Source organism: Catharus ustulatus, chromosome 1 (assembly GCF_009819885.2).
Source record: "Catharus ustulatus isolate bCatUst1 chromosome 1, bCatUst1.pri.v2, whole genome shotgun sequence".
NCBI classification, from domain to species: Eukaryota; Metazoa; Chordata; class Aves; order Passeriformes; family Turdidae; genus Catharus; species Catharus ustulatus.
This window is the reverse complement of record NC_046221.1, coordinates 151332242-151476420: the sequence shown is the minus strand read 5'-3', so window position 1 is coordinate 151476420 and position 144179 is coordinate 151332242. Positions and strand designations below refer to the sequence as shown.

Sequence of the window (144179 nt, the reverse complement as noted above, 5' to 3'; positions counted from 1 at the left end):
CCATTCTGGCACAGTCCAGCAGCTGTGCTGGACTCTGTGGTGCAGGCTGTCCTGGTCCTCCCAGCACCTCTGGTTGCTGTGCCTGCCCCTCAGGTGGCTCCTGGGAGTCAGCAGATGGCTCAGCCCCACGTCCCAGCAATGGCACACCTCTCTTGGCTGCTCAAACAGCACGTAAAACACGGTGTGCATTGGTAACAGAAATGTTTGCTGGGCAGTTTGCATCCTGGTTGTACAACCTTTCTGTTGGCCCCTTAAATGGCCAGAGGCTCACACTGTGATCACCCAGCATCTGCTCCTTGAAGAACATATTCTTTCTCTGCTGTAGGGCAGTTGTTATATTGGATATATTTCTTTGTTTTCCAAGGATGTGACAGTATGGGAGATTTTAGGAAACACATGCAGCACAATAACACTGCTCATCACAGGATGAGTACGTCAGCTTGCCCAAAGCTTTCAAAAACATTTTGTTGTACCTGTGGTCACTAGGACATGGACATCACTGGTGTCAATGTCACATTTCTGATTGTTTGTGCCTCTGCTAAGTTGGGTGACAGAAGTCTAAAATCATTGATCAAACAGAGGAGGTAAAAAAGAAACCAAAGGTGAGTTGTCTTCACAGCACAAAGGAAGAGAATTACTTACAGGGTTCAAAAAGAGAAGAGAGATTACTGTTCGCAGCACACAGCTGAGTGGTGGGACTCTCACTGCAGAGGATGGACTGGACAAGTGTTTCCTTAAAGATGGGAGAAATGGGAATAACAAGCCTTACTCTCAGCTCCTAAAGTCCCTGAGCAGCATTTCCCTGGAGTTTTCCAGGACAGAGTTACATTCTGGTTGCCTGGCCTTTGTCTTACAGCACCTGCTGGCTATTATTAGAGATGGAATAACAAGCTTCCTTAGGCTTTAGCTTCACAGTGTGCTTGTTCTCACTTGTCAGTGCTGCACTGCCAAGGAAATGTGCACTGAGAGCCTGAGATGGAGGAGGCAGGGTCAGGAGATATTTCATCTTTTACTCTGCAGTGGAAAGGAAACCCAAGTCATGGACCAGGTCTGTTATCTCTGCCCAAAATAATGATGCAGTGCAGCCAGGCACACCACGTGGCTCTGCCTGCCTGTTGGTGGCTGCACTCACTTGGTTGTCCAACACCAAGCAAAAGGCCCTAAATCAGCAAACCACTGTGCCTGAGCTCTGGAGCAGAACTATGTCATTTGTTTGCCTGGAAGCCAGTGTGGTGAGCTGGGCACACTGCTGGTCAGCTTGGTTTGTCCAGCATGAAGACCTGAGGAATCAAACATTTTCTTCAGTATTCCTGGAGACTCCTTGCCCTGGGAATTCCCACTGCAGTCCTGTCCCAGGAGGGTGGGCTGCCCATACGAAAGGGAATCAAGTGGAAAACATGGCATCAGAAAAAAGGATGTTGAAAGCTCTCTATTGGTAGCATTTCACCCGTTTACTGCAGACCAGCCCTTTGCTTTGATGGTGCCCACTGCTCTTGATACCAACTGGGGGGACCATGCCTGAATTTGTCTGGCTGAGCCCATTTTTCTTCTGAGTTTGCTGGGCCTTGTAGTATGGTACCTAGCCCTTTTCCTCCACATCTCACTGAGAGTGCTTGGATTGTGTGGTTATTATTAGCGCGCATTCAGGCTCTAAGCAGCTGTAGGACACAGCAGTAGCACATATAAGGAGATTGGGTAATGTGACCTTTTGTTTGTGCCAGGGTATGGGCATGAGTTCAGAGATACAGAAATTACCTTGGACCTTTCTTCCCTCACTTGTTCTATTTACAACCTGAGTGTATTTAGGGTATAGGGAAATGAATCAAAACTGACTTAGACTTTATTTAGCGCTGTAGTTGCAGTTCTTACTTTGACCCCATTATATTTTCTTGGAAGATTGATTTCCTTTGGGTCATTTGTTGATCATTTCACATGAGATGTATCCACGAATTTTACTCATTTTTTTTACTTATTAGCCTCTAGAGTTATTTTTATAGACTGGTTCTTCAAAACAGTAGGTGGACAGTCAGTATTTCAACACAGCTAATACATTAAGGTGTGTGCCTGGTGTTATCATAAAATGCTATGAGGAGTGAATCAACCAGTGTCTGCCATGTGTGAGCTCAACATGCTCATTAAACAGCCTTTTCATGCTTTTTCATCAAGGAATGTGAAAATAATCAAAGCAGTAATAATATTTAATATCTTTCACCTCAAGACTTACAAGTGCTTTATAAACGACTAAGACTCAAACCTAGCAAGGTGTTATTGTAATGCATATTGAGACATCCTCCTTCACCCTGAACTTAAAATAGTCTTGAGCATGCTAATAAGTTTCTATTACAGATTTCCCTATGGTCAGTGTTAACAGGGGTTGAGATATTACAAACAGGATATTATTGGACAGGGCAGTCCAATATTAAGGTCGAAGTAAAAATTGTTGTGGTTTACAAAGACAACAAAAGTAGTTTCTTTTCAAAATGCCTCTGAGGAAACTAAGATTTTTGGTTTATTTTAATTAATACAAATGTTTATTTATCTAGCATGGGAAAGGATCCCCTTCTTAAAATTTCAACTGTAAATCAAGTTCCAAAGCCCATCATATTAATGTTTTCATTGTTTTATTTGCTAAAATTGAGGGGGAGAAGCATTGTTTGGGTTTTTTTAAAGCAGAAGTGTTCACATCATCATGTGATTTTAGAGGGTCTAGTTTTAAGTAAAACACCAGATATTAAGAGTTTTATGGTAAAATCATAAGAAGTAGCAAAAATTGCAAGATAAATATTTATTGAACATAAACCAAGTCTTGCTCATTATTTTTTTCATGGATCAATAGGAGTTTTAAAGGAGTATGAATTGTTATAAAACAATGTGAGTGGAGGGGTAGGGAAGGTGGTATAAAATTATTGCATAGAAAAGAACGAAACTAGGAGCATTTTAAATTTCTGAATGGCATGTGACCCTATGTTGTAAAGAGCAAAGGTGTTGTGAATAAGTTTTAAGGAATGTTTGCATTTCTAGTCTCACTCTAAGCAAGAATTTAGTATTAATAACTTGGCTATAAATATTTCAATGGCACTGAACTTCAACAAATGGAAATATGAAGGTCACAGAATTATATTTTTGTCAGTATTTGTTGATAAACTCAGAAGGAGCATGAAACTGTCAGAAAAGAGTTTTAAAGTGCCTTTAATAATCACATGGCATCCTTCAGGAGTTTATCCAGGCCCAGGTCATTACAGCCCAGTACTTGCTGGATGTATCACAAATTAAACTAGTGATAAACCATCAGGAATACTAATGATTTTTATTAATGGCTTTATCAGATACTGTGTTCTTACACATGATGGCTTTTCACTCACTTAGACAAGGATATATTTTCATTTGGAATTTGCTGTATGAAAACTGTGGCTCTTCTACTCATATAAGCCCTTGAGGCTTCTAGCTAGCCAAGGGCTTTTTGTTATCTAGTTTGATGTATTTTTCTGGCTTGGTCTCTCTAATCATGCTACTATTCTGCCTTTCCTGCTACACAGCAGAAAGATGAAGGAATGAGCTTCAAAACAATAAAAAGTCCCTTCTTTTTCTTGATGCAACAGCTCAAAACCCCTAAAGGCTGATGATGCCTGCTATTTTATTTTCTGCTTTTTGTTCAGCTGGAAATATTGTTCTTATGCTACTTCACCAAACAAGTATGGTCCCCCCAGTATTCAGTACTTGTCTACTTTATGTGTAGGCATAAAAGCAGCTTCAATCTTCAAGGCAGTAGCTTTGAAGCACACACTTTATTGCCCATTTCTTGGTAAGATGTGACTCATCCTGGAAGATTAGGAAAACCACACTCACTGAAATGATTTGTGCTGCCTTTCCTCTTTCATTGCTGGGTCGAGTCTTGTGCACACAACCATTGCCAGCACCACATGCAGCCCAGGGCAGTCAGGTGTGCAGCTCTGCCCATAGCTCTAACTGTTGAAATGAACTGTTTAAACCTGCTCTGAGGCTTTAAAATTTGTTAGGAATATTTAATATCTGTGTGGGGTGGCACAGACAGAAATACATTTTTCACAAGAAGAGGCCTCCATTCAACAGCTCCTCTTCTCATCTAACATGGTGGCAGATCTTCATGGTGCTGGGTGACAGAGATGTGGTACAACCTTCTCCCTGTCATAGACAGGTGCCAGAACTCATGATTCAGCTCTGAAATGTCTGTATTTTTCTCATGGAGATGAATGAAACCAACCACAGCATTCCTGTTTGTAAAGGTTGGCCGAACCTTTTACCTGTAAAGAAAAATCCCACTAGTCAGTGATAGAGGGAGCAGCTGAAGAGACACAGTGCAAGAGGCAGCCCCAGTGCACTGCCCTACGAGCCACATTCTGACTTTACAATTATAGCAGAATCATATTCATTTCTTAAAATGCTTCTCTTTGGCACATGCTTGTGTTCCAGCTTGGGAATCCACCAGCTGTATGTAATGTCCTGATGGATTTAGCTCTGCCTGTACCTTGGGGAAAGCTCACCATGGGTGGCATGAGGAGCACACCAGGAATAACCCTCCTTAGTCCCAGCCACCCAGCTCAAAGGAGAGTGGGAGTCTGTCCTGAGAGGGATGGAGGACAGAGGGGCTTCAGGCAGCCTCCCATTATGAGTTGTGGGTTTAACATTATTTCTAGAGCAGATACAATTTAATTTCAGTCAATGCAAGGACATTTATTTTCTGCTTAGGTCAGGTATATACCTCAGAAGGATATATACAGCTGTTATTCTAAAACCACTTGGTCACTTTTCCTTGCACAGACGAAACTGTCAGGAGCAAAACATGCTTGGATGTTTTGGTAGATACATTTTTGGGGAATGCTGTGGAAACTTGAGGTAGCTGGCAGGAAAACACACCAAATCTGTGCTGCCTTCAAAATCTCTGCATTTTTCACTCTTTTATTGATGTCTCTGTTTTTTTACCGCAGATATTGGTTCTGTCAATTCTGATTTCAACCAGGCTGCATGTGGGAGAAAAGGGAGGTCTGAGCAGATGGTTGACATGAAATGAACAGCAAAGAACTGCACAGCTGCAGGAAGCCCAGCACATTCTGCAATGCTCTAAGTCTATATGTAATACAGATGCCAAAGCAATCAGGCTTGAGGGGCACTCAAACATTAAGGAATAGATGTAAAGTATACAGCCCGAAGACTGAAATCCTTGATCCTATGAACAGAAATGCTTTATCAAGATTTCTATAGATTGGACTTCTTGTTGCCCTTGTAATAAAGCAATATTGACAGTATATGTTGAGGGAATATGTAGAAATCCAAATTGTACTTGTCTCTTGCAGAGGAATAGAACAGATATCCTAAGGCACAGGGCTTGATTATTTTAAATTACTGAAGAGGAGCTAGGAAAAAATTAGACAATTGCCTTGATAACAGCAGTACCTGCAACCAGAATAGGCAGAGTGAAAGCAGCTGTGCAATACATTTCTAGTTTACAGTTTCAGGTCACAAGTTAATCAATACCTAAAGGGACATCGAAGAAAAACCATTTTTCAGGGCAAATCATTGCATGACAACCCTGGAGACAGCTGTTAAACTTCTGGATCCTCCAGAGATGGCTTTTCTCAGAGATGGAGGACCAGGCTTCAAGCACTGGGTGGGGTGAAGCTGACCTGGTAGTCCCTTGCTTGCTGTATGTACCTAAATGCCCGATGAAAAAAAGCATCAAAAACTGTATGTGCCCATCATGAGAATGTGCTGTGGCTGGTACCAACTTGAATGGCTCCATCCCACCAATGCAGTGCCCCTCTGTGCTTGTGGGCAGGAAGAGAGAGAGCACAGTTTATGGTATCCTGCTTTTATGTCTCTATACAACACACCACCTGATTTCAGCCATGAGTGAAGTGTTCCCTGAACCAAAGTTATCCCAGCTGACTTTGCAAAAAATTTTGAAATCAAAAAGGTGAAATGTACTAAACGAGTGCAGATTTTTTATTAAGTTGAAAATAAAGTAGTTCTTGGCTGATCTGGCATTGCTAAATCCTAAGAGTGATTTTTCTGGCCCAAAATGTTTCTTCCCCAGTTTATCTAGGTCAGAGAAAAAGCTAATTTAATATTGCAGCCATGAGTACTCTGTCTGGGTGGATTAATGGACTATACTGAGCTTCTACCTCTTCCCCCATGATACTGTGTCAAAGACCTTAGTCAGTAATTATTAATACTACTGGCCTACATTCCTATCTACTTATATATATTTTTTATTTTTTTTCCTGTAAAACTATCTTCTTCCATTTTAGCCTGGTGAAAGGGGCTTTTTTTATGTTTTCATTCACAGGCAGACAGCTGGATCACAGAACATCACACAGAGCTAAGGCTCCTGGGCTGAACACAGTGCTGCCTGTCTCCTCTAAATTTTAGCCTGATAGGCAGCAAAGCATTTCCTCCATCCCGAGCTTTTAAAATGCAGGCAGAGAGATTTGGGCCTGAAAATCTGGATGGCAGCTTTAACACCCTTTAGATTTGCAGTTTTAGGGGCTGGCATAATGTTAAGCCTGTTGGCCTAGGGAGGGCTGCGTAACTGGAAATGTTTCAGTGCTGGCCACAAGTGTAATAAAGTGAGGCCTTCTCTGTCCTTTCCTTCCAGAGCTGTTTTCCAGCACTATTCTTGCCTTTTTCCTGCAGAAAAAGGGCAGATCTGCTTTGCCAAAGCAGCTGTCAGAGTGTTCTAGGACATGAGCATATGCCATACAAGCATTTCAAACAACTACACTGGATGGAATAGAGGATTCCTTGGGATGGAACCAGGTCTTCACAGCAGCCACAGAGCTAATACTGAATTTTCATTTTCATTAGTGCTGTAACATCCAGTGCTCTGTAGGGAAACAATGGCCAAACTTTACAGATACCATGTAGTAACAATGAAGAAGGAGGTCAACTTGCTGAGTGCTGATCTCCATGACTTTTCACGTACTGCAGCTTCAAAGGTGGAGAAGGCATGGGACCAATTTCCATTTTTCCTTGGCTCTTGACAATTGTTTTCCTTCTGAATGGCCTACAGGTACCATAAAGTTTTCAGTAGGGATTGGGGAGAAGCTGAACAGAGGAATTTGGATAATACCAGGGGGTTTAGCAGGGTGTCAAATTGCTTGATTTTTGGGTCATTCACTTTGGAAGGTATTTACACTAGCTGTTTATGTATTTTAAAGGACTGAAGAGTTAAATGCAGTCCTTGTGACACAGAAATATAATCAGGTTTAATCTGATGAGGAAACAGGTGCTTTATAGCACTCTTACTTTTTTCACCTGGGACATTGTTTAGGTACATTGAAATATATAATTCATGACAATTGTGGCTCACAATTAACTCGATAAATAAACACTCAAATGTCTGTAAATAGGAAGATGATTTATTGTGAGATCAAAAGGCCTATGGAGAGCTTTGATATAACTCTTGTATGAAAGAATCACCATTATCAAAATGAATGTTTGGCTGCTACTGTTTAAGGCATCTAAATTGTCACAATCTGGATGGAGAATTGATGCATTTTGCAATGTTACTCATAGTTTTTATCACCAGACAGAACCATGCTTTGTCTGCTTTTTGGAGTTGCAGCCTAAACATCCTAATAAATACATTTTCTTGTAAACTGGACAGACTTTGGTCACTTGAAATACAGAAGGGAATACCTAACATAATTTCTCAGACTCTTTTGCTTTATCTTTATTTTTTGTCTTGTTTTGGAGTGACCTTGGTAATAACAAATAAGTTAAGAGACAGGATTTTTTAAGCCTTGTGTCAAATATGGCAAAGTTGATGGAACTTCATTTCTATCTGTTTGTCAGTGAGTTATTTCCTCCCAATACTTCTGAAATTCACCTTTTTCATCAGCTTTGACAAAGATAAGAAGCCTGAAATTTAGTAAGTGCCAGTAAGTTTCAGAGATGTAGAGAAGAGAGAAATCAGTCAGTCTCATCTCAGCAATAAAGTTGTCTGTGAGAGCTCCTTGGTTACGTGCTTGGTTTGACTCATCAGCTCTCAGCAAGTGAGGACATGGGGCAACAGAACCGTGCTGCCTAGGGCTCCTCTTCTGGTAGTTTTGGTTTTCTTTACCCCTGGACAAAACCAAAAAATGATGTTTCTGTCTTGTGTTCTGGATGGGCACAGCCAGGTTCAAAGAAGTTCCTTGTACAAGGTTCTGTTAAAGTGGGACACATCAAGCTTTTACAGCACCCAACCAAGGTAACTTGTTCAACAAGCAATGAGTGATGTGCCAGACTAATTCCCTGGTAACACAGGTTGATTTTGTTGACTATACCAGCTTTTATTGGCATCATTCTGCTCAAGACTGACAATTTAGTATGACTTGAACAGCAACATGTCTTGGACGTATCTGTGACAGCCCCACCTCCCTGATAAGAGATGTGGTCACCACCCTCAGTCTGTGAGATACTGGACTACACTGAGCACCCTGCTTTTTCCCCACTCACCTTTCTAGGCCTTTCTTCCATAAGCACATGGGTCTCCTTTTACCCCAGGATGCTGTAAGCCTCAAAAAGGTCACAAACAACAAAGCAAACCCACCAAAAGGAACGAGAAATGGTGCTTAAGTACCTCCAAAGTGGTTTAATATCTCTCTTGTCCTTATTTTTGTTCCTAAAGTTTACAGGTTGTCAGGTCTCCAAAATATGTCCATGCAAAGGAATTTGGGTGCCACAGCTGCAGTTGTCATCATGTAATTCAGCTGAGTCTGGTTACTGATGAGGGTGCCAGAGGTCACGTCCCAACATGACTTGTAGAAAAGGAGCTCTGTGTTTCCTTGCTCCTTTGATCATGCTACAGCCCCAGAAGTTTTTCCCCAAGACCTAAGGGAAGTCAAAAAAATGTCCTCTATTTCCCAGATCTGCATTGGAAAAGGGAGTCTTTTCTTCCCTGTTCATTCTCAGCCTTATGTGCTCAGAGACAGAGCACAAGTTCACAGCAAAATCTCATGTTTTTTCCCTAGGAGACTGGTGAAGAGGATCAAACAAGGCTCTTCCATGACACTGGGCTCTCTCTCTTCTTTGCTGTAGTCCGAGTCAGCCACCCTTCCAAATTTTCTGTCCCAATATCATGGCACAGTTGCTAAAGCAAAGCTCTATTAAAGTGGCTGTGTTAGGTCTTGCCAGGGCACACAGCTCAGGTGTGGGGGATCTGCAGGAGTATTATGAAGGTGAAGCATTTTGATTTCACTTAAAATGCCTTTCCAAGGGTGAGTTTAGCAGGGCTATATTCCTTCTCTGCCTTCATCTTTCCTAATGGGATGTGCCACCTGCATCAGGACCCACCACAATTGCAGCCCATATCCATCAGGTCCATGCATGTGCTGCAAATAATACCACCAGGGTGGGGAAGCTGCAGGTCAGCAAAGCTATTTCCAGGAAAAGAAATTTCCCCTTGCTCTTCTGCCCTCTCAAACTATCCTCCCCAGAGCTCCTGCAAGTGGGGTGGCAGAGCCCTGGGGCAGCCAGCCAGGAATGCTGTCAGTTCTGCAGCTCTGCTCTCTGCCAAAAACAAATCAGGAAGCCTGCAGTGAGTTCAGGAGCTCAGAGCCAACGTGGAGAGCTGAAAGGACTTTGCAAAGCAGAGATTAATTTCTGGCAGAGGATGTCTGACATTCATGAGCTATTAAACCTTTTAGATATAAAAAGCACTGGTCTGTTTTATTAAGGGTGAGCCTAGCTAGATGGGTTTCTTTGCTGTGGGAACTGAAATGCTGCTGCTTTCTGAACCCATGAGTCAGTTTTATAACTCTGCTTAATTGCCATTTCTTTGCTTGCACTCTTCACTGCATGTGCTTGGGTCAGAGCTGAGACATGGACTGGCATTTGTTCCACATCTGGATCCTGTCACTAGAAATGAAGATATTTTTAGCCTGAGTTGAATCATTGCTATTCTGAGATTTTTGGCTGGGGCCTCTGCTGTATTCTCCCTTCTTCTCCATTTTATATCTCCTAAAGGATTTTTTTGTTTCTCCCAGAGCTTGCTAATGAGGATATTGGGAATATATCACTGCTAGTAGAGATGGAGTCTTGGGATTGCTCTAAATTTTAAAAGACAAGAAGAATAATGTGCAAGCCTTTCTGCAAGAAACCATCATTGCTGAATTACTGGGGAGGATGGGGGGGAGGAGGGGTGCTACTCTTAAATTCTGTTCCCAACAGATTTTTTCTTACAGGTAGGGTCTGGTCTTGCTTAGACTAGGAAAAGCATAAAGCTGAGATACACATAGATCCTGACCTCTTAAATGGTGAAGAATGAAACACAGGAGAGGTGAAATTATCAGAGATCCCTGAAAGCATCAGCACCAGCACAAACCCAGCTCTTCTCAGCTAGGAGTCCTCCCATTTTGCCCACCATTGTGCAACCCTCTGAGAGAGCTTATAGCTTGAGATTGTGCTGTAGGGGAAAACAAATAAGCTGATAACATCTCTTATTTCCCATTTTTAAAGAAGCAGATAAATTAATGCCAAAGTTGCTATTTAAAGTCTTCTTTTGATGATAAAAAGTTAAGTGTCCTCTAAATTGTCTAATTTAAATTAGTTGAGGGGGGAAATTTACTGTAACAAGTTATAATAGTATGTAATAATAAAGCTGATAATAATAATATACACTGGTCAGGCATTAGCAAAACAGGATTTTTCTCGAGATATTGCCATGCCATGAAGCTGCCAGCTGGGGTCCATCCCCTGGGCTTTATGGCAGCCAAACACTAACAAGGAAGCATGTGGGTGCTGTACTGAGATAGTTTTTAATGCAGAGACACAACAGCTCCTCCCTTTTAGCAGCTCAGCTCAGGAGTTGCTCTGGAAGGCAAGGAGAGAGTTCAGTCCACCCAGCTTTGCCACTCCCTCCTCCCACAGAGCATTTGGAACCTGGTGGGTAATTATGCAGATCCCCATAAGAAAGGGATTGAGCAGCATAGTGACCCTCAGAGCTGCCAGTTTCCTGCACTCTGTCCATTCATCAGGAGTTACATCTGCCCTTACCAGGAGCTCTGAGCAGCTTGTATTAGCAGCTACAGCTGCAGGAATAGCAACACACCCAGATAAATATCTCCTTTCTCTAGCTTCCCCAGTTTATGTTCAGTTGAGATGCAGTGGTATTCATTCCTTCCCTGTGCCTAGGATATGATTTCCCACAAAACCCTCAGAACAGAAATGGGGAAATTATCCTTGTGGAAAAGTTAATTTTCCTTCAGAAATTAGGAACCAAAGAGTTTGCTGAAGACACAGGTGGGTGCAAGTTGGTTTATGTAGAACAAGAGTTTTCAGAGCATTATAAAGAAGACAGAACATTGAAGATGAGAGATGGTCCCTCTTGGCCTCACAGGAGGCTGTCTGGGAGCCCCTTATGTCTTCCTCAGCCTCTGCATCTGCAGGCCCATGTCTGTCAAGGCTGCTGATTGTAGAGGCCAGCAGAGGTGCTTTGCTGTGCACTGGCTGTGTCAGTCTGCAGGGCTTTATCCTGCATCTCACAAGCAGCTCTGTGGCAGCTGCCTCTGAACCTCCGTGCAAGGGCTCCAGGGTGTGCTGGATGTGGGCCACTCAAACTTCAGCAGCACCCCAATGTATCACCCATCCTCTCAGAGCATCCACTCCTCCAGCACAGGGCTGTGGTCTCCCCTTGCCTTGTTTCAATCTGACAGATTGGAATTGTTCTTCATAGGGAAGTGGTGAAAAATGACACCCCAAAAGCACTCTAAGATACCAGTCTCCCTTTTCAAAAGGCTGTTACAAGCCGAAAAGATGGTAGCACATGAGAACAGATCTGTTACTGACAGTCACATGCTTTTGAATGCCTATGTTTGCAGAATTCAAGGGTTAGATTAACTCGATTAACAAAGACAGTTTTAAGCAGTGTACCTGCCTGTGTGTATATGTGTGCATGCTGTTTTTCAGGTTTCTAAAATGCAGCAGAAAGTAAGAAAAATGCTACAAATTTTTGGGTTTACAACATGGCAAATGCAAATACTTTTCTTCAGTTCACATTTCTGCTTCATTTGTTATCCTAAATAGACTTTTATTCCTTTAAACTGTAATAGAAGTCTATAATCCTACCAGCTACCTGGGCCAGAGGGGATAGCACATTTGCTGCCATTCCTTATGAAATCCCAGTGGCAGAATATGGAAGCAGACTGTGTTTCTTGTGCCACAGCAGTCCTTTAGAACAAACTCTTTCAGCAGGAGAACACAACAGTGCATTACATGAAATTGCTTTCATGGTAGGAAGAGCAAGATGTGCAGCTAAACCAAACTGTGCTGCTAAACAAAATAATAGATTTGATGCTGCTGAGTCACCTGGCACACATACACCTGACATATCACTGCAATAACATAACACTGCATCACTGCTTCCCTAACCAGCCAGCCTGAAAGACGGATTTAGTTGTATCCTCTGTAAGACAGCTACACAAAAATAGATCACTTAATTTCATTTTAATGCGTCTAAAATTATAAAGAGCTGAGCTTCAGGAGGGAGACTTCAGTTCCATTTCTCTGTCTTGGAGGTGATCAGATTTCTGTGTCTCTGAAGGTTTGCTGCCCACTTATGACCCTTACCAATTTCTCACACCCTACCCCAATCAGCTATAGTACTTCTATGTGTGAAGATTCATGAAAATTTGGGATTTTCAGCTGGTGTTTGATTGTTCAGCCACTTACACAAGAAAGCAACTGGAGAGTTGAGAGAAGCCTGAGGGCATCTGGGACTGAGCTGTGACCTGACAGATTTCAGATGCTTACACACAAATGCATCAGCTTAATGTGGGTCTTGCTTTGATAGAATAGGGAGAGCAGGCTTCTCCTGGAGCTGCAGCATGGGAATAAAAGGAGAGGCAGTTTCTGTGTTGAGTTAGTGCTGAGCTAACCCTGCACACAGCTGGAGGAAGCAAACTTAATTTCTCTCAAAAATTCTGTTTCCACATAGAGAAACAACAGAAAAATTTCAGTCAGTCTTGAAGAAAAAATACATCTTTATAGTGCTATTGTCCGTCCCTCTGTCCTCCCAGAGAACCCACTGGGAGAGCAACAGACTTTTGTAAGGATCACATCTCAGTATGAGGAGCCTTGGTTGGCCTTGGGTGGCCCCATTTTGGATCTCTCCAGTGATCTGATGACCATATTAAAAATGAGCAGGGACACACCAGCTCCTGGTCCTTCTCTAGTCACACAGCAAGCCCTGGCTGGTGACCTTGAAAAGTCACCTGGTCCAACCAGGGAGGCTCGATACAAACCCTCAGTGATGGGGCTCCAGCACACCCCTGCAGGGGTTAATGTGATCATTCTCACTGTAAAAAATGTCTTTGCTGTATGGAAATGGAACCTCTTCTTGTGCAGCTTGTACTGCTGACCTTCTCTCCTTGTGGTGCCTTTGTGAAGACACTCCCATCCTCTTTGTATCTTCCCTTTAACTATTGATATTGTCTGATAAGTCTCCCTCAGAAGACTGAGCCTTCTCTTCTTCAGGGTGAAAAAAGCATCTCTTTCCACCTTCCTTCACAGGGCAAGTTCTCCAGCCCTTTGAACATCTCTGTGGCCCTCCTTTGTACCCTATCCAGTCTGTTCTTGTCTTTTTTGAATTGTAGGACCCAGAACTAGACACAGTACATGATCTCCAAGCACAGATTCATCTTTAACTATTGTCCTTGTTTTTGTGGTTATCCCTCTTATGACATTATCATCCATGTGCAGCTTTTCATACACAAGAACTGCAAATTAAGATGAGAATTTGAAAAATGGTCCACTTGAAGGAGTTTTGAAAGTTTGCAGAATCTGGAAAATATTCAATACATATTCAGTCCCTCAGAAAGTTTAGGTGACAGGTTATTATTCTGAGCTGTGAAATGACACTTCCGAATTAGAGCTGTAATGGCTGCAATTTTAATCTTAATGTGTAGCTTTAAAACATACAAATAAACATTTGCTTATAGTCAGTGTCAAGCAGTAACTTCTGAAACAGCTTCAGGGTGGTCTTGATAATGCTTAAAAACACACTTGTCTCCATTGCAGAATAAGAAGGGTGAGTTACTTGTGACAAAGCAGGAGAAAGCACAGAAATGCATTTTGAACTTGTCATGTAGCTGAATTATAAACATATTTTCCATAAGAAGTTAGGATTTGAAAATATTCCTGAGAAAATATTTTTAACTGATGTGTTTTGAATATAATAACAAAGATCCTGTTTACTATAAAAGGGCAGAATCACGCACTTAATGGAAATACATGAGTTTGGAAAAGGTAATTTCTTACCTCCAGTCAGTTCCATAATGTTTTGTTGCTGTAGCATCTTGTTGTAAAGCATTTCAGTAAAATTGAATGTCAGGTTCACTGCTTGTCTCTTTCTCTAACACATAATTTGGTGTTTCAGTGCTGAGACTTTATCTAATTAAAAGTTATGTGGCATAGAAAGCTTGTCAAATAGATTTATTTTTTAATAGATAAATTAATTCAATAATTTCTAACTTTGGAAATTAGTTGCCATGCAAATTGAGATGATCCCTGGACTACAAATTCACCACTTTCCCTCCCAGCTGTTCTCTGGCTTTCCCTATACCTTTTAATCATCAGATTATGCAGAAAACCTTCTTGTGCTTGCTCCTCTGCCTCTTTCTTATTTCAGGCTTTGAGGGCTTTTTCCCAGATATTCTCTTGAAATCTGATGTCAAAGTGTTGTGGTGCTGCCAGGCTTACCAAATAAACAGCAAATAAACACCAAATGAGGTTTTCTCCAGCAATACAGACTGATTAAGCATGTTTGCCTCTAATATAATACATGGAATAGTGTGTGTGGATCAGATCACTCTGTCTCCCAAAGGACAGAATACAACTTGAAACAACTGAGGAAGGCAGCAAGGGTGATCACACTGCTTTAGTAGGAGGAAAGGCTTTAAAAGGGACTTCAGGCTGCAATGAAAATGAGAGTGCCACAGGTAGAACACAGGTACATTACTAGTTCAAAGGTTTATAACAAAGAAGAGAGCACACTGGTTCATAGGAAGTGCAACTTCACTGTTGGGCTTCTTAAAGGAGGTCAAAAATAAAAACAGGCTCTGAAAGGGAAGGACAAACTGACACAATAATGAACTAAGAGCAGGTATCAGACATGGATATCTGGGTGAAGCTTCTGCCTAAGACATCATCAAAGCACTGTTCAAAAACGTTAAAATTATCTCAGGATGGTTAATTTGGACTTGCTCCACTCTGGCTCTGAAGACAGAACACCCACCAGCAGTGGGAGTGCTTGGGGTGCTCCAGGAGCACAACTCTGGTTTTATTTTCACTGAAAGAAGCTCAGATCCTGTCCAGCAACACTTGGGAACACAGACTGAAGCAGAATAAGACAATCAAGAATTTTTTTCTGAAGTGCTTAGATGTGAACTGCAACACATGTGAAGGCTCACCATTATACCGTTGTGGACAAAGCACCACGACTTCAGTGGATTCACTTCCTTTGGAAGGAGAGAATGGAAGAAAAATTATCTCCCCACATTAGTATTTAGATGCCATAAATGCATGAAATGCATGAAGTGCACCTAAATATAGGAAATAGCCTAAACATATAGTAACACTGTGGAGCACCCATAGAGATGCTCATAATGATCATGTGGAAAATGCCCTTTGAGTAATAAATTATTTTCACTCTTATCGGTGAAAAGTGGGTGTGGCTCTTAAGGCTGTCACCAAAGTTTCCAATTTTGTACCTGCAGGGAACTGCTTACATGGTGTATGTCTCTCTCTCTTCCTCACCCAACAGCAGAAGTTTGAAGGGTCACATACAAATATTCACTGATTAACAATTCACTGAGGATTAGATCCAGGTTTAAAAATTCCCTTCTTTTAAAACAACACGGCACATAAAACCTTCCTTGCTTTGATACACCAGTAAAAGAGAAAGAAAACAATGGAATGTGGAAATTCTGAAATTTGATCCTATTTGATATGAAGACATTGCTGCTGTTCACAGTTAGTTTACCCCACATGTTCTTGGAGCATTAAAAAAAAAGTGTTTGAATTAAAAAATTCAGAATATATGTAGGAAAACATGTTTTCCTCAATTGTCTGGCTCTTAATGCCACAGTGACAGTGTAGGAAAAAAACTAGACATTTTTCCTGCACTGTGAGTTCTGTTTTTCTGGGTTTTTAGTGGGCTGCAGTAACATCTATTAGTTGATGAAAGTTATTTCTCTCTGAGCAGCACTCTTTTTCTAGTGAGGGTAAATCACATAATTTGTGATACCAAGAATCACCCTTCCTCACCCTCCTTTCTGTTTTTAAAAGCCTCTCCTCCATGATAGGGGAAATTGAAAATCTAACCAGAACAAAATGTACAGGCTCAAGCAGCAGAAAGCAAGGAAAGAGATGTTAAAATATTTACATGAAGTCTTTAAAGGTTTATATCAGGGGCTGATTTTTTTTTTTTTTTTTTTTTTTTTTTTTTTTTTTTTTTTGGGTTGGAACAAAGATTTTTTAAATGAAGAGATTCACTTCCACCTCACCTGGTAATGTTCTTGGCAACATACATTTCTAAGAAACATGAATCCTTACAGGAATCTCACTGGATTTGCTCCTAATTTGCTGATCAGTTAGCATGAAAATGATAGGCAAGAAGCAAGCTAACATTATTCAGTTGATTACTACACATAATTTTACATTAAATTGATAGTGTTTCTATAGAAATGTTAGGAAGTGGGCACAATGTGTAAATACCTAGATTAAAAATAATCATAGAAAACCATCTTAAGCTTTAGAATTATAATTTAAGCACACAGCTTGGTGTAATAAAATGGTAAATAAAAGCAAATGAGAACAGACCAGACTCCAGTGTACTTCTTAGTAAGCAATCAGTCAAAAAAGCATATTAAAGATTACTGCTGAGGAGCACTATTCACAAGAATAACTGGTTTCCCAAAATTATTTCTGTTTTATGGTTTTGTCAAAACTAATCACAAATGTTATTCTAGCTAGGAAGCAGGGAGAGCATCAGCATTAATTTCATGGGGACAGAGCTGTTTAGATCCACATGTCGTGTCAGTTTACTTCAGTCTCTGGAAGTCAGTAAATAGATTCAGCTTTTCCAGCTGTTTCACAGACAGATCAATTCAAAGCTTAGCACGTATCCCAGCTGAATTCTGAAATAGCTCCTTCAAAGCACCAGGTACATCTAGAGGTTCTTATTAGTTTGTTTTATGAGCTCTACCAGGGAAACAACTATTGTTCCTGCTATTTTGCAGTGCCATAGGCAGGGGAAGAACTCAGACACACAATCCAGTCACTGTTTCAGCAGATCTATGGTTCTTTTTCTTACTTTGGAGACTGCAGCAAATGTGATTTAATTGGATTTTCTGTGATCCTGTCTCAAACACTAACCCGTTTGGAACTGTTCCTCCAGAATAGCTATCTTGCAAAGATGTATCATTTTACATAATGAAACTAAGGCAAAATTGTTCAGCAGCCTGGAAATACTTCTTGAGGTAAATTCGGCACCTGGTCACAACAGTAATGCTCTTTTCATCTGCCTGGTAGGTCACTGGGGGAACAGCAAATATATTTGCAAGCCCTTTTCTGCACCTTTTGGTAGCACTGCTGGGTGGGAAAGGCCAGAGGTAACAGCCCAGCCTTGCAGCAATTTCACTGTTCTTGGTGGTCTTGTAGACAGCAGTGAAAGTTGTATGCCTTAGATCCTTGAAATGTGGGTCCTGGCTTTTTGGACCAAGAATCTATAATTTCAGTTGAAGTAAATTTAAAAGACACATCTCATTACATCCCTTCCTTTCTCTGTCTGTATTCCTATCTGTGCAAGACACGTATGTACCTTTTAATGCCTTTTTGGTTGTGAAGTCTCGTGTCTAAGTCAAGTAGATTGATTCCACCACTGGAGAGATGGAGGGAGGAATCCAGCCTGACCTCTCTGGCCTCTGTGCTGCCCCTTAGCTGCTCATCCATCCTCCACTCTCATCCTGTATGAGAATGAGCATGTTCAGAAGTCCGAATGAGAAATACGGTTAAAAAAACCAGGACGTGTCTTCATGGGTGATTGATAGAACTGCTTTGCCTAAACAATCCATTCAGAAGAGTAAGTTGTTTTCTGAGTCATGATGGCTGCTGAGATGTATAAAGAGCTTCAAACTATTAATTACTGAAGAATCAGTCAGCCTGAGAATTGAAGTTCTCACTAGAGAGACAGCACAGAGAAAATAATAAAGGAGCTGCATGTCCCCTGTTGGTACATGTGTTTGAAAGGAAGATGTGAATGGGTTTTATATTAAGAATAATCCAAAATTTCCATCATTTCATGTCTGGTCAGAGGGACTGCTCCAGCTCTTAGCAATTTGATTCTTTTGTCATCTGAGTACATTCAGCCCTACAAATACACAAAATTGGCTCACACAGAGGCACCACACAGAGTGACCCTGTCTTCCTACCATTTTGGATTTATGTAGGAGAAAGGGCCTTTTTCTAAACTGTCAGCATGCTATTGTAATTCATTGTCTGAATAAATATATCCTCTGCTGGATATTCAACATTTCTAAGAAGGAGCTGAGGGAAATATTAAAGGATTCTGAGATGTTATTGAGCATCCACTCCCACAGTTACTGCAGTGCAACTTGTCAAGCAGGCTGTGAACAAAGGCTTAATTGCTGTTGACTAACTAAAAGTTTTTTGAGCATCTTTATGGGATGAACTTTTTCCATGCTGAAAAAGTGACTAAAAACCAGCAAAAAGGAGCCCCATCATTCAAAATCTGGTGTATGTAATTCATCCATGTTAAACCATGCTTAGTGCCTCTGCCAAGGAATCCATCCTGCACCCTGCACCTCTAACCTGAAGCACAGACTTTTGAGCTCTGTGAAACATTTCTGTATGCATGTTTCTAAAATGCTACAAGGATTGATCATGAAGGTTCATGATATCAGATAAGAGTTTTTTGGGAACCTTAAAGCCTATAAGTCTCTCCTCTTGCTGGTACTGAGTAGCTGGGAGTGTAATGGACCACCATGGTCCATTAATTTAATAAGTTTCTCCTGGGCAGAACCCAATACAACTTTTTAAAATAAAGCAATAACATTGTTAAAAACATCATTCCATATGCCATTTCATAGCAGATATAAAACATAGTGCTAAAGTTTAAAACTCTGGTAAGAGTTTCACATTTCATGGGAAATTTATATCATCATATCCTAGGTTGATAAAATTCTAATCCTTGTTTTTGATGGATTGTGGATTGCTATAACCCTTTCATTTCCTGATAAACTACAATTGGATCTTACTATGTAATGTGGGTAAAGTGCAGGAAGAAGAGAAACTTACATTAGCATATTTAAATTAATGTTTAACCTTTTGTTTCCACTCATATTTTTATCCCTGGTGAATGATATCTAATAGTCCAAAGCAACACTCTCAATTGAGTTGGTATGAGTCCTGAACAGACAAGTGATAACTAAAGTGGCTGAAGACACTAGAAAAAGCCAAAGGAGAGCTATGTATCTAAAGTAACTGCAAAATTTTCATCTTGTTTTCAGTTATTATTCAGGAAGGTGTCTGAAATGATTGACTAGTTCTACCTCCCATCTTCTGCTGGCTTTTTTCCCATATCCCCAGTTCCTGATTTGACAGAGACTGAGGTCCTGATTCCTTGTGCTTGCAGTAAAACTCAAACAATAAATGTCATGACTCAAATATCAGGCAGAATTCAAATTAAAAGGATATTTTTTCCTAGATGTCAGAGCTTAAGGACACCATTTGTGCATATGGTTCGTGAGGGTTTTTTTGTTTTGTTTTGTCTTGTTTGTTTTGTTTTTGTTTTTTTTCTACTTTTGGGATTAGCATTCAGAAAGATGGTTCCAAGGCATTAATATGGAAACCATTCATATGAGACCTCTTTATCAAGACACCAGTGTATCCAGTGGTTATAAGCTCTTACCAGTTTTTCATTCTATGGAGAATTCATCTTGCTGCCTAGAAAAGACCACAGAGTGCACTGCTCGTAGCGCCAAATCCTGTCCTCCTGGTCTTGGGGCAGCTCTGGGGTGCTCCTGCAGGCAGCCCCTGGGGTGAGAGTGAGACTGACACTGGAGCTGTTCTGCATTCCTGCCTGTGATCACACGTCCTGCTGCATCCCAGCTGAGGAGGATTGTCTTGGGTTACAATACAGGATGTGATAAAAGGTATCTATTCTATCACCATCTGTTGAGGGGGGGGGCAGTGATCCTTATCTCCGTGGGAGATATTCTGCTAATGGGCCATCCATTGAAAGCAGGTTGGGCATTGTTCTTTATCTTTTCACAACCCATCCTTCCTCCAGCGAGTCATTTTCTGCTAATGGCCATTGAGTCCCACTGTGGGACTGATAAAATTGCTGCATCCCATTGGAAGTTGCTCCAGTCAGGGGGAAGAGCCCAACATTTCTTACCAAAATAAAACAGAGGTTTTGGGACACTAAGGTAGCCCCTTTCTCCACTGGACTCCAGATGAAAACTGGATTTCTCCACATCACCACTGGACCTCCGGAGGGAAACTGCACCTTGTACAGGAGCACTGCTCCAACTGAGCCACATCTGTCACTGCAGGAGGATGCAGCCACCATTTAATGGGACTGCCACCAACACCCTGCCTGACGGGGTGTCAGGTTGTACTCTGACTTTGTCAGGGTTTGGAGTTTGTTTCTTTGTAGTACTGTATTTCTATTTTAATTTCCCTAGTAAAGAACTGTTATTCCAAATTCCCATATCTTTGCCTGAAAGCTCCCTGATTTCAAAATTACAATAATTTGGACGGAGGGGATTTACATTCTCCATTTCAAAGAGAAGTTCCTGCCTTTCTTAGCAGACACCTGTCCTCCAAACTACGACAAGGACTCATAAACAAGCAGTCAGTAGGGCTATATCAGGGCTGGGGAAACACTTGTTCCTTTTTTCTTACATTTTTGGCAGAGGAAGAGCTTTGTGTCAGTTTACAGCCTGGTTTGTTTCCAAAGTGAAATCTAACCCCCTTGAAAATGATGAAACCACCTGTTTGTCCAAAGGCTGTACGGGACATTTCTGTATAAATGGCAGTCTCTTAGTGAAGTAAGGCAGGGCACCATGAAGGACTGCAAAGCCCCTGTGAATGATGGCAACAAGGAGGTGATTTGCTCCTGACACTGGCATGGCACACATGAGTTCAGTGCAGCCTTTTTGTGGAAAGACAAAGGTGTATGGAAGAGGTCTACATGGAGAGCCTGGGTCACACAACCAATTGAGACTGGGGGTCCAGGGGACCAGGTGGAAACTCATCAGAATTGCACCCCTTCTCTGCCACCACACAGCACAGAGGGAAAAACCTCAGCACCAAAAAATCTGATCTCCCAAATCACTTACTGCTGCAGTTGTTGGTAATATGGGCCATGAAATGGCCTCAAAGGTCTTTATTTTTAAAACCACATCAATTCCCAGCTGTATGTAAGACTGAATGACCATAATGATTTTAGTACCCTCTTAGTACCTTTTTTCCTCATCTGTAAACCAAAATTTCTAACACTAAGCCTAACAGAAGATGTGAGGCTAAATGAACTTCTGGCTCTGATCAAAGGGTACAGTTTAGGGCCACTGCCTTTGATAATGCTACACTTATACCCTTCACTAGATTTATCCCACTGGCTGTTTTATCTAATCTCTTTGCATTGTATTAGATAGAATGAAAAAATACTTGCAGGCTGAAGAGTAAAGCCATTATCAATTTTTTCAACCATATAATAAACAAGGAAATGATATACCCCCAAAAGATTATTTTTAAAAACAATAAAAAAAGCTGATGGGATTATTTTCACTTGCCATCTGATTTTTATTCTTTAAGTGTATAAATATTAAATCCAGCATGACATGACAGTCTGAATGGAAGGAGCTTAGACTTCCTCCTTTGGACTCTTGGAGGAAACCTAACAGCTTGTTTGAGTAAAACAAGCCTTCCAGAAATGCGTCTTGTTCTGTGGAGATTTCCAGAGAGGCAGAGGAGTCTCAGCTCCACACTAAGGTTTAGAGTGGGAACAGCTTACAGGTAAATATGAGATTATTTTCATTTCCAAATATGACCCACCTCAGCCTCAGGGACTTTCAGAAAAATACATTGTGAAGCCATGAGAGTTTGCACCTCTAGTTTCATGAAGACTTTTGCTCCTGACCATTCACACAAATGCTCTCTCTGACAGGAAGTGTACAACCCAGACATTTGGCTTGGACTAATACCAAGAATTCATCCCAGCCAATTCCTAGCCCTTTGTCAAAGCAGGTTGGTTTTATTTTTTCACTATTTTATGAAAATAATTATCTTCAACAAGGGATATGTATGACTAAAACAGGTTTTGAGATCCCATGAAAGATACATCCTAACATAAATTTAAAATGCACCCATAAATTTTCTAACTTGTGACGTTTGGTATAGATGGAAAAGATAATGGGCCATGACTCATCCCATCTCTGGTACAGCTGCAGTGTAAGGGCAATGGGATCATCCAGCTTGCAAAAAGTGCTTTGCCACAGAAAGATTCCCTTCAAATCAGAGATCCCCTGATTTGGAGGCAAGGTCCTCCTGTCTGACTGTCTAATTCTCCACTCTGGTCTATTTTTCAGAGCTAACTTTATCTCTTTATTTTCAGAACTAACCATCACTTTATGGTTTACTGCAGCTGGTTGAAGATAGCTGTGTGAGCAGGACATCCTCTTGAGCTATTGCATGGCAGGCCCTGCTTCAGCACTGAAGAGTGGAGAAGGCAGGAAGTACCTGCACATTTTCTCCCTCTGGATTGGATGGCTGCATGATTTTGGTGTCAGATTTTGGGCATGGACCAGAATGGTACGGCAGATATTTGGTACCATGCAAACAGAATGAAAAGATAGCACTGGATGGAGAGGGCATTGTTAAAACTGTCCTATTTTGCTCTTTGTGGTCAGTGCTGCAAACATATCTGTGTGAGGAACTCACCTCAGCTGCTGCTGAAACCACATTTTCTGCTATTTTCATATTTAGTGGTCTAGCTTAGACCACACACAGATTACAAAGTGCGTTATGACACACGGCTGTTCCTGCTGATTGATCTTTGGTTTACCAATGCCACAAAATTTCTCCTCAACTTTCTTCAGCTTATTTATAGTGTGGAAGAACAAGTTGAAGGACTATTTTCATTGGGAAATTAATTCTCATCTCATTGTTCAAGATCACAGCTCTGTTCTTCCTCCACATCCTGCAAGGACAGGAATGGCTCTTTCTTTTCAAATGCGTATATTTGTCTCTGGCCAAGCCATCCATTGAGGATCCACATGGTCCTGCAATCCCCAAGACAATCTATTTTAAGCTGTATAATTGATAATATGGTGATAAGACTCAAAAAGAAGGAAAAGAAATGTAAGCCTGTTTAGGAATCCATGTTCCTTACAGACATTGCCTAATTTTCTGAATGCAGAGTAGATTGTTTCTGTCTGTAGATACAGAATAGAATTGCCACATATGCAAATGATTGTTTAGGTGAAGGTTGGATTTTTTTTAGAATGTCTGTCTGGCTCAGACAATAACCAAACAGTAGAGATGGAACAAATCACCTCTGGTCTGTTGAACTGTCCAAATTATTACACTACAGAGTAAAGCCCTAAAGGGGAGGTTGTAAGTCAAAGTTCAGTGGAAGACCATACTTTAAACACCAGGTAAAGAAGAAAGCTTGTCCCATTACTTTCTGACTGATAAGAAACAGTTATTAATAGCCAACTTTACTAAGGTTTCTCAAAATCACTTTGGATGCCCACAGAACATTCTTGAATATTGATCTGTTAGTCAATGAAGACAGACCTGTGGGGAATAATTTTGATTATTTAAACACCATTGCAAACAGAAACAAACTGAATATTAATCCTTTCTAGTGTACTTTGCAGACTTCTGTGGGTGTCCGTAGATTACGCAGTCCTGCTGGAGACATGGATGCATAGAAACTAGAAGAATCCTGGCTGCTAATCCTCCCAGTTAAAGCTCCTTAACACTATGTATCTGTACCATGAGTTGCTTAGGATCATTTCAGACCATCCAATCCACAAAATTAAGAAAAGATCGAGTGATTTTTCAAATCCTATCCCAAGACTGGAGATATGAACACAGGTGTGCACCAGAAACCCAGACTCTCAAAATTCTAGACTTAGGTCTATAAAACTATTACCACAAATTCATGCTGTATGTATTTCATCAGTATCGTTCATTAGGTTGGAAAATACTTAGTGGATAAAAGTAATTTAGTAGTAATCATGCTCTGAAATGGAATTAAATTAGTTGAGAACTTTAAAGCTTTTCTTTAGGTTGAACTCTTCTTCCAGATTATGCACATTAGTTTTCCTTTTGTTGTTGCACAAAAACATGGCCCTGACTTAGAGGTACAGCCAATACAGTCATGTGCATGGGCTGTATATTTTCTTGTGCAAGTGGGGTCTGATCTTGTAACCACTGAATGTGAATAAAAGCATCTGTTAACTCTGGTGTGCAGGACCATGATCATGGCTACCTGTGAATGTGATTTTAGATTTTTCCCTACCACTATCACTCAGCTTCTAAGACTTGCAGGACATAACTACACCAATTTTTCCACCATAGAAGCTCCAGTGAATTGGTGACACGACAATGTGAAAGACATTCCCTTCATAAATGGATGTGGCAAGAAAGCAGACTACACATTATGGTCTAGGATTTTGAATTATGTCAGGAGATTCGTTGTAAATCATTGTTGCTCTCCCCCCACAACCTGTGTACAGAAGAGACAGGTATTTAAAAGGTTTCAGGAAACTGTTACAATCAAATGCTTGAATAGAGAGGATTTCCCCATCCTCTTTGCCCCCATGCTGCTCCTCCTGTCTCTGAGAATGTGAGAGCTAGCAAACACCAGCCCTTTCCTCTCCCAGGCAGCTCCTGGTTTCAGAGAGGCTCCTGGAATTTGCAAGTTTCAGGCGGTTCCATCTGACATGGGAAAAAAGGACTTATCCCCTGACATCAGTGAAGGATGGAGTACCACACAACCTGCCTGACTCTATTCGTGCCCCTCCTGCTGCTCCCGTTGGCTTTGGCCCATGCATTCCTCTGTGTGCTGTGCAAGCAGAAGGCACTGAATGCCCAAGTGTCCTTGAACATCTCCCAGCACATTGCACAATCCTGTGTCCGTGTGAGCTGGGAGGTACGTGACCTCCACACGTCTTGGGAGAGCATTTGATACTGTGCACAAACCCTCGCTGGCATAGTAAGTGCTGCCAATTTGTGATCAAAGAGTACTTTGAGCTTCCTGGGAGCAGTGGGGTGAGGTGGAGTGCCAAGGGGGATGTTCTTCTCCGCCCACCTTGGTGCAGACCCAAGGGAACCACACAGCTGATGTGGGACAGCCTCCAGAAAATCCTTTGAGGATGGGGAAGTCCAATCACAGAAGCTGTGCCATTGCTCATTGGCCTCTAAGACAACCCAAATCAAACAATTATACAGTAAATACATGTCATCTTCCAGATGGAGTCATGTGGGCTCTGGGCTGGGTTTGGCTTGCCATGAAGACAAGGGTGCCCAATGCTTTTGTGAAGACAAGACCCTTGTATACAAATTGGAGGCATTATAGCTTTTTCCAAGATATATTAGGTATTTAATATGCAAAACATAAACCATGTCTGAGATGATGAAATGGGTTGAACAGCTGGTAAGAAAGTCCTCTCCTGAGGACTATTAAAGCAGGAACATTTAGATACATGAAGGCCATTGAGTAAAGGCCAACAAAAGCTCATCCCCTGACAAGCTGCTGCCTCATTCTGCTACAATTTGTGTCTCTCTGGGCTGTGCTCCTGGACTGTGAGCAGTGCCCATGCACTGAACACTGGAGGCTTGGTGTCTCATTTTAGTGTTGCAAAGTTGGAGTGATTTGGTACTAAAATTTCTGGTGTTGCAGGGTGGTTGTGGACCTGCACAGCAACTGGACCCTGCAGGAGTGTGGGACCAGGCCATACACATTCTGGGAACACTCACAGCCAGCTGTACACGAGCCAGCTGTGCCCAGGTGGCCAAGAAGGCCAATGGCATCCTGGCCTGGATCAGAAACTGTGTGGCCAGCAGGACCAGGACAGGGATTGTCCCCTCTCCTTGGCACTCGTGAGGTGACACCTCAAATTCTGTGTTCAGTTCTGGGCACCTCACTATAAGCAGGATATTGAGATGCTGGAACTTGTCCAAAAAGGGAAACAAAGCTGGGGAAGAGTCTGGGGCAGTCTTATGAGAAACAGCTGAGGGATCTGGGTTTATTTAGCCTGGAGAAAAGGAGGCTCAGGGGAGACCTTATCAATCTCTCCAACTACCTGAAAGGAGGCTGTAGTGAAGTGGAGGTTGGTCTCTTCTCCAGGTAAGAAGTGACAAGACTCGAGAAAATGGCTACAAATTATGCCAGGGGAGTTTTAGGTTGGATATTAGGAATATTTTCTTCACTGAAAAGGTTGTTAAGCATTGGAAAAGGCTGCCCAGGGGGGTGGCTGAGTCACCATCCCTTAAATTGTTCAAAAAACATGTGGCTGTAGCATTTGGGGATATGGTTTAGTGGTGAGCCTGACAGTGTTAGGCTAAAGTTTGGATTTGGTGATCTTAAAATCTAAATGATTCTATGGTCTCAGTGTTGAATCAGGACAGAAAATACTATTATCAATCAAATTCCTATCTTTATGTGTATTCTTGCTTTTTCACAGTGACTTGCCTCTGTACCTAATGGTATGGAATAGTGCAGGATACATTTTATGATAAAGGATCTCTTTTGCCCTTATAATTGCCTAAAAGATAAAACTATCAGTAGGGTAGAGCAAACTTTCCTTTAAGCAGAGACTGAACAGTAATGAGACACTGAAAAGGATTTGAATGTTGCAGTGAACATTACATTCCTTTTTCTGTTCTTTATTTAGATTATAGGAAAGCATGTAGCCAGATAGATGATTAAAGACACAGAAATCACAGACTTTGGGGAAATGCAGGATTAGGGCTTGGCTTGACCTGAACTCATGTGACAAACTTCCTTTCAACATTTATTATTGTTTTGAATACTGAGATTAGTCTGTGCTAAACACTGAGGACAAAACCCCAAGTCCAACAACACAAAACTAAACAAAATCCCCACTGATATGAATTTACCATCTGGATACAAATGACACTGCACTCAGACCACATACAGGCTCTCTCAGGCCTGTGCTCAGAGCTGAGGTTTTGGTCCTGACATATCTACCCTCAGATTTTCACCTGGATTCCCAAAGCTATTGTTTCTCACCACCATAGGAAAATTTAGTGGCAGGGGTTCTTGATTCTGGAAAGTGGGCCACAAATGCATGATTGTATGGGATGCATTAGAAAGGAATTACATTAAAACCAGGTTTAAAATATCTTAAACAAAAAAGGAGGTACTGCTTTGTAAGAGATATGTACACTGCAATTATACACAGCACTTGAAATCTCATTGCAGTCCTCATTACGTGCTCTGTGTGAGGAGATCTGCAGCACAGCATGCTGTCCTGTCCTGGCTGAATGCTCAGTGTGATCCTGACTGACAGAACCCTCACTCACTCAGAGGAAACGTGCAAAATAATTGAGAAAAAACAAAATACTAAAAAATTTCAGATGAGAAACAAATCCATTGTTGACTTGTGCTAAAAATACTTTTGTGGTTAACACACAGGACCATGAGATCCTGGATCATGTGTGTGCATAGGTTCATGTGAATGAATGAGCAGTGATACTCAAATGACCTTTTTCCAGTGTGTTAGGGAAGTATGGCTGGAGGTATAAACCACTATCAGCATTTGCAAGCTAACACACTGAACAGCTGTGGTTTTTTCCACTATTAAGTCAAGCACAATTACAAACTACAGAAATCAAATATGAAGATAATGTCTGAAATAAGAACAGCGGTAGGAAGTGGAAAGAAAATAGGAAGCAAAAAAATCCAGTGTGCTCTGTAGCCTGGAGGAAGGCAAAAGCAATTGGGACATATTTCTGGATTTTGTTCCTTCATGTCTGTTCCACACAGCATGTGCTATGGAGGAACTAGAGAAACAGACATAAAATAGCAACAAGACCACAATGTATGAGGAAATGTAATCCACACTCCAGAGCAGGGTAGAACTGGGAGGTGTGACTGGGAGGGGTGTCAGTGGCTGTGGCAATTCCTTACTGAGAGGAATTCAGCCAGTTTAAAAATAGAAGTTGTTAGGCAAAACAGAAAGTCCTGGAGACAAGCAGGTGGCTGCAGCAGATTCTTGTTTGAAATGATAAGGTAGAGGAAAATTACCATCTTCATCCAACCTTTCTATTTTTTGAGATTGAGAAGAAGCCAGGAAAGCTCATGGAAATCTCTTGCCTTCCCACTGCACACCCCTTTTCATGGAAAAATTAAGATAATGTGCAATATGAGCTATTGTCTCTTCTCCAGTTAGTGTGTTGATGTTCTCTTTGCACCCACAGTTTGCAAGGTCACTTAGAGGCCAGGTACTCTTCCAAATGTTAAATGCAATTTACTGCCTGTGTCAAAGGTTTTTTTAGTTTCTCCAGGGCTCTGAAACACTCATCCTCATCCCTGCTAGCACTTGGAGACAATTGCCTCTGGCAAGGAAGGAAGGGATCTATTCCTAAAGTAACCAGATTATGTCAGAAATGGGAATAGGCAGAAGCAGACATACAACAAGCAGAGCAATCTATCAGTGATTCCCAGGGGCTCTTAGCAAACAGCCTTGACACACTCTGTGCAGGAATTTGCCATCAGTGTAACCAAATAAAGCTCCATGCACTGCAAGAAGAACAAAGCATTTTCATTGATTAGATGCTACGTACAAACCAATAAACATATTGTCAAAGTTCATGCTTTTGCAGATAATTCATTTTAAAAAGAGTTTTTTGTGTCAAAAGTACCTCTGCTGTTCAGGGAAATATACATCATTCCTAAGTTTGGGTGACAATAGTGCTTGTTTCTTTATCTGAGCTCCTGACACTGCCAATAGAAAGAAAAAGTAGGCAGTTTTAAATATGATTTATATAGTGTTTTAGACATTGGCTTTAGAGTGACATAGTTGTAACCACTATTAAGAAAAACCAGATGATGTCTCTGGCATACTGTTCTCCACGTCTGGTCACATGGAAGGGAGTAGTTTAACCAAAGAAACCTTGGCCTGTGTAGACCAGCACTGCCCAATAACTATAGCCTCCTGGCCCATGTGGATATGCCGGTTTATTTAACTGCAATGTTCTACAGTCATCTGGGGCAACCTCACTGATCTGTTTGGGCTAGCAATGGGAGGATTATGAGCCATGCCTTTGGGGCAGCACTGCCTGAAGCAGCTCTCTTTTCTGGGCTGTTGTATCTTTGTACTTTCAGGGGTGCCTGAACACTCCACATTTCACTCCCCACACAGCAACAGGGGCTGCCAGAGCTGTACTTTGCAGTGTAACACCGGGAGGACAAGCAGTTTAGTCTTTTCCTGTTCTTTTTGCTGTTCCATTGAAAAAAGTATTGGCAGCAATATGTGAGCCTACAAAGTTCTGAGGCGTAGATAAATTCCCCACAAATCCTTTGGTGTTCAGCTGTACACCTCTGGTATGCAGGTGATTAATTTCCACTTGGTTTCTTCTGTTGAACTACCCTGCCCTCCTTGTCTTGCTCCTGAAGCTTCTTTCTGTTATTTATTTTTCCACAAAATGTGTTCATATTGCAAATCCGTAATTGTTCAAAGAGGGTATGGAAGGCATGAAGTAGGCCTGAAATCAGAGTCTGGGTAGGACATTTCCAATTAATTTCCATCCTTTGAGTTCCTCAGAAATGGCAGTTTCCACCATTGGGAAACTCTAGCATTTCTGACCTTGTATTCCAACCTGAAAAAACGGAACCAACCAGGAAATGTGAGATCTTGTAACAGTACAGGCATTTTCACCCGTAGCTGTGTGATAAGGAATTGAGAAGTTCAAATTCTGCAAAACAAATATTTTTCAAAGGAAAAATATTAGTCACTGTATTTTCAGCCACAGTTAAATGAAGTCTATCTCTTTATTCAGATCTAAATTTCTTCACTAAATTCACTTGGCAGGAGACTGGCTTAAGAGAGATTATTTTGCCAGCATGCTGTTCTGCAGCACTTTCCAATTTTGCTCAAATAGCTTTTCCCCAGATAGCCCATGGGTAGGTGGTATAAACAGTAGCATATTTATTGTGAATACCTTTCAAATTTCAAAGAAAGTTCAAGTTCATTTGCTATTGCGGTGTCTATCTGGCAAATGACTTCTAGTCATAATCTATGATGCCACCTTCTGTTTGTGCAATTAAAAAGAGATAATCAATCTTAATAATTTCATGTTGCAATGCCAGTAATGACCTTGTGTGCACATTCAGGGGGGATGAACACTTTGCCTGGTTTCCTCTTATGGTAAAGAAGTGTCTCTGTTCTTGTTACTGCCTTTTCTGTGGCAAAGGCAGGAAATGGTAGATACATCTCTGGTGTAAATCAATGCACCTTATAAAGAGACAGATTTGAATAACCTATTTTGAAGAGGTTTTCTTCAACTGATAGAAAATATGGATATGAAGCCTCAAAAGTGCAAGACAGGACACAAAGGGATTTTGCTCAGTGTAAAATCTGCACACATATTGCTTCTCTGTTAGAGAAAGCAATATGTGTGCATTTATTTCCATACTCAGGATGCAGAAGGGAGGAGATCCAGTTATTAAAATTGTTAGAGATATGCCTCTGCCCTTATTAAGGTGCAAATGAGACCACATGCCAAAGTCAATAGTATGGATTGTATTTAACAGTAAATGTGAGAGAGAGAGAGAGAAAAATAGAAAAAGGGAGGGAAAGAGAAAGACAGTGACAGAGACAGATTAAGTAGAAAATATCACCACTCCCTGGATCTCAACAGTGTTGTGTTGATCCTCTTCTGGTCTTGGTGCTGGGTGTCCTGCTAAACACAGAGTTCACTGGATTTTTCAGACTGGGTGGGAATACCCAGGCAGCTCACCTTGTTAGGGGGAAGTTTGGAACTGTCTCTTCCAACAGACTCTGGATGTGTTGCATCATTGGGCATCATATGCAGCCCTCTGGTACAAGGAATGAATCTGGGGGTGCTTTGGGTGTCTCTGATGGTTTATGTCACCTCCTCAGCTGCCTCTCACACAAATGTCCTGTGTGTATGTGGCCTTCCCATGGTGGAGGGCTGTACAATGGAGACAGTTTGTGCAAGGCAGGATGGGTGTTCACTCCCTCTGAGGTTACACCACACACCAAAAGACTTTCCTTCTCCCTTCGTGCTTGGGAGGGAGTGTGAGCAAACCTGGCATCAGCAAATGAGTCCATGGGTTATGACCCCTCCCACCAGGAACCCAGCCAGGGCTGATTGTCAGGACAGCTGCTGGGTTTGGCTTTCCTTGTGGATACATTCTTCTCCTTAGACCTGGCTTGACTCACAGTCCAGCTCCTATCAGGAGGCACATCTGAGTGGGCAGTGGGCTTTGGTGGTCACAGCTTCTTTAACAGTGTTTAAGCAATTGCCATAACATTTCAGTCTCTCGCAGGGGGTTTTTCTATTGTGGACACCAGAACAAGAACTTCTTCAGTATCTTCTGGGTCCTACCTAGAGCTAGCAGAACACTGCCAAGCAAGCCATTCCCAGGGGACCTGGGACCTCACTTCACCTCTGTCCTGGCCTTCTAATATTTCCTCTGTGAGCAACAGCTGCGTGTCAGGGTGAGCTCTATTCAGGACAAGGCTTGAGTGGCATCCTCTTCCTGCACCATCCTGCTGAGGGATTTCATTGAAAAAAGGCCTTTGACCTCTGCTCATCTTCCCTTACCTTCTTTCTCAGTCTGCTTACTCTAAGTTCAGTCCTCAGGTGTCACTGTGACACCTGTAAGTGAAATGAATAACAGTAACCCCTTTTATCTGAGATTTTTGTGCCTCCCAAAAGACTCCAGTGAAGTCTGTAAGTTGGCATCTCGTTTTTCTTTGGCAGAGGTCTCTGAGGCAGAAGGGCAAAACAAGGACTGCAGGGCAGTATCTGTGCCAGTCTTTAGCACTGGATAGGATAGGAATAGAATAGCATAGAGCAGAACAGAATAGAACAGAATGTTTTGGTTGGAAGGGACCTACAGGGATCATCTAGTTCAACTTCCTAACCAATCCCAAGGCTGACCAAATTAAATCATTTTGTTAAGAGCATTATCCAAATGTCTCTTAAACACTGACAGGCTTGGGGCATTTACCACCTCTTCAGAAAGCCTGTTCCAGTGTTTGGCCACCCTCTTGGTACAGGAATGCTTCCCAGTATCCAGTCTAAACCTCTCATGGTGCACCTTTGAACTATTCCCATGTCCTATCACTGGATCTCAGGGTGAAGAGTTCAGCCCTCTCCCCTTGCTCTCCTCATGAAGCTGTAGCAATGAGTTTGGTGCTCAGCTGCCTCTTCTCCAAACTAGACAAGCCCAGAGTCCATCGCCACTTCTCACAGGACTTGTCACAGGATGTGCTTTCCAGCCTTTTTACCAGCTTTGTTCTCCTTCTCTGAACACACTCAAGGACTTTTGCTTCCTTCTTAATTGCTGGGGCCAAGAGCAGCACACAGTGCTCAGGGTGAGGCTACACTGAGAGCCTCAACAGCAGGATAATCACCATTTGGATATCTCCATTTGGACTAGGCACCTTGGCTTCCCTTTGCAGTCAGCAGGCAGAACAGACTGATCGTGCCTGGGGTGGATGAACAGCACCCATTCCTCCTTATTGATCACAAAGGTAATGCAGCGATGACAAGCTTAGCAGCAGATGTCAATGTTTCAGAAACTGATGTGCAGTGAGTTGCATTTTCTTCATTGTGATAAATGTCAGCATTCTCTGGCATTACTTTTGATACGCTATCAGGACTACCTGCTGCCCTGTGATGAATGTCATGCTCAGACTCAGCTCCAAGGTACGGATGAGACTGATGTTGTTTGGTCTGGGGTAACTTCTAGGTCTTATCTAATGTCTTTGGCAAACCTTGTGATTGAAAAGTTCCCCACAGTAGTTGACTACAAAGGGCATTTGCCAGCCATAACTGGTGTAAAAGAGTGAGAATACAAGATGAAAGGACTATTTTTTTGGTCTAATTCACTCAGAGAGCTTCAGAACCAGTTAGCCTTGATTAAGGTGGATAAACAGGAAAACAGAACAAGCAAACAGGAAACTAATTTGTAGAGTGCTGTAACTTCTGAAAGCTCAGTCCTTCCTCCCATCATGTTCCAGTGTACATCTCTCAAGAGACACAGTTTTTCCAAGTGTGGGCCATTGCTAATCCCATGTAAAAAAATGCCCTGTTCTGAGCTACCACAGATTATCAGATTTTCTCATTGTCAGCTGCTTCACCACAGCAGTGTGGAAAACAGCATCTGTAGGACTGGAATTTTGCAGAGCCAAGACCTCTAGGTAGTAAGAAAATGTCATACTCCTTTTCATTTTGTTTTCAGTTTTACAGTCTGGCATAATAAACAAAACAAATCACTGCTCACTCATTAGTCTCCCAGCAGAGAAGACCCTAGCCATATCTCCAGGGTAAACAGTGTAAAAAGAGTCTCATAAGACTGTGAGAACCTTGTCTCAGCACAGCCAGCTGTCTTTGGCTGGGAGAAATTACATTCATTCCATCTTTGCCTGTACAGCCACTGGGATATACATCTTCTTGAAGCAGTTACTCTCAAATCCCATTTGAGTCCCTCATGATATTGTAGTACCACAGAAACCATTTATCAATGCCTTAAAGGGCCATTTTGATTTAACTAGGGGAAACAGGGAGATAAAATATTACCATTTTTTCCTGATTAAAGAAACCTCAAATCTCAGATTAAATTTTAATGGAGTGGGAGGAGGGGTGTGTTTAAAGAATCATATCCACTTGGCTAAATTAGTTATTGAGATTAAAAGCCCTGACATAATCAAGGAAAGATGAAGTCATTTTGGGAAGCAAATACTGTATTTGGAAATCAAGACACTTATTTGCATATATGCCATGAGAGGAAGATAAAGGACAGATGGCTTCTTGATCATCAATTCGGTTTTCATCTTGTCAAGCCATACAGAGATGCCAGCTTTGCAGGCCAGGTCAAAAAAAACCAAAACCTAAAGCAGTAAACTGAAGTGTAAAGAAGGATTATGGTTGGTTTTTATATCAATTTTGTGATTCTCTGTGCAGGACAGAATCAGCTCTCCCTGAGCTATGCTGGGCTTGAAATCAGTTAATTGTGTAAGTACAATTTCTGGCAATTCCAATGTCATCTTCTTCAGATGAGCTCATATTAAATTCTCATCTGAATGTGAAAACAAACAAATATACAAGCAAAAAAACCCCACAACAACAAATATTGAGAGGTAGTACAAAGCCCAGAGGAAAAGGATTTTTATGTCTTCTGTTCAGCCAAGTCTAAAGCCATGGGCTGAGTGTTCAGTGGACCAACATTATCTTACAAGGCTCCTAAGCCTCCCTTAGCAGGAGTAGCTCAGAGCTGATTGAGCTGCTCTCTCATCTCACAGTGCTGATGAACTGACTGAGCTGTATTACAGGATCTTGTTCTTCATAGAAACACAAGAACAAGCAGTTTTAGAGTTCAGGCTTTGCTTGTTGTCTAAAGGTCAGCTAGCTGATTGATTGAATGGATTCCTTTGTTATCCAGAGAGATAACTTCTCTAGACCTCACCTGCTGGCCAAATGCGGAAGGAAAGACTAAACATGAGCCTGGAAATAACTGAAATAACTGTATTGGCAATTTCAAAAACAGGTTTCTGAAAAGGTGGACATGCCTTGAAGTTCTGGGTACTGAGCAGAATCCTACTGAGGAGACTTTGGGGAGACATGGTGCCTTCAGTAGCAGCTGAATTGTGCCTAATTTCCCCAATGAATTGTGATGGAGTATCCAAATTAACTGCTGCCTCATTTTATATATATAAGCCTGTAATCATTTAAAAATGGACATGATGTGAATATGAAGGAAAACAGGGATGTCCTGTGCTGTTATATTCACTTGCTGTGTCCCTGTACAGAGGGGAGATTGCCTAGACAAACCAGTGTGTGTGGGGATGTTGGTCAGTCAGCCTGCAAAGATGGAAAATCTCTGTCCTTGGAGATTTCCAAAACTCAGCTATGCAAGGTGCTGAGAATCCTGATCTGACTTTGAAGATATCCATGCTTTGAGCAGAAAGCTGGACGAGATGACTTCCAGAGGACCCTTCCAAGATAAAAGTACCCAAATCAGGAAACTGTATAAAACTGTAGAAGCTTGAAAATGCAGTAAGAATAGAAGAAACCCACCTGATGTTTTGAAAACAAACAAAGAGAGGCAAAGAGAGGAAAGTTAAAAACCCCAAACTACAAACCTACCATCCTTTGAAATTGTTCAATTGCCCATAAAAATAATCGAAATCAGCCCTTTCTCTCTCATTCTGTGCCCTACTACTACAGAAGAGAACAAATTTTCCTTTTTGCAGCTCTACAGTTTCCTGGATTGCTCTTGTGTCCCACCCTTATACATCTTTGCAGTATCTGTTCACTACTGCAAGAAAACATCCTGCAAGAAGCTGCATCTATTGCCAGACTCTGCAGTTCTCTGCATTTCATGAATTTGAATTCTTAGTGCAATATTTTCACAGAGTAACACCTTCTTGTATACTCCAACACCAATTCTTGAGGATATTTGGTGCTCTCCTACTCCTTTAGGCAAGGCAGGCTGCCATGTAGGGGTCAGATCTTCCACAGCTCAGCCCATCACCCCAGCCTCTCAGAGTTATATTTCCCTGCCACTGAGGTTTTACAAATCCACTGTCAGGGCCCTACAGTGCCTACCTCGGGTTAGAGGCCCACAAAGCTGCAGCAAAGAGCTTCACACTGTGCCTTCAACAGGCTTCATAAAATCCTACTGGCACCTTCTGCTTGCTATTGGACCACCAGACAAAAGATGTAAAAGTTCTGTCTTCAAAAAGTATCATATATGGTTATATAAATGTAGTGGGATGGAGGAATATCAGCAGAAAGGGGGGTGGGACACTGAGAGTGCTGCACATAAAGGAGGCAGGATACCTAAGTACAGTAATTTCACGACTATAAGGCAGACCCTTTTGACTAACATTTTCCCCTGAACCCAGAAGTGCGCCTTATAGTCCGGTGCGCCTTATATGATGTACAAAGTTGTGCCATCTGCCACCCCAGAAGTGTGAGCCGTGAGCCGTGGGGGGAGCTGGCAGTGCCATGGCTGCCAGGTACAGACGGGCCTGGGGGCCAATGGCTGCCGGGTTGAGGCAGAGCCTCGGCCAGTAACCACGCGGGGTGAGCTGGGGGCGGAGCCTTGCTGCAAAAAAAAAGTGCGCCTTATAGTCTGGTGCGCCTTATCTGAGCTACAAAGTTGCGAATTTTGCTGACTCCCGGGGAGTGCACCTTATAGTCCGGTGCGCCTTATGGTCGTGAAATTAGTGTAAGTGACCTGGATGGAAATACAGGATAAAGTCCTGTCCAGCACCTGTCTGTGGCTCATGACCCACCATCATTCATAAATCCCCATCCCTTTTCAGAAAAGATGTAGGTTCAAGGCTGAAACTTTCTAGAAGATGGTCAGAAGGGCAAAGCTGACCATCACATTTAAATCATTAAAGATTTGATGACAGGTTCACCCTCCAGCTGGACTGCCTCTGTTCTAGTGAGGCAGTGACCAGGCTCCCTGTGGGCTGCAGCCCATCCTTAGGGGCAGCAGGGAGCTCAGAGATGAGGAGCAGTGCCTGATCTCTGTGCACCACATCTCCACGGTGGAGGTGCCAGCAGAAGGCACTCAGGTGTACACAGAGTGGGCCCAGAATGGCCAAGAGGTCTGTGCCTTGCAAATGGCTCCTTCTGCGCAGAACTTCTCATGAGCTGCTCTCCAAACACAGCCAGAGATCAGGAAAGCAGGTTTCAATTCACATTGATTTTTTTTAAATAGAGATTTATAAATATATTAAGTTTGTGACTGTGAAATAAAGACATTATTTCAGCCAGGATACTGGTGGGGAGTGGGGGTGGGGAGCAAACCAAATTCAGGTGGGAGCATGAATAGCATGAATCTGATTATTTTCATCAAATACCAAGACTTCTGTGCAGAGGAAATAGATGGAAACTCAGCTAAGCACACATTTTCTGCCCTAGTCCAATGTGTAAAATGGTTCGAACCTGTCTAGAGAGGATGAAAAAAAAATAGGAATTATGTTGGATTTTCAAGTGGAAAAATTGTTATATTGATTTATTTTCCACAGAGAAAAAGTGAAAGCAAGGAAGAACAAGTCATAAACCACCAAGTGGAATTAACTTCTGCTTGGCTAGAGGGAGGCAGCTGACCCAAATCACCAGAAGACCAGTGAGACAGCTGGGACTCCCACATGCACCTATTCTGCCTCCCGTGCAGCTCTCCTTCATCAATTCTCTTCCCTGAACCAAAACCAGTTTATCTGGTTATTAATTTCTAGAGCACTATTTGTCTGCCATATCACTTGTTCTGAATTAGGTGTGAGCTATAGATGAGATAATATGTGTATCATGCCCCTGCACAAGGAAGGAAAGCTGCTTGTGCAGTCTTGCTTCCACAATCCACATTTTCCAGACATACAACTTTCTCTTTTTCCAAGAATAATCCACCTTTTTTCTCTGCTCCCTTCGTGAACATTTCATTGCCTTTCACCTAAACTTTTGAACTTTTGCTGATTTCCTTCCTCCTATCCTCAAAAGCAAGAAAAAGAAGGGGGAAAAAACAAAAAAGAAGAGGTGGACATTTTTAATAGCTTAATTTTCTGGCTGAAGACTGCAATGCTGCAAACTCAGACTAAAAAGTAAATTTCCCAAATTTTGGCATCTCAAGGAATGCCAGATATTGCTCCTTGAAAGAAATTAGATATAAGAAACTTGGTGCTGTGAAGGAGGCTGTATTGGCATTCTGTCCCTCCTGAATCTTCAGAGCTGGAAAATTCTGAGCCCTTTTGTCCATGATAATACACGAGGGATTAATTTGGTCTTTCCTGCTTTATGATGCTGTGGGCAGTGGGTGTTTGTCTCAGTCTGAAGCTCACAGGCTGAGCTGTGGGTTCATTGCCTGTGCCCCCAGTGCACACCTGCAGGGAAGGACCACAGCCTCCTCTTTCCCCACAAGCTCCCAGGACAAGGGCACAAAGATATCAGCACTGAAACTCCATCAAATGGGCTGTAAGAGGAGCGAGGAGGAAGATGAAGGAGGGAAAAGGTTAGCTCTAGGGTTGAGCATTTTGCCAAGCAGTGCCTTAGAAAACACAAGGGCACCATTCTCATTTACAGCTGTGGCATTTGTGGAATGTGATTTGGGCATCACACTGAGAGTTGAGGTGCTGAGCTCAGGACTAAGGCTGGAGAGATGGCGCCAGTGCTCGAGTCCTGGTTCTGGGACAGTGTGTGCCACCAGCTCCCTTCATGGACTTCACTCAGTCATCTATTAAGACTCTTCTTTGGTGGGTCACTCCCAGGGCTTGCTTAATGCAATATCATGCTTTTTTCTTAAAAATCCTTTGTCTAACCCTTTAAGTGTGAATTAATATGTAGCTATATCCTTTTAACATCCACTTAAAATTTCCCTCTAGACAACATAACATCAATTTCACCAGTATATTAATTTCTTCCACTAACAGAAACCAGTCTCTCTTGAACCTTTCCTCTGTTCCAGCCTTGGAATATTTTCATGCTGCATTGACACAGATAAACCTGTAGCACACTGTAGAAAATGTGGAAAAATATTAATCTTATTAAATCAAAGAATACATTAAACCAGAAACAGTTCAAGAAAGCTTCACTGGCTATAGTTAGTCAAGGTGCAACCTCTCACAGTGGAATGCTGGTATCATTTTACTGACTTTAATAGAAATAAAAAGAACTGAGTGAAATTTTGAATGGATTCAAAAATCTTTCACCAACAAACTTCTGCTCCAGAATTGCACTTAATTAAGTCCTGTATTTCTTTTCATTCACCACTCTATGGATAGCTGAATCACTGCCTTTTATTGCACCAGAAAAGGGATCATGAAATAATTTATAACAATAATCAATCTTCTGCCCAGCCTGTCACAAGTAATCCAGTACCAACAGAAGTGGGAGGCTGAGTTGGAGTCTTTGGGGGATACTGTAATGTGATGCATTTTTTGTCTGATCTACAAAGTTCACTTAATAATTGCTATCTAACCTGAGGTCAGAGTAAGACACAGAATTTAGATGACATGCAAATAAGTCATGTCTGCCCTTTCTTGGTCTTTCAGTTCTCTCTGAGTGGAGTTCTTTTTCTTACTATCTCCTCTGCTCAGATTCTGCATATAATGCTGTGTTGGAGTAAAAAAGATGTAGAAGTGTCGTGGTACAACAAGATATCTTCCACTCTTCAGTGTATTGTGCACTCCCAAAGTACCTTTCAACAGGAAAGCTTTAAGAACAGCCTTATAGATCCACTGGGACTAACAATGGAGAAAACAAACTGATTTCTTTGACCATTTTGTTCCTTTTCCACAGCTGGCTGCAGTACATGGCTAAGAGACAGACAACAAAGTGAGTGGCTGGATCTGCCTGACTCCCCCACCCTTCCCCAAGCAGGTCACACCAGAATAATTATTAAGGTGACTTTTGCAGTTAGACCACAGAGCCCCTGAGGTTACCCTGCTGCTGTGTTCAGCGGGAATGAGGTCTCAGCTGAGGCATTTGGATACATTCAGAGTCAATGACTCAGAAACAATAAAAAGATCTTGAAATATATCAGGTTTCTATGAGGGAGAAAGGAGTAACACCCAATTCCATCCCAGCATGGGTAGGGTAAGAAGCAATCAAATCATGTATTGGAAAGCAGAAAACACTTTCTGTGAGAACAATAGATGTTCTGCTACCTGCTCACCTGCTCTAAAGATGGGATCCTTCTTATCCCAAAATTTATAAGCATTTATAAGTTCGCTCAATAGTAACTGATAAAATTTTCCAGGCTGGAAAATCTCCCTGAGCCTAAGCTTTAGTGAAACTGTCAGCCCAAGTTTCAACAAAATTTAATGTTCTGCCACTTCTCTTGCTAAACTGAACTGGAAGGATTTCATTTGGGAAAACTGCAGTCTTTGCTCTTTCCAGTCAACCAATCCAAACTGGAGGAGCTGCTTTAAATAAAACCCAAACCTCAGTACATACCCAACAGAATTAGTATTTTTTAATTACCAAACAAAAGACACTACCTTCAGGGAATTGAGCTCAGCCCCTAATAGCTCTTCAAATAAGTGATGTTCGAGCAGGTGCTGAAGTTCCTTCTCTTGTTACTTTTAACAGTATGTGAAAGCCCCACTAGGTCTTCAATGACTCACATGTAAACTAAGTGAAGAAGTGATGCAAGTCTGGCTACATCTCCAATAATTGATATAGAACCTATCTCAGGCCCTTATCTCTGCTTACTTCAGACACTCTTCTTGAGCTTGGAAACTGAGATGAAGCACAAACCTTTGCCATCTGTTTGATATCAGTCTGTGAGGATCACTAAACCAGCTGTTCCTGTTGCCAGTGCGCTGTAGAAAGCTTCTGCACCTTCACCTGCCTGAGGGGAGAGGGCCATGCAGATCCTGCCAGCCTTTCCTTTCCTGCCAACAGGATCTTCTCCCTGCTGCTATTCATGGAACCAGCATCCAGCTTCTGGGCTGGTTTCATGATTAAATGGGCTTTTTTTCTTTAATCAACCACCTATTTGCAACACTGTTTAATTCTTCAGCTAGTTAACTTTAATAATAGTAATTAGCAGATTGGAAGAGCCTACTCAACCTCTGAAGTCTCTGCAATGAATTTCCTGCTGCTGAACAGCAGCAATGCCCTGAACCCCTGACAGGAATGCAAGAAATATCTGTATCCAACAGCTGTGAAAATGTGACAATGATATCACAGTTTGAAGAGAAACAAACAGATATCTGATGTTGTCCAAAAGAGATGGATGGAAAAGTGCTGTGATGGTAGCAGGATAATGGTATTTTCCTTGGTCAAATAGAGAGGTCAGATAATTCCTACTTTCTTCATGTTATCTCAGATAGGGCATGCCCCAAGCATTGGCTGAGATGAGGCAGTGCAGCCCATGTGGGGAGAGAGAGATACCTGCTGGGGCAGTTCTGCTGGGCCTGGGCAGTGATTTCACAAGATCAAAACACAGAGGAGGAAAGACACAAATGTTTTGAGGACTGCCTTGCATAAAACAGACAATGAGAGAAGGGTGCTGGAGCAGGAAGCTGTCCCCAGGTGCTGGAGAGGGACTTCTGTCTGGGAGCTGGCACTGGGGAAAGCTGCCCAGTGAGCTCCCTTGAAGCTCTGCAGGAGGCACAGCATCACTCCTCCTGGGTGGCAGGTCCCAGTGGTACAGCCTGTGCACATCTCTGACTCTCCTGAGACTTCTCACCTTGCCAAGATTTCTCACAAGGCAAAGCAGGGATGAGAGCATGACAGGTTTAGTTCAGCCAAGCCAAATTAAGGTAGCTGCACTTCAAGTAGGGGAAAAGATTACAGAAGAGAAAGGCAGAACCCAAACTCAGTTAAATGAGCCCAACCTCAGATCCACCCTGTGCAGAAACATTCCTCCATGGTAGCTGCTGAGATGCCCTGAAGCTCTCAGAGCAGAAAAGAGTTCAGGCATTGACACTCCTCTTCCTGAGTGCTGCTAATCAGGAGTTTGAACTCTGAGGTCTTAGCCCTGACCCAACACCTTCTGTCCCTCCTGTGGTGGCTGTGGCTGAACTCTCTCTTGCTCTTTTTACCTGTGATGGGCCTCCTTTCCAGCTGCATTTGAATTCTGCTCGCTGGTTCTTCCCTGTGGCAGGAAGGCAGCGTTGGTGGCTCAGATTGCTGTTATATTCGACCATCTGCTCCAACAAAAGACAGGCTCCAAAAGACAGTCTTGGAGGGACAATGTGCAATTGAATCAGGAGCTCTCTTGTCCTCGTAGGCAGCCCCTCAGTTCTAGAGTCTTCTTAGGCTGAGGCTTTCCTTCTGAACTCCTGTGACTCACACTTTGTTAATGCATTTATTGTACCGACATCATGGGAAACCCAGAGCCCTGCTGAGCTTTATCTCTCTGCAGGGACTGAGAGCTACATCACTGATGCAGAGGTTGGAGTTGTCCAAACTGCTCATTCCCACACCTGCCCACACACCACTCACAGAGGCCTGCTGGGAAGTCAATATCTATTTATTTATTGTGCCATGGGGCACAGAGAAAGCTGCTGAAAGGTTTTTCATTACCTTGGTCACTACCAGAGACCAAACTTTTCCCTGGATTTAAATAATTATGAGGGCACATTTTCTGAGAGCTTCAAACTCTTTGAAGGGTTTTACCACCTCCCTGACTGTGGCAGTGTGCTTCCCTCTCTCCCTTTTCCTGCTTATGCAATAGCCCCTGGTGCTGGTCAGCAAGGCCACATCTGGCTTAGAGAGAACAACAACATAATTAAGGGCCATAAACCTTGTTCAACAGCTAAGGACTAGTTGAGTATGTGCCAACCCAAAATAGAGTGAGTGTGTAAATACGAGTAAGTCAATCACCCCACTCCATGAATAGCAGGCAGCCCAGGGTGCACTGGACTCTCCTGCAGGCTGCATGACACCATCTCCTCCTGTGTAGGGATCCTCTCAAGGTTACTCCTTGAGGCTGGAAGATGCTTGCATGCCAAGCTTTGAAACCTTACCTAGGGGATATAAAGAATTGATTGTGCCTGTATAACCCTCTAGATATAAATGGTTGACTGAGGCTGGGACTAAACTTGGATCTAGCTGCACCAACATCCCTATCTCATAACCAGGAAGGTTTGATTGGTAGGTTTATTCAAACAGCTTGTTCTGGTTCAGTACTGCTGCACAATCTTTACTCAGGACCTCACTCTCCACTGTCACTCTGAATTGCTCTGTTGTGTACTGTTTGTTCCTTGTTCCAGCATTGAAATGCTCTTGACTAAGAGGGTTCAGTTCTGCAGCCACTGGCTGCTAAAAATGCTTTGTGGCATCTCCTGCCCCATCTCAGTATGTCCCATAAGGTGTTATTTGCTGCCAGAGCTCATATCCAGGCTTGGATAAGCACTGCAGGTCTCCTGGTGGGGATGGGCTGGTGAGGTCCTTGCATCAGGTGCTGCAGGAGGGGTGGTGGGGTGAGCACAGGCAGCTGTCTGTGCTGCTCTGCTCTGCCTCCAGTGCCTGCCCCACCTTACCTGTGCAAACAGGGCATCTCGTGGGAGCCCTGCCCTCATGTCCCCACGGTGGCACCTCTCCATGCCACCCACTGCTTCAGAACTGCACCTGAGAGCCTGATGGGAGAAACTGATCTCCAGGGCTGCAGTCACACTGCAGGAGTTTAGAGAAGGTTTTTTTTTTTTTTTTTCCAGAGAGGTTCCTTGTGGGCTTTCTTCCCCCCTACCCCTCATGTTGAGTCCTGCTCTACAAAAGTCTGAAAATGTGAAATACTGAAGCTACTTACAGCTTTTTTGTAGCAGAGCGTTAGATCACAGTGGTTCTTTCTTTCCTCCAACATACAAAACTATGAGAAGCACATATATTTGATAAGAACCGACAGAGGATTTTTTCCAAAGCCTTCAGCAGCAAAGTAACTTACTCTCAGTCTGCTGTCTGTTTGAAGTCTAGCAATCTCAAGCTGCACACACACCAGAAACACAACTCCCACTGTGTTCAGCAATTGCAGTTCTGCTTTCCTGTGTGATGCTTTGGCACAGAGTCATTTCAGTTCAATGTTTAAGCTGTTCCAGGGATGATTGACCACACAAACCATATTGTCTGTTAATTAGTTAATTGAGTATGAATGCTGTGGTATCCCAATGTTTCAGGGGCTCTTCTCTGATGGTGGGTCTCATCATCAGGGCTTTGTAAGATGTGAGCAGGATGTATTCCAGCTGCACACAATTCACTAGATACCTTGCAAATGCACACATGCACCCCTTGGTTTGCTTAATTTTCAGTGAAGTATGTAAAGTAAAACCAACTCACAAGAATTTTTGAATAAAAGACCTTATTGCCCTGCAATGACAGGTATTTTGATGAATTTTAAAAAAAGAGATCACAGTCATGCACATTCATAAATCAGAAGTCTAGTAAAAGCTCTGAGTTAATGTAATTATAAGCAGTGCAATCAAAGAGCTCTAAACTACTTGCCAGCTGCCCCAGGTTAAAAGAATGTGGGTTTTTTTGACAAATTCACCTTACTCTTTCAAAAGCACTGAAAAAAGCCCATACTGCCTGTTTTTCTGATACAGGGATCATCATTTATTTAATTCAGTTACAAGATAAACTAGCAGTGTTTGGAATCAACCATAGCCTTTGAAAAACTTGTAAAATACACTGAACTGCCCACAGACCCATAGAACTGACACGAGACCTGGTCATGTAGGATTGAGCTATTGCTGTCAGACACTGACCCTGTCCAGGGCTGAGGAGCCTCAGCATCATCAGAGCCTGTCCTCTACCACACATCCCACAGGGCAGCCTGCTCCTGTCGGGATCAAGCTGCTCTGAAACCTGGAGGTAGCAGGATCAGCTGGGAAATTTGGAGCTGGTTCCTCCTTTATGCTTCTGCTGTGGGTTGGAATGTGCAGGAGCTGGGTTCGAGGTCTGGATCTGATTTGTGCTGCCAAACCTGCTCATAAAATGCATTTTCTAAAACTAAATTTCACTTTTTCCCAAGCAGGCAAGATTCCCAGTCCCAAGGACTGCAGAAATGTGAACCACCTGATTTTATATTTTAATTTACAGCCAATACCTGAAGAAAGCCAATAATACAGGTTCAGTAATTAACATGCTGTGGGTACTTGGCCTCACAAGAAGCAATGGTGAGCACAGATAAACCTGTTGTGTGTCTGCTTTTCATTGCTTGTGGAAGAAGAGCTTGTTCCATGAGTATTTAAAATGAAAGAAGAATCCAAGAGGTTGCTTTCTTCCAAAGAGGGAATGACTTATCTATTCTTGCAGTAGTGGGAACAGGTGGCACAGGGGAGAAGAAACAGGAGTTTTAGAAGGCCACTTGGCAATGGTGAGTGTTTAATTTTAGTAGTGAGTGAGAGCTGATTTGGAAACCTTGTCTTATGATCAGGGACTGCAGGAAAACCTTTGTGCCCTTGAAGGTTGCAGAGGAGGGGTCTGAAGGCAAGGAGTCACCCAAAGGTGATTAACAGGTAGGATTCTCATCACTTGCTCTGCTTTGTCCTTCAGCCCCACTGGATGTGTCCAATCAACAAGGGTTGATCAGCAGGGCTTGTTAAATATTGCAGCCATTACAAGACTGGACTCAAACACAGAACTGATATTTCTCTCACAAGGTGTCAGTCCCCCAGCCTGTCTGGGAGTCCTCAGGATGCTCATGGGGACTCATGAGGAACTTCCTTGCAGGGTAGCAAAATGAATGGGAGTAAATTCAAAGTCAAACCCATCACTTTTTCGTGAAGCTAATAAAATGTAAGTGATTGCAGCAACCAGGTTTAGTTTTGTGTGCAGCAAGATCATTTTCTTCCATGAATAAATTAGCATATCTGAATAGTAACCAAGTGGAACAACCTTTCAGGCATTTATCAGACCTCTTCTATTCTGTGCCTAAGGAAGGATTTTGTGTGTGGCATAAGCAATGGACTACCTGGGGTCTGACACAGACTGAGATGCCACAGGGAATAAAATCATCACCTCAGTGACCACAGGGGCAGGACATCTATAGGTGCAAGTTTCCTCTTTGGCTCCAGTGGGAAGATCACCTTGGACAGCCTAACATCTGCTAGGAAATACTTTGCCTGACACAGTAATAAAAGGTTTTGGCAAGGGGGAGTTCAGCTACACAAGATCTCACACTCTGGGGTGGATTTATGATACAGGCACCAAAGACTGATGGAAGAACTCAGCTGCTGCTGGGTGGGCAGATGACTTTGATGGCTCACAGTCCAGCCAGAGACACTAAAACCAAGTTCTCATCAGTCTCTCCTTCCCTTTCCATAAATCCAGCTGACTTCTCAAACCATTAAATGGAAATGGAACCACTAAAGCTGATCTATAAAATTTCAGCTCCCAAACTAGAGATATTGTGTGGGAAAGTGAAGGTTTTGCAAATAAAGATGCTTTAGCTCTTGACCTGAGGGTCTATAGAGACTCTACAAACCCTTGAATTTTAGAGGACTGTAATAGGATTTGAACTACAAATATAGTTCTTCCCAAACTTTCTCTTTTTATCTGCCTGCACAGTCTTTGGTTTTACAAACTAAAAAGGCCCTGACCAAAACCTGTGGAGACAGTAGAAAGCATTAAGCCTTTCCATCTTTCCTCTCCCCATCACAGATGTTACAAAAAAAGAAACAAATATGCTGACAAAGCAACCCAGCTTCACTTTCCAGGCTGAAAAGCCTTTCCTGTCCAAAACTCCAACAACAATTTTGACAGCAGATGCATTGACTCCATACTGCAAAGGTCTGTGGTGGACATGTCCTTCAAGGGCACATCTATCACCAGGTTGACCCAGGATTGTATGGACAGCCCTGGTTAAGGCAGATATTCAACTCTCTTAAGGTTCTATCATGGCCCTGGGAGGGAAAATCAGAATGCCTGGCTTTGAAACCCATCCTCCCTATTGCCACATTTTAAATGCCCAGCCCATAAGTGCTCCTCACAAATAGGGACTGCAAATCCTTGTGCCAAGAACAGGAAAACCTGGCTGTGGTACATCAAAATCCATTTTACAGAGCCATGAGCAAATCCACTTTATGGTCTGCACTTTATGCTGATGGAATGTCTGTGTGAGGTGCATATCATCAGCATTCAGTCAAAGCAGAGCTTGGGACATGCAAACCATTTCCAAATAAGATAATGAAGGGGAAGAAATGCACTAACTGAGCGGAACAAATCCTCCTAAAGGGTTGCTCTTGTTATCACTCTTTGCTTAATATATTGACTTTTCTGTTCTGTATTCTCCATGGTTGTGTGGTGAATTCCACACACTAAAACAGCCCTTGAAGCTGCTATAGTGTACCTCTTTTCACAAGCTGTGTGCATCCATCTACACGGTGGGTACCAGAGTCAGTCCAAGGCAAAGCTGCTCTCTTGGGTGAAACTATTCACACACCAAGAGCCAAGAGCATAATGATAGTGTCAAGAGGCTTTTGAAAAGTGTTTTGTTAAGTGCTTTGGTGAGGTTTTATTGCTATGGCTAATTAAAAGTTCATCACAAGCACTAAAAGCAGCCAATGTTTATTTGCTGTACAGTCATATTGGCAGGCTGATGCTCCATCAGTATATTAGAGCTATGTGCTGGTTTCTGGGGAGGATTAACTATTGCTTATCTGTCAGGGAAGAGAAACATCACTAACAAATAAGTAAACAAACAAATCCTAGTCTCTTATGTTGTGTCAGCCTTTGCATTTGGCTCTTTTCCTAATATTTTTATGAAATCTGTCATTATAAGTTGCGGTGCAAATCTAAACAGTTTGTGCCAGCATGCTTTGGGCATGACAAACCTATGTGGGTTTTCTTGTGCCTGAAATATGTCCTTTGGCCCAGCAGGGGCTTGCAGCTATAACCACTGCTCATGGCTGTGAGGTGTCTTGATCCAGAATGCAGAGTGGAGAGGCAGGGCTTCCAAACAAGGCTGCAGGACCAGCTGTAGCCACTTAGGCTGGAGGTAGAAAAGTGGGGGAAGGATGCCTCTGAGATGTGGTGTCCCAGGGTAGCTGACTGCTCTGGTTCAGGGAATGAGGATACACAGAGACCCTCAATAGATGAGAGCTTCAGAAAATGACAAAGAACTAAAGGAAAAGGAGTCTACTGGAAGAAGGCGATGATAGCACAATTATACTGTTTGACCATCCTACCTAGCAGTAAACCCATCCAATGGGTTTCTGGTCTGTATTTGTTATATATTTTTATTTATATCTTGCAGTATATCCCAGTCTCTAGTGATTTTCAATTCTGCCCACTAGTGTATACCAAATTTCTGTATGTGCCTGTCTTAAAAGACATTTGGGGGAAAAGTATTACAGCACCTGTTGATATCACCTACAGGTCTGCTGTGTTTTCAGTACCTGGATGGTGAGGGAAAATGCAGGCTGCATTTTCCAATGCATGGAAATGCATTGGACATGAAAATTGGAGGTGATTTCCCTCCCCTCTGTCAGTCTCCCTTGCCCTCCAACTTCTGAGGCAGCAGTTCTGCAGCGCACTTGCAGCTTTCCAGCTGCTCCCTGGCAGGAGCCAGCTGCCTGGAAAAGAGCTGCAGCCACCCCTGCAGCAAAAGGAGGAGCACAGCTGGGGCAGTGCTCTCTTGTATTGGTGGGTTGAGCACAGCCCTTTTGAGGAGCTGCCACATGAAAAAGTTCTGAGCTGTGATGGGCAGGTGACTCTGAAAGAACAGTGTGATGGAATTAGCCAGATAATGAACTGTCAGTGTCATCACAGAGAGTTCAGCCAGGGCCACTCTCCAGCCACAGGGAGGGAAGGAACATCCATAAATCTTTCTGGCTTGTTCCTAGTGAAGGGGGCCTCTGTTCCTGATGTGGAATCCTGGAGCCACAGCAGAGGCATCCAGGAAGCAGGCACAGAGTTTCTGCTAATCAGTGTAGCTCTGATTAGTCTTCATAGCTGTTCACAGAAGTGCTTAAAAGAGAGGCTGTCTGGAAGAGTTTTATAAATTATCTTTCTGCATTGAAAATACATGAAGATTTGTTTCCTATTGAGACAGAGATTAATTAGAAAATGGAAAGAAGTGGCTGTCATATGCTGAATGTCTGGGAAGCTGGAACCAGATGTTGAGTTGAGCTCTTCCCCAGTCACAAATATCTGATTTAAATAAAAAAAAAAGTATAAATTAGTCTGGAAGAAGACAGTTCTCTGCACTTTGGAGCTGATGGCAAGCAGACTATTCAGCCAAGATAATAAAAATCCCTTTGGAGCTGGTAGCTGGTACACAGAATGAGAAGTTCTGCCAGGCAACCAAAAACCTTTCTGTAACTAATGTGAGAAGAAAGCAAATTCTTATGTCAAGGGTTTTCTTTCTTTCTTTCAAATATAAAAGTAATTTTAATATAGTCATTAGCCACTATGAGACCAATCTGCTGGGTCCAGTGCAGTTTGCAGAGCAAACCTGGGAACAAGGTGCAAAAATCAGGACAGAGCAGACCACAGTCCAGTGCTTCACACAGTCCAAGGCACAAGAACAGACAAGCAGAGTAAGGACAGATGAACACAACAGCTGCCATGCAGCATCAGGACCTCTGGCCTGACACAATGGAAAAGATTCAGATTCATTAACTTTTTGGTTGTCACAACATACTCCAGTCATTAATATTTATCTCTCATCTTTTGCACCAGAATAGTTTCATTGGCTCTCACTGGAGCTTTTAAATTGGATTTCCAAAATTCATGGTATGATGAAACTTATTAGGAGAAACATTTTCTTCTCTGTTTCATACAGGTTCTGTTGCAAAATAGCACAAAATTGAGACGTGGTTTCAGAGGAATATGTCACACGTGGTGTGTGAGCAGAGACTGCAGCAGACAATGGCCTGGTGCAGAGGGATTGAGATGAAGAGGGACTCGAGGGTGATCAGCAGCTTTTCACATCACTGTCTTGCTACATTCAACCAGGGCAGATTTAACCATCTAATTGTGTTTTAATTTCTAAGTCAAAAGAATAACTTCTAAAGGAAAATAGAACAGAAAAACCTCCTTTGCCACGTCTCCTTGTAATATAGTCACTCACATATCTGTATTTATTATATACTTAGAAAATGGAATTTAGAAGAAAAACAGAGTCATGATCTGCTGGATAGAGTGGGATTGGGATGCTTTCACCTTGCCTTTAGCCATCTGCCTCTGTCCTCAATGGAATGGGGAAGAGGCTCTTTTCCAGCAAGTTGTCCCATCCAAAATAAAGCTTTTCATAAGTGAGTTGTCTTGTCTGTAGAAGTTCCACTGGTACCCATTTTCCAGACCAATGCAATTACTTGTGTTGTAGGCCAGAGGAGAACACAAAGGCTCATTGCACAGGCCAGCTACAAGCAGTACCAAACAAGCTTCCCTCATAAATGGCTTCTGAGAATTGTCAAGGTGCCTGCTTTTCTATTCCTGCACCCTGAGCTTGGCAGAATTATCAGCATTTATAGGATCTCTTTGTCTTGCCTTTTGATACTTTGAAATGTGCAAAGGGTGCTCACATTTTGTGTGAGGGGTGCATGGTGGAAAGCATTTTCACAAATGTTGTCTTTATGACAGTTCTAACTGGGGGTGACACTGGAGGAGATTTGGATGGCTATCTCAAATTCATAACCACTCATCTGAAGGCCAAGTGGAATCATGGACTTATCAAGTCTTGCCTCACGCTTGACACAGGTGGCAACACTTTATGTATTCATAAGTAGGACGAGGGTTTTCACACTGACAACTCTGTAAGGTTTTATTCTGTGTTTTCTTTAATACTTCGTGGTTCTGTTCTGCAGCCCTTCTCTTTTCCATTGCTCTTTGCCCTTGCTTTTCAAGCAGCAGGATTTTCCCTGCTCCCTGTCCTCTGTAAGGATAATTTGTTACCATAATGCCCGTGGATGAGTCTTTCTGAGGATCTTCCTGATCCCTCTCCTCTAGAGACCACCAGCACTTTCAAATTGCAACTGAAAAAAGTTCTTTCAATTGCTTCAATCTGTCATTGGCACTTAGCTCATTTATGAGTGTGTGAGATGTTTTTGTAGAGCACAGCATTTTTACTGAGAGGTGTGGGGTAAATTCTACATGACACCAAAGGAGACAATTTAACCTTGGAGTTCTTTTAATAATACCTTTTCTCTAAAAATAATAATGGCATTATAAAGTCATTGAAAAACAGTTAAAAGAATTAATTACAAAACTATGCAAAGACTGTATTGTACATTTATCTTTGTGTAAAGATCTTGATCTAAATATTCCATCATTCATCTGTAATAATAAATAGTTGACTGAGAAATTAATTTCTGCATAGCATTGAAGAATTTACTCTTAAATTCAGTTTTAGGTGCATAACAACACTTTCAGTGATGTCAATAACGCTGCAGCAGTAATGATGTACATCATTAATGTACATAATTTATGTACATTAATGTACATGAATGATAATGTACTGGTGGGTCTAAATGAGCATTCAAAGAAGACATTCCAATATTCTGAGAGCTCCAGTTTCTGATGTGAATAGTTACTTTTCTTTTTAGAAGGAATGAGATGTTTCAGGTTAATAAATTCTTTTTGCCTGACTTATTTTTAGCAGAAGTTTTCTTATTTCATTGACTACCATGAGAGCCACGATCTATCACCCTGTTCCCTATAACTATCTTTTCACTAATTGCACCTGGCAGTGTGTAGATAAAGAGAATCAGGAAGATAACAAGAATAAGCAGAATTATTCCAATGATGATGTACTTCTTGTAATTCCTCCAGATCAGGTGATACAAACACTTGAAAGGGTTTACAAACCAGGAGAAGGATGTGTCTGGTCGGCTAAAAGGGAAAAAAGAAAAAGAAAATATTTTGTTAAGGCCAATCCATCTCTTTCCAATGTTATCCTGCTGCAAAATATATACTTGAGCCTGAAAAGGACCTTTAAGTCCTTGGAACCCACTACAGGGATTAGAGGGAATGTCCACCCATGTTCACAAGCTGTTAGGTCATTTTTCTTCCACCCATTCTCAAACAGAGCTCCACACACACTTGTAATTCCAGCTCACACATCATAAATACTTCAATTTATGTCATTATATAGAGGTTAAAATTCAAAAGAAGATCATGGTAACTCCTAAAGAAGAAATGAAGGTATCATAAACATGAGTACAAAAGTTTTCTATTAGTTTCAAGGAATTTAACATCACAAAAATTGTAATGAGCCACTACAAAAAAATCTGATTGCACAGCGATAGTCGTGGTGCCCTAATAACCAGAGCCAGCTCAGGTCAGGCATGTGGCCCAAAATGTTGTATTTTCAGAAGGAAATTTAAAACAGGCCTCATGAAAAAAGGAAATGATGACCTGAAAGGCAGCTGGTTTGCCTGTGTCCATAAAGAAGAGCCACCTTCTTCCAGTGGAGAATATCAGCATTCCACAATCCATTTTTTTCCCAAATGTTTCCCCATGCTGTGTTCTCCACCATATCCATAAATTTCTTCACACTGTACAACAAAGCTGACTGCATACAGAGAGGAAAACAATATTCTATTTAGGAAAAATGTTGGCCTGGTCTCTCCTCTGGCATGACACCTGGGCTGGGAGGGCACTGTGCTGCTCCAGCAGCCCTACCCAAGGCAGGACCTGCCACCTTTCTCAATGGGATGACCTGATGGACACAGAGGTGCTGGGCAACATCAACACCTGCAAAACTGGGGCAGGTTGTACTTCCTATGCAATGTCACTGTAATTGTGCAGATGGTGCAGCAATAAGGAGAATGAAATTAACTGAGGGTCATAAAAAGCTGTGGCCATGTCTCTCTCCAGAAAGGTGTTCCAGGAATTTAAGCTATGTGTTAGTTATCTGGTAAACTCAGCATTCAGCCAGTAGAAGTGAATGTCAATGTGACAGAAAGTCTGTAAATGTTAAAGGTCAACTGAATATCTTTTAATGAAAGACTGGGCATTTTATCGAGGTGGAAATGATTCAGAAATAATCAAATTAGCCCTCCAGGTTAAAAGGAATTATTAAAAAACTGGACACTCTGAAGATAAAACTACTTGAGTAACAAGAGCCTTATTCTGCATGTACCAACTGCTTGAGGACTTTTCATAACCTTTAAAGTCTGGGGGGAAAAAAAAGCCAGACTGTAGTTTATTTAATTTGTTTCCTTTGCAACATAGGCAATAGAGCTCATTATCAGTTATAGCAGTATATTTATTATAATAGACTGCATCCGGAAAGGCATCATGTCTTGATCAGCAGAATTGAAGAGATGAATAGCCTCACAGTGCTTTGGCCAGCAGGAAATTACACTCATTGACCCTTACTCTTTGTTTGCATGTTTCTCCCTCTAGTTCACAGACATTTAATCTTTGTCCACCTTTACTCTGCTACATTAAAGAGTCTGCTACTGTCTATAGCACCCAGAGAATAATTTACTTGTTTTGAAATTATTTTGTTTCTTAATTAAAAATAATAATTTCACAAAAAAATCTGAAAATTTCTCTGCTCCTCTGGGTGTTCCTACATGATGAGGAAAAAACATAGAGTGAATCTACAGTACTGGCATAGAAATCCTGACAAAAGAGGTCCTTGAGATCCACTCCTTCCTGAAGACAACTCATCTGAATGGTAGAATCAATTATTTTTTATATCCCAGCTGATTGTGACTACTCTGCATGTATAAACCACATATAGCATCACCTAGGGGTACTGAGCTAGTAAACTTTAATATCTTTAAACAATAATGAAACTGAGGCATGCTATGTGCTCAACTGTTAGTTTGTTTTCTTTCCAGTGAGTGAGTGTCTAGCTAAAATAATTTTTAGCATTAACATGCTGATATTGCTTTAGTAACCTTAGGATTTATTCTGCCTAACTTTAAAGCCTAGGTGCTCAATCTGGTCCTCCATGGGCTGTCTGCATGGGGAGAGGAGGGACCTTCAGTGGGCCAAGTCATCTCTTTCCTCAGCTCATATCTTAGGATATGTGTGCTGGGTAAATGGGATAACTTCCCCACCATGAGCTGCTAAAAAAGGAGCCTGAATGTTTTGCTTCTGAGATGGGTAGTGCCCGGTGACACTATCTCCACTTTTGATTGAGGCATACATCTCAATTGAGAGTAGAATTATGTTGAGCCAAGTGTTGGCTGTGTATTCACACCACAAAACCCACTGATACTCAGTGCAGGTTCTGGAGGAAGACTCTGGTTTGGAGACTTCTGGGTCAAAATACCCCCAGGCTGTGCAGCAGAGAAGAGGCCACCAGGCTGGTGATGACTTTTTAGCCCAGCAGCACATTTGCAGATAAAATGCCCTTGATCTGAAAACACAGGGAGCCCTGGGTGCATGGGCTCAAAAAATGAGAGGAAAATGAGACAGTGCCTTGTTCATCCTAGGGACAGCCTTCTGGACATGTAAACTTTCTATTACACTTGACACTCCCTCTTAAAACTCCCTAGGCTGATTGCTTTCCACCACATGTATTTCAGAGCTATCCCAGTCCTCTCTCCTCTGAAAGAGGTGCTTTGGTTTCCATTCCTGGGAATCTTTCAAGGAGACACCTGTCAGGCAAAGCTCATCCTGCCTTTGGGTAAAGGCGTTGGGTGAAGTGATTGTTTAAAGTTTTTCCAAGGCCAGTTTTAAACAATGCTCTGATACCTCTGATCTGATAATTCCTTTGTGCTGCTTCTTCTTTTCTTGTGTTTATCCTGAGATGTATCTCAAACCAACAAAATTAAACAGAATGTGTAACGATTACCATTATGAGTAGCAATTGAATTTTAGAAGCTTTGATAGGAGGAAATATAACATCAATTCCTCTCACTCTTTTTTTTATCCAGTTCATAAAAAAAGTGCTCAAGTGTCTTAGTAGAACAAAGCACTTGAGCCAAAATAGATTAAAAGTACATTTTTTCTGAATGCAAAAAGCTCAGCTGATAGTTTTTAACGTGACAAATACTGAAAGCTAAACCGCTCCTTCTAGATCATTTGCCTTTGTTAAAACACTTTAAATGTCCTCATTAAAAAGCCTTATAATGAAAAATAAGCATTTTCATTATTTGAGTATGAAGTACAATAAAATTAGAGATGGAATTTTAAAGTCACATCCTTCATGTGTCTAAAGAAGGGCAATGATGCTAGTGAAAGGACTGGAGCATGAGTCTTGTGAGAAGCAGCTGAGGGAACTAGAGTTGTTTATCCTGGAGAAAAGAAGGCTTCAGAGGAGACCTTATTGCTCTTTAAAACCACCTGAAAGGAGGCTGTAGTCAGGTGGGAATTGGTCTCCCATGTCACAAATGACAGGATGAGAGGAAGTAACCTCAAGTTGCTTCAAGGAGGCTTTAGACTGTGTATTGGTGAAAAATTTACTGACCAAAAGGGCTATCAAGCACTGAAACAGGATTCCCAGGGAAGTGGTGGAGTCACCATATTTGGAGGTATTTAAAAGACATGTAGATTTCATGCTTAGAAACATTAGCAATGGACTTGGAAGTGCTGGATTAATGGTTGGACTCAACTATTTTAAAGATCGTTTCTAACCTAAATGGTTCCATTATTAATATAATAAATATAATCCATCTGATGTTTATAGTGACCAAACTGAGATGTTGACTGAGTGTGTAAACTGTGATGATTTAAGATATTATCTTGTGCCAGGTCAGCTATGGAATGAGCTCATGTGTGAATTCCAGCTGAGGACAAATGCTCAGCAATGCAATTTATTTGGGCTTCCAGAGGAAGACATTTCAGCAAACTTGGAAGGTGCTGCCAGCAGCAGAGCCAGACACCAGGCCCTGCACAAGCTGGACAATTACTTGCTGAAGGTTGCAGCTGGAAAGAAAAGAAACTCCAGGAGACCAACGAGGAGGTGTCCTGCAAGGAGGCCTGTGGTTGCCCTTCCCCATCTCCTGCTGAATCCCCTGCCCCAGCATGCTTTATGAGTTTGCTCCTACTCACTTGGGTTTTTCCAAGGGCTCAGGCTCCTTTCGAGCTTTGCCTACTGGATTCTTCTCAGCTTCTTCTGCTGTGACCAAGTGAAACTCAGCTTCCACCTTGCCCTGGATCAGAGAGAGAATACGTAAGCATCCAGTCCTGGGTTATTATCACTAATTCACAGCAGGATTTGTCTTGTGGAGAAATGATGGAACCGATTGAGGGCAAAGGAAATTGATTAAGGAAAATCAGATAGTCTGTGCAGTTGAAGAGAAAGCACAAAGGAAAACCCAGGTACAAATTGCTGACTTATGCTCAGAGACTGTAGGAAAGAGAGGTCAGATGTTTTCTTCCAGACCCATAAATATATTTTCTGTTTCGTAAATTGTAATGTAATTCATCTGAGAAGACATGTACTCTATCTATCACACATCCTGGCAGAGCTGAATGTCTGAGCTGGAAGCTGTGATGCTGACGTGGACCAGGTGTAATCCATCAGCACAGGGAAATTCAGCCAGTCACAAGTGCTGGAGCCATTGAGCTGTGGGGTCTCAGCTCACAAAAGGAGGATAGGATTTAAAGATTCTAGTTACGATTCAGACTGGATGAATCCAATCAGCTTTATAGAATCTGTGATGGATGAAAAACAGACAAATGATTTTACATTTATTTGTGACTTTCCTACCCTACACTTTTGTGGATGGTATTTATCTGAAGTGTTGATCTATGCCCACCGGCTGTGATTCAGCACAGAACAGGGCTGAAAGAAGGATGCCAATAAAGGTCATAAATGTGGAAGCAATGGAGAGATCAAAGTGGGCTGGGAGAGAGGGAATCAATTGTACTAGAGTCAAGAATAAGGAAGTAAATCTGGGATTTGCAAGTGGAGTTCATTCAATAAATCCACAGAAAGTACACAGTGAGCTTCAAGCTGAATAAGGCAATGAACTTGAAGATGGCACTTTTCATTCAAAAAATATTTTTTTGCTGGAATAGACAGAAATATGAAGGAATGGTGAGCTTTAGGAACACCCTGGGAAAATTAATGAAAGTCTAGAGACTGGGGAAGAAACCCCTTAAAAAGGACCAAAGCAGGTGAATTTATAGAGGGTTATAGTACTGGAAATGAGTAGCTGGTAGCTCTTGGTCTGTCTCCCCCTAGGGAACTGAATGCACCTGAAAAGGCACCTTAGTGCTCAGTTACCTGGGTTCTTCTGAACCAAATATATGGAGAACCACTAAATCATTTGGAGGAATCTTAGGGATTGCCAGAAGTGGTTGCTCAAAATCCAAAATTAGCACATTAGTCCCAGAGAAAAGCTGTTCATCTGTAGTGAGCTGCTTACCGTGAGCTCCCCAGCCTTGATGAAAGGCCACCAGCCTCTGATGCGCTTCTGCTGAAATATGGAGATCTTGTTTTCTGCACTTGCTGCCACAACTGTGCCTAGGTCACAGCTCTTGGCTGTCTTTGCTGCTCGAGGGAACCCGTTCAGGTCCAATTCAAGAGTGCCTGGAGAAGGAAATAACGTGACAACGCTCAGGGAACAGACACAAAGACATTCAAATAGCTTCCAGATGAGATCCATGGAGGAACTGAGCTGAGGATCTCTCTGTACTGTCAGTCATTCATTTGTATTGCTAATTATTGACTTAACAAGAAATGTGTAAGTTTGCAATGTGGTGCTTCAGAAAGAGAAAAACAAAAGTTGGGGCTGAGACACCACTTTGTGCATGCCTCTGCAAAACACAGGTTTGGTGAGACCTCAGATGAAGTTCAGGCAGATCCATTGCATACTTACCCAGGAAATCATCTGAGGAGAGTCTTTCAAAATCCCACACCTGAAGCACCAGCTCAGCAGGTATTTTTCGTTCTGTCTTTTCTAAGGAAAATATGTTTTCTCTTTTAGTAACCACCATTTGTTTCTCTGCTGGGAGATAGTGGAACGGGAACACAAAGCGCCAGTTGAAGTTGCCCTCTCCTGTCAAGGAATTGTAATGTACATCTGTCTCCTGTTTGTCCTCTTCCAGGCCCTTTATCCACCTACAGCAAGCACACAGTGGAAAGCATCAGGGGATGTTGAAGTGCCAAGGTCACTGAATAGCTCATCAAATTCTCACAACATAATTTTTTCCTCTGATTTTTGAATGAAATATTGCATGTTATTTTGAAGAGAAGTGTGAAGAACTTACCCTTTTACATAGATATCACTTGATTTTTGTCCCATAAAGATATTTTCATCTTCTAGAATAACATCCTCTGTATTCCATATTATTACCCTCAGTTCATATCTGAAAAAGAAAAAAGGATTGTGTGTAAAGCTCTGGTCAATGCCAAATCATGCTTTTATAAAGTGAGAAATATTGTATTTGTGCATCAGTATCAGGCCTCTTCTGTTTACAAGAGCCTAGAGATAGAGTGGAGATGTCGGCTCTCCTCAGCTCATGGAGTATAACAGACAACAACAGGGTCACTGCCAACTTCAGAGGGATGGAAAATTCCTTGCTTTTTATATGCCTGTTCATTTTCAACACTTTTCACAAAAGCACTGCAGTGGAACAAGGCAAAGTTGATCTGAAAAACTTCATCAGAGCAGTCTCCAAAACAGTAATCAGCTTGCTAATAAAGAATAGACCACCCTGAGACGTGTTTTTTAGAAGAAATGCCTTAAAACATTGCATTTTGTGCCATCTAGGGCATTAAAAGGGAACAGGACTGCTTGGAGATATTTGCATTTATATAGATACAATTATCTTTCAAAACAGCAACAAAAGAAATTAAAGTTTCTCCATCCTTTCCACTTCTTATATGCAAACATTTATGATGGCCATCCAAAATTCTCAAAACTTGAACTGAAATACAGATATCACAAGTGACATAAAAATTTAATACTGAAAAATTTAGGTATTCCTTGAGTCATTGTATGAATTGCAAAATACATTAAAAAGTCAAACAAACTGTATTTGATAACACCAACATACAATTTCCCTGACATGACATGCTTTTTCTCGCAAATAGGCTCAGTCTCAGGGTGGGGAACAATTTGCTTTAAAAGTTATCAGATACCCTACATTATGGAGCTCTTAAGGAGCTCCATGGAAACCAAGCCTCTGCAATAGCCAAAGAAAGTTGAATCTGCAATGCTCCACCTGAGTCTTGTTCAATCAAAGATCATCAATAAGAGATGTTTTCACAAAGTGCTTGAAGTTTTATAGAGGCTGGAGCCTGTTTTACTGCAGCAAATGTGCATTTGTCAGCAGGATGTATAACTTGTGTCTACAGGTAGTGGGATTTTTTTCTCATAATTAATGTTCAACAGCATTTCCCCCTGTTATAGTCGACTACAAAAATGGTAGCAACAGTTTGGTTTTATGGGCTTGATTAGTTTTAAATCTTTTTGGATTGGAAAATGCTTGTTGTTAAGGAGTTTTATAGAAAGTTCTGGTCTGAAAGAAGTAATTGCTGCATGGATTCTTTGTTTGTTTGTCAAATCAGATAAGATAGGAATAGTACGTGATGGTGTTTGAGACGTGAAGTTCTCAGGAAAGGCCTTGCTAAAGTACAGGATGGGCTGTGAATTCTGTTTCTAATTTTTGTGTTTTCTTTACAATATTCAATTAGCTTGAACAACTGTGTGCAGTATTGCATATAAAACAGCATAAGGAAATGGGAAAAGGCTATTCCAAACAGATCTCTTCTATCTCTTGCTGCTTTATGTGTTTCTTGATCTTATCCTTGAACAAATTGCTGCAAAACCAATACATGTAATGTTATTGCAGCAGATTAAAGAGCTCAACCAGGACTGAGTAAGTTATCTCAGTGAAAAAAGCTAGTGAAACCAGAATTAATTCTTGCAGCTCAACAATTAGATGATAACATCAGAATTACTTGCCTCTAGCCACCTCTTTGTTATAAAGGATAAAAGGATAAAGGATAAAAAAGGATATCTTTGTAAGAGGTGTGTGATAGCTCTGGCTGAAAAATCACCAACAGTTCTTTGAGCTGTTTAATGGAGGAATCCAAACTAGATGCTCCTCTTTGACTTGAAGTCATGTGAACCTAAGAAAACTTTCCTCGGGACTGGAGAGGTTTGTTTTAGTAGTTCATTTTCTATTTATTTCCAGACACTTAAGAAAGATTCAATCTTTAAAGAATTATTGCCATTGCGGTGGGAGGAAAGCACAGAGATTACCCCTTGGGTTTTCTTGGTGAAATGTCCACAGGAGGTCCTGGCAGAGGCATATCATTAGGAAACATGTCAACCCACATCTGTACACGACCCTTGAAGACAAAGAGAAAAACATCTCTGTAACTCTATTTTACAGAGGCTTTAAAAGGCTTTAAATGTAGTTCTGACATTTGAATAACCACTTCCTCTACAAGCACCAACCAGCTCAATATCCTGTAACTACAATTTAACCTAGGAACTTTCTATACAATATCTTTTTCATGCACATATTCTTTCAATCTTTCAGGTATTTGGTGAAGTTGAAATAGAGCTCAAACACTCTCAGCTTCAAGGTACAGTAATTTCACGATTATAAGCCGCACTGAGTATAAGCCGCACTTCTGGGTTTCAGCAACTTTTTGTTTTTTTGTCCATACATAAGCTGCACCTGATTATAAGCCGCATGTTACAATACAGAGTGTGATAAAAGGTATCTATTCTATCACCATCTGTTGAGGGTGGGGACAGTGATCCTTATCTCCATGGGAGATATTCTGCTAATGGGCCATCCATTGAAACCAGGCAGGGCATTGTTCTTTATCTTTTCACAACCCATCCTTCCTCCAGCCAGTCATTTTCTGCTCATGGCCATTGAGTCCCACTGTGGGACTGATAAAATTACTGCATCCCATTGGAAGTTGCTCCAGCCAGGGGGAAGAGCCCAACATTTCTTACCAAGATAAAAACAGAGGCTTTGGGACACTAAGGTAACCCCTTTCTCCACTGGACTCCAGAGGAAAACCGGATTTCTCCACATCCCCACTGGAGCTCCAGAGGGAAACTGCACCTTGTACAGGAGCACTGCTCCAACTGAGCCACATCTGTCACTGCAAGGGGACTGCAGCCACCATTTAATGGGACTGCTACCAACACTCTGCCTGACAGGGTGTCAGGTTGTACTCTGACTTTGTCAGGGTTTGGAGTTTGTTTCTTTGTAGTACTGTATTTCTATTTTGATTTCCGTAGTAAAGAACTGTTATTCCTAATTTCCATATTTTTGCCTGAAAGCCCCTTGATTTCAAAATTCTAATAATTTGGAGAGAGGGGGTTTACATTCTCCATTTCAAAGAGAAGTTCCTGCCTTTCTCAGCAGACACCTGTCCTCCAAACCAAAACAGCAACTTTTCATTCTTTGTCCATATATAAGCCGCACCTGATTATAAGCCTCACTTTGGGTTCGGACCAAAATTTTAGTCAAAATGGTGCAGCTTATAATCGCGAAATTACTGTAATAATCTATGCAAAAAATAGTACGTGATGAACAGAAAAAAGAGAATCAAGACTTAGATACAAGCAGAGGTTCTGTTAACTTAATAAAGCATTTTAAAGAATGAGAATTTGCAGTTACACCTTGTGTGATCACTGTGTTTGGGTAAGTGGCTGTGTACACACAGGGGTGACAATTTCCAGGTTGATACCGTACAAAGTCTCGAGTTTGGTGCGACACTGGGGTGCTGACTCTGTAGGATTGCAGTTACAAATAGAAACCACAACAACTGGAGGAAATGGAAACTGCTGCTGGGTCTCCCACCACCACCACCTCTGAGCTGCTCTACCTGTTCCATGCCTGGCTTATCCTTGTGATAGAGAGGCCGAGTCTCAATGTGCTCTGGGACCAGTTTGTAGCCAGCTCCAGGGATTTCTTCCCAAGCACGTAAAACCTTTAAGGAGAGATGTTCGTATGATTCAACTGGCTCCTCTACAGGAAAGAGTAAAACAAAAAGGACAATGAGAGCTGAATTATAATACTGAACCCCTCGGTGATACGTTTCATTAGTCATTAGAGGTACTCATCAAAAATTTGCTTGAGTTAAGAGGAAGGTTTTATGTATTCCAGCTAAATAAAGAAGGGCCTTGAAATGCTTCTAATTTACATAAATAAGGGGACTCACTGGGTTAATTAAAATATTAGCACTCAAGCAGCAGTTTTCCTGTAAAATACAGCAAATCATTCCACTACTACAGCAGTAGCTTTTAACAGAAAGATGGAAGAAACATGTCAGCTATTCTTGTGACAGAAAACTGCAAATTTTTAAAGCCTGTGAAAGGCAAGGATGCTAGGATTTGACAAAGCTGACCATAAACAGGCACTGGGAGTTAACTATGCCTCCTTTTACTTTGTGATGGCAACAGCAAAGACTGTCATAGAGAATGGAATCACACCTCAGAGGAAGAGAGTTGAGGTCTGTGGGCAAGAACATTTCATCTCCTGACCCTCTCACCTTGGCCACTGAAAGGAATACCCAGAGAATTCCAGGGAATGGTACCTCAAGGAAGGACCAGTGCTAACACTGAAAGTAGCAGATATTAGAAACCAGAGAAAGCCCTTTGAGCTCTTGAGCTTCTCTTTCCTCCTTTTTTGTGTGGACTCCATACAACAGGAGCCCAGACTTTTGAAAAGTGATATCTTCTAGATTAGAAGCTAGAAGAAGGTTAGGATTTATTTGTGTCAACAAATGGTTATCACTTCTCCTACGCATGTTGCTATGTCTGAATTACAGATCATTGGCAAAAGACTCATTTGGAATTGAAACAGTAGGTATTAAACTCTCCCTAATGGCTCAGAGAGTGAGGAAGGATGATCCTGTCATTATGAATCTTGGTTCCCTCTTGTGCACCAACAACTAATTTTAGCCAGCTGAAAGCAAGGTCTCTGGCTGCTATTCAGTCAGGCAGCCTTGGTAACAATGACACAGATTATCCTACAATATCCTGTATCCTCTCAAAGAAACTTTTCTAAAGATCTTTTTTACCTCTGAAGATGCACATTTCTTCCCATTGGCTACAGGCAGTCCTAGACTACCTGGGTGTAGTGGACAGGCAGTTGGACTAGATTACTGTTGTAGGTCTGTTCCAACTGGATTATTCCTATCCTATCCTATCCTATCCTATCCTATCCTATCCTATCCTATCCTATCCTATCCTATCCTATCCTATCCTAGTTCTTTGTTCCTAGAGCAAAGTTAAATTTTTTTCTTCCCTTTCAAGTTAAAGCTGGATGGATAATTAAAATTTTCTCCACCTGTACAGTGGAAATGGGACTGCTTTCCCTTTTCAGTAGGCCTCTAGAGCTCAAATCTGTGGCCTTTGTTAGTTTTGCAAAACCAAATGATGGCCACCACAGAAATCCATTGGGAAATAAGGACGCAGATGTAATTGTCAGAGCAGCAATCTGGATAGAAATTATGTAAAAACTGCATGTGATAAACTATTTCTGTACAATATTGAAAGCTTGTGTATGTAAGTCCTTAGGTCTTTGCCATCTGGTTCTATATTTCCTTGCTTCTGATTTCAATCATCTTATCTGACATTGGTTTGTCTGAAGCTTATTTTAATGAACCACAGTTTTGACTGAGACATCCTGGTGTTAGTAGTCACACTCAGTCATCTGCTAGTGAGGAAAACAAACAGCAACACTGGAGTTAAAAATCTCTTTCAGGCCAAGAAGCCAAAAATGGATCAACTATTTTCCCTTCAACAGTGTTTCTTTGGCAGCCTTCTGCTCAAGGTGTGAGCTATATTTTGTAGTTGCCAAGAAGAATTTGGTCAAAGACAAACCAACACTGATAAGGGAGTGGAGGTTTTCTTACACTGCCACAGAGTGCACTACTGTCTCTGAGACCAGCTCCTTTCACTCCCCTTGAAAGGCTCCATTCTCAATCTCTTTTCCTTATTCTAAGTACAAAACTGAGTCACAGAACAGTTTGGGTTGGAAGGAATGTTCAAAGACAGTCTTGTCCTTGAGGCAGGGAGGGGCAGCTTTCATTGATGACTGTCCCACGCCACCCCAGTGTGACATGGACACTCAAGGTCCCAATTGCTTTGACCTGTTTTTAACCTGGGAGCTCTGACAGTAAGTTCTGTCCTGCCATCTGGATCTATGGACCCCACAGATACCTGGATTTACAGAGTGCTATGTCAGTGCTTCAGAAGGGGAGTCAGAGTGGCAGTAACCAAGAGGAGGAAAAACCCAACAGAAAGACAAGTAGGTAAGGTAGGACTGGCAGATAAGTTGCTGGAATGTAACTATGGTCAGAGGTTTGTTTGACCTTGAGTATTTCCCTTCTCTCTACTTCTCACTTCTTGGGTCTATCTATTCCAGTGTTTTAATTTAGACAGGGAATACATTTTTTGAAGACTCTTCCTGACTTCCCATGCTTTGATATTCTGTGGGGAAGGATTTCAGAGCATGCACACACCAAGCCAGAATACTTGTTCCAAGAGGGTCCCCCACACTCCAACCAGTCCTGGTCATCTCATCCTTGGGATCAGGTAGGAGCTAGTCCAAGGTATTCCCCAAGAGCCTCCATGGGGCTGTCAAGTCATCAGCACCAACTGTTTCAGTCTGCTGGCTCTTTGCAATTCAGCTACAGCAAAAGCTAATGCAGACAGAGCCTGCATTGCCAGAGTTACATAAGTGTTTAAGGCTAGACATAAGTGTTTAAGGCTAGACATAAGTGTTTAAGGGTAGACATAAGTGTTTAAGGGTAGACACAGGCTCCAGTGATCTGACTTGAGAGCTCACAGCACAACAGGGCTCCAGTGACACCCTGGCAGGCTCCTGTGCTGCTACACTGCAAAGGAAGGATGCTGGACTTTGTTACCATTCTCATCCTCGGTGAAAACTGTCTGTCCCTTGAAGATTTTTGTTCCTACTTGTATCTCTCCTGGCCGCATGAAGGGTCCACTTATTCTATAGTCCTTGCACAGCTTAGTGAGGATCTCGCTGGGCTTGGTTGCGTCTCGCCATGCGTTGTACCCTTCTCTGCAAGGAGGGAACAGAACAGGTGAGGTTTTCCTTCAGAATAGTGCACTGACATCAGGAATTTCCATGCAGAAATTCACTTTGTGGTCAGTGGCCCTGATATCTGCTCAGTCAAACTTTTCCTTTGTCTAGCACTGCTTCTTACTTGAGACACTGCCTGTCTGCTCAGGTCCTTGGGGATCAACCACTCCTTCCTCTTAAAACCCAGGAGAAGCTGAGGCAGCCTTGCTTACAGCTTAGATAAAGTAATAGCATGGGCATGCTTCCCATGAGGAAAAGGAACAGAGCTTGTTCCCTATTGTACCTAAAAAGATTCGAGTTTACTTGTGCTGCCTCCATTCAAGGAGAATTATTCTGCACTCCCAGATTCAAAGGACAAGCTCAGGTTATCGGGGACCTGTAATAAGCACATGAAGAAATATCTCACACATGGAGATTCAGCTGGCAAGGGAAGCTTTGAGGGTTGCTCTGTGTTCCTGGGTTGCTTTTTGATATTGTCTACCCTTGGTTTGTAGATAAAATGAGAAACAATCATCAAAGAGCTCCAAGCACACATATCCCAGGTTAGTGCCCCACCCCAGGGCTGTGGAGTTATTTTAGATTGATTTTCTCTGCATTCATTAATTTTTATGTGCAAGGTCCTTGAGAGTGCAGCTGTCTGGCAGGGCCCAGGAGCTCAGCCTCTCTGCCCCATGACTCACCCCATTACAGAGGTCATGTCAGCAGCCTCTGCTCCTGCTGCCCCCAGTGCCACCCCTGTCCCACCAGCCTTGCTGCAATCACTCCAGCTGCAGCTGAATAACACAGAGCTAAGTAGAGCCCTGGCATAAATTCTCAGAGATTTTTCCCATTTGCCCTTCATGCCTGTCCAAAGGCAGTTTATCAAGCAGGTATGTTGTAAACATCAGCTGTTTACTATCTAAAATACTTCTTGAACCAACAGTGCTGTTAATTTAAAAATATCCACTTCCCACTGAGGCTGGCAGTTGCCCAAAGCCACCACTAAGCTCTTTGGTGAGTTTTAATTAAAACACCCTCTGTGACACTTTCGTGCTGGAGAAAGCATAATATCTGGAACACATCTGTAATTTCTCCTTCAAGTCAAGTCACTCACTGAGAGCTCTGTTGCTGCCTGAAGAGGTACTTACATTTCATATTGACTCTGCAACCCACAGGTAGCTCGATGTCTGCTGTAGAAACGGTTTTCCAAATCAATTTTAGTCTCTCCAATAAGATCGTCAGTCCCAATGAAGTCATGGTCATAGATCAAGACTGTGAGCAACGAATCCTTGGGGAATGTAGCTTGGATTTCAAATGATCTACAGGAAAAATTGAGACCTGCATGAAGTCAAATCAATTTTGAAGCCTAAAAGGCTAGTTAATGCCATGCAAACAGTCTGTGAGTGGTGTCTCTTCTAATACCCAGTGGACTTTTTTGGTAGTGCTTTTTGCTTCAATTAAGTATTTGAACATGTTGCAAATACACAGTGCAGAGGTACATTCTTTCTCCAGCTTCTCTAGCACCCTGTGTACTGTCCTAAGATTGTTCCTACAGTCCTAAATCCAGTAATGCTAATGCAGCTGTATGTAAGAGTTCTCATACATTTTTCAGAGCTCTCAAAAGGGACATTTTTGTTTCCTTGCAAAAGCTGCAGGTTAAATATTGAATATAGGAATTTGGAGGCACACAAAAAAATTATCAAGAAGATGTTTTAAATAAATCTCAAAAAAGCAATGGTAAGAACTCCCTTTTCAATTGGTGCATTTTTCAGGAATCAGTATTGTTGAGATGTTATGGGAAGTTGAAAATATAAACAATGATTGTAAAACACTAATTTTGAAAAATTAGTGAAAGACAGGAAATCCTGATCACCACAACACTGGCTCCAGATTTCTCCAAAGCACAGAAAAAACTGAGCTTTGTGTCCTGAAGGATGAATTTTCTACTTTCCCAAGTGTTCTAGGGGTCTTTCAGTCAAAAACAATATAGTTTCTCTGTCTTAATATTCTTCCACCCCAACTCAAAGTATTTTCAACCTTCTTAAAATAGGGAAATTTACTGTGGAAAAAAAAAAGCACAACTATTAGCATTAAAAATATAAATAACTATAAAGCATTGATAATAAAAACTGGATATTTACTGAAAGCTTGCCCCTGGCTCCTCCATTCAGAAGGCTGAGTTTAAAAAATTAATATTTCTTAGAAATATGAGATTTATTTAACACTCTATTCAATCTGAAACAGCAAAAAATATTGTGATATCACTACTGTTCTGATATGTATTTTGCTTTAAACATAATGATTATATTAATTTTCACAGGCAATTGTAATTTGTTGCCTCATTTCCTCTCATGCATCATTTTGCAAAACCTCTCACAGATTGCATTGCTTCGTATGTTTTGATGGGTATGAAAATGAAATATTTTATTATCATAGAGTGTGACACCAATTTCCAGCATTTTAACCATCAGAATTACAAACCATCCAAACAGGTAGAAATCAGCATATGGCAAACACTTAACAACAGTGATAGCAAGAGATAAAGCACAAATTACACTGAATATACACATAAAGCAACACTGACCTTCCAAATACAGGGTTTAGCTGCTTGGGGATGTAGTTTTCCCTGTCTTTAATTTCTGTGTTGCCGAGCCTCAGCACAATGTAGGGATCTGATTTGCCATCTGGATCAGCTGGGCTGAGGTTAAACGCCTGTTAAGAAGAAAAACTGTGTCCTCAAGAAGTTTGCTTAAATACAGCAGGGTCCCTACACAGGACTATGGTTTCCCTGTCCATCCTGGGTCTTCTGGAGGTTCAGGGGCTTTGCCTGCCTCATGTAATGTAAAATTTGGCTTGTAGTTTTGTAGGCTACTATGAAAAGATGACCTGGAGGGGAAGAGAGTTTGCAAAGCTGGAAGTGTTGTGCTATGACTGAGATAGAAAAAGCTCAGCAGGAGAGGCAATGCTAAGGAAGAAGCTGGCTGCACAAGTGCAGGTAGGATTCAGGAAAGATTTACCCACAAATATTGTTCCAGATCCTTGAAGAGTGCAAACCAATTCTTTATAGAATCACAGAATTGTTAAGGTTGAAAAAGACCTCTAAATCTTTATATTCATTCAGGAAGTAAAACAATCTCTTCATATTTTGTTGCCACAGTCTCTCTGCATGCCATCTGTCTGTCCTAGATTACCTACAACTCTCTTGTTTCTTCGAAATACCAGTCTCTTCTACCCATTTTACCTCACACCATTCTCTCTCATCGTGTGCTCTGTATTTCTACCTTTATCAACCCCAAAATTTATTCACATGTAGAACTTTCATAGTATGCTATTCACAGTCCCTCAAAAATATGATACCATTTCCCCTTACTGAGATTTTCTTTAAATGTGTGTCATTTTGAACAACTCTACTCATTAAATCTGGCTGCATTTGCATACTGTGACTGGAACAGGTTGTCTATACTATGTTAGTTATGTATCCAGAGCTTTTAGTTTGAACAAGTAAAGTGATTTTCCAGTCTTGCAGAAATCACCAGATTTGTTGTGAGGAATATATATAACATTTTATACTCTGAACATCCATTTCAACAGTATGAAACATTGCCTGAAATATGACCAGGAAAAAACCCAAACCCCAAGGACGAGGATTTTCAGAAGCTTCATTGAAAAGACCCTTAAAGTAAACTGAGCTGAAAAGAAAAATCCAAGTTATTTCAAGGTTAAAGAGCATCTTTTTACTTACTGCCACAATATAAACCCTGATGAGGACTTTGACAGAGTGGTTTGGGGGTATCCCTTGCAGGATGTGGGGCTGCCCTCCATTCAGCAAGCTGCCATCCTCAGGGCTTGGGTATATGCAGAAGGAACCCTGGAAATACATTGGCTTTTATCTCCCTTGAAAACAGATCAAGTGCAATAAAAAAGTAACTCTTTGAGTGAAAAAAGCCATCATCCATGCAACTTATTTTGTGGTAGCCCTCACAGGGAACCCAAACTGCATTGCACTAAACATCACCTTTTAAAATGTCTTTTCTCTACAATATGGTACCATCATATCTAGATATTTAGTAGGAGTTCCTCCTATTGACTATTTAAAACTAATACCTGTAGGTGTTCTAAACCCAGTTTTCGTATCATTAATATTTCTAAAATAATATTTTGACCTTAACTGTATATTGGCAAATTAATAATTCCATTAAGTTTCATAACAGTGTGACAGGAATCCAAACATATTTTTGCAGCTCATATAAGTCAGTATCAACTCATGTTGCTGAGCAGCTCATACTGCCTGAAAACAACGAGTCATTTGGACAGAAATCTGCATTGCAAGCTAATTGAAATATAAATGAGTTTAAATAGTTCCTCTAAACTACAAACAAATCCTAATAACATTACTCAGGCTTTGAACTTTTCAGATTGCCTGACAGAGCCCTGGATGAGGCTGCAGCTGTGAGGATCTACACTTAAATTACACAAAATTACATACAAGGTTCTGTAACTGATAGTGCAGAAACCAAGTTGCATTAGTGAAATCTGGACTACATAATATATCTCTTCTTCCCCTTCAGTAATTTCAAACTCTTTGTACAGTAGTTTCACGAATACAAGCCGCACGGATTATAAGCCGCACCCCCGGTGCCTCGACAATGTTGCTGTCTTTGTCAATAGATAAGCCGCACCCCGAATATTAGCCGCACTTTCGTTCGTCGCGAGAATCCGTGCGCAGCTTTCACAAATTGGCCAATTAGTAACAGGATCGCGGCATAGCGGGCTTTACTGGCTCGGGGCGGGGCCAGGCAGGCTCGGCCTGCTCATGGTTGCCGACGGGGCCGGGTGGCCCAGCTCAGCGCCACGGCTCGGCGGGGCTGGCCGGGTGGTGCTGCCGCCGCCGCCGGGCTCGCTGGCCCCCCTCTCCCGTCAGTACCGCCCCGCTGCCGCGTTCGCTCGCCCGGCTGGCAGGGCTGCCGCCGCCGGGCTCGCCGCCCGCCCCGCTGCCGCTTTCGCTCGCCCCGCTGCCGCTTTCGCTCGCCCCGCGCCGCGCCTCGCGAGCGCCGCGCCCGCCCCGCGCCGCGCCCGCCCCGCGCCGCTTTCACTCGCGGGGGCGCTTTCGCTCGCCGAGCGGCGCTTTCGCGAGCGCCGCTTTCGCTCGCCCCGCCGGCAGGGCTGCCGCCGCCGCCACCAGGCTCGCCGGCCGCCCCCTCCCGTCTGCACCGCCGCCGCATTTCCTCGCCCTGACCGGCACTGCAGGCCCCCGCACCGCCGGGCTCCCCCACGCTGCTGGCCCCGATTATGCTGGGCTTCCCCCGCTGCCAGGCAGCCCCACCCGCCGGCCCTCCTGCTTCTGCCATGCTCCCCTGCACTGCTAGCCCCAGTTCTCCCGGGCTCCCCCGCCCTGCTGGCCTGGGCTCTGCCGCCCCCCCTGCCCCGCCCTGCTGGCTCAGGCTCTGCCGCCCGCCCCCCACACTGCTGGCCCCGCCTCTGCCAGGCTTTCCCACCTCTGCCGGGGCCGGCCGGGCTCCAGCTTGGCTTGGGGCTGCCGCGGGCTCTCACTTCCGTGTTGGCAGCTTTTAGAATTTTGTTAATAGATTAGCCGCCCCGGAATATTAGCCGCACTTCCGGGTTTCCACCAAAATTTTGGTCAAATTGGTGCGGCTTGTATTCGTGAAATTACTGTAATTCCTTATTTCAAAATAGAATTGAACACCTGGTGCTGAATGATGCATTTTTCTCATAATGGGAAAGGAAAAAACTTGTCTCTACATATAATAAAACTAATTCTATTTACAACAGACTATAAATGTCTATTTCTTTCATCCCTGGCATACCTCAAATAAGTATTAATACCTGAAGTCTCTAAATTATTATCCATTTAATCAATATTAAAGCTTACCTTAAATTTTCCTATTATTCTGTCTTCAGCATCAGCATGAACTTCATCATTAGATTTTCCTCTTAAGAGCTGGAAAGTTTTCACCCAGTCCTCAAAGTTATTAAATTCACTCTCCAAGTCTCCTTCATAAATCTTTGAAAATAGAAGAATGCTTATATTTTGTGGTGCAGTTGAATATATTTATAGCAACTTTTTTATTAGAGAATGAATAGAAATTCATTTTGACCCAAAATGCAGACTTCAATAAAAACCAAGGTTTTGCAAAAGCCCTTGAGGAAGAAAGTTAATTCCCCATTTAAAACAGGACCAGTTTTGTCCTCAACCAAAGTCTTTCCCCAGCTATTGAAATAACACATTAATGCAGCAGGTGGAAGTGAAACTGGAGGGGCCAAAAGGAACATTTGTAAGCACTGGTGTGAGTGAAAAATGGTGGATGTGCTGCTCTTTGCTTCTGTTTCCTTGCTGCATTGTGCCTTTGTTGAACTGACCTATTGTGTTAATGTGTCAAATCTTGAGAGCAAAACAGACAATAAAAAAGTGCTGTGGGGACAGAGCTTTAGGATAGCTCAAAGGACCAAATAATTTTTCAAAGAACATGTTTTTTTCAATATTCTCCCTCAGTAATTTATCAAGCATGAAATAGAAGGACCTATACTACTGCCATCTCTTAAAAAAAATGGAAACAGCAGTTTCAAATCCCCATTTATTCAGCTACAATCTAATCCAAACTGTCCTAATCTTTTCAAATCTCTCATCTCTCCAGACATTTTGCACTACCCATATAGTTTTCTTTGAATTCCTTCTATCATTACCCAACCAAATCTAATGTGAGCGGAGTATTATTTCCCATCAGGGAGGATGCATTAGCCATCCCAGCAATACTTTCCATCTCTTTTTAAAAACATTCTTAATAGGCTGCAATATTTCTAACATGAAATTTGGAAATTCCAACTGCAATATTTTACGTGCAAACAACAAAACTGAATTTCACTGAAGTCTCTCTGGGTTTGTCTACACCAATAAATTCTATATTTAAGACCAAGTGGGCCACATCCACCCTATGAGACCCTGGTTTCCTCTGTTCCCCTTGAGCTGAAGGGCATTATCACTGTAATTTAGTGTTTTTTATTCATTTTGAAGCATCTGAAATATATGTAAGGAGGGTTTGCCAAACTCAGCTGCTGATGTCAAACTTCAGAGAGACAGTGAATAACAACAGCCTTACCTCAGCCTTACTTTTCTCTTACCTGCAGTGTTGCTAGGTTTGGAGTTTCCTTCTGTATCCTTTTCAATGTCTTATCCTTCTTCTTTCTGTCTGGCTCATCCTCTATGATCAATGCTATATGGTCAGAAGTCTGCTTATCTGCAGAAATTTAATGACATCGTGTATGTTTTAGCAAGCAGAGCAAATATAATGCTTCAGACAAAGATGCAAAATACATTTTTTAAAGAGTCCTCCCCTTGCTCTTTCTCTGTTTATTCCTCTAGTGCTGGATATAGGGCTCCTCTCTTTTACTACTGGTCCTCCCAGGCAGAGAGATTGCAATTTATGCTCTCTGTGTCTACCAGTCCTCACAATGAGCTGGTTGGACAAATGATGGTGTGCTGTATGACCCCTCCCTGATGGCCACCTCCCAGACCACCCTTTTCCTCCCTCTCTGACTCCTCCCCAATGCAAATAAGCAGATCTTGACAGTTTTCACATAAAATTTGAGGTTTATTTAAAACTGAAAGCTGTTGTTTAGGCTGACAGCTACTTCAGATATCAGGATGACCCAAGTCCTTCTCTGCTTAAAGATATCACACCTAGTGGAAGCCTAGAAGTGTGAGAAATGGGAGGAGGTACAGACTTAACTCAGATTCCAAACACTGAGAGGGGATTTCCCAACAAAAAGAGAGTGAGCCCTCAAAAGTTACTGAGAATATTCAATTCTTTGGCTGAAATCTGGATTTTGAGTTCACTTTACTTTCATTTTTTGAGTAGTTGTTTAACAGCACTAAATACTTAGAGATACATATTTAATGTCAGAGATGTCCTATATGTATAATGCTTATCATCACAGGTGAAAATTTGTAACAAAAATGATTAGAAGAGAATTTGCAAGGTCATAAATCAGCAGTCAGAACCAATATGCCACAACTGCCTGAATAGCCTGTGGGTGGATGTCACAACTGTAAATTAGTATCACATTTTTGTAGAACATTTTCTATGTAAATATTTCCTCCATTTGGACAAGTGAGCTTCACTCAGAAACTGATGTCCTCATCTCCCAGCAGCCCTGATGATCACTGAAGCATCATTATCTTCTATTCCCAAGATGATGCCATGTGATATTTAGGTCACATCTTCCATTCAGAGCAACCTAAACACATCCATAAACCTTTAAATCACCTCAGTCACTGGGGGAGTGCGGTCAGCTCAGGCAAGAAAAGGTGATTAGTTTCATTCTGAATAGCAGCTCTATGTAAACAGTAAGTATTTCAGTATTTTCCCAGCCTTCTCAAGCAGTCATATTTGTCCAAAAATAAAATTTTCCAGAGTTCACTTTGATTGTGGCAGGACCTGCTGAGCCATGGAATATGTATGTATGGAGACATACATATACACACAGAGCCTGTTTCTGGCCAATTATTATAAGTTATTGTGAAAAAAAAAATCCTAGAACTTGAGCTAGATAAAGCTTTCCAGCTATGGGAATAACACATATGACTACAAGTCTCCTAGCAGAAGCTGTTTGTGCATCACTGATCCTGAGCTGGATTCAAAATTGAGAGGAGTTTCTTTTCCAGAAATTGTTACAAACGATGCCTAAGATCAGGATAATCTCTATCTCGTGTCCTTTAGGAGTTTGACTTTGCTAATTTTTGTGCATGGTATTTGAATGACAGGAAATTCACATCAACCCAACACTGGCTGTGAAGTTTTAATCTACCCATCATCTGATCAGCTGTAGAGGAAAGAACCCAGTAGACCAACAGTATTCTGTTACCAGACATTAATTTTTTGCCAGTTAAACAGTAGAGTAGTGATACTTGAGAGAGTATTGGTGTGAAATAATAGAAAAATGCAAATAATTTACTTACTGTCTTCAGGTTTTCCTTCACTGGAAAAAACTTCTTTTGCCTTTCAAAAGAAAAACACAATGGACCAACTTTTCATTATGAGTGTAATACCAAAAAGGAATCATTCAGCAGTAAATATCTACTTTTGCAACATTGCTCATCTGTGAGAGTTTTAGGCATGCTGGGTGACTCACCTTCTGCATTTTGAACACTGAAGCATAGTATTTTGACCACCAGTCAATAACATTTTCAGCTGATTCATCTGCGATGGTTCTTTTTCTCCTCTTTGTTGACTGTCGGATGGATTTTTTCATATCCTACGAAATGGTGGCAAAAGCACTAGAACTGATTAAAACTGATCACCTGACATTGAGCATGACGAGCTGTATACACAGAAAATGTCATCCTCCAAGAGTTAAATAAAATCCAATATGAATTCCTGTCTCTGTCTTTTATTCCAAGACACTTCACTGTGTTCATCATACTATTAAAGCTATTTCTGTATTTTCTACTGACATGCCATGACTTTAAACATTGGAGACATTGCTGCAGGAGCAACCCATACAATAGGCAAATCTACACAGATAATAAATAATGATGTTTCAAGGGATGCAAACATTCAGATACAAATTGGCTTCTCACACTTGATTCTGCAAGTATTTTATGAATCTATTAGTGGAAGTGATGAAATTCTGTGGGATGAAAGCTGCATTGCTAATTAGTTCTCTTGAGGGCCACCAAGATAATGTGGGTGTCAACATCAATATTCAAAATCTCTAAACCTGGGGTCAAGAGATTACCACTTTATAAGGAAGGGCTGAAGTCAGCAAGACTGGAGGAAATTAGCTGGTAGTTTTAGTTGTCCCCACCTTCTGTTTCTTCTCTTTCCGTGGCTCAGAAGCAGAGTGCTCTGGTTCAGTGGCAGGAAGTGTTGTGGGGGATGAGTCTAGCTCTACCACTGTCCATTTACCCTGCTCCACCTCAGCGTAGATGTCATCAGCTGAAAATGGTTCTTCTCGGGACAGCACAGCAGGCTGGGATGGCTCAGGTGGATCTGAGATTGAAAGTTTGCAAGTTAGGTAAGATTTTGCCAGAAATACTGTCATAGCATTTGGTGATCATGAAATAAGCATGTGACTAAGGGTTTGATCCTATGCTCAACACAATTTACACTTCTAAGTGCAAACTTCTAGGAAGGTTCTTTGTCTTTTTATTTGGGGTCAGAAATGAACACTTACCTATCTCAGTTTCCGCAATGTCTACTCTGTCAGGTACAGCTTGAAGACCTAATGGGGTTTTACACAGGAATTGCTTAAGACAATTGATGGTGTGTGTTCCAACAAGAGTACTCCTCCCAAATGCTCTCCAGTCAACCACACAGATGCTTAGTGGTGGATGCAAGAGTTCATTTTCAGGCAGCTCCTGGTACAGGAGACAGACAGCAGCATGAGAGAATTGACAGAGAACATAGAACACATATAGAATATTTCTCATGCACAGCAATAAGGTTTCTACTTTTCCCTCCTTCCCTAACTCTCTTGTCCTCCTTTGCTATGAACATATTCATAATGCAAAATGCATTCAGCATAGGCAATATGAATTAGGTTTTCTGCAAAAATCTAGAGAACACTTTCTTCTTTATAAAATACAGTGGATTTTACAGACTGTACTGCTGAGATGAGGCCCATGCTCCCATATTGAAGCATCTCTAGTTAGAATAAACTGGGAGAATCAGGAGTGTTCAGAAAGATGGCATACAGTGTTGGAAGTTGTGAGTCTTAACTCTGCTGCGGTGTTGAAGGCTATTAATCCTATCTGCCTCAGGTTGCCCAACAATGAGATGTGGATCCTGGGTGGTTACATGCCTTATAGGATGGACTACCAAGAGGAAAACAGCTCTTAGGACAATAGAGTAGGAGCTAAAAATACTATAGAAACTGTACTTCAGTATCCATGTTATTGTTTTGATATACTTTTCTCAAAAGCAAACTAAACAGACTGTTTTATTCTGAGGGTGACTGATTCTGAAAGTGCCAGCTCTTATAACCCAACCAACAGATGATACATTACTTTGCAGTTCATAACAGTAGGTGTGACAATGTGAGAATGTCCTGAGCTCATAAACCAGAAATTATCAATCCCCTTAATAATCCAGTAACACACAAAGGAAAGTTGCAAGAATGGAAAGAAAACAAGGAAACAGAACACTACCCAGCAAAATTGGAAAGGAGGAGGAAAAATACTAAATATATTTCTGTTAGCTGCCCACAAGTTCCAACCTATCAGTAAAAATCTGTTTGCAACATATTTTCTTATCTACTTGGAACTTAACATGAAGAACATCTTCTTATATTACATGGTTGTAGCAGAAGTCTTTTAAAGCATTCACGAGAAATGACATCCCTTAGTATTTAATCAAGACAAAAAATTATTTGTCAGGAAAGGAAGGATAATGGTAATTAACACCTTGTCTGACCACAGAACAGACAGACATGCTGTACACACCACTTCAAACCAGTCTGCAAGGCCAGTGAAATTGGGATTTTTCTTGTAGCTCTGTATGACAGAGGATTTGACTCCTTTCCCTGCGCACTCGATGATAACCTGGGGTCGATCTACCGAGAGGAGCTGGACTTTCTTCAGCTCTCGAACACCCCAGAACAGGACCTGTGGTGTGCAGAGAGAAACACTGTTAGCCTGCAGAAACTCTGGTTTGGCATGGGGAAATGGGCTGATAAGCAGGTGGTGAGAAGGCTGCAGAATGAGTGGCAGTGAACAGTGGGGCTGGGCAGCATCAGGCATTGCAGTGATAGGAAAAGCTGCCACTTTTCCCAACTTTCTAATATAAGGCTACTTTGGACACAAATCATACAAGAGAGAAGGGCGGGGAAGGTGTAAACATTTGTACGCAGGTAGAAGGCATTGTTTGGCTGAAGTCTGGGACCCAGAAAAAGCCTGTGAGATAGCTGATGTCAAACTTCAGCTCCAGGGATGTAATTTGTAAAGGGAAGCTCTCCACCCCCTGTGGACACTTCCTTGGCTGCACAGAGTGTGGATCCACCAGCCACGCTCTGCCACAAGAGAATTCCCTTCCCAGCAGGTCAGGATTGAGACACAGCCCCACTGTTCCCCTCAGTGGAAGCACAGCCTTGCATGCCCTTATAGGCTGTTTTCATGTAAATCCTATTGATCAAGATTGTGAAATCATCAATTACTGTTACAGATTGTAATGGTTTGAAAGCAAAACCAGTGAGAGACCCCAAGTTAGAAATACGATTTAATAGGGGAAAAAAAGAGAAAAATAAAATATATGCAATAGTACAAAAGAAAAACCACTGACAGAGTCAGAATACAACTTGACACCCCGCTAGTTCGGGTGGTGGTAGCAGAAAATGAAGTAGTCCTGTTGGAGTAGTGATCTTGTAGAAAGGTCAGGTAGCTCTTGTCCTCTGGAAACCAGTGGGTAAGGGCTGCCTTGGTGTCCCAAATATCAGTTTTTATCTAGGTGGTAAATTCTTGGCTCCGCCCCCTGGGTGGAGCATCTCCCAATGGGATGATGTAATTTTATCAGCCATGCAGTGGGACTTAATGGCCCATTAACAGAAGATATCTCTCATAGAGATAAGAATCACTGCCCCACCTGGTTTCAGCAGATGGTGATAGAATACATACTTTTGGGCATATCTTTACATTGTAACCTAGGACACAGTTCAATAAGAGAGTTAAAGGAGATGAGATTAAGAAAGGGAAATAGTCAAAATATCTCACCTCCACTCTGTATTTGCTTAAAACAGGCCGTATGTTAGCTGGGACTGGGTAAATCTGGCCAATATCTGGTGGATCCAGTGGGGGAAGTCTGTCTGGATCTGACTCAGGAATCTGAAAAATGAAGCAGTTTTAACTCAGGCTGGTTTTTAGAAGAATAAAACCAGTATTGGAAATATCTGTTGATAATGGCATATAGAACACACCAATTTAATCAGTTTTATAAGACAAGTTGCAGAGCAGAACAGTGTTGTGAAAGGAATGTGACTTGAAATGCTCTCTCTCATGCTGTGATGCTAAAACTTACAGCAGAAAAAGTATTCAATAGATTGGGTTTATGTGCCTTTCTGAAAAAGGTTCCTTTACCTTGTAGGACATAATTTGCCCTAAAGACATGCATGTATTGAAGCATGGTAATTCTACTTACTAAAAGTGGAAAGCATGGTAATTCTATTTAACAAAAATTCTGAGCACAACTGCTTAGAAGAGTTTCACAGGAAGATTCTCAATGTGATTCTAGTTAAAAAGAGCTGGTGAACAGACAGTGCACATCAGCAAAACCACATGTTTGCTGGAGAGACACAACATTCTCCAGCTGCTATGGAGTAGTGTTCCTGCATTATTGCATGCTCTCACATTTGAGAACTTCCAAACCACCTTTCCAACATGTGTTGGAAACCACATTTCCAACATCTGTGCAGCTAATAAACTCTTGTGGCAGGCAGCACTTCTGTTCCTTGTGTGTGATTGCACATGAACCCATCCCCTTTTCAGCAGCATATTTGGGTGTACATGACTGCCCTGTTCCAGTTGGATGGGAGGAGGGCAGACTCCACAGCAGCTCTGAGGCATGAGCATCTCTGCCTCTTACTGTGCTCCAGGCTTTGCTCCCTGCTTGGTGTACCCTCTGTGACAAAGCTCACTGGGCTCATTTTCTAGCACCTTTTTTTTTTAACTGTGTATTTATGACTTTCTCATTCCATAACAGGATAGATCTGAAGCCTGCCCTGATTCAGAAAATTCCTACATAAAATAGTGGATGCCAGCACATGATGCTGAGTCCTGTCAGAAGCTCAGGCTGTGGCAGCAGGGAACAACCTACAGACAGAAATCTTCTCAGCTTTCCCTTGAAGCATGGTACCTAAGGAGAACTGTATATGCAGCTTCTGAAAAAGAAGCACAACTTCTGGAGTGCAGCACTCCTCCTAAGCTAAGTTGTCACTACTGAGAGGTGAAGCAGGTGAGATATAGCTCACAAAGGGGCTGTGAAGTTGAAGTTCTCTGCTTCATTTAACCAGGCTGTCTATGTACAGTTGTGTGTGAGTCTAATTACTAAAAGGGAGAAAGAATGTGTTCCTTGGTACCTTGTAGGTGGAGAAAGAGATGGGTGGAAAACAATATCTAGAACAGCATCTGCAGCAGAGGTGAGTATTCACACAATTACCAGCAATAATTCACATGCACATGTGATCTACATTTTATCAGTAAAAATCCAAAGCATTTAGTTTAATAACTGCAGAGAACAAAAGGTGAAAAATGTTCTAGTACTCAAATGACAGTAGTGTGAAATATCTGCATGAAGGTTCACAAAGGGATTTTGCTTTTTTGATTAAAAGAAAATCAATAAACCCTGAGTTCATTCTGAGCAAAAGACTCTCAGTATCCATTAGTTTGTATTTTTTAGTGTACTCTTTCTCTGAATGCCAGGATGCTTCACTGTGAGATTAATTTTATCCCTTCAGCAAGACACAACATTCATTTTGAAAGGAGAAAGGAGCATTCACTTCATACACAACACTCCTCAGCTGAACCAGAGTGCCTGCAGATCAGAGTTACAAAGAATGTTATGTCATAGGAAAAGCTATGGGTTCAGAATGAGAATAAATCAGTGATGAGAGAGTTTTTTTTTCCTTCCTCACACAGAGCACCATCAGGAATCCCCTGATGTTGGAAAATGCCAACAGCATATCAGCTCTTGGAGTGCTTTGAGACCTGGCAGTTCCATTTAATGAAAGGAAATGAAATCTTGAAATCAGAGAGCAAAGTATAACAAACCCTCAGGAAAGGAGATAGAATAAAATAAAATTCAATTGAAAAAATAAAGGAAATTTGGAAAAGGAGTGAATACAATGAAATGTATTGAGATGAAATCATTACTGCATTGAAAAGAACCAAAAGTGTCCAAAACCATACTAATTGAAATCTCAAAATGAGGGAACAAATTGAAATGAAGAGAGAAGAGAAGAAATTGATGAAATTAAATGCTTGGGGGAAAAACAAAAACAAAAAAATCTGAAACTAAGTGTAAACAATAACATGGAATGGGATGCCATGAAGCACAGGAAAATGGACCAAACCTTGCCAAATGGGTACTCACTGAAATCATAAGATCTCATTTCCTTTCATGAAATAAAGTTATCAACTTTCTAGAGAATTCTTAGGAGTATATTTTAATATATCCCCTAAATAGTGTTGCTTCTTCATCCCAAAAGGTAGTAAAACAAAATATAACTGTTTTGTTCACCAAAAAGTGAACTCATGTCTATAATTCCTTAGACTTGAACCATTGACAATCTGGGACTAAGATTGGACCCAGCCACACTCAGGCTCTCCACTGAGAAAGAGTTTAGAAAGCAAGAGGAGCATTTCTGCACCTTGTGACTCAACAGGAGAGCTTCTCTAAAGAACTCTGTCTGAAGCTCTCACTCTCTCCTGTGACACCATAATGAGGAAATATTCCATGTGGTGTTATATTTCAGGCTTTCACAAAAAATAAATAGCTATCATGATTAAAAGCCTGTTTTATCTGTAAAACATGTTATGAGATTCCAAATTTTTCCCATTTCAGATTTCAGAAAAAACTGTTACAAGTTTTCAGCAGTTGGAAGTTACCTTTAACTGGTGGCTCTGCAAATTTCAGTGAAATATTCTGAAACCCTGGCACAATAGACCCCAGTCCTGCATCTACCAGGACTCATTTTTCCTTTTGTCTTGCAGCTGGAAACCATGAAATGTTTCTTTTAATATAGCAGGGGTATCTAAAAACTCAGCCTCCCTAATCCAATCCTTATTATTCACCATTTCATTTTCCTGAGTGAAAGCAGTATTGGGAGCTTCAAGGTTGGTAGTCAGGGCCAAGTGCTACCCCAAACAGCAGGTCATTGCGATGCAATGGGATTTTCACAGTTCTCAGGCCAGAGCACAGTTTAGGGCAGGGCAAGTGACAGGTGAAGGAGGCTACAGAATGTGGAGGGCTGGCAGTGGTGTGTGTGCGGGCAGTGGCCCCTGATAAGGTGGAAGGGGTGGCAGGAGCTGCATGGGGACTGTGGGGTCCAATGCCTCCAGTTCTATTAATTCAAAATTATGGACCATGTAGTTCCTGTTAATTCAAAATGGTCATGGACCCTGATGCCATGGCAGCTTTTGTGAGCCCCAAGGTGTAAAAGTGTAATTGTCAAGAAATTTACCTCCAGCAGCTCAAATGTGGCAAGAAGGTCTCCTCCTGAAAGACTTCCACAGTGCACTGGGTGGTAACAAAGTTTTGGTGGTTCATAGCTTTGATGAGCAAGTCTCACCACGGGGGCAGCCACTGTAGAGCCAATATATTCTGCCTTACCCTAAATAAAGGAGAATGCAGGGGTTAAATGCATTTGGATTTCACAATGGTTATAGGAGCCAAGATGATGCAGAGCTTAGTATTTATGAAAAAAAACAAAAAAACCAAAAAACCTTCTGAAGGAAAGGCCAAGGTAAGATGCAAGGCTGCTATGGAGAGGAAGAGCTGAGTGCTTCTTAGCTCTTCAGAGGATCCAAAATTTCTAAGGTCTATATTTAGTCAGCAAGACTGAATCAGAGTCTGCATAGTGTTGATCCAGACTTAAATACAATATTTACAGCAGTGTTCAAGGGACCTGGGCGCAAGATGCTTCTGATTTCTGTAAGCTGCACTTTAGGAGCAAGATTCACTTGGGGAAAATACAGGGGCACATCTTTGCAAGACCATGTAGTGAATCTCAGGGCTGTTCTCAGGTGTTAAACTGCAAACTACAGTAACACTGAGCTCTATTCAGCAAGGTGATCCATTTAAAGCCTATTCAGTGACTCTGCTTTCATGCTTGCTGTAGGAGGTAAGAGCTCAGGTGTTTAGTGAGAAGAATTTTGAGTTTACCACTGCATCATCATCATACAGCTCGATGACAATCTCCGGGGGGAACTGGGCGATCTCCTCTTTGTCACCATGAAGCACAATGCTGTTGAAAAGCAGTGTCTGGTTCCAGGTGGGGGATAATGTCTGAGAAATTATCTAATGGAAGAGAGGAAATGTTTAATGAGCTGTTTGGTGGAGTGCCGTTCAGCAGGACATGCTCATCTGCTGGTGACCTCCTTTTCCACAGCCTGGCAATGCCATGTCTGACACCACATCCTTCAGCACCCCCTCCCAGCCAAGAGAATATGAATCTTTTGCTTTGAGGCTGGTACCTCCAATTTCTCCATTTCCTGTTTGCCACACAAATCCCTAACAAGCATATAACATGTCTACACAGACTGGTTGTCAAACTTCAGTATTGATGTTAGAGGAAAGCTGTTGCTTTAGGAAAACAGGTACCTGCCAAGTTCTAGTAAAAAAAAGCTTTTGCCCTAACTGAGGCCAGTTTTCACTTCCCCAGGGCACATTTTTAAAACTTATTTTTAGTTCTGCGTAATGACACTTAAAACTTTGTGAAACAAAAAGAAGACATTTTCATGAATCACTCATAAGAAATCAAAAGTTTTTAATTTGTTGTAATTTGAATTAGGTGGATGCTTATACCATTTCATCATAGAAAATGTTTTAACTGTCTAGGCAGAAAATATATTTAACAAAGATAACAGTTAAAGAAGAAAAATATGCCAACTGCAAAATTACTTATAACCTGCTATCATTCTTTTGAATGGAAATAAAGTTCCTTACTACCATTTATTGGCACTTGGTTACACTCCTATGAAAACATGTAAGTAATCAGCTGCAATATTTTATTCAGGAAGTGAATAAACTTAACACTTCTGTGCCTATAAACACCTATTTTTCCTGGGTCAAATTCTGTTTTCCAGAATCTGGTGCATCTAGACTAATTTAATTGGATTCATTCACCATCTTACTTTAGAAGTCAAAATCATATTACAGGAAAAAATCAATTCATAACCCTCCGGCAAAAGTAGCACAAGCAGGCATTTACAATTTAGAGAAAGATTTTTATTTTTGCTCCCTTTGACATTCCACCACAAAGGGCAATGCTGGCTCACGTGGCTACAGAAGCCACAGAAAGATCTTAATTCTGCTCAGTGACTGAATGCATAGGATAGAGGAAAAGAGCCATGAGGGTTCATCCTTACACCCACATTTATACTTAGCAATGACAACTGTCCAAATTTAAATCACATAAATAAAGATGTGAAGAAAAAAACCACTTGCTACAAAGTCCTAGTAATCCCAGAGAATATGATATCTGAGCTCAAATAAACTAGTACTGTTTCTTAGATTATTAGATCTATTAGATTAGTGGGTAACGTAAACTTTTGCCTTGTTTGCAGTGGACTCTCAGGATCTTCTCTTTAACAGCAGGCATCTAACTTTTCCTGCTAGGTATCTCCTTGCAAAACCAATCTTTCCCCTTTTCATGGCTGAATTGTTTAAAAAAAAAGTTTTGGAACTCACCTTTGTGGTCTGGCAGCGTGATGTGAAAGAAACTTTTGCAAAAGGATCCGAAAGCCCAGTGCTGTCAGCAGCAATGAGCCCCCTGGCCTGGTACATGTGGGCTCTCAGCTGGAAGAGGTGTGGGGCTGCAGCAAGGCAGAGAAAACAGCACCATCAGCTCCATGGAAACTGTGCAGCACACAGCCAGGAGGGAACGATTCACCAGCTGCTCTCCAAGCAGGATCTGACAAGGGGAAGTGCTGCTAGTGCTGTCTCACTAAAGAAACACCTGAGACTCTCAGAAGTTGTGCAAGATATCTGAATTCACTTAAAATCAAGTATGTACATCTCTACTGCAGGGCTAGTAAGTGCCAGTTTTTATCTCTCATCACTCTTTTATCTCCTAGGCGTTTAATGCACCATCAGGAGAACTGAGGGATGATTCCTGTACAAGGAGACAGATCCATGGGATGAGGAGCAGAAATTGCACATGAACAAATTCTTTCTTTCCCTGACATCTACAAAGTGTCAGTGGTAGAACTGATGACTTGGCAATGGAGCCAGCCTTTTCTGATGAGAAAAAGCAATGCCAATATCATCTTAGAGCAGTTACTTTATGTAGGGGTCGTGCCACACTGAACTAGAGCTTTTGTGGCCATTTCTCATGTTAATAGGAAGAAAGAGTGACTTACTTTTATACAGCAGGCAAGCAGGTGAGGGCAGCATGCTGTGCCCTGAGTTGGTGTTTGATGGTAATTCAATCTCATATCCTACAGGCAAACTCTCCATGGCACTGTGGGCATGGCTGGTAGGTCCAAGCCACAGGTAGATGTCCACCTTTGCCTGCACAGTCCAGCCCAGAGGGCGCTTGCCTGGGAGCTGAAATAAAAATCCATTATCACCAACAAACTCAAGAGAGATGGCTGAGTGCTGAGTCTTACCAATCCAGAGTAAAATATAGAAGGGTCTGAGCTGATATACTGATAAACGGCATTTCTTCAGTGAGTGCCCTGAAACTCATTTAGCACAAGAAACTTCTGTGCTTCTTAGGGAAGAAATTAGTAGTTTGCTCAACTGATAGTCTATGTAAACTGCATATTGCCCAATATGCAGAGGTTTGTGCAGGCCATCTTACAGCTGCACACATATAGTACTACTTTTGCCCTACTTTGCCCAGACTTGAGCCCACTTTCCATTTCATGCAGTTTTGTGGATCTCCATTAGTTAGTTCCATGTATTACTAAAAATATTACTCCATTGGGCAGGTCAGAAAACATTTCCACTATAAAATGTTACTAGTCTTGACCTTTGTTTTTTCTTCCTTCCCACTTCACCTAGATCTGCTGAGTTCAGAGTTTGGTATTGTCTGTTCCTAAGGTAAGTCTTGATGCTGAAGGGGCTGTATAGTTGCAGATTATTTTATTTCATGCAGGCAAATAGTACTTTGCTTAGCAAGTACCTATGGCAAGTGTCTTGGGATCTTAGATGTTTTTATTTGCTCTTTAGCTGTGTTTTATGGGAGTATTCGCAGAATTCCAAGATGAAAAACCACTAAAAAGTCATTTTGTGAAGATACTGTTATCTGGGGTATCTGAGTTTTTTCCTGATGGTCACAGTAACAATTACATTTCATAATATTCCACTCTAGGTACTACTGGTCACAGTGCCTTTGTAGGAGTATATCCACTAGGACTTTCCTTCAATGGAATAAACCCATTACAGTATTTTGGACACATATTGAGCAAACTTAAGCATGTTTTAAATAGAAAGTATAAATAATTCCTGTATTACCCCTGAACACCTAGGTTTCCTCACTGACTTGCTGAGTGCTGATCTCTCACCAGTCTCCTCCCAGACTTTCATGTGCTGCATTCTGATGTTTTTGCCAGCAAAGAGGCTGTACCTTTTCTATTTGTTTATGTATACAGCCATTGATAAACAATGTTCTACACTTGCCATAACAAGTAGTGAGGGAATTCATTACTTGTACATCAAAAGCCTGGCAATGACAGAGTGCTTAAAAAATGACAAGCATAAATGTAAGAAGCAAATATTAATAAATGGCAGATACATATCTGTACATACTTTTACATTACAAAGATTAATCTGTAAAATACTATCTCTGGAAGAAATCTGAATACCAAATGCTCCCCAGGCACTACCTGTGTTTGCAGTGTGCCACAGACTTACTTTCAGGAAATGAGTTTTAATCTTCGCACAGTCCTTGCCTCTCTGCTCTTTCACTGGGGAGTAGAGTATGTTTTTTGCTGGGACTCTTGCGTATGCAACTCTTTTGTTGTTGCTGATCATCCAGATGAACACATCAGGCACTGTATTCTGTGGCTGTTAAATGAAACATATTGAACTAAAACCGAGTTCTTTCTACGAGCCACCACCATCATTTTTACCGAAACACTCTAAGAGCTGATGCCCTCATGGCTGCTGTGGAGTGGCAGATGTGCCCCTCAACTAAACGAGGCTGTCACTTCATGCTTTGCAGTCCACACTTCAATTTCTAATTATAGCTGAAGGTAAAGAGCTTTGTAGAGTGATTAAGGAGCACCTACTTCATAAGTAATTTCAGGAGAAACAAAAATTAAGGATCTGGGTATGGTGCTGTCCCAGGAAATAACTTAACCACAGACAAGATAAATAACTACCATGGAAATACCATTAATTTCAGCTATACCAGCAACCCAAAAAGGACCAGGACCAAGCTCAAACACTGGCATATGATCATCTTTTCTGCTTGTGACAATGCTCAGTGAGACTGCCTTGCCCTGTCCCAGGTAATGTTTCCTCAAGCAAAGCTTCAGTGTGGTTTGAAAAAAAGACCAGCCAAGGGGCTCTTCACTGAAGGAACTGTAAGCAGGGTCACTCTGTTTTAGGAATTTGTGTGTAGGATACCAACCATGCCACTGTGCCACTCGCTCTCTGAGACAGGGAATAGCCATGGCTCTCTTTGGTTTGCTAGCACAGGCAGCTCTCAGAGGCACAGCTTTCCAGTGGCTGGATTTTGGCCCAACCAAATATATCAATTCTTCTGTTATTCTCAGGCTAAATAATGTAGGCACCCTGAGCTCATATCACTCCAAATCCATGCAGGTGTCCATACAGATAGAGACATGAGTTCGTATCAGAAGGTTGTCTTCTCCAAGCAACCAGGTATGGGACGACCTTAATAAAAAAATTATATTTGTGGTGCATCCTCTCCATACCACACAACATTTCCTACCCTGGTTTGATAACAGCTCCATTTAATGCAAAAGAGAATAAGGTCCAGCTATCTGAAGGAGAGCTCTTTGGATAACCAAGCCATAAGTTATTCTTCATATGAAATTGTGAAAATCAAAGCCAAGTCCTGGATTTTAATTTTTTCTGAATTCTGTGTGGATTACCTCATCAGCCAAGAATCGAACTTTATCTATAAAACTCTGAGTCTCACGAATAATTTCATCCAGTGGCATCTTCTTTTTCTGCTGCTGAACAATTTCCTTGGCATCACTGGACATTGCTTCCTGCAGTGAGGAAAGATAATAAATACTTTTCATCTGTTATCAAGTAGTTTGAACTGGAAAAGAAACAGTCTTTGATTCAAGTTGAAAAGAGATGGGAGACACTTTGTGAAATGTTTCCTTGTCACAACAGAAAATTATCAACTCTTTGGAGCTGGACAACATAAAAATTGAATGTTCCCCATTTTGTCTTTCTTTGTCTGTATACTGCAGGTGCAGAAGTCCCAAAAAAACATGTGATTGCCACCTGGAATTTCAGGGCCTTGATCCTGACAGAAGGCACAATATTTTGTGCTACAAACAGTAAAAAAATATTCAGATGACCTCCATCCAGTTTGGTTTCTTCTCACTGGTTCCCTGGAGGAGATTACTAGGTCCAGGAATATCAAGGGCCAGACTTTACTAGTCTTGAAGTTTAGCACTACCACAGGAGTTAGATCACTGACAGTAAGTGTAAATTTGGTGCTTTTCCACTGAACTCAGCATCATTCCATTTTAAGATGCATGCATGAGAAAAATAATCTCATTATTATTATGCCTTATTGGTGTTTAAAAACAACATCTTCTGGTTAATTTTATTAAGTACAGTGGGATTTATTAAAATAAATGCTCATGGATACTGTATTCATATGAATTACAAAGCATTCCCATACAGTGCAATCAAATAGAAAATCAAATAGAAAAAATCAGTAATCATCACTGCATCAATGACTACAGGAAAAGAACAGCACATACCAGCTCTTGCTTGAACAACGTGAGCCTATTTTTGTCCAAAGCAGTGTAGTTGGGCTTCTTTTCAGCAATGACCATGAATGCCCTAGGACACAGGAACAACACAGTTTTTAAATCTGGTATTTTTTTAATGTGCGAATACTAATGTGCTAAAATAAATTGGAATATTCTGTGGTGGCTGCAGTACATGAACCAGGAGACAAAGATGATGAAAATCTTGCCTACAAGATTCAAGGTATGGAGTCCAAACCCTCTGCACCACACTTCCCAAAAATGGGTTAATAATATCTAGAAATAAGGAGTTATATCTATTTTTGAGCCCAGTCATGTCATTTGATAAAAGCCCATTGGATCTATACCAATATGTGTCATCCTTCGTTTTTATAATAGTATAATAATTTATAATTATTTTATAATTTTATAATAATATAATAATTGGATAGTTTTTGGGGGTTTTTTGGGTTTTTTTGAGTGTATCTTCACATACTTTATTATCCTACTTATCACATATGCAACATATTCTTAGAGTTCTGAAAGCCAAAATAATATGACAATGATTGGCAGTCATCTATTGTCAATACCGATTATGGAAAATAACAATAAATATTTTCTCTGTCTAAATAGAAAGTGTAGTTTGGTAAGGTCTTTGCTTTTATAGCAAAATAAATAAAATATATATCCCAGTAAGTTTACTGTACTTTTTAAAAATTATCATCAGTTTCCTTGTCTAGCCTTGAATTTGTAGCCAACATTAAATTTGATTTTCTGTATGCATCTAGTAAATGTTATTACCTGCTTTGATTGATAAAACCATTTAGGGTCTTCTTCATTTTCTCCTCAGCTGCAGTCTCTGAAACCTTGATCAAGTCCTTTACTTGCTCTAATGATTCTTCCTATGGAAAACACATGAAAAAGCCATTATACACAGAAGGGCACTTTGTCATTCTGCCAGTGTTACAGCACCGTTTATGACTAGCAAGAATGAGGGAGGTGATTTTGTGGCCTGACAGAAAGAACCTTTGATATTTCACTATACTTGAAGTGCAGAGAGAAAAAATTCCTGCATCATGATGTATTTTGACCTTTTCCAAGTCTTTCCAATTACTTGTCCAAGCTATTACTGTTTGGAGCAACTTTCTGCTCTTACTTCTTTGAGGAAGATCAATAATTTGGAAACATTATCCACTAGGTAGGAGAAAAAAATAGTTCTGCTTGGTTCTTTTTCTAATCCTGCTGCTCAACTTCAGCAAGTTGCTGGACCTGAATCCATATGTAGGGTCCATCACAAAACCTGCTGTTATCCATGAGGAATGGGGTCTGTTCTTAACAACTAAAATAAATATCTGGGTTTTTAGCAAGGCCTGTGGGTGTTTGGATCCACTGAAAAATATTATTTCTCCACTTATGTATATTCAGATGTTTAATATTCAAATACCTGAGTTCAAAATGTTTGATTATAAGTCACTGTCTTCTCCTGATACAACCTTGTGTAAGTATGATTCCATTGTTGTTGCTCACAAGATACATATGGATAAATGAGGGAAGAATCTGAGTGCCCTACATTAAAATATTCAACATTAGAAGTCACTTAAAAAAACCAAAAAACTACTTTCTTGGAACTGTTGATAGTCAACTTTAAATAAAGGTAGAAAAACCCCATAATTATGGGAAAACACTGTGACTAGGACATCAGAGTGACTGCCCATCAGATGATGTGCCATTCTGTCTCTGTCAATGTTTTAGAAAAACTAAGAGCAAATATTGTCCTTTAAGGAGTACCCAGCATAAATATGGCAAGAAGACATTAGAGGAAGAGCCATAGAAGATAAAATTACTCTGTATCTCATAATTTATTTGTTTGAATGTTTTTACAAAGAATAAAATATTGCTGAGGAAAGAAGGAAGACCTATGGCCAAAAAAAAAATAGTTGTGGTCAAGAATACTTGAGCAGTTCTAATAGTTCAAATAGTTTGGGGGAAAGAAAAAGGAAAAGGTTTATATCAACTACTTTCACAAAAAAATTAACAACAAGGAATGCAGCTGGGGGAAATTTTGAAGGTGTGATTTGGGAAGTGTGGCCTCCCACTGCTATACCTTGCAGAATACACGAGCCTGGGAGGATGGTCACCACTTACCAGGTGATCTGCCATTTTCTCAAGGGTGTTGGAAGAGTACAGCCGAAAGGTCTGGTTGCCCCAGTAGCTCTTCACACAGATACAGGGCTTCCTCTCATCATATGGCAGGTACTGGTAGTTCCTGTGAAAACCAGATAGGGAGCAGATCATGAAGGTGACAGAGAGTTCAAGGGGAGGCAGAGAAAAGGAAAGTTGTTTGGTGCTCTCAGAGCACAGAAAGCGTAGACACAACAGGATGTATTCTCACGTGCTAACAAGCAAATCCTGGAAAGGGTAAACACAAACATCACTTATGCTACCTGTGAGATCCCTGAGGAGAAAAATTTTAAGTCAATGGATCTAATTTCAGTGCTTTCCAGGGTGGGAGAAAAGCCAGACAGAAAGGTTCTGAAATACTATTAATGGTGGGAAACTACAAGGGAAAAAGGGGCAAAGATTAATATCTGATCACATCTTTAAAAGCAATGGTTCCACACACTGCACAGTGGGAGAGCCATGGCAGCCAACACCACATTACCACCACAAGATGCTCTTTTTCACAATTTGTGGAGACTGACATGCCCTCTCAGAAACTGATCTGCAAGGCCTGCTTAGTAAAAGTAATACAAAACTCATAATAATTCAGTGATAAAATGCACCCACTGCTCTCTCTTCTCACACTTTTGATCTTAAGTTGTCATATTGACTCTTCTTGTTACTCTGCTTTCTTTGTGTGTTCATATGCATAAGTGACTTGCACTGAAAAAAAAATAAGCAGGAGGCCAGCATAGCCAGAGTCTGTGCAGACCTGCCACAAAGCTGATGCTTTGGTTAGATCTGTAATAGGTACTGTGTCAAGTCTAGGTACCCGATAAACATGTTCTCCTCCTTTATATAAATACTGGAGTCTCATGAAACTTAATTGCTCAGCCACATTGGATTCAGCCATAGAGGTCTCCTCCTTTTCTGTACCAGGGGTGGGACAGTGGAGACCTCTTCAATGTGGATGAACATTTGCAAACCACTTCATGCTCTTCTGGCCATGGCTCCACTGGCCTCAGATAGTCTTAGGGATTTTAGATAGAACTGGCCACATGGGTTAAATCACCAAGCCAAGACCATGGAAATCAAATAACTCTTTTCTGTTGAGTGTCATATCAATGACTCCAAACTTCCACACATCTCTAAGAGGTTTATGTGTGAATTTTTTGCGTTTAAAAATATTAATATCTTCTCTATAACTTCATTTTACTGCTCTATGTGGTATCAAAAGAGAATTTTCCATTTACATTCTCTTCAATAACCTACAACATGATAAGGATTACCCATGGAATTTTGTGCACAGCAGAGCTACACAAGCCTTGAGTGTCATTAATTTTAGTGCTTTCAGAAGAGAGAAAATCAATTCAAAACCATCTCCCAGGGCCTGAACATCTTAACCTGAAATTCATAGAGCTTATGAACTTTTTCCTTGGATTTACTAAGAAGAGTATGTAGTCATTAAAAAATTCAAATGGAAAATTGTCATTTGATGTCTGTTATTCCCACCATTACAATTTTGAGGAATCGCTTTTTCAGTTTTAGCTTATCCTTAGTTTGTTTTGACATAAATGTGGAAAACTCATGGCAGTTTCATGGTGTCTGCTTTAGAAGTCTTATTGCACTGCCTGTTCCTTTAGTTAGTTACTGGTTTTAATGTCCCAAACATACTCTTCTTTTTGTTTTCCATTATTCATTTATGAATCTATAATGTGGTTTATCTAAACTACTAGATATCCCCATTAAGTACTTATTAATACTAAAAATATCCAGTGGTGAGACCACGAAGATGCCATTATGAGAAGACAGTGAAAAACTCATTAATTGGTATCTGTGGCTGACCAAACTGTTTTAAATAGCACAGGAGGGAATAAAAGACGCAGCATTCTGCATAAATTTGAGGAAAATGGATCTTTAATGAGAGAAAACTTTGTTAATACTGGAGCAAGCCAAGAAGCAATGAGCTGATTTGAAGAGTGACTCATTCTTTTACAGTGGTTCTTTAAATCTAAATTCTTGTTAAGGGAAAACTAAAAAATCCCAGCTTCTCTCAGGGAAGATAATAACCCTCTGCATGTACCCAAATTTGCAGTTCTGTTAACGAGGAAAGGCAACTGTCTTTCTATCAAGCACTGAGTTTTTTCTCCTCTCTTTTTTTACTTGCTGCAAAACCAGAATTTTTTACCATGATATTTTTTTTATTCTTGTTTTCTTTCGTTAGCTCTTATTTCATCTAAGTGAGCCATTGACTGCAGAAAAGAATGAAAGTGCTTTTTAAATTTAGAGACATCCAGAAACCAAAGAGATCTAGGTTGATATTTTCCTCCCGATCCTTATAGCTGTAGACTGCTTGGCCTTCTAAAGAATTACCATCTAGTCTTGGCAGTCACCAATACTGGGAATTGCTCTACCTACCAAAACAACAAAGAACATATTTCTTTTTATTAGCACCTTTCAAATGAATTAAACCTTTACAATTCTGTTTATAAACAAGGTTATTTAGAAGAACTCTTCTGCATGTTTTCATCCATTGTTCCATATCTTTTTTCAATTACTATTTCCTCCTGCCTCTGTTACTACTCTCTATTTAAGTCTGTATCTGTAATTATTAGCTCTAGAAAGTGTTCTGGGAAGGTGACTTTGCCTTGACCAGATTTCAGCATTTCACAAGTGACATTGTGCTTCTGGAGATGGACACTGGCTGGGTGTTACTTGTGATCACAGTGTGGGCCCTAAACCAGGGGTGGCACTGAAGAAGTTGCATTTTGCTGTAGCTTTCCTATGTACAGCTGCTGTAACACACTTTCAGAAAGGGCTCAAGAGCCCATGAGCCCAAGATTAGATACATATAAAATGGCTCAGAGCCTTTTCACTCAATGAAGACAAAAAAATTTACTGTTGTGGAAGATGTAATTGAGGACCTGAAAGTCTCCATTTCACACAAACTCTTTAATGCTGCCAGGGTTCATCAGTGAGTCCCACAGGATTACAAAATAAGAACCAGAGTCCTACATGATGAGGTTTTGAAACACAGATCCTCACCTGTTCCCACCTGTGATCAGTGGCTTCTCGGGAGGTGTGGTAGATATCAGGGGTACTCCAAGGTCATGAGAAATGTCATCTTCCCCCTCGTGCAGAAGGCTTTCTTCTGCTTCTCCATTGTGTGTCTTCTTTTTGCCTCCAGCTCCTGCTGACACCCCATCAGCAGTACTTCCAAAGTTACCTAGAGACCCAGGGTTACAGGAGGTGTCTAACTTGGAGGTGGTAAACATGAATGAGGTTTTTAAAAAAGAGAATGGCCAGTCATACCAGTGGAATGGCTTTGTCCCCTCCTGTTCATCTAGCTGTTTTAGCCACACCACAGTTTTTAAAGGTTGGGACAGGTTATGTTTGTCCCTGGAATGTCAGGTTCTGGAACAGTGCTTCCTTACCATTCCCATGTGACATACACCTAGCATATCACATCACTTAGTGATGTGATTCTCTGATTGCTGGCCCCCAGAACCTTCAGCTTTTGCTAAAGAAATTCAGAAACCAAAGATATTTCTATACTCTAGAGCCCTGATATGGGATTGATTCACACAGAAAATTTATGTCTTCTTTACAACACATGGATAATCATTTCAAAGTTTGATCTCAGAAGTGATAAACTCTTTTTCAGACAAGTAAATTTTGCATATTAGGGCTGCAGAGCTAGTAATAACAATACTTTGAGGCCCCAGCTTCAAGCCTAATGCCAGAAACTCTGCTAATGATACAATCATCTTCCCTAAAAGGATTTTCCCTTAAAGGGCAATTATCAGCACTGGGAAAGAGGTACATCCATCAAAACGATAATTACAGATTTTAAAAGACAGAGAGAAAACACTCCCTGAAAGAGAAGAATGTGCTGAATCACCCCCTATGACATCCTGATCTGGATTTTTGGTTCAGCCTTTCATGCAAATACTGCCAACTTGCCAAGTTTGGGTCCAAATTTCAGCTACACAGGTGGGTAATAGATGTTTGGGTCCAGAATTCAGAGCCAGATTCATCTTAAGTATTAATTTTGACAAGAATTACTGTAATTTCTTGCCCAAGTGTTTAAATGAGTTTCTTGTCACTCTCAGCTCAGCTTCCTGCTAAGTTTCAGCAGGAATCAGTATCAGTCACTGATTCCCCTGTTTTTCACAGCACCCCTCCCTGCACACAAAGCTGAGCACAGTCATGCACACGAGCACAAAGACTGCAAGTGCCAGGGTGCCTCTGTGCACCTGGAGCCTTGGTGGGTCTGGTACAGAGAAAATCAAAGCCCTGCAAGGGAAATGAGACCACTTCAAGCTTCTCTCTTAAGAGAAAGTTCTGCTTTGAAAAGATATACTCCATGTTCATGAAAATGTCTTAGTTTTCTCTTTAGTCTGCTTCCAGGGATAATTTAGCTCCACAATGTGGAGCTCATGGACTATGGTCCTGCTTCCCCCTGGAAGAGGAAAGGACTTAACAGGAGGATGTTGGGACAAGGTGGTGCCTGCAACTTGAGACTTGGCTGTACATCACCCCCCTGCCACACTCACAGACCCACAGGTAACTCAATGGGGCTGGCCAAGACAATGGACAGGGATCATCCCCCACAAAGGGCCCCCTCACAGCCAGGGACTAATGGACATCACAGAATGAGCTCTGCCTGAAGTAAAGTATCTGAGTTTGATCTCCCAAGTGCTTAAACACTGGCTAAGCTGCTGTATATATTGGGGGAGATGATTTGCATTAATACAGGACACTTGGGGAGTAAGACAGACAGGCATTAATATGTCCAGATTGAGTGTTATCCAGAGAAATGATAATCAGGGTTTAAATCAAATGTAAGCTCTACTCTGAAGCTGATTCCTGAGCCCTGAGACACACCAGTCAGTAACACCTATCATCCCCTTGCTCCTGAGGCTCCCTCTCTCCTTTGAAAGAAATCTTAATACACTTACCAACAGAAACCTCAAAGGTTATTGGCTTGTCCCCAGACTTCCTATCAATCATTGTGGCTTCAAAAAATGTCCCAAAGAGAAGGAATTCCTCAAATTTCTCTTCATAGATCTATTAGAGAAGGAGGAAAATGTTGGCATTTATTTTACCTTCTACTATTTTTTACAGCACAAAGTATATTTTTGGTTGAATTTTAAGGCTCTGCTAGGCTCTGTTTACACCTATTGGAGACCCAGCATCTGCTTGTGCCTGGCACGGACTCTCAGTCCAGGAGGGTCACCTAACACTTCTGATGCTCTTGGGTCATTACAAAACAAGCTATTAACCCCACGCCAAGACTAAACTCAAAGGAGATATACTTTATGATTTGACTTCTCCCCAAATTTACAACCCAAATCTCACAATCTTCCCATCCAAACCCTTCTCATTTCACAACACCTGCAAACTGAGGCCCATTAGGCAAGATCAGCACTAGTTCTTCTGCAATGTGAGGCAATGAATATAACAACAGCTTGACATGAATATTTGTTTCCCTGATTTCTGCAAAGCAGAGACAGTTTTTGACACAGCTCATGATCTCATTTTGAAAAACCTCTGCTACACAGCAAAAAAGATCATGGGTCTTCAGTGAAAGGATTAGCAGCATCATATATCAAAGTCAACAGCTCAAACAGATTGCAGCTCCACAGTAACTTTAGCTTTTTATACTTTTCCAGCATGAAACCCAGAGAAAAGGGTATCTAATAAAGCCAAGCCTCAGAGACTATGACACACGCATCTATCTCCCATTATAAAGGAAACAAATTTTAATATCTTCTTGCTGTTGGAATAGGTCAATAAAGTTGTGCTGTGGGGATGCATAATTTGCCTCTGCTGTCTCAGAGGTTCTATGAGACATTTTTTGCATTATTGGTTATGTCTCCAGTTCCTGCTTTTCCTTTCAGAGAGTTGTAATACAATTACTGTCTACTGTAGCACAAAGTACTGAATGTCACAACCAAAAAAATATCAAGCATCACTGTATCATGCTGTTCTTTTTTATTCATTCTCTATTTGAAACTGCAAAACAGCAGGAGGAAATAAATCCTCATTATTACTAGTAATGTTTGTTGGTGGGTGTTACAGCAGGGTTTGTGTCTCTGCCTGGGGTATTTAGCCAGGCCCAAGATCATAATGTCTGAGCTACTCATAATAATGGATTTCTTGCATATAAAGAAAAATCTATATGGAGATAAATGTCTTTGAACATCACCTGTATTGGTCTTCAGAGAAGAACTGAGGGACAGAGGTAATTTGCAACTATATGAGTAAATAAAGGAACAGCAGAGCACAAGTTCACACAACTGGCTTGCAATTATCCATGGCAGCTCTCTGCTAACACTGTCCTTGACCTGCTCCAGCCAGCCCTCAGGCCAGAAATGCCAGGGCACAGGCCAAGGAAGTGCCCTTCTCAAGCCTAGCATCTAGACCAAAGAACAATTGCTTCTTTCCTATTTACTTGTAGAGACAGAGTGGAAAGACCAAGAATCAAAGCTAATAAAGGACATAAACATCTTAAGAAGTGAGTGGGAACTCCCACTACAAAACACAAAGTTTTGACCAATGACACAGAATTATAGCATCATTGAGGCTGGAACAGACCTCTGAGATCATCAAGTCCAAATTTGACTGAATGTGCCCACTAAACTATATCACCCCATCTACTCATCTTTTGAACACTCCTGCGATAGTGGCTCCACCACTTCCCTGGGGAACCTGTTCCAAAGCTTAACCACTCTCTCAGTGAATACATTTTTCCTAATCTCCAACCCAAACCTCCCCTGGCACAACCTGTGGCCCTTTCCCCTGTCTGGTTGCTAGTTGACCAGGAGGTGAGGCCAGCCCCACCTCACCACAACTTGCTGTCAGGTAGTTGTAGCAGTTAGAGTGAAGTGGGAGAAAAATTGGTTATAAGAATATTTTTTTTATTGGCTTAGAAAAAAGAGCTTGCATATGCAGTAATTGCTCCTGCTCCCAAAGAGTGACGTGGTGGAGCTGAGAATCAAAGCTCAAACATTGGCTCAGCTCCCAAGCCCACACACCCTGCCACAACTGCCCAACCTTCTCAAAGCACCACAGGGCAGATTTTCCCATGATGTAATCCCATACAACAGGTGGAATTAGGCAAACAGTATCAGTAAACACTGGTTGAAACTGAGCACAGAATTTTCAGCTCTTCTTCTGAAGGGATTATCAGCCTAACACTAACACCACATTGGCAATGCAGTATTAAAGGGAGACTAAATCAGGCTAGACTGTATCTATCTCTCTGTATTTGCACAGATTCTATGTCAATGATTCTCTATTGATTTCAGTTGACAACTACAGATTTTCTTGAATGAATGCAGGAATTCAGGCTTTATAATTCCCAGCAGTCCACACTGGTTCTCTCTCCATTAGCAGACACTATGCCAGATAAGTTTCTAGTAGGACCATGTGGATGCAGCTAGTGCAAAAGGGATAAAGTGATAGGAGATTAAATTTTATGAACATCAAATCCTATTTGAGAGTTTTTTGAGTCACGGGTACACATTAATGTTCCATTTTGCTGTATTACTGTGGGGAGGTCCCAAGACTGTGAAGCACAGAGAAATTGTAGAGAGCACAAAAAGCAGTGTTATATGGCCTGACCCCAAATAAATACACCAGTGCCATTCTTGCAGGTTTAGAGACACATGACAACCAATCTCCCAGTACCATACTGACCTCTAAAGGCACATCAAATGGCTCGACTTCCACTTCAGTTGAGTTCGTCTTGTCTGAAGGAGAAGCTGACTTTCGGTCCTCTCCCGCTTTGTCAGTTTTGTCTTTTCCTTTGAGTGCTTTGAAGTCTTTATCTTTAGATGACAATTTGACATTCTTGATAACGCTTGAAAACTTTGACTCACGGGCTCCTCCTGAAAGTATCTCCACAGCAATCTCAAGGAAGAGACGTCCCCTGAATGAGACCCCTTCTCCAAAACCTTCATTAAGCTCCTGGTGGTCATCAATGAGGCTGTGGTTCCTGGGTGAGCCGTAGAGGTTGATCCAGGCAGGCCCAAAGGTAGGCAAAAACCCTGGAGATAACGTACATTTGTGGCATTTCTGTTGGGTATTAGTGTGCTCTCCTCACTGTCTACTCCAAGAAATCTTGCCTCTAACACCCCAAAAGCCAAACCTGGACCCATTTCTGAGCAGTGGGGAATCACTTCACACAGAGCACTGCCAGAGCACTGCTTTGCAGGGCAGTTCTTAGACACCAAGGGGGAAAACCTCTGCCAATACCCAACCAATTCTGCTGGGAGGGAGCTCTTCCTCAGAAGATGATGGTACCCCATGTGCTGGGCAGTGGTCTATTGCATCTCTTGAAAAAAGAGCTTGCTGCTGTAGGCGAAAGACTGGGACATGGCAGGAGAGGATGGAGGCTTTCTTCTTTAGGTCAGACTGTTTCAAGTCTGTGTCACTCCATTTATAGAAAGTTTTCTTTTATTTTCTGATTAAGGACTGAGATACACATTTAATTGTTAGGTTTCAGGAGTTACTGTGATAACTGACCACATGTCGGTCACACAACATAAACAAGACTATACATCTAGACTAAAACATCAGTGAAGACGCCACATAGTGAGCCTCTCCTCAAATAGAGGATAACACACTAGCCCATGGTGCCTCCACGGGCTGTGATAGCACCCAGCTGAGCCTTACCTAAACACTTGGCTTCCAGTGGGTAGGCCAAAAACACAAACCTGCTCTGCCTTTGATTTTTTATGATTTTCAGTTTGTGGCTTCATTGCTTAACAGAAATTTACATGAACTATAAATTTACATCTGTCATCCCCCATGGATTAGAGCAGGCTATTGCCACAGTCACAGAGATGGTACCAAATTATGCAGCAGCCCTTTAACAAGAACAACGTCAGACCCTCCATGCATTGAGCACAATGCATTAAAACATGAAATTAAGCAACAGAAGGTGTCTCAGAACCCACACTTGAACTCTGGACATTCCTAAATTAGGATTAGCCAGTGCCAAGATCCCATACAAGTAGATTTTAGCTAAAGGATATATTCTGGAACAGACATTTTTGACTTTACCTTTGTCACCATCTTGTTCATTTGATATTTTCTTCAAATCAATGAAGTGGGTGGCTAAGGCCACGTCATTCATGCTGCCTTCATCCCAGACCTGGATTTTGACTCTTCGACAGAGTGGAGGGAACATTTCCTTGAAGATAATCTGTTCGTGCCACACTGGGTCTGCACAGTTCTTTTGCACTGTTGTCCGACCCTGAAATGAAAGTCCAGCAAATTTAATTCCAGAGGGGTCAGACTCTGGAAAATGGCAATGAGTGCAGCAGAAATTGCACTTAGCAGCATCTCTCTGACCATTTTAAAAGCACAAATATCCTATCTTGAAAGTACTTTGGCTTTTCAATTACCTTTTTAATTTTGTACTCCATATCTAATAAAAGACCACACAATGGCTAAAGAATTCTCACATGGACACAGCAGAACCCAGAATAAAATCTAATTCTTCAGGACCCTTATCCACAAAACATGTCTGTAAAGCCAGACTTTGGCATTTCTGCTACAAACTGCACATCTTAAAATGTCTTTTGAAATATCTGAGTAGTGGTGATGCAGTACAGCTTTTCTCATAGAAGACTAAATTCATTACAGATGCCAGGCTCTGTGTAGCAATGGGATTACCTTAAATGAGGCAATTTATCTAGCATAAAATATGATTATTGTGGTTCATGTTCTGGAGATATGCCTGTCTGCAAGAGGGGTAGGTGGGAGCTATTCCTCCAAACCTAAGGAGATGGCAGGAGTGTGTCAGTCTGTGCAGTCACTGGATGTGTCAGGATTTACACTTTCACATTAAGTGGAGAGAACTGAGTCAGAAAACCCACCAACCCTCTCTATAAAAGCACATTTTTCACACCAGTGTGCAAACTCACATCAGTGACCCAGTCTTGTCTTCTTCAGGCCTGTATTGAGCCTGAAGGTGCTGCACGTGTTTGCCTGTTTTAACCCACAGTAGTACTTTGCAATTTGGATTCATGACACAACATGCAGTCAGCATCAAGAACCTCATTCTCATGCCTGAAACATCAAAAAAGGACTAACTGGAGCTGTCCCTAAGGCTTCCTTGCACATAGAAAGCACTGCTGGCATAAAACAGTTGATCCTTTTCTTATTTACACCAATAAACAAGACAGGCTCCCTGACACAGTGTTTCATGGTGTACCCCAGGGGAACCAGGCCCTGGACCTCCTCTCCACACCTCTTCCACAGTCAGAAGCCTCTCTAAACTGTAATCTGTCACACCATGTTTGATGCTGAAGTTGCCTAGGAGCAATGAAGCCAGGCAACACTGCCAGTCTGCTAAAATGCTTACTCCAGCCACAGGAAAGCTGGGAGGGTCCTGAATTTCAGTGGAGTAATTCAGAAATCAATGCACAGCCCTAAAACCTTGATTGAACCACATTCACTGATTTCAGCCCAGCTTCCTTATTTCACTCAAGGGAGACCAGAACATAGCACTTACTTAATACTGAGCTGGGTAAATCTCTGTCTTGCAACTCAATGTTTTAGTAACAGTGCTGCAGAATTCTCTTTCCTCTCCTGCTGCCTGCCTCTAACCTACTGCTGTGAGGCTGGCATTAGATCTGCTGGCCTGAAGTGTCTCCACGACTTTACCTCTGCATAATTTAAGAACTGAACATTTCTGATTATCAAGATACATTTTACCCAATTTGTGTAAGCATAAATTGAAGGAAGCCAGACTAATCACCTGCCTGTAGCACAGCTAATAGGAAAGGCCTACATTTGTGATCAAGAGGATCCCAATTACCATTTGACCTGCAAACATGACCACCACATAGGGATCCACAAGGTCCTTACTGTCGCCTATGAATGCTTTGGTGACATTGGCCATGATGCTAGAGTTCATCTTCGGAAGTCCTTCTGCTTTGTAAATTCTCACATAAAATCTGGCCCACGGTCTTTCAGATGGAAAACCTTTGGGGATCAAGAGATTCCTGAAAGGAAAAGAGAAGCTGTTTTCTTAAAATTGAAAACTTGGAAAATGCAGTGGTATTTTTGCCAACAGCATGGTGACCTTGGGTTAGCAAGCACCTGAGAAGACACAAAAAGGTGTATGAATTTACTTTTCAATCTGAACAAAAAAAAATATTTTTGCCACAAGAAAATTATATGGCGTTACTCAGCAAACTTGTGTATGTGACATAGAATCAGATCCAGTCAGATAAGGTTCTCAGGGCCTTGTTCAGTAAATTCTGAATATCTTCAAGGACAGAGATTTCCCACTCTATTGGGGCCCTTGTTTCATTTGACTGTCTCCATGGTAAAAAAAAAGAAATCTGTTCTGAAATTTTGTTGTTCTCACCTGCTTTCAAAGCTTCTTATCCTTCTACTGAAAAGAGCCCATCATCTGAAAAGAGCCAGTCTCTGCCCTCTTTGTGTATGATGCTCCTTTAAGTGATCTCCTTTAGCTCAAAAAACCAATACCCACCACCTTTGCCCATAGACCACATTCTCCAGACATACATCAGCTTGGTGATTTTTCACAGACTTGGCCCAGGATGTCAGTATTGACCAGAAATACTGCTTCAGTAAAATTTAAAGTATGATGGTAGCATATTTACTACCTTGAACTTCTGTATTTTACAAGGAGAATGCTAATGCACTTGAGTTTATCAAAGGACATGGAAATATCCATACACTCACATCTGAGAGTGGAGAATAGGCTTTCCTCATATTTTTTCTTCTTGCTTCACTGCTTTAAGAAATCATTAATTGGTTTCAGATCAATGAAGGTTCTGTCAGGGGTAATTTGGACCTTAGCCAGCAGGACTTGGTCAATTCTATCAGCTGAAGAGAAGTGACCCTAACACGCCCTCCAATTTAGATGAGAGGATTGTAAAAACTCTCTTTGAGCATGTGAGAACAGCCAGGTGTGCAATGTTATCCAGCAATTAACCCCAAGTTAACAAGGAAAAGACTGAAATGAGGGAAGAGACTAGTTAAGGCACCTAATATGGAAGAAAGCAGTAAAAGAAACAAACAAAACCAAACAAATTATTGCAGTACTTTTCAATCTGCTCCTCAGTATCAGCTGTTTTCTGTGCAGCTTGTATTGCATCACCTTTCCCCGTCACACTGAGGTCACACTTCAGGTACCCCTTGGCTCCTGTCCTAATGTCAGCAGGGTCTGTGAGAAGTGCCCACTTGTCACAAAACTGATGACCTGTAAGAAGGACAAGCTTAAACACTCAAATAGAGGCTATAAAAACATGCAAGTATTTTCCTCTTCACTCCCAGAAAAGGTACATCAAAAGTTTGTGCTGAAATATACTATTAACCAGACACTTCTACAGGGTCCAAAATATTTTGTGATCAAAAAGGCAAGCAAAGGATTGATCCACAGCTTGTCAGAAACAAGCTTATTTTCATCAGTGTTTACTGAGATCAATGACTAAAGACCAGTGGAAGCCTGGGTGAGATTTCAGCAGCTCTTGCTGTGACCCTGTTCCAACAACCTGTCAAGAAAGGCCCTAAGATCTTTGGACATCACCTTGAGTGAGTAAAGGAGTGGGAAGGACAGACCACAGTGTACCAGGAATATGAGCACAAGATCAACCCTCAGACACCACCCTCCTGTTAAACTGTGAGCAGGAGATAAGGGACAGAATTCAAGATAACACAGCCTGGGCATGGACGCAGATTCTCATTTCAGATAGGCCATTCCCCTCCACTGACTCTTACCCTGCAGACAGGGTGGCCCGAACGACTCTACACTCTTGCTATAACATCTACTTGATGTGACATCTACAGCAAGTGGCCTAAGTATGTTCCTTCCCAAAGAAGAGACCATGTCCTTGAGTAATTATGGAAGAGAAAAAGGCACTTGTTTCGTGCATGGTTGTAAAAAACACCAAAAGAGAGGTAGGTGATCTTTTTTAGCTTCAAATTTCAGAAAGCACTGAAGTGCTCTGAAGATGACAAGTCAAGTGGATCCATGGTCATCTCTTTGTCATCTCCTCTCTCCTGTTATGATCTGCTTCTCCTCTTGTCTTGTGCTCTCCTCACCATCCCTGCCATCTCCATCCTGGTCTCCCTCCCCCCACTGCTTCTACCCCAACACAGGTGAGAGAGCTTTGGATGCTCTGTAACAAATAGCACAAACGTTTGTAGAACATTCAGCTGCCCACTCTGATCCCTTAATGAAATGCCATCCTTGAAAAGTGCTGCCCACCAATGGGCAGACTGTCAAGGTGTTTTCAGTGTTGAACTTCTTTCCGACAGTTTGGCTGGTACTCTGCTATCCAAATAGGAACATAACTCTTCCAAAAGCTTTAAGTTGGTGTAAACCACAACCATCTGAGTGGAAAAGCAACACAGCTCCTTCTCCTTCCCTGCCTCAAATCCCTCTGAACTGACAAAAAGAGCAGAAAATGCACCACTCACCAGGCTGACTGTACACGGTCCCCAGATCCACTTTAAAGGAGCCTATCAACACACTCCCAATCAGTTTATTGTGCATAACCTGTAAGAAAAAAAGCTAGTTAAAGAATGTCAATATCTCACTTCCCAGTCAGCCTAAGAAAGAGCATCTAAAAATCACATTTAGTTCATAGGCAATAAGCAGCAACATCCAGCACCACCCAAAACTGGAAGCACTTAGCCACAGCAGATGCAGCAGGTATTTGAAACATATTCTTTACCCAACATTGTGCCAATTTAGAAAATAATATAATTGCATCTGAGTGAAATCACACAGGTTCATCCCAGGTTCCTGGGATGTAGAGAGCAGGAATTAGATCGATGTTCCTTCAGAGCAGGTGCAGTTACATTACTTACCCTGGCAGTTTAAAGTAAATCATAATGAATATAAACACATGGGACATAACTGGCTTCACACTAGGCTGCAGAACTCCTATCACTTTCTGTGCAATAGCTGAATTGCCATAAAAAACTGAGTACACTCGGAGGAGAAAGGATTTAAGTGTTTCTTGGCAACATTTTAAGATACGTATAAACCAAGAGACTGAATTCTAATCTACCCCCCACAATATTAATGAAATCAGAGAAGTGATAGAGATGTAAATTAGATGGCAAGCAGGCCCCAGTGAGTCTGTCTCTGTATTCTTCCTGCCAAACGATGAATTTAATTTAAATCAAATTTAATTAATAATTTGCAATTGCCATGATTCCCAGACCTATGTATTTCTGTGTCTTGTTTTCAAATGCTTGCATGTGGTTCAATTTACAGACAAGGCAGAGGCTTTTTCTAAGGGAAGATTTGCTCTAAAGCTGCATTTCTCAAAAAATGTGTCTCACTTGGTTTCAGAATAGCTTAAAAGGTTGAAACCTATTCCTTGGTTGTGGAAAAGCCTCTGAAAGAGGCTGAATTTTCTAGAACACCTTGACCAAATTGCAAAGAGAAACTAAGCTCTTTCAAGTCCACAGAAGTTAAATTGAAATATTGGAAGTAAACAATTAAGCCTCTGATCACATTTCAGGAGTCTGGAGTACATCACATCCTCTCTTTGCAATATAATGTCCTTCCCTGTTAAGTTGCAACTGTGCCACTGTGACCTAGGGAACACACTCAGGTGTCCTTGGTAATCCCTCACTTCAACATTGGAGCAGTTTCTAGAGCTGAAAAATCAAGAGTGGACAAAGGAGAAGTTTTACTTTATTATTAAGCTGAAAAATTAAACAACCTTCATGAGGAAGAGGAGTTAGTATGAAGTCAATGCTTCATGTATGAGTACTGCTTTTCCTCAATGCTGTCAGGTCCCATCATAGCACTGGACCCTCCCTCTGTGAGGTTGGATCAGAGCACACACATGGCTGGGAAGAGCCTTGAAATCTGTTGGGTTTCTCCCTGAAGCCAGGCAATAGTGCAGCTTTGGAGGGAGTACTTGGGAGTGCCCAAACCAACAGATCCAACTAGGATAGATTAAAGGGGGAAGAAGCTGTAGCCTTTCTGTAGGAAAAAAACCCCACAAGGTTCTTTAAGACTCAAAACCAAGATGAGGGTACGTGGTGAGTCCAAAGTGGTTCTGTCTCATTGCTCTCTGTTCATTTCCTCTCCATCACAGCCTGTCCAGAGACGTTAAATGTTACGTGTGTAAAATTCACTTCTCTGTCTTTGAGGTTTGCTTTGTGAAATGTAAATGCCCCTGTTCCACTGAAATGATGCAGGTTTCCACTCCCTGCAGTACACATTGCTTTTAAAGCTGAGGAAATAACTCACTGCTTCTGTCAAACACTCTTCATCTTTTCTCATCCTTTTTTTTTCCAAGCGTGTTTTCTTCTAATGTAACAAAGCAAGTGAGCATGAAGTTTATAGCAAACACCTCTTGTCTTCTCTGAGGGAGAACATCATATCCACACCATTCTAATTAAAGATTGGTGTCTTTTCACACTTGACTGTAGATGACTGAAGGATTTTCTTCAGATTTTCTGAATAAGCACTAACATGCAGAGTGTTACACTGAGGAATATTTCAGTAAGGGAGATACAGGTTTAGCACAGAAGGGTCACCTCAGTTTTACCATGGTATTACTACAAGTTTGCTGAATTGTGCAAGATAATAATGAAGAAAAAATCTAGAAATTAGCAGGTGCTGGGGAATTGAAAGTCTCATTTTTCTCTCAAATGCAGGGTTTGAATACAGCTAGACTAAGTGCCAAACTGATGGACAAGGGCACTAATCTATTCTGTTTTCCTTGAGCTTCCATATGCAGATGAGTTCATTTCTACAGATTAAGCAAATTCAGTGCATTAATTATTGCTAATAATGGAGGCTGTCAATCTTTGTTTCTTCTTAAGTAAGATTCATGCTAAGCAAGTGCTGTGAAAGTTTCCATCCCTCCGGGTTTCCTTCTTTCCCAGCACACACATTTCCTCTCTTTGTTTCTATTCCCCTGATAGATTGCATTCTCCAAAACTATGTTGCAAGATAATGAATCTCTGTTTTCAGTAGCATGCATGAGCACTACCCAAGGTTGTTCACTGTTGTTACTGAGCTTTTTCCTAAAGTCATTTTACCTAGAAGACCTTTAATTTCTTAGTGTTGCACCTTCATCAGCTACAAATAAAATAAGTTTGCTGAGCCTGATGAAACTGTGCAGATATAGAGCAGGTAATGGTGACACATTTTCCCACATCCCCACTGAAGTCAGAAACCTGGCACTTTCCCCTCCACCACTGGATATATGTAATCTTTATCAAAAGAATGTGAGATTGGCAAGACTGGCCATATCTCACAGAAATATAATTGTACACCCCCAACAGCATCAGCATCACACAGGAGTTGGTGCCTTGGCACTGTGCTGATGCACAAACCATGTCTGAAGCTGTGATATGTCACAGCAGTGAGGTAATAATACTCCCATGCCATGGTCAGCCTGTAGTAAATTCTGTCCTCACAGATGAGATCAGATCTGCAGATACCTTATGTAGTTATGAACTTCATCTATTTGAGGTCTGAGTGTGATACAGTGGATTTTAATGGAACTTTAGGATTCTTTTGTCAGTTTACTCCCAGAATTGAAAACCTAGTTGTCCAGTTGTCCATGTATAAATGAGCACATTTCATTCTGTAGCTGGCAAAAGTCACTCTGTAAGCAGCTCAGAAAAGCAAGTAGACAGTGATGTGTCCTATAGCTCCTAAGCACTGCTTGTTTCTGTCAAGCTCAACCAGCACAGACCTTTTCCTGGTATATATTATTGAAATCGATAAAGCACTCCAGAAAAAAAGAACTTTTCCTGGAGCAACAGCACTCTGTTTATTTGCCAGAGAAATAGCTAATAAAAAGAGTTCATGAAGTCACAGCTTGTGATATTTCCAAATAATACAAATACAGCACTGTCCAGAGTCTCATGAGATCTTTAATTCCTTAGCAGCTTTTCTGCATGTGGTGATGAGTTTCAGACAAGATGATCAACATGGCTCCATAGACTTGGCCTTCCAAACTGCACATCATTATCTAATGTTCCAAGTCCAAGAGCATGTGTGTTTTCCATGAGGACAGTTCTGAGATGTCACAGAATCATAGAATCATTTAGGTTGGAAAAGATCTTTAAGATGGAGTCCAACCATGAACCGAGCACTGACAAGTCCACTACTAAAGCATGTCCCCAGCTGCTATACCTACATGCTTTTTTAATCCCTCTGGGGATGGTGATTCTACCACTTCCCTGGGCAGTCTATTCCGATACCTGTCTACCCTTCCTGAGAAGACGTTTTTCCTAATATCCAATCTAAATCTCTCCTGGTGCAACTTGAGGCCATTTCATCTTGTCCTTGTTACGTGGGAGAAGAGACCAACCCACACCTGCCTCTAACCTTGTTTCAGGTATTTGTAGAGTAAAAAGGCTCCCCAATAGTTTTGCTGGGACTTTAGTTGCAGTGAGCAGCCCAGTCTCATGCTAATAGCAATCAACCAGTGACACTCCCAGACAGCCCAAGAGCCCCTGCTGAGGAAAAGTGCCTGCAGTAGTCCAGTTAATTTAGTTAGAAACAGTTATATCTGAGGAACTGATAGAAACCAGATGTTTGAACCAAGTGGCAGCTTGAAAATTAGATGGATGAAGACTAGGAGGAGAAGAAGAGAGCTAAGCTGAATTTTCTCATTCTACCTTGCAGTTCACCACACCCCCAGTAGTGTCCCTGAAAATGCAGACTAAGTCTTCCTTTTGGGTGCGTTTCTTCAAATCTCAGCTGACTCTCCTCCTTATCCTCTCCTGTGTCTTCTTTCCTATACTTCATGCTGATTTTCTAGCACTCTTGGTACCTAGAATTATTTATTTTAAACTACATGAAGAATCATTAGAGTTGAAGTAACACAAATAACAATGACCTTTACTTACTGTGCTAAGCTTTCCCAGGTACTTACAGAGATGTTGATTATTTTGTCAAACAGCAACACCTGCGGTCCAACGAAATCAAACATGAAATACTGTGGGAAGAGGGGACAGCAGATGAGAATCATCCCTGGGCAGGTAGCCAGCACTGTCAGCTGCTGGTTCAGCATTTTGTGTTACTGCACAGAGCCCTGGTGAGACACTAGGGGTGCTGGGTGGGCAGTGGTAACAAAGCAAAAACTCCTTCTATGCCACTGACTTGTTTCTGCCACGACCCGGACTTATTTTCTACTCCATTCCTTGCATGGCTGCACAAGATTTGCTTCACAAATGCCCATGAACATCAGTCTGCTCCAGAAGGTTTTGTCAAAAGGGACAGGAGGCACAAGGAAAGGATGTGGTGGTTTTGGGGGTTGTTTTGGTGTCATTTGTCACCAACTGGAACAAATATATGTCAGGGAAAGGCTGAAACCATGAAACACTAGAAAAGGGAGTGGAGGGGTTGGGGAAGGGGGGTGGTGTGCAGTGTAGCTAAAGCTCCCAAATGGATGATTTAAAAAACTGGAGCAGCAGTGGGAATAATGCAGAATGTGCTGGAGAGGGTGAGGAACAGGTTGGACAGACCTTGAGAAGAGAAAGAGCAAACAGATCTAAACTTAAGGGAGCTATTGCTCTGCTTTGTCTCCTGGAGACACCTCCCTGCTCAGACGTGGAAGCGCTGCAAACTTAATTCATCCCCTAATGAGCTACCAAATGGCACAGTCCACCCAGAACCACTGAAGAAAGTGTCTTGTTTAAGAAAAAGCACCTACTTCATTGTAGAAAGGGGCATTTGTGCCCTCCTTTACTGTTGTTTGCTTCTTCTCATCACCAATCTCGATGATCACCATGGGGTCGATGTTCTCGCCCACCAGCTGCCTGGCCTCGATGATGGTGATGGCAATCTGTGGGGCACAAGGACACCAGGGACACTCCTGGGCTCAGCTCCAGCCTGCCTGGGAATTCACAGGCACGTAAGGGCTGTCACCCCCTGCTCACCTGGTAGCTCTGAGATTTCATCTCCTCTTCATGAATTCTGGTCACCAGCTTTGCCCTGTTTAAATGAAATAAGAAGTTTTTAGACATCTCTGAGCAAGAGCTGGTACTTGGACACACACTGGAAAGACTTCTCAACGGTAAACAAGTATTATTTATGGCAGACAGCTTTGTTGTGAACTGTTAGGCTTGATTTCATCAGCAGAGACCATCTCTGTCTTTCTCATATACTTTTTGATAGGGAAATGTTTTTCATCCACACAAACCAGTGCAGCTACCTATCATGCACAGGAATGATTTCACTTGTTGATCCCATCAAACCTGACTCCATTCCTCCCTCAACTGCATTCCTCTCCTGTTTGAAAAACACAACTACACTAGCTCTTCTCTATATAGAATGCTGCTCCCTTTGGATTGTTTTGTTTAGCAGAGTTCCTTAGCACAGCTGAGGCACACTCAGGATGCATTTCAATCTCTTCCTGCACTGGACAGCCCCTGGTGATATCACTGAGCTGACAAGTGCATTCCACTCTGTCATGTGGCAGAGTGGGAGTGAAGGGATCACTGCTGTCAGCAAATGGATTTTCCGTCAGATGTTTTGTTTAAGGGTAATCCCCTTCCTGGGAAGAGTGGAAAAGGTGTTTAAGGGGATGTTACATAAGCCATGAAAGAGCACCTTTTCCTGTTTGGGCTTAAGGATCCAAAAGCACTGGACAAAGCCTCACTGTTCATTAGGTCTTCTGCTGCATCTTCCTGTCTTCCAAGAGTGTCATGGAGAAAATTTGCAGTTTCATCACGATCACCTGATAAACAAAAGAGACAAGGAAATAAAACTCATGTCTGTTTTCTAGTAGCAAAAAGTTCGCTTGGAGTAGAGAAGTGAATTTATCATCATGAACTGAATATTTTATTTATTTGGGTGTCCCAGTTAGAGATACTCTTGTGGTGTGTATTGATCAGCATTGATTACAGCAGCAGCTCCCTCCTGTGCAGTATCATTTACCATATCTGTGTGGCTGTAGCCACTCTCCTCACCCTGTGTGCACTCACAACAGGCACATGCACACTACTGAATAAAGCTGCCAGCTTTATTGAGCCAGCCCACCCAGCCACCACAGCCGAGGCAGGTTTTGTGTTTACGGTTTCTAAAAGAAGCAGAACTTCTGGAGAAATTACACACTTGTAGTAAATTATCTACCTGTAAAGTAGAAAAAAAACCCTCAAAAATGTGCCATCTCTCTATGGTAAGAGGCAGGCTGACATTTTTAGTTTACCATACAGAGCAGTATGAACTCACAGGATCTGAATGTGAACTTCATGAAACAGTTAATGCAAAAATAATTAGCTGTCTGTTTATTTGGAAGTGATAAGGAGTTTACTGCCTGTCTTATCAATGCTAAGCCTCGAGACACAATTCAAATGAGTTCACACGAAATCAGATCTAAAATAATCCCCCACCACCTGCTCATCCCTGTTGCAATATTGATTTATGAGGCCTTACCCAATGCGTCTTTGTTTGCAATAGTCAGCCCTTTCTCGCCTTTTTTCTTCTTCTTCAGCTTCATGCCAGCAAACAGCCCCTTTCTGAAAAAGTAAAGAAAATTGATCAGTGCAGTATCTTCAAACCTATTTTTTTCTGTACTTTTATCTACAGCAAACAAGAGAAAGCTCTGACTTTTTGTTTCATCTAATCTGTCTTATTTTTTAAAATTTGGCCATGTACAGGCAAACATAATGTGACATGAGCCAAAACTTCTGTTCAAACCAAGATGGCAAGATGCAAAGAAGAGAAATCAAAGATAAGTTTCCAGTCTACTGACTTCCCACACGTGTATTTCATTCCTTACACTGTGACAAGACCAGAGATAAAAGGCAGATTAGAGGATCCAGAACAAAAGCAGTTTTCCACTGAATTGAGATAAAGTTATCTGTGTAAATATCTTGGTTACAACACCCACCCACGACATCCATGGTATCATGGCACATAGGCCACATAACTTAGGTAGTTCTCACTCCCCTTCAGCAGCAAAGCAATGAACAAGCCTGAACAAGACGTGTTCCTCAAGCTGTGTTAGAGATGCTTCTGCCTAGCATTAGTTCTTCCAAGGAAATATATATGCCACATGTTTCAGCAGGAGAAACAATCTATGCTGCTTTAGAATTTTGTGCTACTTATACTGACAAACAAACCAAGTGGTGAGAGCCAAACGCAAAGGATTTAATACAATAGCAGCATTTTCCAGGTTCTTTGTTGGCCACAAGCATGCGGTGACAAACATTCAGCAAATTTTTTTCCCCCTGTCATTAGAGGATTTGTTTGCCTAAATTATTGTAGGTATAAAAATACACCTGGAGAAGCACACAGTCCAACTAGCCAAAACAAGCAAGCATCTACAAGCTGAGTAAATCTGATTGCAATCAGTGCTCAAACATCTGAAATCATCTGCAAACTCTAGCTGTGGAGGAAAAGATACTGCAAACTGGAAAAGGAATTTGGAAATGTTTAAAGGTTGTATTCAGAGCAAGCAAATAAGTTTACTGGCCAGCCCAAGAGGAATGTCAGCAATGTAGGGTGCAATAGCAGCAAACGCACAACTTCTTTGTGCCAAAAAATGCTAAAATCTGATCAGTGTGAGTGGAAATGTAGCACCCAGACAAAAACATGCCTCAAGCAAAGCAAGAGTTAGAGGGTGACTGGAGGAAATGGCCATTAATAAAGCCTGATGTATTAACTGGGCTGTTTTCCATGATTCCTATGTTTACATAACACTTGAAACTCCTTAAAGACAGAACTGCAGAAGGTGCCACAGGGTAGCAAAAAGAGAGCTAGCCAAGCTTTGCATAACTGTATGGTGCCAAGAAAAAAAATCTATCTTTGAAGTAAACCAGATTTCAGTCTCAGGTTTTTAGTTTGTCAGAGGTTTGGGCACAAAATAGCATCTGAGCTCTCCTGCAGCCCTGGCCCCAGAGGTGACCTTAGCCAAGATAACCCTGCAGAGATGTGTCCCTGACAGCCAGAGAGGCAGCAAGCACAGGTCACTTGCAAGGCTCAGCTGTGGGGAAGAAAAGTGTGGGTTTGTTCAGCAAGAGGTAGGTGGCATTCTGTACATGGCATGTGCCAGAGAGAATCTTCTCTGTAAGGGTCTAAACTTAAATCTTCAGAGACCTGAATGAATCAATCCTTCACAGCAGGGTCCATCACCTTGATATGTAAACTGCTTGTCAACCAGTGTCAGTGTGCACACCCCAATGCTGTGCACATGGGTAACATCCACATTGTTTAATATAAATAGGCTTCTTGAAAGTGTTCTGTGTACATGCTTTTTGTGAGAGACAGGTTGTTCTCATGGAAGGAATAAAAAAGTAAACTTTCTTCAGATTCCCACTGTTTTTCATTGCAGTTTTGACACAAATTCAATCAACTGCTGAAAACTTGAAAATTATTCCATCCAAATTCTAACAAGAGAAAGTTTGGACCTTCTTATGCAGTTGTACCAGATTTGATAATGACCCCAAAGTTACCCATAGCCATCTGTATCCCTAAGCCAGGCATAAAACTGTGCCACCTCTAGGCAAACCCCACAGATACAATGAGGAAATGTCTCCCATGTTCCTCACAGGACCTCCTGGCTCTCAGCAAGGCACAAACATGGGAAATCAGGAGAGACTTAGGCTGCAGAAAATCTCATTCACCTGCCATGGACCTGTGGGGAAGTTGGAGTTTGTTAGTGTTGAGGTGTTACCCACAAACTTCAGTGAAGATTTAACCCCCACATGCTACATGATGCATAAAAAAAAGGTTTTGCTCCTTCCTGGATCCTACAAGTTGAGATAGAATAAAGCAGTTTCATGTCCAAAGAGAAGATGGATGAAACAATTCTTACAGGCTAACAAGGGGTTTCCTGTTTTAAGTGCTTTCATTAGAAGCAATTAAAAATCAGCCATCTCAGCTAATCAAGAACATTTCCTAGTTCAAAGAGGACTGAGTGTCCCAGCTTCTTTCACATAGGGATTGTAAAAAAATCTGAAGCTAGGGGAACTTTTTCTTTTCTGCATATGCATAGTACAATGTTTAATACCTTAGTTTATGATTGTGATTCATTGAGGTTTCCCTGATATAAGCAGTAAATAAGACTGGGACATGAACCATACCACAGCATTTGACCATACTCAAACCATGTTGAATTTGCACCTCTGTGAACACAAGTGTTCATTTCCTGTTATCAGTGCCACAGGGCCACTGGGTTACTGAATTAATTTTCATACCGTGAAAAAAAGACTCACAAATTTCATTCTCCTCTTGTCAAGGTTCATTCATGGCTGCACCCATCTTTCAAAAAATTGCTTTCATACTCTTTCTTTTCATCTAAGCTGTCCCATCATCACAGAGGCTTCATGAACATTTCTTGCACAAGATGTTCTCTTGGATACCCAATAATTGCAATTTGCAGTCTAATTTAAAGGAAAGTTGTCAAAAGAAATCCACTTCAGAGCTGTCAGCATGAGAGTTCAAATGACCTTACTAATACTGAACCTCAGAGCTCCTCCACATTGTTTAAACTTAGTATTTTCTTCCAGCAAAATCTTTTCAGAAGTCTGTGTGCTTGACGAGGTGATGGAAGAGGAGTCTGGCTTCCTGCTGTGGGAGTGATTACAAGCCATGCAGAGACAGCCAGGCACTTCTGGGGTGCAGGTTACCTACCTCACTCCAGGCACTCACTGTAGGATGGCAGAAAACCCTTCTTCATCTCTTATAAAGCAGAATAAACAGACATCTAAACACTCAAGGAGGAACCTTCTGTCCCCTTCCACACAGCCCCCTCTCCCTGCAGTTTTCCAGAACTTGGTCAAGCAAAACCCAGGCTTGGGCTTAGCTACATTAGACCAAGGTATTTGTCAAGTTCCATTTTTGTAGCCCTGAGATGCCTTTCCTTTATGGGAGATGTGCTCCTGATGGGCACAGAGGGATGAAACCAGGGAGTGAGATCTGGACACACAGAGGACAGACACAAAACCTGTTTTATCCAGCACATCTCCCCAAACCCTCAAGTTCTCACATGGACAGGCTGACTGAGTTGTCAGCATGCTCCTGGCAGCAGAAAGTTCTTATTGGAGCAGCTGCCCTGGTTTTCAACCCTTAAGTTCCTTCCTCCCTGGATGCAGCAGTCTCAGCAAACCTTTTGGAACCATCAAAATTATTTAGTTCAGGGATGATCAAAGGTTTGTGCACCTCAGCTCTGAGTCAGTTCCAGTGCCTCAAGATTGCAAGCCATGGGTACAGTGATCACCTTGGCTGAGGAAGCAGAAACTGAAGAAAGAGGAAAAAAGCCTTCTGCCTTCCTGCACATGAACATAAAATTTGATAGGTGGGTTTTCATCTTTGGATTTTATTTGCATTTTGTAAGAAGTCCTGGTGGGATTTTTTTATTCAGCTCCTTAAAATTCCACTTCTTTCAATGTAAGTTCATCTTCAAAAGAGTATTTCAGTAGAGCAAACAGTACTGCACTAGGTGAATAATTATCTACACAAGCAGTTGTAATTTCCATGAAATAAATACAAGCAAAAGAAACCTAATTCTCTAAGTTATAAAAATGTTTTGTCTTTTCAAATGAAAAAAAAGTTTGAAATGTAGAAATGACTCTTGGCTCATTTTATCACTTCCACAATATGTATTAGTCAAGGAATTATAACTTAAATTGTTTTTTCCAAAGAATAGAATACAATTACAACACAAAAATGCGGCTTCAAAATGAAAAGTCTAATAAATCTAAAATAGGCACATAAGCACAGTTGATTAATTCAGAACCATTTTTTATTAAGACAGTATGTCATTTGTGATAATAAATGAAGTTCCAGAGAAGAAATTTATTGCACTACATTTAATTATCAAGGAGGGCTGAATAAAATAAATTCTGTGATCTTGGGCATATGGAAAGCAAAAAAAACTTAACGAGTGGTTACTGAGGCATTTCATGCCTTTTCTTCTCAGAATTATAGAAGTTAAGGGAAGACTTTGCCAATTTATTCATTTAATTTACTCTGTTTCCCAGTGCAGGGTTGTTTTGTTCAGTATGCTGTCAGATCCTTCATCCTGCTTCAGCAAAGAACCTCTCTTTATCCCCAAATCCATTATTTCTGCTGTAGTTCTTTCAAAGCTTGGAGCTTTTATGAACTGCCTTAACTTGTTTACACTTTTCCTGATTCCCCCCTGGTTCTGCTGTTTTGACAGGTTCAAGGATTTGCAACAGGAAAGTTTCAGTTCTTCAAGAAGGTGAATACAGAATCCTGTATGACAAGCTGCAATTTAAAAAACAGCTGTGGCACACCCACAGGTATCAGTTCTGCATCTTTGGGGTTTTCATATCTGTGTGACACTGTGACTTCACATGTCTCAACTATTAATGTCTCATTGATATATCACTGATAAGAAAACAGAATTGCAAATTGACAATACAGTGGTCAGTATTAGTTACACACTGGCTCTGTGCATTCAAGAACAGGCTGTAAAATAGCTGTTCAGGAGAAATGCTGCTTTCTTTGCAGATAATTCTGTAAAACTTTTCTTGCACTGCAGCAGTCAAAACCTGAAATCAGCCATTAGAAAGCATAATGAATTAAATAAAAACATGACAGGGAACATCTTGTGCCACTAAATTACTGCATTTTGGCTATAGCTTGCTGCTATGTCTTCCCATCTCAAAAGGAACCTAAAACTCAGCAATGCAGAGAAAACACTGTGAAGTGTGATCAAAAAAGGGTCCTGGCAGAGTCTCAGCCTGAGAAAGAGATGATAGCTTGTGTTTTTCAGGTGGTGCAGTGAGGTAAAAATAATGAAGCCTGCCTGAGAAGTGCTGAACTGACAACCAAACACGAGAAAATGGTCCTGGAGTCATCCCTGGTGGTCTCTGAATCAGCAGCTCAGTGTGCAGCACCAGTTAAAAACATCCACACTCTGCTGGGTGTTGTCAGGATGGGTGTCAGAAAGGAGAGAGTGTCAGTTTGCCTCTAAAGCATTGGTGAGCCTACACAAGGTCATAACACAAGATCACAGAATAAATCAGTTTAACATCTCACATTCTGTGTGCAGCTTTGGTCTCCACATCTCAAAAAAGGCAACAGGGTCAGAGAAGACATAAAAAAAGGGTGGGAAAAATCAGTTTATGATGGACTTAAACAGCTGTAACTCTTCATTTGGAGAGATGACTGGGAATAGGAAATTTTATAAATTTAAAACAGAGTGAAAGCAGAGCTGCTCTTACTCAGCATAACACACAACAGTAGAATGAAGATGTACAGTAGTTTCACGAATACAAGCCGCACGGATTATAAGCCGCACCCCCGGTGCCTCGACAATGTTGCTGTCTTTGTCAATAGATAAGCCGCACCCCGAATATTAGCCGCACTTTCGTTCGTCGCGAGAATCCGTGCGCAGCTTTCACAAATTGGCCAATTAGTAAGAGGATCGCGGCATAGCGGGCTTTACTGGCTCGGGGCGGGGCCAGGCAGGCTCGGCCCGCTCATGGTTGCCGACGGGGCCGGGTGGCCCAGCTCAGCGCCACGGCTCGGCGGGGCTGGCCGGGTGGTGCTGCCGCCGCCGCCGGGCTCGCTGGCCCCCCTCTCCCGTCAGCACCGCCCCGCTGCCGCGTTCGCTCGCCCGGCTGGCAGGGCTGCCGCCGCCGGGCTCGCCGCCCGCCCCGCTGCCGCTTTCGCTCGCCCCGCGCCGCGCCTCGCGAGCGCCGCGCCCGCCCCGCGGCGCTTTCGCGGCTCGCGGTTCGCGGCTCACGGCGGCGCTTTCGCGGCTCGCGGTTCGCGGCTCGCGGCTCGCGGTGGCGCTTTCGCGGCTCGCGGCTCGCGGTTCGCGGCTCGCGGTTCGCGGCTCGCGGTTCGCGGCTCGCGGTTCGCGGCTCGCGGTTCGCGGCTCGCGGCTCGCGGTTCGCGGCTCGCGGTTCGCGGCTCGCGGTTCGCGGCTCGCGGTTCGCGGCTCGCGGTTCGCGGCTCGCGGTTCGCGGCTCGCGGTTCGCGGCTCGCGGTTCGCGGCTCGCGGTTCGCGGCTCGCGGTTCGCGGCTCACGGCGGCGCTTTCGCGGCTCGCGGCTCGCGGTTCGCGGCTCGCGGTTCGCGGCTCGCGGTTCGCGGCTCGCGGTTCGCGGTTCGCGGCTCGCGGTTCGCGGCTCGCGGTTCGCGGCTCACGGCGGCGCTTTCGCGGCTCGCGGTTCGCGGCTCGCGGTTCGCGGCTCGCGGTTCGCGGCTCGCGGTTCGCGGCTCGCGGTTCGCGGCTCGCGGTTCGCGGCTCGCGGTTCGCGGCTCGCGGTTCGCGGCTCGCGGTTCGCGGCTCGCGGTTCGCGGCTCACGGCGGCGCTTTCGCGGCTCGCGGCTCGCGGTTCGCGGCTCGCGGTTCGCGGCTCGCGGTTCGCGGCTCGCGGTTCGCGGCTCGCGGTTCGCGGCTCGCGGTTCGCGGCTCGCGGTTCGCGGCTCGCGGTTCGCGGCTCGCGGTTCGCGGCTCGCGGTGGCGCTTTCGCGGCTCGCGGCTCGCGGTTCGCGGCTCGCGGTTCGCGGCGAGCGGCGGCGCGTTCGCGGCGAGCGGCGAGCGGTTCGCGGCTCACGGCGGCGCTTTCGCGGCGAGCGGCGAGCGGCGGCGCTTTCGCGAGCGCCGCGTTCGCTCGCGCCGCCGGCAGGGCTGCCGCCGCCGCCACCACGCTCGCCGGCCGCCCCCTCCCGTCTGCACCGCCGCCGCGTTTCCTCGCCCTGGCCGGCACTGCAGGCCCCCGCACCGCCGGGCTCCCCCACGCTGCTGGCCCCGATTATGCTGGGCTTCCCCCGCTGCCAGGCAGCCCCACCCGCCGGCCTTCCTGCTTCTGCCATGCTCCCCTGCACTGCTAGCCCCAGTTCTCCCGGGCTCCCCCGCCCTGCTGGCTCAGGCTCCGCCGCCCGCCCCCGACACTGCTGGCCCCGCCTCTGCCAGGCTTTCCCACCTCTGCCGGGGCCGGCCGGGCTCCAGCTTGGCTTGGGGCTGCCGCGGGCTCTCACTTCCGTGTTGGCAGCTTTTAGAATTTTGTTAATAGATTAGCCGCCCCGGAATATTAGCCGCACTTCCGGGTTTCCACCAAAATTTTGGTCAAATTGGTGCGGCTTGTATTCGTGAAATTACTGTACTTGAAGAAACAAGACTGAAAATACTAAAAGACTGGATGGGGACATATCCATTAACACTCATGATAAAAATGTTCTGGATCCTAAGGAGGATGGACCAGAGAAGATGCCCAGGCTCACGTGCTCTCCCTGAATATCCCATCCTTCTGCCACTGCTGGACAAGAGCACAGTGCCAGATGGATATGGGATCTGACCTCATAGGATGTTTCTCCTGTTCTGGTCATTCCCTGATCATAAATACCAAATCTGTGCATGGTTGGGTCACCTGGCATGGATTTGAATCAGATCTGGGTTCATTATTATGTTTCTGTTTGAATGATCAAAGCCCACAGCACAAGCTTTTGCCAAAGTTATACCTAATTCAGCATAAAGCCTGATAGAGAAAAAAACAAATCCATTCTTGGAGCACGCTTGAGACGGAAGGTGAGTTCATTCCCAATTATCACACTGTCATGTGGTCACCATGTCTTTGGGAGGCACCTGGGTGTACTGTATTGTTTAACCACAGCTGAAGTGTTCTTTGGAAGCGAGCTATAAAATAATGAGTGGCATGCAAAGATGGAGAGAAAAGAGTTTCACTCCTCGGGCCACAAAACCAGAACATGCTCAATGACATTATCAGGCAAAAAGTTTAAAACAAATAAGGGTGTGAACAATTGAGGTTTTCTTCAGGGAGACACATAAATCACACATTGCAAAGAAGGTCCTTGAGTTAGAGAATTCCAGGAGATTTCAGACACATTTATGGAGTTTGTGGACACAGGGTCTGATACCCATCCAGCTCATAAACTTTCTAAGGGTATGAAACTGCTGAGGGCCTTGCTCATACCAGTTTCACCAACTGTATTTCCAATTATCTACCTTTGGCCCTTCTTGGGAGGCAGAAAGTGTTTTGACACAGTTGCTTCCATGTTTTTCAGCATTTTAATTTAAAAAAAATGTTTCTCTAGATGCAGAAGAAATACCAGGTATAGTGATATGCACTCTGAGCAACCTGTAATTTGAACTTTCAAATTGTGCAGAGTTCTGCCACAAATTATCTAAAACTCCAGACTCTGAGAAGGCTTCAGGAACAGCAGCACCACAGCACTGTGTCTCTGCAAACACTGGCCATTTACCCTGGTACACACAGCCTTGGTTTTTCCAAACCCTGTCCCTTCTGCAGAAAACAAATTACTTTTTATTGACACATTTAGCCTCCTTATGCATCATGAATCACGACAGCAAGGAAGTCACATCCTGAACAGATGCAAATTAGTGGTCACATTCAACAACTTTCCCCAGTCAATACACAAGAGCTGGGTAACAGATCTACTAAATACTAACACAGGCCTACAAAATAAAGAATGCAGTTGTTACATGCAGAAAGGTCCTTTCTTTTGTTCCTGCACCTCTTAAGAGTTCTTTACTCTTTCTACAAGGATCTTGACCCCTCACCTGCTAAACTGTGAAAGACATCCCATGACCTTGTGCAGTTAGAAATTATTAAAGACAGCACAAGTCATTATAGACTAGATCTTACCAGAAATAATAATCACATCCCCCAGGAGCAGCTAAAACAAGCATCAAAGGACTTGTTGATTTTCTTTTCCTTCAAGAAAAATGTCTTTAAATATAATTAGCAGAATTTAATTTAAACCTTGGAAGAATTTTCTGAGGGTATTAGACATACCTGTGGGCCTGAGGTACCACTGTTGAGGGCTCCATCCTGCTGCTTTTCTTTCAGTGCCTACCTTTTACATTCTGAATGGGCTTTCCGAGCTTATAGAACCAATTAGGTTGGAAGAGACCTCTAAGACCATCAAGTCTAACCATGAATCTGAGACTGCCAAGTTCACCACTAAACCTGGTCCCTGAGTGCCACCTCTGCACGTCTTTTAAATATCTCCAGGGAGGGTGACTCAGCCACTTCCCTGGGCAGCCTGTTTCATTGCTTGATAACATTTCAGTGAAGATTTTTTTTTTAAATATCCAATCTAAAACCTTCCCTGGCCACATTTGGGGCTGTGTCCTCTTGTTGTATTTGCATTTAAATTTGCTTCTTGCTGTAGTGAGTGTGGTGCCTGGTTAGTCAGGCTGGTAAACACTGGACAAGTACAAAGATTTATCTCAGTGCAAACATTAACTCCTCTTGCTCTGCAGAGATCTGCAGGAGCCATTCTGTTGTGGAAGCCACACACTGCTCTTGAGCAGCAGCTCCAAGCTAAAAGGCCACCAGGCTTATCACAGCCACCAAGACATCTTGGAAAAGTTTAGGTTTCAAACAGTCTTTGCAACAACTCACTGGAAAAATAGGGCTATCTAAAGTATCCTTGTATTTGCACTCACTTATTTTTTAATAAGGACATAATTTCTTTTTCTCTATTTCCTTTGCCCACCTGTAACTTGCCTAACTTCTCTCTATTGCAGCTCAGTGTAGAAGGTTCTGGATTGTGGCACCCACTTCTACTCCTCCAGCCTCCCCAGTTCAAAGGCTTAACATCTGTTATTCTTAGTTAATAAACCATCATATTAGTCACAGCTCTTGCCTCTAGCCTTGTAAGTACAGCAACTTCCTTGACACTTCCTCTTGGACACACTTCAGTCCTTGCTGAGAACAAATTACAGAGGCACTTTTGTTCTGCACTTCTCAAAGGCCATTTTCACATTGTTCTTAACCTCGTCTGATGGCAGCTGGGCTTTAAAGAGAACACTATATTACTATGATGTGAACATCTTTCTAAGGACACCTTTGGAATTAAACATTTGAACCCCAGCAGGAGGATTCATTATTCCCAAAATACATAATTAAGTTCCCTGCAATGATGAAATACCCGAAGTATGTGAGGTGTCTGCAATTTTACTGGAGTGAAAAATGCAGAGAAATTAAACTACAATAGGCAGCTTAACCTAAGCAATCAACCTGGGTCAAAATTCTCTATCCTTTTGGTTCTTTCAGTGGAATTTAGGCAGATGGCTGCCTCTGCAAGCCAGGCTTATTTGCTCTTCTGTTCAAGAAGATTCCAGCCTAGCTGTCCAGAAGCTTCCATGCCCTTCACCAGCATCCATCACACTCTTGTTTGACTTGAGTGATTGAGAAAGCTCTGCTAAAAGGAGAAATGGTAATTAAATCAGATATCACATGTGCTCCTGTATCTTTAAAAAACAAATTGCCTTTTCTCCACTGGAGCAGAAAATTAAGGCTTTGTTTTTCATTCATCCTTCTGAATTTTGCAAATAGTCCCAAGTTCTTGTGCTGGCTTTTACTGGGACACTCTTCTTCAATTTTTTTTCTTACTTTTCCTCATCTTCCTTGTCTTTCACAGTTTTGGGTAATGATGTGCCTATGCCACAGGCAGTTATTGTTGCTTTAGCATTCTAATTCCCTTAAAAGGCTTGATAACTTTCTCATTAAAAAGCATGAGCTACACTAAGGAAGGAATTGGAACATGGATAACAGCACATAACAGCACAGCCAGTGCAGGCAGACTGGGCTGACAGCAGAATGTTGTGGTCCCCTGGGACACCCCACACAGCACAGCCATTCCAAAGCACTTTCACAATGTGAGGTTTTGAAGCACCCTGTTCCTAGATTAAGTCCTAAACACTGGGAGCAGTAGTGAGCTCTTTCACTGGAGGGGTTGCTCACAGTCTGCTAAAACTTAAAAAAAAAAATAAATAAAAATAAAAAATTCTCTCTTGCAGGGCTGAACTGACAAACAATTCCTGACCTGCACAGAATAGTTTCACTACCTTTCCTACTCTGCAGAAAAGAGCTACTGGGGAGAGAGAGTCCTGGGCACCCAAGAACACACCAGTGGATGGTCTGTTGTGTTCACCAACATCCTGTCAGGCAAAAAAACTGTGCTTACCTCTCCAGAGAGCTTCTCTGTCAGGCTGCAAACCCCTACACCATCCAGGTCTCAGCCTGTTTTCTAACTGGGCAAAGCTTCCCATAAGACCTGAAACAATCCAATGACATCCCCTCTGCTCAGCTGGACACGGTGTCTCTGCACTGAGCACTCAATTAGCATTTGAGTGGCAAAAGCTGAGGTGACCATTCAGCAGCTGCCCTAACCTAATTAAATTCTTTTCTTTTTCTTTCTCTTTTCCTTCTTCTCTTTTCCTTCTTCTCTTTTCCTTTTTGAGACACTTTGTTGAAGGAGAAAGTAGAGAGTAAGTTTGTCTTGACTGCTTCATTTTCTATAGGAAATGTTTTTAGACTTAAGAAATTTAACAGTTAAGATTCAGTGTGTAAAGAGGTGTAAATCAGCCTTCAGACCATATGGGATGCCTGCCTTGAGCTGCCAACAGGGCTTTTTTGAGTGGATGTAAACATGTACACTGCTCCTCAGTCCATGTGCCTCCAGACTGGCAAGGCTGGCAAGAAATCTCACAGAGTGTTTTATAACTGAGTGCTGTAACAGCAAGGAAAGGCTGTGAGGGTGGGATCTCCTGTTCTTGTTGCTGTGAAGGACCATGTTCCAGGTGCAACTTCAGCTCATGTTTTCTGAAGTTTATGTTTCCATAACTGCTGTGCAATAAGTAGGGCAGAAGGAGACTCCATGTGTGTATTTATACATACTCTGAAATCAAGCCATGTTTGCAGAGCACATGGTACAGAGGAGATTCTTCTTCCAGGAACCACCCTTTCCATTTATTACAACTCACTAGAAAAGCCATGGGTGCCATGTAGAAGCTAGACATTAAATTAGTGAAATCAAACCATGTGATACTTCCTATCTGTATGACCTCAGTACAGACAATTCTGTTCCTCTCACCCTTTGCTCTTCAAGAAAACTTCAAGACTTTCTCAAAGGCTTTCAGAGACTCTGTGAGACTGAGACTTTCTGTGAATATACTCTGACCCAAACACAGTGAGGTCCTGGTCTTTACCTGCCACTGTATCAAAATGATGCAGTGAAAAATGCCACTGTAATAATCCTGGTGATTGCTGTGGCACACAGTTAACTGCTGGGTGAGGGGCACAGTCCCTGTGGTTGGGAGAACAGGATTCAGGGTGGTGCTAGCCAAAAGTGAAACTTTTATGAGCAGGTGATTAACAGCATCCTATTAAAATTGGTGGAAATCAAAGGAGGCTGTTTCCAGCTGGGGTGTTCATACAGGAAAGCAGCAGCAAAGAGCCCCACAGGAACTCTGCCTTCACCAGCTGCCCATCAGAGGTCACAAAACACATCACAAACCACTGCATGAGGGTAACACTTTCCCCAGCCTTGCCCCTTTTCTCTCCTCCCTTAGTAAATCCAACTCAGCAATATTTGTTAAAATCTTTTTTTTCCCACCATTCTGAAAGTTCAGTTTGGCATCTCCCACTCCCAACCCTGCACCAGCTGTGAGCCTCAGCCCACCAGCCAGGCAGCGCAGGACAGCAATCCCTCTGCCTGATGGGCTGCTCTGTGCCACAGGAACAGATAGAACGTGCTGGCAAGTTCATTTCATGAACCTGAGGCTGACCAGAAACTCCCTTGTATTTACAGAGTGGGAGTTTCTCTGAGCTGCCTGATAAATCAAGGTGGGGGCTGTGCCTAGCACCAAGCTATAGGATGCTTAGGAACCTAGGAGTGTCAAGAAATAGAAAGCTTACATAAGGGGAGGTTTTCAATAGTCAGTATGTTAAAAAAGTGATTCAGTCCCTCTTCTGTCATAAAAAAAGTAGACCAGACCTGGGCTAAGTCCAGTCTCCAGCAGAAGGATGAGAAGAAAGTCAAGATGCAGTGTATTTCCTGCCTCATTCCTGCTGTATCAATAAATTGTGTAGCTTTGAGTGGTCTCTTCAGTTAATGGATTTAAAAGATTTACCTGTCCCTTGGGAAGAGTGTCAGACTTCAGCAGTTTGAAAAGTGCTCTGACCAAAACCACAACATTTATAGAGAGGGGCTGGTGCATCTAAGCACAAAATGGGTCCTCCCAACTACCCCAGGCACTTAGTGATCCACATGTTTTGTGTTTGTTACTTTAATGGGTGCAGAATATTGTTCTCAAACACCTTTGAGACCCTGAGACAGGTGGTAGATGCTCCATCTCTACGTTCAAGGACCTACTGGACAGATCCCTGAGCGCCCAGATCTAGTTGAAGGTGTCCCTGCCTATGGTTAGAAAAAGACATTAAATAGGCTATCCCCTCAGCAGGTGTAAATTGGTGTGTTCTCTCAGTGACTGGGTAGCCCTATAAATGGAATTTCTCTACTTTTTCAGGGAAAAATACACGTCAAAAACAATGCAGAAGCATCTAGCTGAAAATAAATAAAGAGGTCTGATAGAGCCAAAGAGGAGAATTTGCCTTCTGTAAGTGATGCTGCAAAGCTGACCAAGGGCCACGAGAAGTGCAGTCATGGAAGTGGCTGTACAGGGCCATAGCAGGAGCATTTTTGCAGTGCTTCCTGCAGCTTTGGGGAGCAGGTTGCAAGGTGGTCACACAGGAGTGGAGAGTCAGAACCTGTGAACCTCTGCAAGACCTGGCTGGTGTGGGACAATGCTGTTGGATTACCCTCAGTGAGTGTATTTCTTCCTGAATATTGAATAGATAGATGCTTTGATGTGAAGGAAAATATTTCAAATTTGAGAAATATAATATGTGCTTGTGGAAGTCAAGTATTACATTCAGTGCCCTGCCTAGAGGGATCTCAGTGTCCTGATACCATCCCTAACTCAATCTTTTATCACTTCTTTATTAAAAATGTTTATTTCAGGGAGATGAAGACATACAAAAGGGCAGAGGGAGTGGTACTCAATAGCCCTGAATTGTAATCCCAGCAGGTGAGCAGCTGCTGGCAGGTCTCTGTGCCCCTGCTTCCCCTTCCATCTCCCTGCTTGTACAGCAGGTGTTGCAGAGTGGCTCAGGCACCACAAAGTGACTCAGACCCTGCTAATGCCTTTGGTTCTACTTCTGCAGTCATAAAAACCACTGTATCTGCAGAAGTAATGAAGCATCAGTGACAGACTTAGGGCCGCAAAAGAAACCTGCTCAGCTGCCAAGTCAGAGAGCAGTGTCCCTGCCAGGTCAGCCAGGAGGGCTCTGTAATCTGCCATAGTCAGTGGTGATACCTGACTTAGTGCCCTGTGAGTGTTAAAACAAGCCTGGGGCAGGAGCTGCTCCTGACCAAGCCTTGCTCTGTGAAGCCAGGCAGACAAGCTTCCCTTGCTGAGCCATTTCTCACAGGCAGTGGTTCAACCCTTCCCAGGCCATGCCAGATCTCAGTATTCAGCCCAGGCTTTGCAGCTCAGCTGTGCAAGCTACCTCTCCCCAAGGGGCTTGTTATTTTACAGTACTCACTATATACTCAGTATGCTATATACTCAGTCTTTGACTTTCCAAAGTCCATTAGTAAGATTTGTTAGCAAATTACTGCGGAGCTAGAAAAGGAGAGGGATCATAAATCCCATCTGGGTGCACTTGGCCCACAATATTATGTATGCTTTGGATGTGGCTGTCAATCCCAAGTCAGAGGTTAGTCAGGGTATGAGTTAAATCATGGTGGTTTAATTCCTTTCTGTCCCTCCCATTCCTGGTTATAGAAGGCTGCCTGGGCCTTGGATATCAAACACACTTGGGGCTGCCCTATTTTGTACCAAACCCTTTCAGTGCCAACAGCAGTGCTGTGAGCTCTCCCATGCTCTGATGGGGAAACAAGGCTCTGCCTTCTGCCTTCTTCTATCAGGACTCATGGCCAAAAAATACAGCCCACAAATATAGATCTAAGATTGTTGGCTGGGTCATCACCCTCCAGTGATGACATAAAATAAATACACTGTGAATGACAATTAAGCAGTGACATTTGCAAAGATGCTTCTGTTTTATCAGTAGATTGTTTGCACTGGAACACAACCATTGACTCATGGGCAGGGAAGTATTAATCACAAATAAATCATTTCTGACATAGGAACAAAACCAGGCTGTCTTCTGAGGAAAGTGCTCAGCATCTCAGTTTATCCCACACACAGTGAGATTCTTTATCAGGTAGACATGAAGTTCAAACATTGCTCAAGAGGACAAGCAGGTTTGTTTCCAAAACCAAAAAGCTGTGAGCATAAAGCAGCTCAGAAATCACTACACCTGGCACAGAGCTGGTTTTTTATTCCAGCCTCAGAAAGGTTGGAGCTCACCTTACCAAGACAAGTACAAACATCCAGTAGCAGGGGTAAATATGGAGGATAAGGAATGTACATTGTCCTCCCAGAGTTCCACCAAAAGCCACTGACAATTCTTGAGCACATAATACAGTTCTCTATTTACAAATGCCTATGTATAAGATTAAAGTTATGATTTTTGCATTGCTCACAGACTGACAACATTTTTTCACTGTCTATGTCCCTGTGATTCCACACTGCCAACATTAGATCTCTTTTCTTTTTAGCTCTATTCTCACATTATAAATGTCTTTATTGTTCTTACTTCAGTCTCAGTCCAAATAAGTGAAAAGATCATCATTGACCAATGTAAAAGATACTCCTAGATGAAGAAGCAAGCAGCTTGTGATTTTGACATTTCTTGAAACAGGATGAATATCCCACTTATCTTAAAGTGCAAAGGACTCATTTCTGGCTCAGTGGGGCTGTGAAATGCTAGAGCATACCAGTCACATATTCCAGAATAACCTCTTTTAATCTTTAAACTTTTAAATTAATCTTCAGTATGATTTTAGAGGATTATCTTCCTAACAGACATATCTTTTGAAAACCAGAAGAGTGGATACTGCCTTCAGCATTTCTATAGATATCAAGTTTAAAGGGAGTATTTTATGGAATAGCTGCTGCAGTAATTGTGTTCTGGTCCAGACAGCAATCATTGCAAGGTGACTTGATTTTCACTATGGATAGCCTGTACCCTATCAGGCCAATTAAAAATCCTTTATTCACCAGTCCTGAACCAGTCATAAGAGAGAGAGAAAAATAATAACACCTTGAACAATTACTTATAGAGCATGAGGATAATTGCCTGAGCCAAATCCCAGGGAGCCTCCAAAGGCTATGAGCTGGTCACAGGGCTTCTGCCACTCAGCAGCAGTGACCCTCTGAAGTGCTGATCAGTGCCACACTGCACATGTGCTCTGGGTTACCCTGGCAGGCAGCTAAACACCACACAGCCATTCACTCACCCCCTCAGTGGAGTGGGGGAGAGAATAGGAAAAAATGGCAAAACTCTTTCGTTGAGATAAAGAAGTTTAGTAGGACAAATATATATATTATTATTAATAATAATAATGACAATAATAACATACACACAAAACAAATTATGCACAATGTAGTTTGCTCACCACCCACAGACTGGTGCCCAGCCAGTCCCTGAGCAGCAGGTCAGCACTCACAGTCAATTCCCCAGTTTATTGTTCAGCATGATGCCACATGGTATGGAATATCCCTTGGATCAGCTGGGTCAGCTGTCCCAGCTGTGTCACTCACAAATTTTTGTGAGACTCCTCGCTGGCAGCGCAGTGTGAGAAGCTGACAAGTCCTTGACAGAGTGTAAGCACTGCTCAGCAGGTACTAAAACATCAGTGTGTTACCAACATTATTCTCTACCCTAAATTCAATCCTGCAGCACAGTACCAGCTATTAGGAAAAAAATCCCAGCTGGAACTAGGACTATGTGCTTCACACTGATGCTACAAAATGCCTTTAAACTAGACTGGAAATCAGTCTCCTCTGGTGCTGCAGCAACCCACTTTCCATTTGCTACCAGAAAATCCAAACTTGTAAAAAGAAGGTGTGTGACTAGCCCAGACTTTCCACAAAATCACACTTTAATTCAAACACAGTATTATCTCTCAAAAGAGAAGGCCTGAAAGTTCTGGACAAGTATCTTCTCTCTCACCCTATACCACAGCCATCAATATAACATTGTTTATCAATATTGCTCCTTTGTTTCATGGTTGCTAGGGGAAGCTGCTCAAATAAAGGCTGTATAAAATGTCTAGAACACTAATGCCTACAGTGACATTTTTATGTCTCAATATATCTGTCTCATCAATGTCCTTGAGAGCATCCTCCCTTCAGGGTGGAACTCAAAGGAGTTTGCTGTTTGGGGGTATGATTCACACTTTGTCAACAATAAGCACATCTGGTTGAAACAGGTTCTTTTGGTTATTGCAGTATTTCTCAAGATGTTTGGAAGCAGCCAAGAAACTGCAATTGCCACAAGCCTTGCTAGTGTCAGAGATAGAAATGGCTAGTCAAAAATACCTGTCTGTGCAGTCTGGCAAGGAGCCTGTCTCTACATAAAAACTCCTCTTGTGAGGAATTAGGTCTGCATCAAATTTCATTCATATTTTACCAGGACTATTTAATAAAGAAGAAAAGCAAACAAACATGAAAGAAGATACAGATTATTATATGAAGAAAGATTGCTGGAGGAATTACTAATACGTCCCTTTTTATATAAAAATACAGAGGAGTAATTAATCTTTTATTCACAGAATCACAGAATAACAGATTGGTTTGGGTTGAAAGGGACCTTTGAAAATTATTGAGCCCAACCCCACCACCACAGACAGGGACACCTTTTCCCAGACCAGGTTGCTCCAAGCCCTATCCAGCCGGTCTTGAGCACTTCCAAGGTTGGAGTATCTACAACTCCTCTGGACAACCTGCTCTCACTGCCCTCATCAAAACAATTCTTCCTTATGTCCAATTTAAACTTACTGACTTCCAGTTTAAAACCATTGCCCCTTGTCCTGCCTCTAAAGGCCCTGGTAAAAAGTCTTTCTCTGTTATTCTCTAAGTTCCCTCTATACATTGAGAGGCTGCAGTAAGGTCTCCCTTGAACTTTCTCCTCTCCAGGCTGAATAATCTCAACTCTCTCAGCTTTCCTTCACCAGAGAGTTGCTCCAGCCCCACATCATTGCTGTGGGCTCCTCTGAACCCACTCCAAGAATCTTTCTTATGCTGAGGATCTCAGAGCTGGACACAGTGGGTGACTCCAGGTGGGCTCTCACAGGAGCACAGCAGAGGGGAAGAATCACCTGCTGGTCGTGTTCCTTTTGGTGCAGCCCAGGACATGCTTGGCTTTCTGGACTACGAGCACACATTGTCAGCTCACATACAATATTTCACCAGCCAGGATCCCTAAGCCTTTCTCCTCAGGGCTGCTCTCAATCCACTCATTCTGCAATTCTGTTACTGGGGATTTCCCCAGCCCATGTACAGGACCTTGCACTTGGCCTCGTTGAGCTCGACGAAGTTTGCACAGACCCACTCCTCAAGCCCCTCTGGATGACATCTATTCTCTCAAGTGGGTCAGCTGCAGCTTTGTGTCTACCTGCTGAGGGTATTTGCATGACTCAAAGAGGAAAGCAATATAACCTTGAAGTAATTTTCCGTATCTGCTATTTCAAAACCTTTTCATCCCTAGCACAACTGCTTTGCTTCTCCTTGTGCTGCAGTCCCTAGCAGAGCTGCTGAGTAGTGGACAGGAACAAAGCTCCAAACTTGAAATAAAAGTCCCCGCTGTGTTCACCATTGCTGGGATTGAGGGAGAGAGCCAGGGTTTGGTCCCACTGTATATTAGCAGGCAGGTTCCTCTAAAAGACCAGTGAAGACAGACAGGTTCTTCCAGAGAGCATTTAGCCACAAAAGCTTATGTGGTATTATGTGAATTTTTTTCAGGAGAAATGTTTCCTTCAAGGACATCAAGCATCCTGAATACAACATAATACCTAAAAATAATCCAAATAATCCTACCCAGTGTCCTCTTGCTTTTCTTCTGTGATAAGACCTTCTCAGAAAACACTTACTTTTGTTAACTTTAAAGGTATTCCACAGAAATGCCAAATAAATATCTATGTGATAATAACTAGAAATTCTTTCTTCTATGATGGAGATATCCCCTGTCTGCAGGATTAGTCCTACAGAACATTAAATGATTTGGACTCCAAAATCACATATATATATCTCATCAGAATAAATACATTTCAGCAGAAGAGACTGAAAAATTGATATAAATCTTACCAGAGCTAATGCCAGTTTAAATAGATTAAAATTTATCACTACGTTAGATTTATTTAATCACTACCATTTATGTATTTACTATTTATATAAATTATATAAAATTCTAGGGTAAATTCTCTAAGAACTTTGGCCGAGCTTTGGTCTCAGTTCCACATCTCTGAGTCTGTAGAGATGCTACAAAAACCATTTAAAAGTTCTCAGTTTGTTTTCCTACAGCCAAGGTAAAATTTGTTTTCTAGATCCTCATTCAGCTCTACTGCAAAAGAAGGTAGAAACAAGAATATATCCTACAAGTATATATTTAAATAATGTTACTGTTAACAGAAATACAGAAACATATGAATAACATAGATATATATATACATATACATGCTTATGCTCAAAGACACAAACACCCACATATTCTTGTGTTCTTTTTCAGCAAAAAGCCAGTAACATTTCCTTATGAAAAACAAACACTTCAAAAACCAGAGCTAATCCCCAGCTCATGAATTAGATCAATTTCACAAAAGTGAGATTATTTCCAGCTGCTGCACCTGAGCATTAAAAGATTTAAGTGTCATATTTTGCCTTTGGACACATCCTATTGAAATCAAAATATGTTCTCAATGGATAAACTGATGCATACATGTATCTACCTATGAAACACATCAATACTGTTTCTAAGTACCTCTTCAGGGCAGAAACATGGAACTACAGGGAGAGATCCCAGTTATGTTAACTCCACTGATGGAGACACAGAAATTACTCTTATACACAGTCCTGGACTAGGATGCTCCAAGGGATTTCTGTTCTCTTGACTTGCTCTGCTGGGTCAATGCACACCAAGTGTGAACCAGAGTGATCCTGAAGACACTGAAATTTTACAAAACAGTGGACAAGAAAGGAAAGACCTAAAGATGTGAGAAAATATGCTTGCCACAGACATTAATCTCTTCCCATTTGTAGCTCAGTAGAATTCATGATCTTCCCTTGAAAACTTTCGAACAAAACGAACAATAATACATAATTTGCTGACTTAAATTAAACTCTCATGCAAGCATCTTAATGTTGAAATTCTAGGTCTCTAGGTATTCCTAAACCTTATTTTTTCTAACTGCAGGTGTCTTATATTTTCACTGCCAAAAAACCCAAAAAGAGACATTACCTGTGCTTTTTTTCCTCCATCTCCTACACCTTCCTGCTGTCTTGTGTCAAGCTGGCCTTCAGCAGCTCATCCCACACATGCCAGACACCCCAGTCTTCTTCCCTTGGCTGCCACAGGGATTCTGCCTGTGTTTATGATTAACCCACTGAGAGAGCCGCCACAGCAGGGTGAGGCTGTTTAAACACTTCATTATTTTCGTGACGGTTCCTGGAGATAAGGTTTCCCAAAGCACCGAAGTGTGCAAGGGCAGTTAGCTGCTTACTGAAGCCTAGCAAATGTCTGTGGTTTTTGGCTCATAGGGCTCCTTTACAGAGACATTTTTTCCTCCTCCTGCCATGTTGCTGCAGTCGGGTGGGATCAGCTCATGGCTCAGGCAGGGTTTTGGCACAACAGCCTGATGTTCTGGGGTGCAACAATTCCAAAATGGGGTGTTCTGGGGTTTTTTGGATTATGAGGTGTATATCCTTTCACAAGGCTTCTTGTGGTCCAGGTATTTGCTCCACTAACTCAAATTCTTCTCCTTCTCCACATGCACAGACTCTCTCTCCAGAATTACCAGTCCAGACTTTTCTCCCCAGTGTACAAATATCCCAACAAAATCAACAGAGTCTTGGGAGTTTGGCCAAGATATCAGAGACTGGTAGAGCAGATAGGTACAAGAAATATTTGTTTAGTTTAGGTCCTCCCAGGGTTCAGACTTACTGCTCCCTGTATGTCCCAGATAAAAAAAAAATTAATAAAATTCTCAATTCAAAAGACAGTTCAGCATTAGAACAACCTGCTCAGAGACTGTGTGATCTCTGTCCTGGCAGATTTTCAAAACCTGGTTGGTCCAAGCCCTGGGCAACCTGGTCTGCACTCATGGTCACTCTCCTCTGAGCAGGAGGTTGAACTGGAGCCCACCCAAGGGCCCTTACTCAGTTCTCCTGTGGTCCCATGCTATGATCCTACATTCTGACACTGGCTATGGTGTGTACAGGCATATCAGGATTTATAGCATGGGTTGAGGATAAAATCTACTCTCTGTAGAGATGTTGGTCATACATCTTCTCTGAATTACAGCTTATGCAGCTGCTGCACTGGAATCATTGTAGTTTCTTATTTCCCTGGGGCATTTGCAGGCATACTATAACATTTTTTAATTATTCATATGGCAAATGATGTTCTAGTCTCACAGCAATACAACCAATGCAATATTTCTATTAGTCCTTGAAGTGATACAAGTGTAGAGTTTGGGACAAAGCACAGGCATAGTTTAGGCAATGTCTTGCTTAAACTAATTAAACTAACTGAACATCAACCTGCTGACCAAATACACAGGGTGTTAACTAGCTCATCATTTCATATAAATAACATACATATGCTACACTATGCTCCATGGTTCTGCAAAAGTAAACATCTTCCATGTATTAAAAAATGCATTAAATGAATAAAGAAATTGCTGTAATTAATAAAATTAGCATAAAAAGAGGGGACCTGTCTCACTGAGCAGTCCATTGCATATGCAGTCATTTTGCTACTCAGTGCAGTAGCTTGGCAGTTCATGTCTAAGTGTTGCCAGAGTGGTATTAAGGAGTAAATGAGGAAGAAAAGAAAAGCCTGGCTACTTGGAAAGAGGAATGTCTTACATCATCAAGGTTAATTCAGGTCTCTCCAAACAGGAACTGCTCTCTATCTTAGTTAAAAACATATTATGATAGAGGGAAGTAGTAAAGGGTTCCAACATTTGTTGCTATTTTCTTAAATGATTTCTTAGGGCTTATGGCTGGTTTAGCACTTGGCTACTCACACAGATGCTCTGGGTGCTATGGAAAACTCCCAGGGACACGTTCATATCCTGTAGTGCAGACATTTATCATTGATGGGTTTTCATATGGCAATCTGAGTCCATTTAACAGCTCTTTGCTGCTGAGAAGGGATGAGGGCATTATTCCCTTTACCAGTCCCCTTTTTGTTCTCAACCATCTTTCTGATGCATATTGTTACACCAACTATAGCAACACTCCTCTGAGACAGTTTATCCACCAGAAAGGAGTGGACAATTTGGAACTGATTTCCAGGAGGAACCAGAGAGTCTGGAGCCAGGAGGAAAGGAGGGAGAGCCAGAACAGAGAAAGGACAGCAGGGAAGACAGAGCCATCAGGGGGTCTCAGATCTGGATGAAACCACAATCTTAAGCACTTTTTCTCCACTCACATGTTCCCTTGTGTGGCCTATGAAGGTGTCAGGTGAGCAGTTTCTTAATTTCTTTACCCAATTATGTGTTTGTCCTGACAAAGTAGTTCTAGCAGCTTTCTGAGGAAGGCTCTAGGTATGTTTAGGTGAATGCTCATCAGAACAGCACTTGGAAACAGGAGAGGAGCCAGACTCTGAAATAAGGATGCAAAGGAAGCAGTGCAGCTCAACAGGGGCAATCAGTGCCATCTGTGGTGCTTCAGGACATCCTGTTTGGTCTCCAGAAATAGGTAGGTGTCATGGATCCTGTGTTATACTTACCAACCCTTGTGGGTGGCTGGCATCTCTAATGGCACAAGAGGCCTGTGTTTATGCTGTTCCAATTTGGTTTGTGATACAGCATTTTAGGAGGACTGAGTGTGACCCACTAATTTTTTGGCAGGTAATGCTGCAGGGCTCAGTTTTGAAAACTGAATGAAATAAAATATGGAAACGCAATTTTTTTGAAAGTCATTCCAAGCTGTTCTGGGTATCTCAATCAGCCCAGCTCCCACATTCAATAAAGTTTGTCTTTCATGGTACAGAGCTCCCTCACTTCATAATTATGTTGGGCATTTTCCTGGGGCACAGTCAGTTCAGTGGATATTACAGCTGCCACTCCATTACCTTACAGAATTGATGTAGTTTCCTTCACATTTAGGATACTGACCTATCTTAAGGTGGGAGAACCATCTCTCATGTTGACAGACATCCACCAGGTACCAGCTGTCCTCAATTCAGCACTCCAGGGGGCTTTCTAATGTTCCTGTCCAGAGGAGGCCAGCAGAGCTGTGCTTCACCGCTCAGCATGAACTGCAGAGGGCCTTTAGAGGTCAAGTGACATTAGTCTCACCCTAGGTGTTTTTATTTCTCTAATTTCCTGAAAGATGCCAGTCTCCTGACTCTAGGGGAGACCACTGATGGCTCTGCTGTACAGGGGGCACAGGGAGAGTTACTCTGAATTAATATTTAAAGCAGACAAATTCAACTGAATTCATCTCTGTGTAGAGATGTGCTCAGAACTACTATGACAGTAATTTAATTTGGTTTCTTTAAGTTTGGAAATAAAATAAATTAAAGTGAAATGAGGCACAGTTCAGTGCCCTGGAGAAGGTCATGCAGGAATCCAGTGAGGTCTGTCTGATCCACTTGAACACCATGGGGGCAGAGGAAGCTGCAAAACGTAACTGTGACCTAAAGAGCAGTGACTGTAGTGAAGGTCTGTTGTCTGCCAGAAGGAAAGGAAGAGAAAAATTGTGTCAATACCAGGCTTTTAGTCTGCTGATATCATAGAGATAATACATCCTCACAGAAATAGCAGAGTATCTTGTAGCACAGTCTTTGCAATGAGAAATAATTATTGACACCATTGGAAATCTACAGTGAGGCTCCTGCTGCGCTCAGACAATGGGATTTGGGTTGGTATTAATTGACACTAATAACTCAAGAAGAACACGTTAACTTTCCCCTCCCCAATAGCTACCAAAAAAATTAAGCATGAAGAACATTGCTGTGTTTCAGTAGTGGGGGAAAGATGAAAGCAAGTCTGTCTGGACCCATCTCCAGCAATGCACTGCTCTTTGGAGAGACCTCCCTGGCTGAGCCTGGCACTTTCCTGCTTCCCGGGCAGCTGTCTTGCAGAAACACTGTGACTCATAAATGTTTACCCACTGATATCCCAAACCTTTGAAAAGGCAATTTGAGAGTTTAGCTGAGAGCAGCCACAAGGTGTGGCTGGTTCTTATTATATGGTTCTCATTATTAGTTTGAGCAGAGCCATTATACCTACGAGGGAGGGTTGGGTGATGCAATGTAGTGCACTAAAATGCTGAGAATAGTTCTGGGTAAAGACATTGCTGGACAGAAATGGGAAAACAGGCAATGAGGAAGAGGGCTCCACCCAGGCAGATGCAAAGCGGGGAGAGTTTCTTACACACTTCTGAAAGAAAGAGGAAAGAAAGAAAAACTAAGAGGTCCATTGAGAATATAGTTTTAATTACAAGGGATTTAATTACAAGGACATTTTATTTATGCAGTGGATATGTCCGAGAGTCCCTTTTGTGGATGAAGCATCCATCATTTCTTCATTTTTGACAAAAAGGATTATACCACTCTAAACACCTAGTTTTACACTCTGCAGTCTAACATGCTGTGCAGTTTTCCCAAAAGAAGACAATAAAACCTGTCAGAGGACAGAGGAGAGTGACTGAGGTCAACAAGGGCATGGGGTGCCTTCCAGACAAGTTACAGCTTGGACATGACACTTGTAAAAGGCAAATGAGTGGCATAAATTAGGCCTCTGAAATCATTAGTGGAATGGCAAAGATAAGCAGGAAACACTTGCTCACAGTTTATCTCTGGAGAAGTGTTTTGCATAAGACACGTCACTATGGGGGGAGCAGATGAAGCCATTCAGCTGCTGCTACTTAGCACATGACCACATAACACTGAGATACCAGAAGAAATTAAGCGTAAAACAGCTCCATTCAGAGCACAGAGTACAAGGTTCTCAAATACACTTGGTTTTTAAAGAATGGGGTTTTTTTAAATTCATAGTAATAGATCATCATCTTTGGCTTCTCTAGCAGTTCATGCTTCTTGGAAAAATTTGTGGCATCTTCATGAACAAATTCAGTCCTGAAAAGATGGTTAATGATGCAGAAGAATTGGAATAGAAGAATATGGAATCTAAAGCCATTTTCCATGCTCTGAAATGGAAGAAGAGTTCTCATGTAAATTACCTACAACCTGCCATAAAAGTTTGATGGCCCCTTTCTCTCTGCTTTCAGAACAGGAACCCCCTGAGGCACTCAGATAAAATTTTATGCTGCCTAACCAAAGCTGGTGTGAAGTCTGGAGAGCACCAGGAGGCTGCAGACCATCCCTGGCTAACCACAGCCTGGGCAAAGCATAAGGCTGTGACATCCTCTCCTGGAACAGCTTGTGCTGGAAGTTGCTCAGGCATGAGGTCTCCTGGAGATCCAAGCCTTCCCTGCTTTTCTCTGAATTAGTCAGTAGAGAGCAGCAAGAGGAATATCTGCTGGGAAATGGAGGCAGGGCACACTTGTGAGAAACCCTGAGAAGGGGGCCAAACCTCCCCAGAGATGGATTTTCTTTGTCTGTAGCAGCTGAATTTGGAGGAGGCTCTCTTTCATTTTACTTTATTTATCAGCTTATCCCATCTTAAAACAATCCATTTCCCCTCTTACCCACTAACCTAGTAAAAAAGCTGCAAAGGGAAGACAATCAGGCACAAGCTAACTCGAACATAAAAGGAGGAACTTGAACCTGCTGTCAAATTTCTTACTTTTCTTCTACTATTTCCTCTCCTCTTTCCTCTCAGAAGGGATTTCTGCTGGAGGTCACACAGTTTTCTAGGTCATAATTCACCTATGTGGGTGACAGAGGTGAGATTCATCTCTCCTAACTCCATGTGTCTGCAGACTAAATGTTGATGTGTGAAAATCTCTTGGTCAGTGGAAGTAGAGAAACATTTTGAGATTTAGCTGACCTAACACATTTCAAAGAGCTCATGCAGGTGTGGACATCCAGCAAGGGAATCCCCTGAGTTCTCCTGTCAGGTTCAGACTTAGCATTTGCAGCCAAGGTCCAGCAAAGAGGGTGGAATAAGAGACCCAAAGTCCTTCCCAGCTGTGTCATACTGAGATTATACTCACTGGCATAGAAGACTGTCTGGGGTTACAATACAGGATGTGATAAAAGGTATTTATTCTATCACCATCTGTTGAGGGTGGGGGCAGTGATCCTTATCTCCACAGCAGATATTCTGCTAATGGGCCATCCACTGAAACCAGGTGGGGCATTGTTCTTTATCTTTTCACAACCCATCCTTCCTCCAGCCAGTCATTTTCTGCTAATGGCCATTGAGTCCCACTGTGGGACTGATAAAATTACTGCATCCCATTGGAAGCTGTTCCAGCCAGGGGGAAGAGCCCAGCATGTCTTACCAAGATAAAACAGAGGTTTTGGGACACTAAGGGAGACCCTTTCTCCACTGGACTCCAGAGGAAAACCGGATTTCTCCACATCACGACTGGACCTCTGGAGGGAAACTGCACCTTGTACAGGAGCACTGCTCCAACTGAACCACATCTGTCACTGCAGGAGGATGCAGCCACCATTTAATGGGGCTGCTGCCAACACCCTGCCTGACGGGGTGTCAGGTTGTACTCTGACTTTGTCAGGGTTTGGGGTTTGTTTCTTTGTAGTACTGTATTTCTATTTTAATTTCCCTAGAAAAGAACTGTTATTCCTAATTCCCATATCTTTGCCTGAAAGCCCCTTGATTTCAAAATTACAATAATTTGGAGGGAGGGGGTTTACATTCTCCATTTCAAAGAGAGGCTCCTGCCTTTCATAGCAGACACCTGTCCTCCAAACTAGGACAAAGACATAGCTGATAACTAACACCATGAAGGGAGTAGCTCCTGTTCAGTACCACCCTCAAGCTCAAAACATCAGGCCACCCTAGTCTTACTGCCAACGAGGTCCCCATACCATTAAGAACTCAGCAATGTTAGATTCAGTGTGCTCACTGACACCTTATCCACCTGCTCCACAGGCAAAGCTTCAGCCGTGTCCTTCATTTAGTCTTCCAAAATAACAAAATCAAAAGCAGCTTTAAAAGGCTCCTACCCGGATTCCCCAATGTTTTAAACGAGCTCTTCCTACTGAAGGTAACATACAAAGAGACACCTCTACTTCCCTTTCTCACTTTTATATATAGTATGAAGAGACTGGAATTTATTTTGTCTATGTGAATCAAATAAAATTCTCCTCATTTATATACTTTCAGCTTCCCCTGCAGCTCAGTTATAGATGTTTTGGATTCCCTCTGTGAAACAATTCTGTATAAACCATTCAAACAGTTGTGGGTTCACAGCTGTAATTAAAAACATGATAAAGTTGGTTTTGCTTCCTTCCTCAGACATGTTGCATTAGAAAAGGGAAAGAAATTTTTTTAAATATGTGCACTTCTTAGTATTCCATTCAGATATGCTCTGTTGGTTTATTTAATCCACAACAAGCTTATTCATTTGAATTGAATCTGAAATCCTGCGGGTGACATTTTCATGCCCATATGTCAGCAGATGTCTGTTTTGGGTTTGTGTTTTTTCACTTCAACAGAAACAACTTTATACAGAATTTTGTCAGGAGTGTCCATAACTCAAATCCCACCTCTAGGCAGGTGTCCAAGCCTCAGTGGCTTGCTCATATGCATGAGGATGTGTTCTGTGCTTTAAAACCTCACACAGCATCACCCACAGTAATCTTCCATTCCCCTTTCCAAATTTTATCATGTTACTGTCCTCTCTTGATCCTGAACCTAATTTTTTACAAGCAAGTTACTTTAAAGCTAACATTATCCATAGAATTATTAGTATACCTTCTCCCCTTCCAGACCAGGTAGTTACTCCATCTATAACATCACATGCTTCTTTGTTTAGACCTTATTCTGCAACACAGGTTTGATTAGGCAAAGACAGCCATACCTTTGAAATGCTTTTCACTTGCCTGTGATTCAGACCAAGCCTCTGATTATAGCCCATTATTTTTTTTTATTTCCCAATTTCTGCATTAAGCAGATGAAATTTCTTCTATAGGCACTTGTGAGACATTCACTTCTCCTTGTAAAGTTAGATTACCATCAATTCTGATTTTACCAGCTTTGTATTTTTTTTCCTTTGTGTATAGCAATGGAGAATAGTAATTGCTGATGCCTTGCATAGCTTCCCCATTACTGTTCCAGCCTCAGCTTTGTGAGCATTGCTTAGAGAATGCATTTTTATGAATTTATGGACACCTGCCCACAAATCTCCATAATAGGCACGGGGCTTCTGAGCACATCCGCTGCTAATGGATTTGGAATTGCTCTGTGTATTTTATCTGCATTGCTTTGCCTTCAAAATACTAGCAGTATAATTTGTAAAGCAGTTTTCATATTATCTCCTAATTTAATTTTCTTCTGTGATGTCTCAAACCAGGATGAGACCAGAATGGTGATGTCTTCATGTGGCTCTGCTTCAAAAGCTGCATGCAGATCCTAAACAAGAGAGCACAGCAGCACTAGGTAGCAGTCTCTCCTCCTGAATCCTTGCAGACCAGCTCCAGAAATCAAAATACAGTAGAGGGGCAGCTGCAGACAGGTACTGTCTGAAGAGTAGCCTCCAGCCAGGCACTACAGTCCCCAAAATGCCCAGTTACCCAAACACTGTAATTCAGAGCCCCAAAAATATTTCTCAATACTGTTGATAAAGACTTCTTGTGTGTGGTCCCATTTGCCAATACGATGTGCCACTCTCCCCTTCATTTGATTTTATAAGGAAGTAAAGGCCCTGTTGTGAAGAGCTCTGCCCAGGTACTGACTGTCCTGGGCCAGGAAACCCCCACTTTGCCTCCTGAGCATCTCTCCAAACAAGCTTTCCAAAAGATTGTGTTAACTTTTAGGGATGGCAAACACCTTCACAAATAGCCACACTGACACTTCTGAATATCTGATACCCTGGCCCTGATTTGGGCATCCCAGATGGTGTTCAGCTCTCATTAGCTCTTGCAAACCACTCAGTCAATACTAGCTCAATTCAGTTAAAGAAAATGAAGAACAAATGTCACATTTTCAGAATCAAAGCAACAAGCTGAAAGCATTTTTGTTTTTTACCTAGTGGGTAGGGCATAACGTTTACATGGACAGGATCAATGCTACAAATTTTACCACAAATATTTCCATGACTGGGTTTATCTTGATTTTGTAATTATTTTTTCATTCTAGGTCTAACAAAGTATTGTATTCTACTTTTGCATTTTTTTATTGTGTTTGGTTTTTTTGTTTGTTTTTTTTTAATAGCATGAGCTATTGGAATAATTGTTGGATTGCTATTATTGTTGGAATAATATCACCCAAGAATCTCAGCCTTTTCTTAAACACTCCTCTCCACTCCTAGTATGATTTGGCTGCAAAGCAAAACCCATCCACATGTCCAAACCACCAAAATCACCTACAGGCTGAAAAATAAAGGAATAACTCCAGATCTTATCTGTTGGGGGGCTCTATTCTGCTCTGCAGTTATTAATGCTCTCACATGTAATGCAATCAGTCCTAAGAAATCAGACAGTATGACACAATTATTGCAAATTCTTCAGACATAGGAGGTATCAAATGGCAGGCCAGGTAGAAATATAAAATTGGGCTATAACATGGAAGTTGGTTGGCACTCCTGTACACTGTGTGTTGGGACACAGGTGAGTCAATATTGAACAAGGAGCTAAATGTGAGGAAGTATCTTGTTATTTTAGTGCCACTGTCATGAGAATTTTCCTTATGTTTTTGTCCAATGTATGCCAGTAAGGATTTCAGGTGCAAATTCAGAAGGGACTATGCAAAACCAGGATGGGGATTTCTCTCACCCTGAGAACCCACTTTCCATCACAGAGGAGATGGCAAGGCTGGTAAACATCACCCAGCAGAGTTGTGCTTGTGGATCTCACCAGCCTTGCCCCTAGTGGTTAACTCCTGGCTCCATGTTTGCACTTCATACCTTTTCCTTGGTCACACAAATATCTTTCTCAGAAAAATGCTGCTGTTGGCCAAACACATATCTCTCTGAACAGCCTCAGCAACTGCTAAGTGCTTGAGTGTCTCAGTTTCAGCAAGAGTGACAACTCCTTAAAGACCCCACTCAAAATTTGGGTGCCACTATCATAACACCAATTCAGACCTATGCAGAGGAATAGCTCCTGCCCCAAAAAACTTAAAAACCTGAGCAGACAGGGCCTGCTTCAGTAAGTGCACTGCCATATAAACAGGCCCTAAGGCATGGCCTTCTCTTCATTGACTTTGCTTTGCACATCACTTTCATATCACTCAAGTGTTAAACTGATTGACAAAATTACAAACTGGGAAAAAAATGAGCTCAAGAACACAGGAGGTGGGTATGGTCGCACAGACTGAGCCCAGAGCATTCAACACACTTTAGAGAATGAATGAGGCAGCCCAGAGCCCCATACTGAGGGGTAGAAAAAGCAGAAGCATCAGTGTGCCTCTGAGGCAGGAACCTGGGCTCTGCTGAAGCCCTGGGAGGTGCCAGCAAGGGACAGTGAGCCCAGGCTGTGACCCATGGACAGTGGGACCATGGTGAGGCAGGGACTGCCCCTTTGCTTTGCAGCTCCCAAAACCTGCCCCAAGGCACCCTGAGCCTTAACAGGGATAATTGTAATAACCAGACTCCTGTTCATCCACACCCTGCAGGATTTTGTTCTCTCTGTTGGTGATGGTGATCTTTAATTGCCTGAACAGAGCTGGCTGAAACGTGGGCCCAAGTTCTCCTTGTGGCAGCATCTTCTCCCTACCGCAGTTCAGAGAACAGAAAAGACCATTTTGGTCCTGGGACCAAATTTAATTAAGAGTTTTAAACCCAAGCCGAGGGCTAAAAGGAGTTTTAATACAGATACACTATTCCATCCCTCTCCAAACACCAAGCACACAGTCTGATTGCAGGATGAAGTGATTTCACAGTGCAAGTTTAGCCTTTTCATTAAGATCCCTGCCTCATACTATACTAAAAATACAGTAAAAAAGAAAGGTAAAAGTAAAAGTGAATTATACTTATAAAAACCTCTTCTATGCTCATTTTATATCACTCTGTGAGATGTTCAAGGCAACATTCTGCTGAGCTGCATCTGACAGAGACAGGAAAATGTAGCTGCTGCCTCAAATCACCCATGACCCAGCAAAGAGAAAATGATTTGAGAGATATGGGACCTCCCTAAGCTCCCTGTGATTTGACTCATTGTTTTTCATTGTTTTTCACGGGGTTTGATTTGTAAATGGGAGGAAATATGTCTCCATTAAATTGTCTTCCCACACCAAACACATGCTGCAAAAATTATAGCCCTGGTTAAACAAGGAGGCACACAAAAAGCTGCATGCCTTCGTGACAGCTATTCTGCAGAAAATGAAGTTAGGGATAATATTTGATATTCTGAACCACCATAAGTCACAGCAGAAATGCCCAGTTACTGAACACAGCAACACTGCCAGGATCAACACAAAAGCAGCCCAACCTCCTCACAGCACCAGCTCTGGTGAGTAAGGCAAAAAAGCCAAATACTTATCTTTCTCATTTAGAAAAAACATTTGTTTGCCTGCAAAGGGATTGCTCTATTTTAAACAGGAAAAATCCACTACACTGGGGACCTGATAGCCAGATAAAATAAGCATCTAGGAATATAAATAAGAAAAAGGAGAGAGAGAGAGAGGTGATAAGCTCTTTTGTCATTCATCTTGATAAATATGAATTAAAATTTTTTTTCAAGACTTTTAATTCAATTTTGTGAAAGGTACTGGGTGGGCTGATAAGCTACACTTTTCAATATGAATTTAGATATTAGTATAATTAAAAGATAACAGAAATTTCAGATGTAATAAAATTTAATTAGTACAAAAGAAATCCAAGCAGTACTGCGAAACACATAAAATTGGAAATTCATCTCTGTCACCTGTGATATAACTTACATCAGCATTTGAGCACATACAGCCTTGGCTTTTTTGCAAAATCTCTGTAAAACATAGACCAGGATTGCTGTCATACAGGGTTTTATATCCAGGGGTAGTTCATCAAAGCACTTATATCCGGGAAATGGGAATATTTAAGAAATTTATAGCTAAACCCAAAAGCCTCCTTCTTCATGTTGTTTGTTTTCCTTTTAAAATAACTAGCTGATCCTTTATGAAAAGAACTGTACACCTAAAAATGCTGTTAATCTACACAAACAAAAAAAATCTGCTTTTTTTGAAGATGGAGAAAATTTAACAAAATGAACTTCAGATGGAACTGGTTTGGGTGAAAATGACTGCAGATGGAATAGAGGAAAATCTGGGATCTGTGAGATTTCTCTGAAAAGAGCCACTTGCAGGAATTTCTGAGTGCAAAAAATGAGCAACTGCATTTAGGAGTCACAGACTTGCAGACCCCAGCATCTGTAGGAGTTTCTGCAAGAAAGCCTGCAGGGAAAACACTAGACTTTATTTTAACTCCTTTCTCCACGGAGAGTGTGGTTTATGAAAGATTTAGCAAAGCTCATTTAACTGCCATTACGTTTTCACCCAAACACAAAACAGAATTGGAGGGAAGAAAGCTTTGCTTTTTGGCAAAGGATAACCAAGATCCTTTGTCACTTAATTTCTCTCTTTCCTGGTAAAGAATCCTTGGCAAGGAGAGCCTGAAGGCCTCCTGCTCTCTCCCTTTCTGCTGCAGCAGCAGAACCCCCATCCCATTCTTAGAGATTCATTTCCACCACAGCTACAGAAATTCAGCTGCAGTACCTGAACACACTGACCACATGCTGCAAATAATGTCATATCTATATCTGTTCATTATATATATATATATTCAGGAGCCAAATATCCACTTATCAGAGGCTGGATAAAGCCAGTTACTAGTCATAGAATTGTTTGGGTTGGAAGGGAACTTAGAGACCCTCTAGTTTCAGCTCCCCTGCCAGTGACAGTGACACCTTTCACTAGTTGGGATGGGGCAGCCACACTTCTCTGGACAGTCTTTTCCAGTGCCTCACAGTAAACATGAAACATGACTCTTGGTCTCTCCTGACCTTGTTCTGCATTACATAAAGGATCTCCTCCCCTGATGTGGCAGCAGGGAGCAGCTCCTTGAGCCAGCACACCCAACCTGTGACTGTCCTGGCCACGGGTTCCTGCCATCGGCTGCGCTGGGTCCAGAGCCAGCGGACAAACAGGCTCTCCAAACAGACCAAAACAGAAAATAAACAGAGTTCAGATCTCTGCCAAAGCCATCCCTCAGGTGCAGGATGGCCCTGCCTGGGGCTGCCCTGGAAGGCACGGTGGCAGCAGAGCACACGAGTCAGGGGCTGATGCAGAGCAAATGCAGGACTTTGAGGGATGGTGCCAGGGTGTCCTATTTTATTTTCAAGTCAGCTACCTTCAAAACCAGTTTGCCTTTAAGGACGATAAAACCATCTTTCTTTATTCTGATAGCAGTTCCCAGGTTGCTGGAACTTTCTCACTGCACAATTCTGGTCCCCCTTCACTAGCACAGTTCTGCAGATGTATTTAACTACAGGCTGCTCCCATAAAGCAAACCCTTGGCTTGGAAAACCTTGAGCCATTGCCTGCCCAGTTCTCCTTCCAAATTTACTTCTGTTATCTGGTCTCTTGTAGTTTTTAAAGGCTCTGGTAGATTTATAAGAAAAATTTAGGCTTAAATCTTGGCAGCAGATGCCTGAATAACTCAGGACTACAAAGGTCCCTATAGACACAGGTCAGAGGAGCTGAAGCCAGACCTTGCATTTCTGTTATCTCTGGTTATACTGCAATG

General features: G+C 42.1%; 1 protein-coding gene across 1 annotated transcript; it reads right to left on the bottom strand.

The window, feature by feature from the left end:
- Positions 1-50874: 50874 nt before the first annotated feature.
- Positions 50875-109921, bottom strand: FER1L6 (fer-1 like family member 6). The gene is made up of 40 exons (XM_033082248.1): positions 109854-109921; positions 109029-109155; positions 108356-108410; positions 108130-108261; positions 107350-107412; positions 102908-102986; positions 101531-101687; positions 100272-100458; positions 98510-98702; positions 97142-97491; positions 94399-94507; positions 92483-92663; positions 89423-89543; positions 88079-88179; positions 87290-87371; positions 86438-86557; positions 85230-85382; positions 83732-83918; positions 83061-83185; positions 81534-81668; positions 80833-80982; positions 77369-77479; positions 76106-76267; positions 74839-75022; positions 74470-74654; positions 73795-73917; positions 73622-73661; positions 71785-71900; positions 70538-70669; positions 68390-68515; positions 67232-67359; positions 65796-65966; positions 64479-64647; positions 61439-61579; positions 59847-59935; positions 57847-57945; positions 57456-57697; positions 57003-57166; positions 55681-55781; positions 50875-51558 (listed from the first exon to the last, which is right to left on the bottom strand). Exons 1-40 carry the CDS (start codon positions 109915-109917, stop codon positions 51342-51344), a joined length of 5571 nt encoding a protein of 1856 aa, XP_032938139.1. The 5' UTR covers positions 109918-109921; the 3' UTR covers positions 50875-51341.
- Between the last annotated feature and the right edge of the window lie 34258 nt (positions 109922-144179).

What these genes read in the sequence shown, in the direction of transcription:
- FER1L6 (XM_033082248.1), bottom strand. Translation starts at nt 109,917, where the DNA reads ATGAAGCTGAAGAAGAAGAAAAAAGGCGAGAAAGGGCTGACTATTGCA. An exon ending in GACCGTGTACAGTCAGCCTG is followed by an intron (nt 101,688 to 102,907) that starts GTGAGTGGTGCA and finishes TCCTTCTTACAG; the next exon opens with GTCATCAGTTTTGTGACAAG. An exon ending in TTCGATTCTTGGCTGATGAG is followed by an intron (nt 85,383 to 86,437) that starts GTAATCCACACA and finishes TTCATTTAACAG; the next exon opens with CCACAGAATACAGTGCCTGA.